We start from the raw sequence: 144,179 nt of genomic DNA, 5'->3' as shown, positions 1-144,179 counted from the left end.
ATGTCAGTAAGGCCACATGCCTGGACAACTCTCGGGTAAAGACCCACAAAAGATCTTGTGCAGATGCTTTCAGCAGCAGCTGTTTTCTCCAGAGGATGATTATGGCATTGCCTTCCACCTATCAGAAAAAATTTTAGGTGAAGCATTGAGACATACCAGCCATCTCTTCCTTTAGTCTTTTCCCTGAGAGGCACTGTTTTGCCCACCAGACATGCCTTCGCTGAAACATGAAGATGTTCCACATGTTCAAATTAGAGGGAATGTCCGGCACACTTCAATTCCCTCCAGAACAGATGGCACTGGCGTGTAGCTGGTTACAAATGCACAAAGAATCTTAGTAGACAAAGGAAGTTCAGTAGAAGAAAAGTGCTTTCTTCTTTTTCTGTTACGGTCTTCATAGTGTAACTTTGAAAAAAAATCTCTGCTTCAAAAGCCTTTCACGCATATGAATACAATTTTTAGCTTGTCTTTCAACTTCACTGTTACAAAGACTTGTTAGAAAAAAAGTAAGTGGAAGGAATAGCTACTCAAGGGTAAAAGAAATACACAAACTGACAAACCTATCTTCAAGGAGTGCATGGTTGCATCCTTCCCCCCCACTGATACAGAACACCTTCTTTCACATCTCTTAAAAATTGTGTGCACGCATACACAAGTGTGCATATGCCAGTAAACACACTTCCATCTCAAACTTCCTTGTAGTCACTGATGAGATCTGCTCTGCTGGCTAAGCACTGTTAGAATTAGCTGGTGAAGTTCCCAAGACAGAAACAAGTTTTTATTTTTACTGTTAAAAAAAAAAAAAAAAAAAAAGTTGTTGCCACCAGAGCTTACAGGGGATCCTGGTGGGAAGGGGGAAGTGAGGGAAGAGCTATGGGTGGTATCCAGGGGGTTGCCTTAGATTGCAAAACTTTTCCTCAATCTTTTACACCTGATATCCTTCTTATGTCAATTGTAGAAGAAAAAATTGAGAAAAAATATAACTATTGCTGTAAATACTGTGAAAATTCTTTGCACCAAGCTAGCTCTCAGATACAGATCCTACTGTAAAAACAGAATTCAGAAATTCATAAAAATCCAAAAGATATGTTCTGTTGTCCAGGAATGGAGAGGGTTAAAACACTGAGCTCTGAATTCTTATGATCTGCTGCAAAAAAGGATTTCCTTTGGCCTATGTGCACCAAATTAAAAGGGAAGTTACTGAAATGACCAATAGATCATATGTGGCAATCAAAGTGAGCTCTTGCTCCCACACGAAGCATTTTATTCTTTCCTATAATGAAAAGTGTTAGGTGTAACTAATAAGTAAGGTGTAACTAACACGCATGAAATATGGACACACTAAGACTGGGGCATCTGCTTGGAAAGGTTCATTCTCTAACATCATCTCTTTTCTTCTTAGCATTTTCTCCAGACAGTTTGATTGGTTTGGTTTTGGCATTTTTTTCCTCCTAGCTCACACATTAATACCTCCCTCCTTATTACTTCAGTTTCATCTTGCTTCCTCCAAAATGTAACTTTACATTTTGCCTCATGCTCTTCTTCAAGATATTTAGGATGTTGCCACTAGACAAATTTTGACCACAGACTCAAATCAAACTAGCATGTTTCCCCAGGTCTTCACAGCTTTTAACACCTGTAAGGTTCATTTAGCATGGTTTCTTTCCATTTTGACACAGCTCTCTAGGAATTACATTTAAGCATGCTCTTTAGCAAGATGATGTTAAAATTATAAAGTTTCAGAAGGGTAAGTCCACCACATTCTCTAGGGAACTGTCTGTCACTTAAACAGTGCATCTTTTTTTAGACTAATTTTTCCTATTGCATTGTGTTATCACAAAGAAGGCTGAAAACTCCCCCTACCAGAGCATCTTGTATTCATATACAGTTATCTGTATATATTACAACAACTTTCAGAACCGACAGAGAGAGATAGAATACATCAAATGTATTCAACTTCATTTCCCAGTAAGGATCATTTTATGCCCTTCTCTGAAGTTCTGTGAATGTTGCCATGTTTGTCTTGGAGTAGAAAGCCCAAAGCTGGACATGGGAATGTAGCAACCTCACCAGTGTTGTATGCAGAGGCAAGACTATGTCTGTATGTTTACCTGCTATTCCCCTTTTCAGAGTCCCAGCGTTCACAGCAGAAACTTTTTGTACATCACTTTAGTAAAAACCAGTATCAAGATAGTTACTTTAATAATTCCTGCTCCAATTTATTTCTTTTCAGGAGTTTCTTGGAAAGTTTGTTTAGATATGCCAGTATTCTCTACTCCTATGCATACTACATTATATTCATTTGTAGAAAACATTCCAACTGTGACAATTCAGATAACTCAGACTACTCTGTAACAATGCAATAGTATAATCACAATATTATTTGCTAGTAAATAATTAAAATAACATTCCAGAACAGGACCAAAATGCTGAATAATCTGAAAACACATTCCTGAGGCACCTTGTCAGAAACAGATAGCATGCTTTCCTCCCAAACGCAACATTTTTAGATCTGCCACGAAGCCAGATTTTAATTCATCTAATATATAACCTCTTACAGCCAAGTTTCATTGGTTCTCCCCCCACCCCACCCCCCACTAACATGCTAGAGTGATAAGACAAATGCCTTTGACAAATTCAAGTACACTATATTCATTCTGCTCTCTTTATCAGCCAGATTTGTGGTCTTGTCAAGTGATGACAGTTTTGTTTGACAGGGCACATTTCCATAAAACCATCTTGACTGACAATAATATGCTCTTCGTCTCTAACCTTTTGTTGATGGCTTCCAAACTGTTCCACTTTGCTGCCAAGACTTATGCAAAAGTAGCTCTTCTCTTGGGTGTTGGATAGTCCCTTACAACACTTTTAAGTATTAGTATTATGATGGCACTCCTGCGCTGTTACAGAGCTTCCCCGTTCTCCAGCACTCTTTGATATTGAATTAATTGCTCGGAGATTTCAATTGCTATATTATTTTTTTATCAAGATTTTAGAACTGCTGGTCATAAAAATACTTACTTCTAGCTGGTGCCCCCCTCATTCCCCTTTGTCTAGAATGAATAAATTTATACTATCCATAACATCATAGGCGGGTTAAAAAACAGAGCAGAAATAGCTGCTGAACATTTCTATCTGTTCTACATCACTATTTATAATTTTACTTTCAGTTTAGCAACAGATAACTCAATCGACCCAATTTACATTACTCAACTGAAGAGGTTTTGTTCCTAATATACCTTAAAAATGCCACCTTACTATTTTTAGTCCTAATACTTTTTGGCATTTACTTTTCCTCCCCATGGCCTGCTTTAACATAGGGACAGAGTATAAATTAAGTTAGACAAAAAGGTATCTATGTCAGCTTTATCCTGAAAGCACAGAGAAAAAATGATACAATAAGATTGTCTAAGCAACAATGCACATGGAAGAAATCATGCTTCACTGAAAAAAAACCCAAATTAAACTGCAAGCAAAATGTAGAGAACTGCTACTTCAACATTTTTCACTTGACTCATGCTTTGTTGGGTTTTACTTTTTATTATTTTTATAAGATACAGGCAAATACATAAACCTAGAAGTTTCTCAATTATTTTACAATGTAAAAATAGAACAGTTGCCGGTGCAAAACAGCCAAAAGAAACCACTTCTGAAAGAATCAGAAAATACTTCATCTTAGATACCAACATCCCTGACACAGACACTCCATTTCCTCATTTTGAAGTGGCATACAGGGACTTAAGAGACAGAAAACTCTGCAGCCCTAACCCTTTCCAACACAAACTGTAATCAAAGGCAGATTCTGAGCTGTAGTTCATTAAAAAGGACATCGGTGACCAGCAGAGCTGGACAGACACAGGTGTTCTGACCCTGTCTCTTGATTAGAACCTTGCCTAAGGGTTGGTGAATTTCTGCTACAGCTTTTTATGCAGCAAAAGTTTGTTCCACTCCGTTTCTCTGAGGAGTGGGAGGAGATGGAGGAGAGGCATCCATACCTCTCCCAATATGTTCGGTGCTGTTGTGCTTAGCTGTGCATATGCCAGGGACATGAAGCATATGGCCCGGGGGCTGGCAGTGCCCCGTTTAGCAGATGTCTTCAATACATTCTGCCATGAAAAGTCTTCTTGGGGGCTGGTTAACTGCCTTTTATCAGACAATTCTTTGTCTCTGGTTGATAGAGAGCTCTTCACCTTAAATGAAATCCCACTAAGTACCTTAACTGAAATCCCACTAAGTACCTTTATAGAACTTTCACAGCTTTTCTCGTCCAGGAACTAGAAAATAAAACTTTACAGCTGTCTCAAATTAAGACTGCAACTAGCAGATAGATTGACTGCAAACTGACTACTAAGTGCCACAAGAAGTCATGAATCTTCCTAAAGTAATTGTGCTGCTTTGGTTTTTTTTGGACCAAGAAGTCAGAGACAGGAAACACAGGCAATCTTCAACAGCAAGCACTCTTCCCTGTGTGGCATTACTCCAAGCAGCCAGGGATGAACACACCAAATAACACATTTGTGCAGGGCTGGCATGCCAACAGGTAAAGAGGAAGGCCCACACAGCTTACAGAAAAGCAAGAGAGCAAGTAACTATCTGGAAATGCACTGTAAATTAATCTTGCATCTTGGCATTGTAAAGACTCATCGAGTTATTCAAATAGTGAACACTTAATTCTCTAGGCTGTTTACAAACGCCTTTACCTGAACTGTTTTCTGGCCAGTTAATTCCCACATCGTATTTGTGCATTTGACAATTTTTTCCGCATAGGGCTTCCAGCGTTTGGGCACATCCATAGAGATGATGGACAAAATAATCCTGCTAGAAAGCATTCCTTTTTGCCCTTGCAGAGGACAGATCAAACAGTAGAGTAATGGCTGGATGGGATAAGAAAATGCCGTTGCACATTGCATAGTGCCCTACACCAAACCACATGTCAAAAACTGGAAAGCCAAAGCATCAAAAGTGATTAGCCTTTAGTCAGTGACCTTAAAGGCAGAAAAACACACAAAAATGACATTATTTCTGTTTATTATTTATTTCTTGTTACACAGGCTGGACACTTTCACCAACTATCATGATCCAGTTTGTTTCAGATCTTCAGCTCCGCATCTGTATCACCCTAAAACTTTTACAACCTCACTTACAAATTAGAAGGGAAAGCCCAGAACACTTTTTGATCCCTCGTGAAAATACTTTAACAGAACAAGACCCAAGAGAACCCAGAAGAACTGCTCTTCAAACACCTCAAATTTGGAAACTAGTATTTCACTATGAGCATTTTCTTCCCCCTCAGCCAGCTGTAGAGCATTCCCATTCCCAAGCTGGTGATATAAACATGACAGGTTTCTCCCAGGTAGTGTTTCTGATAATCATGCAAACACTTCACAAAAGCGATCTCATTTATTGATTTCCTTCTCAATGTGGTTGAACACCCTGACTGAAAAGGAAATTAAATTACCTCAACAAAGTCCAGTCTTCAGCAAGCAGGGTCTGCTCCCCTTGCCTTAAAAGAAGAATGGGAAGGCTTTTTTAATTATCTCACCAAAATAAACAGAATCTTTTCGATCAAATTAAAGAAAATCTGGATTGTTTCCTCCCACCCCTTGTGCCAGGTTCAGCATTACTTCCTTGTGTATGAATTACAGAATAATCCACGTATCCTCCTAGAGAAATCAACTGCTTAATTTCTCAAACTTTCTCTACAGTGTTACCATTCAGATGCAACACAAAATATAAAAGTATAATAAGCGAATATGAAAATATTAAAATTAATAGGACTACTTTTATTGCTGCTTAATCCTTAGAAATATTTTCCATTGGCCCTGAACCACCAAAGTGCTTACAAACACATTTTCCCCCAACTATATGCCAAAGTCCCACTGAAATAAATCACACTTTACATTTTGCATTCAAGTCAATACATAGACAGGACTAGTACATGTAATGGACACACTGACCTACTTCAAATTACCCTTAGCCCTATTTTGGCCAAACCACTCAGATTGCTGCTGAATAGACTGAGTAGATTACTTGAATAACTGATTACATATTTGTAATCACCTATTCAAATTTAGGAGCGTAACCATCCATCTAGTCATTGCTATCTACATAAATCCTTACTCCCCTCCAGACCACGATCGCTGTGGGTCTGCTGGGTCTATGATCACAACCTTTGTACAGCCCTTGTCTTCTGGCTGTTCAACTGTTCATCTTCACCAAACCACGAAAACCCCATGGTTTGACAATGGTAGTGCAGAGTGACCGCTTCAGGAGACCTTAACAATATCACAGTTATATTTTCAGAAATTAGAAGCTACTTTAAACATTTCCACATACAGTCTCAAGATTAGCCTCTGAATTTTCCTTATCAGACAAAAAACAAGAACAAAATAAACTCCTGCCATGACTGGAATTACTAAAGAAAAAAAAAAAAAAAGAGGAGAGAAAAGTAATTTTCTTGATGCAACTCTTCAAAGAAAGGCTGCAACTGACATTTTTCAATTCTACTAAAAAAATGTATGACCACTGCAGTGTGTGGGTACCTCAAATCAAACTAAGAGAAGGAAAGGGAAAGACAAAGAATGTCAAGTACTGCCCATCCATATATTTTTCAAGGAGAGAAAGATGCATGCTGGTGGTAAACTTAATAGCATGTGAATGGAAGTGAGATGGTGGCACAGTGCCAGGCTGTTTTGTTTTATTTGAGAAAGCACTGAACACTGATATATGAGATCACTTACTAGAGGAGCAGGGAGAACAATTCACAATAAACAATTTAGTCTCCAAATGTAGCTCGTTCACTATTCAAACTGTCCGCAAATACCATGCCATTTTTATAGATGTTTGCTGTTTGTAATTATCCAGACAAGTATTTCCTTCTAGTCCACATCAGTTCAAGTGCTGGCTTAAGTATTCACAGTTCACAGTGACAGCACTGTAACTGCTCAGGCAAGTCTGCTGGCGGTGTTTCTACTGCTTCTGCTCAGCTGCCTAAGCCTAACTCCTTTATGCAGAACTACAGACTTCGGGAAGTTCTGTCTTGGCATCTACAGGCCCGGGTGTATTTCTCCCTGAACCTTAGCATAAACCACCCTGCTTTTCCTGTACGCTTCACAACTGATGTGAAGAACATGTCGCCACAGGATTTTACTGTAAGGTTAGTTAACAATATTTTACTCATTTCTTCAGCCTTCCTTTAAAGCACACGGGGAGAAAAGGAATTTTGTAGACACTCTGAGAGACAAGACAGGTGGAATCAGTCCTTTCTGTCATATCTGATTCATCCCTTTCCCCCACCTTTTGAAATTCAATTTCTTGTTTGCTGAGATAGCATCTCATAAAAGCTTACCCAGAATCCACATAAAACATTTCTTCTCAAAATCTGAGATTTATCTTTTCAGAAGGCAGGTGTAAGTGCAAAAGAACCATACAGCTACTCTTCTAAGTGCAATTTGATTTAAGACCTCATACAGCTCCCAGAATTATGGCATGGTGACATCATGTATCAGGAAGGTAATTCGATGTTCATTCATTGTAGTTCACATGCATACTCTGTTTATTCATGTTAAGCTGCAGCTGTGAAAGTACTTATGTTTCAAAAAATAAAACCATTGGGGGTTATGCCCTGGGCTTGATGGAAAAGAAATGGAGAAAAGATATTATTTTTCTGTTCCCAGTCATGTGAGGTCAGGTCCATTGATTCTTAATGAAGCCAGCGAGTCATGAAAGAGCTTAGCATTTTCCTCTGCAACCTCAAAGACTCTACGGAATCAACACCATTGCCTTTTCCAGAAGCAGACTGCTAAATTTCTGGAAGCAATGTAGACTTGTTTGTTTCCCAAAGGCACACTAGCCTAAGTAGGGAGAGGAGAATCATGTGAAACAACAGAAAACTGAGAGAAACTGAAAATAAATTTGCTAAGACTTGTTCCAAGCCTGCAGATCAAACTAGAACCTAGAATTTTTCACTGCAGTGAGTTTCACTGCTGAAAAGAGTGGGCAGTTATGTGTTTTTGAAGTGATGAACAAAATAATTCATGTTTGCTTTAACGCTTGTATTTGTGCTAAAGCACCAGGTGCACTTGGAGCTCAGCAAAGACCAGCTTAATCTGTCGGGAAGCAGCAGACCCTTACCCACATTAGGCTCCATGCTGCTGCGCTAGAATAACCACTGTACTGCAGCTGGCTTGTTTGGGAGCTCTATCCTAGGCAGCAGACATACTTTGGCCTTCATTAATTCAAATAAGTGAGTTCATACTACTGCTGTTGGCATGGCTTAAGGCACTTTTCTGTCTGATTGAGAAGTAAAAGCAGAAGCACTGCATAGGTGATACAAAGGGATTTGGACATTCTTTTCAATAAGATGAATGTTGCAATTCTGCAGAATACTGTAGAACCTACAAAGAGATTCTTGGAAACTGCTCCATCTGACAATTTTGTGCTTGTAATTTTCTCATCTGACAGATGAAAAAAAGAAACCACTTTCTGCATCCTATTTTGTGGGAAAATGGGGATGATTTCTTATTTTGGCAGGGAGGAGGGGGGACCAGAATCCTGTATTATAGTTGCAGGAAAAACGCAGAAAGGGAGAGGACATCTGTTTGTACAATTACGTTTTGCAACCATGCCACAAAGCACTCACACATACCAACATACTGACAATTAATGTGTCCTCCTAAACTTTCAGTTCATGTTAAAAGATTCTATTTTGTACTACTACGTTTTATATTATACTTATGTATGATATGATATGATATATGATGGAAAAACTGCTAATAGGGAGTGACTCAAACAACCACACAAAGCAGATTCTGTTTAGCCATATTTCTAGATCACAGCTACCTGAATCCAGAAGTAACACTGAGTCATGATTCTAGTAAGCATCCTTAAATTCAGACCCAGTACAGGCCACAGCACATACATAAGCCACTAGAGGGCTAGATGCAGATATGCAAAACCAGTAACATGCAAGCCATACTTGTGACTTGATACAAAAAATCATGCAAATCACAGAGTGCACTAGGAGTTTTTTTCCCCTAGAATGAGTCCCAATAGAAATACATCCCTTTTCCATTGATATTGTGATAATAGAATTCTGCATGTAGTAAAAACTAGCGTTAGATACGATGTTCCTTAATAAAAGCGGGTATTATCTGCAAATTAGCATGCTTCATAATGCCATACTTCTCTGCTTTCTGTAAGACACATAAAACTAAAGATACAAAGTAGAAAAGAAGGTCTAAGCATTGTTCAAATCCTAGATGCTGAAACAGGAAAGAAGGTTTGCTGTAATTTGGCACTGGAGAACAGACAAGATAAAAGGACCATAGAGTAGTAGAACATTAAAAGAAGACATCTGGAAGACTTCAAGAAGGATTGTGCTATCTCAGAATTAGAAGTTTATCAGTTATCAGACACAATGGATCACCTGAACACGGGTGGGGCTTGGAAATCAGAGAACACTGTACTCTGTACTTGCTTCTGATCTAATAAAGATTTTATGGACTTCTTGTCATAAAATCTGACCCAGTAAAGCATTCACCACACTTTTATGTACAAGTGATGCCATGCATTTCTACAGGACTGTTCACCTGGCATAAGAGTTCATAGAGTTCAAAGTTTGCTTCAGAAGATCAAAACAAAACTCCCTGCGTTAATCCAGTGTTAATGATACCAGCTATCTGAATAAGGAGGCTATAAATTTCCAATAAATGTTCAGTCCTCCTCTACTCTGCAATCAGCTAGAAAGATGTTTTTCATATTAACATTTTTAGAGAAGAAAATTATTGTTGGTAATGTATACAGAGTTAAGGAAAACAACAAAACTGTTGTTGCAGATAATTAAAAATACAGTTACACTGACCTAAGACTTCTTTTGCATAGGCCTCTAAACCAAGTTATACCAAATGACTGTTATCTTGAGCTGGATTCAAACCAGTGAGCTCTCATTAAAAGGTACTATATCCCATTACTGAACTTCCAGGCACATGCTTTCATTGACACAATGCTAATCACCACAGTGCTTTCTAACTTGATGCTTTTTGTGCTGGAAAACGTCTTGTCAATTTCATCTCAAATAAGATTTTTAGCAGCCCTAACAGAAATTAATCTCTTACTTGTAATTCACATAAACAAGCTTCTATTTTGCAAAGTCAGATGTCTGTTGTTTTGGTTTTTCTTGGCCAAAAGTACAAATAAACACATCAGCATGAGGGGAAAAAAACTGACAAGATCAGCTACTTTTCTATATCTATAAGGACATTTTGAATGCATGAGAGGATTTATAATAATTATATTTCCATGAGATCATTCAAAGATCACAAGTTTCTTTCAAATGTATTCATCTTAAACTAATTAATATTTCTACTTTACAGATGGTGAGACTGACATAACCAGTAATTTCAAATTACATGTCCTATAGTCAGACGACTATATTCACATTGGGAACGGAAGGTACTCAGGATCCTTGAATGTCAAGACAGTTTTTTAGGAACCTATCCATTGGCTTGGTTAAGAATTACAGGAGCCCACTTCTGGAAATTGTGGCCCATATGACTGAGTATCATAGGAACCCGTGTGGCCAAATACCTTATTCTACCCACCACCACTGCTAATCTTGGACTAAATATCTGTTGTGGTTTTATGTATCTATATTTATACACCCACAAGAGAAGAATGGAACAAACAAGTAATTTTGCCATTTCTCTGAACTATATCAACTAGGCAGGAATACTAGGTTTATGACACCCTGATTGTGTACCCCTTAACACAACGCTTCTGCTACGCATGCAGCTCTGCCCTTGCTTTAAACTACTTGTAAGTAGTAATGGCATTCTACTCATCTGGAAGGCTTTAGGAAGAAATGGGTATTTTTTCAGTAGCTTGACCAGTCTCTGATTATGAAGCTAACAGCTTCTTGGTCTGCAAGTCAGACTGAAAGGGAAGCTAGAGGCTTCTGATTGAAAGAGGTTACCCATGAACCCCTAATACCAGGCCTTGGAACACAGCTGTTAGGCATACAGGTTAGCTAGTCAGACCATCAAACAAAAGCCACACTCGATTCAAGCATGAAGTCAAGGTTCAGCTAATTAACTTCATACAAACTTAAAAACAAAACCTGGAGCCAAACTGTTTCTCCACAAACTTCAGGGAAATTTGAGTGTAAAGCAGGGAATCAACAGATAATACTATTTTTCAGTCACAAACTCTCAGCATGGTAGAGAAAACAAACTCAAGTGGCTCTAGTCCATAAGATCCAGAAAACCGTAGGACATGTTTGTAAAGCAGCAGTTGCAGCCATTTAATTAGACAGCCCTAAATATTTAGGGCTGTTTCCAATCCCATCTCGCTTTTTTTAAAATGTATTATTGTAATACTCATGCCCAAAGAAACTCTTAATTTTTGAAGTGCTCCTCCTCCTGAGACATTTAATATAAAGAGAAGGTATCAACCGGTATCTCTAACTTATTACTCCACAAAACCCCCTAGAAAATACACATAAATAACAGTGCTATCTTGAGATTAGACTTTATTTATTGCCTTTAAAGACACAGTATCTTCTGCTAACCTTCTCTTTCTCTTTAGAGAATGAGTAAAAAATAACATAAAATATCCACATGATGCACATTATATAGAAAGCCTCTATAAAACTGTAACATTTTGTTGCCTTACTCTCACCCTGTTTGTACCATTTTACTATGCAGAAATGTTGCATTCTAAGTAATAAAGAATTACATAGTTACACATGCTAATCAATTGCGTATGTTCCATTGCTCATCCATCCATTTACTGGTGCAAGAAACACAGAAACAATCCTTCCCCATGGCAGGGGCAACTGATCACCTAAATTAAGTAGGGATTTCTTTCCCTCCTCAATCCTTCCTCTAAAATACCTGTCAGCAAAATCTCAGTAATCCAAAATTCCACTCCAAGTATGACACGCAAGCTGAAATGGACACTGCTGCCACAGGTGTAGAATCAGTTCTTTGCAGCATCTGAACTGAACACATACTAGAGGTGTATGGAAAAAAACAGCCAAAAAGTGTTTATGCAGTTCACTTAACGTGAAGCTCCATACCGTTTTCCATGTGCAAAAGAACAACACATGCAGGCCTTTCAGTGCAGATAGCTTCTTTTACAGAAAAAAAACCCAGCAAATTTTCTTCAGCAGGTACAGTATATGTTACGTCCTGATCCAGCTCTGCCCTCACAATAAGCAAAAAAAACCAATAAGCAAAATAAACAACCAGGAACAAAGAAATAAAATTTGAGGTAAAAACTAACACTAATAATTGTGAAACTGAAATTGGATGAACTATTAACACCAAGCTTCAGCTACGTCTTCAGCAATCCTGAAAGACCCGTTTGAAATTAGACAACAAGCCTTAGCAACAGTAAGTCTGGAATATGTTATATAAAGATCACACGTGCATCTGTTTTTCAGTCCCAAGTCAGAAAAGCACGCTTTTTTCAAAATAAAATTGTTTTGAGATACTAGTTGCTCAGAATTCAAAAGTGAAAACAAAGTTACCAAAGGAAGTCGGTCCCATCTGTATTAAAAAAAAAAAAAAAAAAAGGCAACGTAAAGAAAAAGTGTGGAACCTCAAAAGCATAAACCGTTCCTCATGTCCTTGGTACAAGTACTTACCAGTCCCAGAGGCGAGATAAAGCCACTTCCAACAGGTTTTGGGATTGAAATGTCTCTCTGCACGACGCCTGCCTTCCCCACGCAGCCGCCAGCTTTTGTTCCAACCTGACCAGGCAGATCCGCCCCACGGCACTGACTGCAGGCACTTTTGCCCTGCATTTGCTTTCTTCGTGGTGTTCACCTATAGAAATTTACGTTGCCTTATTGTTATTAAAACACCAGACTATAGCTCGGCGGGTGAGCTCTGGGTCAGTCAGGGGGTGCGCGGCCGGTGCCGCCTCACAGCCAAGGAGCAGGGGCCTGAGGAGATGGCGGCCGTGCCACAGGCGGCCCCGGTTCCCGCACGGCAGCACCGCAGCCCCCAGCAGCGGTGCCGCGCAAGGCGACACCCTAAGTGCGACGGACGGCGGCATCCCCTCAAAGAACGCTTCAATGTTCAGAATTTTAGGCGAGGTTAACTGCAGGACCTTTCCTCTCAGCCCAGCAGTCTCCTGGTGCCATTAACCGTGCGTGAAAGCCGCGTCACGACCCCCGTACTACGACAGACACCGCGACGCCACGCAACAGACGGCGGGAAGCTGCGGACCACTCGGCGCCACGCGGCAGCCGCCCGCCGCCCCGCGCGCCCAGCCCGCGGCTCACGCCGGCGCCGCGGCGCCATCTGGTGGCTGGCGGCCGCCTCCCGCCGCTCCCGGCACGGCCCGCGCCCTCAGGCCTCCCGGGCGGGCCGGGGCCGGGGGGTCGGAGCAGGGGCCGGCGCCTAGCAAGGTCGAGGGGCTGGCGCCGAACGTGAGGGAAAACCCCCTCAGCTCTGATTTGCGGTGCCCGGCTTTCACAGCTTTCATCAGCTCGCTGGTGTCAGAGATCGGCTATTTTAAGTCGGTACCTGCCAGGAGGCTGAAGCGAGAACTCTGGGGAGGCCCCTCCCATGATCCAGGACAAACCCAATTTACACCCCGAGCGACTTTCTTGAAATTGTTAAAATTTTACCTCAGTGTTTACACAACAGGCACTGCTGAGGAAGATGCCCAGTTACTAATCCTGAAGTGACACGTATGGCGAGCAGAAGCGGTGAAGACAGCTTTCTGCTGAAGTGAAAATTGTTCTTAAACCTAAACAGCAGCACTCCTCCTGCACAACAAATGGACGGTTGGATCTCTAACCCAGTCAGTTTATAGCTGAGTGTGCCGGAGTTTGTAAGGGGAGCGCTGAGCTCCACCGACACTGTTTCTGTGCCTTAGGAGAGAGAAACCCAGCCCACAACAGTGCAGCTGTCCCCAGGGAACGGCACCGGCTCAGGAAAGACGGATACACCGAACATTTAAACTTCACAATCACATCAGAGAGAACAAAAAATAAATCTGAAGTGCAGTTTGTACTCCTTCGCGCTGTGAGAATCAGTGTCCATGGCATGAGCTGATAGATGCTCGGCCCGCTGCATCTGTACGCAAGCTCAGACTCCTGCAGCAGGAGATGAATAACCTGTCTTCAGTCATCTCTGACCGACAATGCCTTCACCTGAGCACCGTAACTCTACAGCTATTTGTAACACCCGTGTATCCTTTAACAAAGCTCAAATTTTTACAAGGTGGCACACAGCAACAAGCAAAATGAATTCAAATTTATTTCCCCGCTGTCTCTTACAGACATAGCATCTAACTGGTTTTGAAAAACAAAAACATGAGCCACTTAGGAGCCAAAAGCTCTGTAACCATATGAGAATGATCTCAATAAAGGCCATGCTTACGAAGCCAAACACAGTGTTATAACAGTACCCTTATACGTCTTCCAGACCTCAGTTGGCTTTAATTTGTCTCCTTAGAACATGCCGAATACTCAAATGGAGCCTGATTCACTGGCACAATTCTCTGTCTTGCTCAAAAGTAACTGGGTTGTTACAGGAAATACAGCCCATCAAAATGGACTAGAAGCATGTACACATTGCTGTTGTCACTCATGTGCTTGGTAGGAGATACAGTTGTGATTCTCCACTAGGCAAAAGCATCTACATATTGCTTACCTCATTCAGGCACCAATGGAAGTCCATTAAATGAAAAAAAAAAAAAAAAGAATGTTTCCCTACTTTATTCCAGAGATACTGAATTTCTCTGCTGAGGCATGAATTTGTAAATTCTCCAGATTATGTGGGGTGGCAGACAGGGCATTTAGCCTTAATGAGCTAACACATAGCTTAGAATTATCTGCTTTGTGCCTAATAAGACTTTTTTTACACCAAAACACAGGAAGACCTACATTATAGAGTATATTACATTAAGAAAAAAAATCCTTGCAGAATGCAGGGGAAATCAAGAGCACAGGAGATCCTTCTAAACTTAATCAGGCAATTGGCACTTGCAAGAACTGTTACTGATAAATGAGGAAAATTGATTCCACTTCCTCCAATTAAATATGCTTTGCCAGTTAAGGTCAGATATACCTTCTATGAGAATATGCAGGGTATCATTACTCCCCAGTATTAGCAATGTGGCAATTTCTGTTGCCTTCACTAGCATAAAAATATAAATAGTATCAGAAACATGAGCCAGAGAATTTGGCTCAAACTTTCATTTACCTTTTTCACCAGAAGTTCAGATTCAGGATTCCAGCTCATTCCTAAATATCAGAATCTGATGAGATTAATTATGTATCATAAATCTCCAGTTGCTGGACACCTCTGACATTAGCATCCTGAATTTATTTTAATTTTCTTCAAGTTTCTAACCACAGCAGCAAAAGCATGAAAACATTATGAATCGTTCCACAGGGCCAAAAAGCAAGTAGAGGTGATACCACAACTACGTTTTTAAAGTGTCATTACTTTCAAGCTATAGTCATGCATTTTTTTTGCAGCTTGTCTCACCAAAAACCAGTTCGAGTTCCATACAGAATCTGACACACACTCTGAGAAAAAAAAAAAAAAAAAACAACAAAACAACAAACAACCAAACCAGCAAAAACAAAGAAAAAAAAACCCAACAAACAAACCCAAACCCCAACTCTTAAGCCTGTCTATACTCTAATGAATCCAAACCCAAAAGCATACATATCCAGCTTTGTTTCTGCTTGGCATCCATGTTATGAAAACATTACCTGCTGCAATAATCTGAAATAGAAGCTTTGCACCTATCGCATGACCCACAGCACAGGTTAGTAGCCACTACTTTATTCCACTACTGAGTTACTCTTCCAGCTTTTCAGCTTCTGTTGTTCAGGAGGTAGTTACAATGCTGATCCCAGCAACCATTTGCAGAGTGACTGAAGTGCTCCATGGGCACACCATCATCACCCTCAAGAAATTTGAGAGTCATAATTCAAAGTCATTAAGGCCATTATTTGCTGAGAAATACGGTTATTAGAGCTCTGACGATAAACAAACAGGGATTACTGAAGACCTTCATCCTCTTTTTTTTATGTTTATTATTATCATATTAGGTTTATGGTACTTAAATTATCTTTCAGACAGTTTATACCCTACCCGTGACTACTTTCAGTCCCCCCATCCCCCAGGCCCAAACTGAACCTTCTGTTTCACCATGACATTTTGTGGGTTAAACCCTTGCTTTTAAGGACAGCATAGAAATAGTGGTGTGTGAAAATACCCCAAAATACTGACACATTTTAGTGGCGAAATCATCCATATAGCCAACAACAAACTTATTTTTTACTTAAAACACACTCACAGTATCCAAGGAAACTGTATGATAGGATGGAATAAATACATAAAATAATTATCAGAGCCCAAATTTCTTTCATTTAATATGCCTATTTCCCTGTTTCTACTGCTATGATTAATTGCCATATTATCCTGAAGGCTTGCGAGTTGGATAATTCTACTCAATCAACTACAGAAAGTTCACTTTGTAGCCAGCTGAAATTATGGCAAGCCTCTTGTCCCTTGTCTTTTTATAACAGGCTTTAACTGCGTCTTTGCTGCATGTTCTCAGTTGAACTCGCTAATGTGTTTTCAGCCTCTGATGTACTGCTACCTCTTGGATCCCTTGAAAAAAAAACTAATAACAATTAAAAAAATTTAAGCTAAGGATAGAAACCATGAGCAGGCTTTACTTCCCAATTCGGCATCTTGGATCCCACACGTCACTGTTTATGTTGACCTATTTGTCCAACTTTACGTGCACATGGCTCTACAGCATTAGAATTTTGACCTGTCAAGGAGAATCATCTGGAACAGACTAACACACCAAGAATATATGAATACACCAAGAACCACATTGTGCAAGCTCAGCTGTTTGCGGAGGTCAATAACTTGTCTTCAGCACTGGCTTGCACAAAATGCCTAAGGAACAAAGTTACCAGTAAGAGAGCTTCTCTTCACCATTTTGAGCTTTCTATGACCAGAGAAGTGTGTACTATCCATGGTGAAGAGCAGATCCAGGTCATCAAGTCTAATCACCAACAATAGACTTGCTCTTTACAACCTTCCTCATACTTTTGTCACAAGAACTTATGGGGAAAAAAAAAAAATTCCACTAACCGTCATTCCACACTGGGTAAAAAAAAAACCTCTCTCCTGCTCATTATTCCTTTGGGTACCTGCTGAACCTCCTGTGTTAGACATGGTGAGTAAACATTCTCTACATATCTTCCCCATACTACTTCTAATTTCATAAACCTTTAAAAATGTTTTTCAGCTGCCTCTTTCCCAAGACAAAAAGTTCCAGTCCATGTAGTTTCCTCTATATCCTTTTTAAGATATGGTGAACAGAACTATGTAAAGATTTACACATGCATTCCCTTTTATATTCTATTCTTTTCCTAGGAAATTGGAATATTCAATCTGCCTTATTTTTGCTGAACGCAAAATTGACATATTGAGAGAACTATCAAAGAAAATTCAAAGATTGTTGTAGGGCTACAGCCAAGCCATGCGACACAGGAGTTTGTGGCACGCTTGCTGACACCAAGCAGTGGAAAGCTGAAGCTTCTGTAAATCCTCCCTACCTTACCTCCACACCCCCACACTCCCCCTGGGCAGTCTCTCCTATAAGAATTTTACAGCTATCTGCCCCCACATTATTCCAGCTCTTGCAATCATTCCCCAACCACATTCTTCTCCCAAATACTTTTATTATTGCTGTCAATGCCCTTGCTGTTTCCTTTATTCATTTTCCTGTTCAATTACTGATTTCTCTTTTGTCCTTGAGCCTTCTACTTCCCTCCCATGAGACTTTTTTAGTTAAGAACTATGTAAAGTTGTCTCTTGAGCCTATGAGCATCATGCAGTGAAAATGAAGCTACTCAGCCCTTTATTAGACTATATGAATCCATGGACGTCAAATTCAGTATAAACTCAATCATATTTCACTCTCACTCTGCATGTGAGACCCTCTCACTTTGCAGCTTACACTTGTAACTACAGGTAAAACATGGACAGAAGCAGCTAAACCATTAGAGAAAACAGCATTTTCACCAAAGCAAGTATGTTTAAAATGAAATAGGTTGTATACTCTTCCATTAACCTCTCACTAGATATCTGATCACCAAACTATTTCCCCCCGAGGACAACAGGCCAGCCTTCCTTCAAGTCTCGGATGTTTCATCAGAGAAATGCCTTTTTAATGGCTTTTAGTATACTGAACATTTGATTTTCACAGCCAGAACAAAGGTAAAAAAGCACAACACTCTGCTTGATTTTACTCCCCTGCTCCCTACCATGTGTTTACCACCAGAAACATGTCTGAACACAGTAAAGAGGCCTGTTCGTTAGTACATCGGGGCCTGACATGAGAGGGAAAGGCAAAGAAACTGATGGCAGAAGAGACTTTGTGCGAATCGATGTGATGATATCATTTGGTGGCAAGGTAAGACTGGTGCAGGCTTTGCTGAAAGCTATAAAATACAACTGCACACCTGCCACTAACCAATGACTTTCTTCTTGCCTTCTTCAAAGTCCAGTGGCCCATTCTGCCCAATGGCCACACAACTAGTCACACCACCTCACTCGTGGCAGCTACAGAACCCAGACATGACAACAGGCTAATCCTGCACTGGGGAAGTCCTCAAAACCCTTCTGAATATCCCTTGGAAAAATCTGTGCTGCTATTCCATCCCTGAGGGGCAGAGCCCAACCTCAGAGCAAGCTGGTTCTCAGCCTCCTACTAGTCCCAGTTTTTACACCCTGCGTTATTTCTCTGATGATGGGCTTCAAACAATCCTGGGTGGGCTGACATCTGTCCCACATATTGACCTCTTACTCTATCAAGTCTTAGGTTCTTTTAGGTGCAAGTTATATCTACATACGAGTTTCTAAACATATACAGCTGCTAAGTTTTTACCATTTCCTGTCGCCAAATCACCTCAGAAAACAGTGACTCCCCCAAGCATGTTCATTATTTGCAAGTGTTTGTTGAATCATTTTCCTAAATAAATTACACCCTGCATGAGTGGTAAGATTGTTTATTTATGATTAATAGTTTAAACCTTGTGATTGTTTTCTGTTCTTCCAGTTGAATGACTCAAATTTTCTAAGCAAAGTACCATGAATAGTAAAGATACTTACGAGCTAAGTCTGAAAAAGCAGCGTAAATTACAGTTGCCACGATGTAAACACAAATTAGATACCCAAGAGTTCACAGAAAGCTAAGGGACAGCCAAAATGGCAAAACACCATGTTCTCAGAGATGTACTCGCCTTCGTCTGGCTTTGCACTCCTCCCAGAATTACAGTTCTGGGGATGTTTCCCAGTTAATACCCAACCCTGTTCCCCTAATGAACATCCTGCATACATCTTTGCCCGCCCACCTGATCATGGACCAGAGCTCTTGCTTTGGTCCTGGGGCTGCAGTCAGCACAGAATGTTTCAAGAACCAGGGCTCACAAGCTGGAAAGTCAAACATCGCATCCAGGATACTTACCCCTGAACTCTCCATGCTGTACTAGTTATCTTGTTCTATTTTACCTTGAAGGCTTTCAGTCCCTTTGAGCTTTTCTTACTTTAAAGTAATTCAAGTTATTCTAGAAATTGCCATTAATATAACTGACACCACTACATCCATAAGTGCAAGTGCCACATATATGAAATTTTTAGGCTGCAGAAAGCATTAGTTTTAATTTCCTTCCACATCTGCACTGCAACTCAGGAAATCATGTCCAAGACATTCTAATATACCTAAATTCACATGCATGTGCAGCAGTACAGAAAAGGAACAGACTAGCTCTTGTGATTTCCAATTATAGACCCTTAAATCTTAGATTATGATTTTTCTATAACAAAACTATTTTCCTCTTTTTGCCCAGCTTCTGAAATTCAGGGGTTAGAACAGAATTCTACTGATTTTATGCAGCATTACTTCAATAATTAAAATGTTTTTAAAAATTATAAATACTATTTTTTCACTATACTTGTACACAGATCAGCCTGACATCACTACAGTTTACCTCTAGATAAGCTGTAACACACTGCAAATTCATTGTGTTTGCTACTCATTTTCATCTAAAGACAGGACCTTGAGCACACCGCCTGCCGGATAACATTATTTTTAGTGCAAGCACACCAACTGCCCTTGCTGAAATGTTTCAACACTAGGCAGAGAGCTGAAGCTCTTAGCACAATTCAGACCTAAGAAATCTATACAAGCAAGTAACTCACGCCCCTGGGAATGTAACATTACAACTCTGGTAAGCTTGTAATACTCAGGTTTCATTAAATCCTGTAGGAAATCTCACTGAAGATAACTGGAGTTTTTCCCTTGAGAAGATGAGCAGTAAAAAAAAGCAAGTGATAGCAGTAACTCAATGGCAGAGGTAAAACCAGAACCAATACAAAAAGCAGCACGATTCCACCACCTTAAACAAACAAGGGTATTAGTCCCTATGCCACAGTAAGACTATGTGGAGTGTAAGAGCATCTATCTAGTTAAGGACTATTCAGTGTAATAGAAATAACAAGGAACAAGGAAAGTGATAAAGCAATAAAGCAAACAGACACACAAATGCTAATGAGCAGGTTATAAGGCAGACAAAGACCAGAACTCTAACTCTTCAGTCAGATTGAGGGGCTGTTAAAAGGAACTACTCAGGCATAATCTGGGTAGGGGGAGATGAAGATTTTTGTGAGCGTGATGGGATAGTTGAAGGAGTTTGTGGGAGTGTACCAAAACCATGGAATATTAGAAAGAACTTGTGGCGTTATGTAAAAATGATGGGATCTTTATGTGACAAAGGCAAGGAAAGTAAGGGATAAGGATGGATAGCACAGGAACAAACATGGGACATTTGTCTGAGACCTAAGCCTGATCAACAGAGTGTATCTGATCTTATTAAATCCTATTATTGACTTTGCCTTTGTAATCTCACTCTATCCTATGCAAGTGCCGCAATGTCCAATTGCCAGCAGCTGGAGAACAGACGACGGGTCACCAGGCCTGTGGATATGGCTGCCAGCAACAGAGAGACCAGAACACAACAGAGATGTGGGTGCCAGCAGCTGGGGCAGGGATCATGCACCACTGGGAGTGGGGTGTGTGCTGCTGGTGTCCAAGTGCCAGCAACTGGGGCAGGGACTGTGGCTCACAGGGCCCATAAGTCAGCAGTTAAAGAAAACAGGCTGTTTATATTTCCCTAGGGAATTGAATTGTGTGCACACAGACACATACTTTGCTAGCCTTAAACCTTAAGCTGCACTAGCCAGGAAAGACTCCAGGATTGAGTCAGTAACCAGGTAGCACAAGGTCCATGCATGGACATGAGATCACCACCTGGTGAGCTAATATTTGAGGGATGCATGAGAGCAGTGCATGTGTGTGCATCTGTTTCACTACCGAACATCAAGTCAAACTACCTGGTAAGCAGGGGAGGCACTGCATACTGGGTAAAGGGCAAGGGCCTCGGCAGGGATATTGGAGCCCACACTGGTACTGGAAAGATCTGTGTATTTGGGAAGCTAGAGAGCAAGAGCTGATGTTTGCACTAATGAGCTTCAACCCCTACCAGCTAGAGAGGAGAAACAGGACTGGGCTATCTGCATTTGCTTTAGGTCACTGCTGGTAGTTCATGATGTTGGCTAATTAACCTCTACAATTTGTAACTGGTCTTGACTGGCTGACAGGTCTTAAAGCTACATCCTTCTGGTTCCTCCTGACTAAATTTCTCATGAAAGCCATGCCAACAACTTATTTTCTAACATAAAACAGAAGAATATTCTTTCCTCTCTCCCTCGTTCCCTGTGATTGGGCACCTAATTGTCACCGATCAGGTGATATTAAGCTTGGTAATTTTCACCTGTGCTCCCTCAGGTTACTTAATTAACATTTCTGCTAAGTCTCTTACTTTGCATGTGGGCCTTGCTAGAATTATAACCCTCCTTCAGCCACAAACACTGGAGATTTAGGAATATTAATCACCTTCTAATTGTTTTCTCAGAAATAAGTGTCCAGAAACACATACTAAAACAAAGTAAAAAAAATTATTAGAAAGCTATGAAAAGTAGCCTGTCTAAAACTGTATATTTTGCACTCATAAAATAAAAGTACATGTCCTTTCTGTCAAAAAAAATATCTGTCAGAAAGCCAGTGTTATTTTGGGACAGAAGTCTTCCCCCAGAAGTGGTTGAAGCCTGTCCCTTTTTTTTTTTTAAAAGCAAGCCAAAAAAATTTTGAGAATATTCTGCAAGGATGATTCTTGGGAAATTGCTCCTCAGAATGTACCAAGCTTCATACCTCTCTGGTTCTGCAGTTTTACATTAAAAAAAAAAGTCAGGCAAGAACATTTCCACAATCAAAGTAAAAAGCAGTCCTGCTCTAAAGCAGAAAGTTACATGATCAAACTATTGAGACAGAAGACAAGCAAGAGTATGAGAAATACTCAGAAAATTATGCATATCGCTGAACTACTCAAAACTTACACACTTCCATTCTCCTACCTTGGGAATGACTAATGATGCCATACAAGTATTTAAACAAGTCCAATTCAAAAACCTCTTGAAAATTCAGGTAACACTTTCAGTAACTAAATCTAAGTGTACCTAAAACACAAAGAATGCAGTCTGAGTCCTTACTATTTGTCTGCTCACTTGGACTGGTGCATCAAAGGCCACTACATTCTGGCATAGAGGAGGAACACAGCAAAGCCACCTTGGCCTCTGTCTAAAGCTTCATAGGAGAAAATGCGAAACTGATTAAGGAAAGCAATAGGAATTTTATGGCCACTGCACACTAACAGAAAGGCAGCAATAAATTTATCGCACTCTTAAGAAGTACAGTGTACATCAAATTAACTGCAACAAACTCAGTCTGCAATATTATCTAGGGTTTTTTTATTTGGAAGGTGATTAATTAAATTCACAAAGGCTAGCGGTACGGCTCTGGCTTAGCCCGGCTCTGTACTGCCGAACCTGTGGCGAGGAGACACCGTCCCAGTCCCCACCCCGAGCAGAGGGCCTGGGGCCACCGCCCGCCAGCCCGGGCCTCCCCTCCCCGGCTCCCCGCGGCACGCAACAGCCGCGCTTCGGGGGATGACGCCCCCACCACCCCTCACTACTGCCCCCCACTTCCAACCGCTACAAGCGGCCACCGATAGGCCGCCCGCCCCTCGGTGGCAGCGGCACGGGCCCCACCGCAGGGAACCGCCACCCCGCTCCACAGCCGGCCTCAACGCTTCCGACAGGAAGGCTGGCGCTGCAGCCAGGCACCAGCGCCCAGCTCGGGGCCGAGCGCAGAGCTCCGACCAGCCCCGGCCCCTCACGGCCCGGCCTGCGGGCGGAACGGCACTGAACGGAACGGCCACTACCGGCACGGCCCAAGGGCTTGTGGGTGATGTAGGCCCTGCCCCGCCCCGGCTCCCAGCGAGGCCTGTGCGCCGGCGCTTCCCGCAAGGCACTGTGGGTGCTGTAGGAACGGCCCCATCAGCCAATAGGAGGCGTCGTTTCGGAAGGGCGTGTCCGCGTCGCCGGCTGTTCGCTGAAGGCCATTGGCCAACACGAGGGCGTGACGGATGCGCCATACCCCCCTCGGCGGGCCAATCGGAGCGGGCCATGTAGAACTAGTCGTTCTCTGGGGGGCTGCGTGCGCCGCCGCCAGCAGTCGGTCGTTGGCCGGCAGCGCGGCCCAGCGGATTGGTGGCGGCGGCGCGGGGGGCGGGGCGAGGCAGCCGGAGTCGGGGCCCCTCGGCGGCGGTGGCGGCGGCCCCTGAGGAGCCCGGCGGGATGGGGCGGCGGGCGCGCCTGGGGCTGGTGCTGTGCCTGGCGGCGCTCTGGGCCGGAGGGCTGACGGCGGCCGGTTAGTACCGGGGCTGCCCCTCCCCCGCGCCTCGCTGGGCCTGGGCTCTGCGGCGGCCTCGCCCCCTCCCCCCCTTCTGTGGCCTGCTGCGGGGGAGGGGGTGCGGGCCGCTGCCGCCGGGGGTCCGCACCGGGGCGCGGAGGCGGCGGCGGGGGAGGGCAGCCTGTGGCCTTGCTGGGGCTTCGGGGGGCTGGGAGCAGCGCCGGGCCGGCGGCGGGAGGGGGCAGCTGGGCGCCTGTCAGCTGCGTGGCGGCGGGGCCGGGGGCGGCGGGGCCGTTGCTCTCCCTGCCCGCCGGCCCTGCCGCACCGGGGGCTGCTCGGTAGGCCCGGTGGGGGCCAACGCATTTTTCCATCTGGCTCCTGCCTCCGAGCAGCTGGTTGGAGCCTGCTCGGTAACGCTTGCTCTGCTCAGAACCCCGGTGAGGTATTTCCCCCTCCCTATTACGCGTCTTCTTGCCGGGGAGCCGGTGGCGCTGATGTTAGCGTTGCTAGGACGGTTTTCTCACACAAATATACATAGAGCATTTCTAGGGATTGCATTATGGCCCTACTAAATAGTTTTTTCTTTTTTTTTTTCGGTTTTTTTTTCCCCCTGCTTCTTCTTAAGCAGCTTGGGGCTAGTGTGCTTCTCATGTGTTGTCATCTACTTCCTTTCCAGGGGTTTCTACCTCCCACACGCTTCTTCGCACCGCGGGTGGGAGGGGGGGATGTGCACTGCATTTATTTATATAGTGTTTCTAAAGCCAGCGAGCGCTCCTTTAATAGTCAGCAGCCCTCTCCAGTGCTACTGGGGATGTGCTTTTAGGCTGGCAGTGATATTTCAGGAAGGTAACTTTACATTTTCTCTAGAGGTGAGTTCTGTGGTTTGAGGTTCATTTTCATGTACGCAGTAGGAAGTTGAAATTTCAAGATGTTACTGGAGTTCAGATGAGATACCAGGCACAGTTATATGCACTTTGTAGGTGGTGGCATAAGCCAGCAGGGCACTTCCCAAGGTGTAGAGAAGATAGAAGTTTTGCGGATCCAGAGAGATGTACCCAGACTTTGAATAGTATGTTCTCGCTGACAGTGTATGTAGAGCAAAAAGCTAAGGTGTGATGAGACTGTTCATGTCAGATGAACTATCTGTTGTTCATGTGGAAGTTGGGTGACAACATTAAGAGCTGTTCCAGCACACATCTATGGCTGTGCTAGCGTGCAGCTCTGATGCCCTGACTGCTTGTCCACTGTCACGGTTGTGTTTGTGACTGTGAAGTTCTGATAGCCTAATTCAGCCTTTGAAAACTGTATGTTTAGAGTCAGTTGAACTGATACACATAGTAGACCCAAGAAAGCACATGGTGCAGTACATGAAGGATTAGGAGCTGTTGGCAAACTTTATATTGCTACTGTGAGGTAAAACTCTTCGTTAATACCCAGAACTAATTAGGAGAGGGTATTTGGAGACCAGGTTTTGGCAGCAGATTATAATAGGAAGACCTACCTTGCTCCAATTTTTGTCAAGAATCACTCTGAAATAGAATAAGCTGTCATCACTTCATTGATGTTTTGATTTCCTACAGTAGCAGTAGGACTCATTAGAGTCTGGTGCAAGCCTAGAGACTGCATGTAAAATGCTTCCTTGAATATTTGTTCATTCCTAATGTCTGATCTGGAAACAGTCATCTGGAATGTGAGTACATTGAAGGGAGGGGTTTTAAGAAGGATGAGTAAAAATGGTGCAAGCATTACATTTCATGACTTCAGAAGATGTTTTTAATGCGGATATATATTTTTTTTAGTAATGAGTCTTTTAACTATAGCTTTAAACCCTAACTCTGTAGTCATAAACTTTGCTTGAATCAATTTATTGAAAAGTTGAGGTGAATGCAAGAAAACACAGGCCTAAAGAAATGGTTGCTATTTTTTTAAAGGTATAATATTAATACAGATTATTAAGAAGTTGAACACTGGGGGCTGGGGAAGGAATATTATGGAGTCCATGGGTATTTGGCTAAAGCAGCTAAGAAATGGTAACTCTGTGTGTGTGCCAGCCAAAGCTGCCTGTTTCTGCTTATCACAGCAGCAGTGGCCCTCTGCTTCTTTTGATCATTCATTAAGAACACTGGAAAATATCTTCTGCTTTTTTTTTTTTTTTTTTTTTTTTTTTGACTGCCAGTGTTATTTGATTCCTGCGATTTTTTTATTCCCTACTTTGCAGACTAAAAGGTAGAAATTCGGTCATTCTGCCCGAAGAGAGGAAGTGATTCTTCCTCTATCCTGCACCTTCTGTGGCAAACTTCAGTGACAGGCACAGATTTCCATACTGTCTCATCAACTGGTAGGACCAGCGAGCACAGTGATATACTTACAGGAAACTTACGTCCCTGTTCTCTCAAAAGTGAGCTTAATTGCTTTCCCTGACCCTTCTGATTTTATTTACCTAACTGAAAAACATTCCCCAAACTTGTTGCCTGATAGGGATTCTCAATTCCTACAGAGGAACTGTGGGAGAGTAAGTTTTGTAAATAGTTAGCAATTGCAAGGAGACTGGAAAAATGATTTGTATTCGGGACAAGGGCTGACCTATATCTTAGACTTGTAGTTGTGCTAAAATGAGTATGCTGCACAGATCATAGCTGGGAGCGATTTGCTTGCTGCCAAGGATACTTTGAAACTAGTCTGGCTGTACAGGTGCAACTTTGTGGATTTTGTGTAACTCACTGCAGGTTTTAGAGGTTCATGTAAATAGGAATAGAATCTGTGCTATGGAGTCTGGTTTTGTGCCAAATTTAACAGTTGAAAACTTGATGAGAAGCAATCTCAGATGATTTTTTTTTTTCTTAAGATTTCCTTTTTTCCTGCAAGAACAGGATAAACAGGGTTTGCATTCTCTTTCAAAGTCTAAGCAGTCACTTGTGCAAAAAGAATATTGAAAGGAATAACTAAAGGTACCACGGAAAATCTCAGATGCTTGCTTTAAAGCAGTCATTGGCAAACCTCTTCAGTTCATGCATCCCCTCAGTAAAAAAAAAAAAAATTGAGCATGCATCTTCAATGTTTAACTTGTAAAAAATATACATTCTGTACCACTGTACTAACATGTTATGTACATCATAAAATGTGCACAAAAACAGAAATGAAAAAAAGAATGAGATAAAGATGAAATAAACCCTGTATTAAGAAGAGTTTTACTTATTAACGGTACAAAAAGTATTTTTTTCCTGCACCCCCAGTGGGTTTGCCAGCATGCCCCCTGGGATGTACGCACCCCACTTCAGAGATCACCGCTCTGGAGCGTGCAAACTCTTACTAGTTGCTTTGCTGTGATAGTGTTTGAAGCTTGAAGGGCTTGGCAAAAACTGGAAGGAAACTGACTACTGTGATCAGATAGGTCATTCATCAGAGCTTTGGGAGATTGCCAACTGCTTGCACATACTGAATTTTTGGCTGGCTATTTCCCGAAGGTGAGTGACCGTTCTAACTTTGAAACTAATAGTATTTCTTGTCTGGTAGTAACAGTATTTAGCTTTATAGGCTGTCAGTTGATTTGTTCTAATACAGAAAAACTTCGGAAGTGTTTGCTGACATTGTTCTCGCTGAATCACACCGCATAGCTCTTCCAATTTCTGCCCCTCTCTCCAGAGTGCTCTCTTGAAAATGGGAATTCTCACAAAATGGTAGGTTCTTTATCCAGCATACGGTAGGATCTTTTTGTCTAGCATAGGCTGTCAGCGTACTTTTGCTATATTTAAATAGACTGATTGAAAAATGGTCTTTCTAATTGAGGAAAAATGAATGTGTTTTGAAGCAGATTTTAATTATATATGAACTGGTGGATGGTTGAAACAAGTATTTAGCTCTGTGAAGTGCTGTAGAGTCTTAGCTGGGCACGAGAGCACCCAGCAGTGTCTGCAGCTCAGCACTGTTTGTAAGTGAAGCATTCTGTACAGCAGTGCCTGTTTCAGCCACAAGTATTTTTGCCTGCTTCTTCCTTTTAATATATCATTGCATCTTCCTAATTTGTTTAACAAATGGTGGGATTAATTTCCAGTTGTCAGTTTCAGAAGAGGTTTACAGAATTAGGCAGCCTTGGTAACAGACCCAAATTGGAAAAAAAAAAGTCAGTAACTTTTTTTAATTTAACAGTGGAAAAACAAACTAAACTATCAGCTTTAATCTCTCAAGCAGGTGCACAAACATAACATCTGTGACTTTGTTCAGTAGTTGAGCCTTGACTAATAAGTCATTCTTGGGTCATACTGTGACCTTCCATCGGTCTTTCATTAACACTTTCAGAATAGTTTTATTAACTGTTTCTTAGAGGTAGACACACTTCTGCAAGTAGCGGGGGCATATTAGTCAGCAGTTCTCTGAAATAACAAGGCTGTAAATGATCCCTCCTCTGATCACGTTATCAGTCATCACTGCAACCTCAGCTGACTAATTTAGAAGGAAGTCCCACAACTGAGAACATTTAAGCTAGTATTTTGTTGTTGCATTAGTCCTATTTTGGAACCACTGTTTTGAAAGCTATTCTTCAAGTACAACTTCTTAGTAACAAAGCTGGTTCCTTCAGAGAGAATTTACATGATGCAATAGAAATGAAATAGATTTATTTACTTACAAGGAAGAAAAGCAAACGCTTTAATCAGCTCTACCTTACCTTGCTGGGACATCTCTTGACTTTCAATTTAGTAAACCTTTTGCATATGAAGTTACAATAAAATTGTTCTTTCATAAGTGTGCATAGATAGTATACCCTATTTACATTTGACCTTGTGTGGTCTTTTATTGTGAAGTCAACTTTTCACAAATTGAAATCAGTTACTCGGGCCTTTACCAAAAAGCTAGAATGGTCTGGTGCTGTCAGGCATATAGGCTGGTTTTGAGCAGACACCCTAGCTGGTATAGCTGTTAAAAATAACTTTATGTTTGTTACTACAGTAACAGGTACTCTGTAAGTGCTTTGTACATATTCATAGCAGCATATAAGCTGCTGGGTAGGTTAACCCTGTCTTGGTTTTCCCTCACCCCGGAAGCATGTCTGAATCTGCTCTGGAGTTTGAAGTTGTAGGGGTGGCATTCGGTTTTAGATCAAAATTATTTACGATAGTAGAATGTAATTTGTGGGAAATAGGGTACATTCACGTTTGTCTCATAGTTTCAAAATAGAAATGACTAGCAAGTATCCTAAATGCATATGTACTTTTACTGTATTTAAAAGCCAACTGTTACATGGTGATCTGAAGTGTTGAAGTTCAGTGGTAGAACTTCTTATGACAGGAGAATTAGCCTTATCTGTTAGATTTCTCAAGCTGATAAGCACGGTAGTCTCTACCAAAAATGCAGCTAGCCTTGTTTTTTCCTTATGCCTCTTTCAGTGTTTTTTTCCAAATTGGTGCTTGTTCTTATGCTCTCTTGTTTGCTGCTTGCAGAGTCTTTTTCATCTGGAGTGTTCTTTGCTGTTGCCACTAGTTTTTTCTGAAGGGCGCTACATGCTTTCATTTTTGGACCTGCAGGGTACAGCTGCTTACCCGTGTCAACTGTTCCAGATCCTCTTTAAGCCTGTTTCTGCTGGCAGTCACATTTTTTGAGCTTTACATCCTCTTCAGTATCTCAACAGACTATCATCTATTTGTCTCACCCGCACTGTCAAACTTCTTGTCACCTTAGTTTTGCAGCTTCACTTATAAGTCTTAGCATTTTTTTAATGATTTTTTTAAAAAAAATATTATGCTGTTACAGCTTAGAAGTTGAGCCTCATCCTTTTACTTGTTCTAATCAAAGGTTATACTTCAAATAACAACATGAAATCGCTTTCTGGAATCTGGCTTCCAAGATTAGCCCTTTCATTGCAAATAGCCGCAGTTGCTCTGTTATAATAATAGTCTTCAAAACATGAACTAATAAAGTGTCGTATTTGTAGTTTGACACTTCAGAGATTATTTATCTCTGGTCAGACACTTCTACTTGAGTGGGGGTGAAAATTATGCCAGTTTTGTTTGTGGCCAAACACTTACTGAAAGTCAGTGGAGTTCTGTAAAGTTTTGGAGAGCTCTGTTGGCGTTCAGTAGTTGTGCAGGTAGCCTTTAATAGCTAACCACAACACACTGAATGGTGTATCTCATGTACAGGGCGCTCACTTCTAGCACTTCAGGTACTAGTCACAGTGCAGGTCTCCAGCCTGCCAACACCTTACCACTGCAATAGGGCATTACACACCACAGAGTGTCAGAAGGGGTGGGGAGATTTCTAAAATGTAGGAGTTAGTGGCAGCTTTGCTTAGTCATCTGTTTACATTTTGAGCTTTTATTTCCGTTTAAGTGAATTGTGTACTGGAGAGGCGGAGGCCTGTAGCATCTTCTTACAAATGGGGCTCGGAGTGTTTGCCTAAATGAGGTGGTATCAGATACTGATGACTGAGAACAGTCACATTTTGGCTGCGATAATTTTAGAGGCTTTCAGCTGAGGTGACAGTACAAACCAAGTTGTTTGAAGCACAGTGAGCAGCTCATTTAAGTTACAGGAACAAAGAAAATAAGAGACACAATTCTGCAAAACAATGGTAAAACTGTAATGAATAAGCTTTTTTACTATCTTCTCCCTCCTTTTCACTTCTATTTCTTTAGCTTTCTGCCTAATAGCCTTTGTTCTTTACCATTTCTTCTCTTTCCAGTCTTTCTAATCAAATATAGCCCATTTGGATAAGAAAGGTGGCAGTTAAACAAGGCTTGAAGCTCTTGAACAGTATCTTAAAGACAAACCAGTTTCTCATGGTTCCAAAGAGACCTTTATATCAAGGTTTCAATATGCTGTTCAGGCAGAATGAATTGGCAATCTATAAAGAACATTTAATTGTGAGTGGAGTGGTGTTAATGTCATTTTCTGATTGCTACTGAAGCTGTTTATATTAAAGCTGATGTGCTGATGAAAAACCTTAGTTTCCGTAGGCCCTTTTCACTTGAGCAGTGTAGTTGGACTGGAACGCTTTCAGACTGTGTAGTAATCTAGAGGATTGATTTAGCTTTTTAAAAAAAAAAATCCACACTTTTTTCCACTATTGGGCTCACAGTTGTGTTGGCATAATTTAAGGAAGAGGAAGATCATCTCTGAAACGTTTGATTCTTCCTGTCAGGAAGGTCTTTCTGAAATGCATTAGTCAACTTAGTACACTGGAATATTTCAGAACCATGGTACAATATTGTAGCTGAACTTATTTTTAGTTTTGGGAAAATTACTCATGGAGAAGCTTTTTACTGACTTAAAATATCTCTTCTAGATGAAGAGGGAAATCAAGATGAATCACTGGAGTCAAAGGTAAGGAAATAAGTTTTTAGTCATTCTGGTTTTCTTGTGGAGTGAGAACAAAGGTCTGAAATTCAGAACTATGATTTGATTCCTGTTTTAAACTGTTCTGTAGCTCTTGCTGTCTCATTGATTTCTTCTGTACATCAGAAGAATTAATGTTGTTATCTTTGAAGTACAGTTTTAAAGAACTGAAAGGGATAGAGTCAGTGAGAGCTGGTAGAGGTAGCTCAGCTTACTTTTGATGCTACTGTTGAAACTGTGTGGTAAGTCATTATGTCTTTAAAAGTAACATGGGGTTTGGCAGCTGCTGCTGTTCAGTTTCTAATCTTCTAAATTATGTGGCTGCTTTCCTTCAGACTTTATCTGCAGAGGACCAGGTAAAGGACCATTCCACAGGAACTCGAGTGGTAGCAGGTCAGATCTTCCTTGAATCAGGGAAATCTGACTCTCAGTCAGAGAATGAAGAGAACTTTCACGGTCAAGAGGAGGAAAAAGGGAATTCGCTGGAAGAGTTGAACTCTCTAGAAATGTCAAATCTATTAAATAAGGATTTGGAAGAAGCAGAAATACAGAGTCCAGGTAACTGCTCACAGACTTTTGAATAAGTGGCAAGAAAGATGCGTCTGAGTAGCTTTGGCACGTGGATGAACACAAATAGTAATTTTGAACATATGAAATAACTAGTGTCTTAACCCTTCTCAAATGGAATGGTAGTTGCTGCCTTTTCCATTAGAAAGTAACATCAAAACGTTTGCAAATATATTGTGATTGCAATCTGAGTGGGGTTTTTTAGATCATTTGCAAGGGTTTTCCATAATTCTCGTGGTTTCCATCTTGTTGGAAAGCTTTAACTGTCGAGTGGAGAAAGCCCTGAGTTGTTAAAAAAGGGCTCAAGTGCACATACCATGCTGTGTGTATGTGTACCAACCGTAGAAGAAGAAATTGCCTCAGTCTTCTAGCCTACTGGCTGTTTGCCTGGAGAGTCAGTTGGCAGAGAAGGAACAAACTGTGATGCAAAGACAGGCTTCCTAGGACAGCATTGGGAGCCTTAGAGCAACTAAATTGCGCATAAACTTCAGAAAGTTTTTAAACGTAGGTAAACTTTATGTCCTTGTGCCTAAATTCCCAGGAAGTTCTAGTATTTCCTTTTTACTACTATTAATAAAAATATAAATTTAGTATGATTTTTTTTTTGACTGCAGTTAGTAGTAGATGATAACTAGATGGCACAGTTGAGTACCCTAGCCTGTGCAGCAAAGACTTTTCCTTTTCACTTGTCCATAAAAAGTAAATCTTCAACTTTACTGAAAAAATATAGTTACTTGGGTAATATTCGTATTTGTCTATCTTCTAAACTCAGATTTGAATGTGAAAAAAAAAAGCAGATGTTACGAAATGAGCTCTGTTATATACTAACTTTCAGGGTTTTCTAATAAGCCTTCCTTATTAATGCAGAACTAGTATACAGTTTGTAAAAACTGAGTAATGGGATTAACTATTGCTGTTGATAGGTGTGGTGTTGTACAGGAAAAGGGTATACAAAATCCATTAAACAGCTTGCTGCCACAAAACAGTGAGCTAAGCACCATATTTAGTCAGTGCAGTCTATTTCAAAAGTAAACTTTAGGATACTTTTAAACTCGCATCAAAAAGGTGTAACCAGATGGCTTGCTGCTTGGCAGCTAAGGTTTTGTGCTGCACCTGTCAAAGTACTGCAAGTGACTTTCAAAAACCATAAATTTTAAGTCTGTTGCAGTTTTTGGAACCTCTTATGAAGCAAATAAGTGATGTAAATGGAATGATTGCTGTTTTTTTTCTAAAAAGCAATTCTGAAGGAAAAGTACTAAGGACAGCTTTACTGGCAAACTCTTTAAGCAGGACAGGAATCTACTTCTGGTACAGATGTTATAGCACTTGAATGAGCTACTGATGACAGGACTGCATTAAGGAGATTAAAGCTTTTCTAAACACAGTTTGGCTCCTGTGTATGGTCATGAGATTGCATGGAAAAAATAATATTCTTCAGGTTTCCACATGTGTTTTGCAGGATATTGAGCAGAAAAAAAAAATTAATCTTAAGTTACTAAAATTAGTACTACTAAGGATTTTTACCGTCTAAGAAAGAAGTTGTCCTGGTCTCTTCTGATTAGTCAGGAGGTCTTGTGTGGTAAAATGGGTTGTTTTAGTTATTTATCTTTTGTGTTGTATGTTTTTGTAACAATAAAGTTCCATACTAACAGTTTTTGCTGAAAACTGCCCGTGAGTTTATACAGAGTTGGAAATACCTGCTGTGTTTGTTTTCCTGTTTGGAGGGGTCTTACAGGAATGTAACCAGTTCTTATAAGCAGTTTGTATATGGGTGTCCTGCAGGGTAAAGTATGAGATGAGATATAAGTAAATAAGAATGAAATACAATAATAAAATACTATATACTTTGTTTAGACATACTAAAACAGGTAAATTGCTACTTGCGTGCTCAGTTTGACAAAAAGCCGTTTATCCTTAGAGTAAAATATTTGCCTCAGTTTGTATTTATTACTCTTTAGGTACATGATAAAATAACTGGTGAGCATTTTATCCTGTGATCATATTGCTGTGTTGCTTCAGGGGTTAGTATTTGTTTCTGTCTGGTGTGTGTGGCGGGGAGACAGCATTGTAGGTGAATTTAGAATTTTAAAAAGGCAAGAGGGAGGACTGGGGCAGAGTAATTTCCTAGCTTTAGCGTACAGCTAACTGTCGTGCAGAGCAGCGTGTAAATGGTTTGTGTCCAATTGCTTTCAATACAGGAGACGAGTACTAAACAATACAATTAAAACTTGAACTTCTCAAGTGGTGTTAAACTCCTGGACCTGGAGTTTGTTCAAATGACAGCGATAAGAGGTCTCGTCAGTTGTAGTTGTATGTACCTTAGCGTGAGCTTGTACGTTACTCTGATTAACAGGCATCTGAAGGGATTCTGGGCTAATTGCATCTGGGCACATTATTTTTTAATTCAGTTTCTGAAAATAACATTTTTCCTTGTGTGTTACGGGATAATTAACTTGGAGTGGTGTGGTGGAACATCTGCCAAGAAATCAAATTATGAAGAGCAATTTGAACAGGCTAACTAATCCTGGAGACTTCATTATGCTTCAAAAAATCAACATGAAATTTTTTTAATTAGTATGATCTCCAGCCTTACAATTATAGACCCTAGAAAAAAGAACTAACTTTATCTATTACCACAAGAATTACAAACTTAACTTGAAAAAACACTGTATAATTGACATTCTCAATTGCATGACTATGCTAATGTCTTCAAACGAAGCGGAAAACAACGGGTGGATTTAGCTTAGTGGCAGAGAAAAACCTTTATAAAAGGGTATTTGAAATAAATTCATTTTCAAAAAGCAATGATAATTCTTAGTCTTCATAGAAGATTGATTTTATTTAAAAATGTTGCAATATTGGAATCAGTAAATTTTGATGTTCTGGTGCATGAGAAATGATAAATCGTGCTATTCAAAATAACTTTGAATGTACCAAATATATTGGCAAAGTGAAATAAAGTTTTCAATATAAGTATTTGCAACAATAGAATATGACTGGAGTCGTAATGATTTCATTAAGTCTTTCCTTATAGTTGTATGTTCTAAGTGTACTCCCTGCTGATATTCAAGTACTTTGTGTCGCATTTGGTGATGTGAGCAGTTCTGTCATGACTGTGTCTAACCCTGGGGCTAAAATGAATATATGCACCGTTATGCACTTCAAGGATAGTTTTTGCATGAGGAAGGGTGTGCAGGGAAGAGCAAGTGAAAGGAAGGGTTGTTTATTTTGGTAGGCAATAAAAATATAACTGAGATTTGCTGCCTCCAATCTAAACAAAAATGTTTTCTTTGCTTAGAACAAAGGAAATTTAGAAACCACATACTTTCTGTTTCGTTTCCTAATTAAAAATAAGAACAGTATTTTTTCAGGTGCTATTTAGAAAAATAATTGCTTTCCAGGCTTTTGTAAATCTGAAATTTTACTGAAAACTTTTATTAAATGCAGTTCATAGGAATTAAAGCCAACATAAGAGTGCTTTCCTGTATGTAGTAGATGATTTTAATTTGTGGAATAAAGGAAAGCAGCCTAATTCCCGGAAATGTATTTTCAGTTTTGACAGCTATTGGAGGCACAGCAGATGGTGAACCTTGCCACTTCCCCTTTCTATTTATGGAGAAGGAGTATGCAGAGTGCACTGCGGATGGGAGGGAAGATGGCAGGCTTTGGTGTGCAACAACCTATGATTACAAGAAAGACCAAAAGTGGGGCTTCTGTGAAAGTAAGTACCTTGATCTCTAGTTCTGGTCCAAGGAATGCTTTCTTAAGCTAGTGTTTTCAGTCCTCTTAATGCCCTGCCATACATTAATGGCCACTTTGTACTATGATACACAAGTAATTATAAAGGCAAAGTTCTAATGACCTAGAAGATTACAATGCTAATGCCAATTCCCAAAGCTATTTGGGAAGTCTTGCAGTGGAGGCATCTGTAAAACTCTTAGTTTCTGAGGCTGTAGGAATGTAGGGGGTTGACAGTGTTTCCCCTTATACTTGCTGATTTGTTGCACAAAGGCCATCCTTCTCTAGGAAACATCCTCCCGAAAGAACGTTTCTTCCTTGCACAGCTTGCTTTGGAGCAATGAAAATTACATTTTAACAGCAAACTTGTACATGATAAACGTCACGTGGGAAGAAACTGTCTACCAAGATATCCAACACCTCCTTTAGACAGCTTTTTGTAATCACTTGGTTTGTTTACTGGTTCCAGAAACATATTTCTGGCTGTAATTTCCCTTTAGAACCAATAGGAATTTTGAGAGAATAGCCTTGATCTGTGTAATTGGAGCTCTTAATGTACTCTTTTCTTTTTCTTAGCTGAAGAGCAGTCTAATAAGAGAAGGCAGATGCAAGAAGCTGAGGATGTTTATCAGACCGGAATGAAAATCCTTAATGAAAGCAATAAAAAGGCTCAGAAGAAAGAGTAAGTCTACCTCCTCCACCCCCACAAGAGAATGATGACATGGCTGGTCACTCTGGCTTAATTGAAAAACAACTTAAATGAGTTGCCCTGACACTTTGCACTTCATTGGACTTAGAATCAAACTATGCAGTGATAGCACTGAACATAAATAGTAATTTCAGGGTGTTTAGAAAAACAAATTTATGCCTGCTTTCCTCTGAATTCACGAAAATTTGTGTAAGATTGATTTCTGAAGAGTGGTGATCAAAACGTTGAGTTAATGCAAGATGGCACTGCAGTTCTCTAGCCACAATTTATATGTGGCAACTGCCCAGAAGAAAACTGAGAACATGATACCACTTATTTGTCCTTTTTCAAATGTTTATTACGGTCTGGTTCTCCTTCTGCTTCAAAGATTAAGTGGGCAAAATCAGCATTTCTTGTCCTGGTCTGGTTTTGTTCCTGCTTTCTAATGTTTTCAGTCATCATAAAGATAGTATTAAACTTGATCTCAACAAATTGTTAAAACACTAATAATTAACGTTGTATGAGAGAAAAGGGTAATGCTTTTAGGTGGAACCAAAAAAGAGAATTAAATGAGTGTTCTGTTCATTCTGGTCTGTTTTCTACTCTGTATATATCCAACTACTGATGAAATAGTTGTCAGCTTACCACTGTAATTAAGAGTAGCTATGTAATTTAGAACTCCCTGGTACTCACACTGACATTCTCATCAGTAAGTGGTGACTTCAGGCTGCTGATTATTATGTGAGCGCTATTACCATGTTAAACTTGTTCACGGAGGTAAGGGAGTGTATTTCTACTTTATGTATCAGGGAAACTGAAGTTGTCCATCACACCTTGGTGAAGGCAAAGGGAAACAATATCTGTTAGACTCTGCTTAGTATTCTTTTATATAAAATAATGTAGGAATTGTAAAACAATAATAGATCTTGGTTCTCTTGAACACCTTACACTTTTCTTAGAAGACAAAATTATATGAGAAACCAGGTGTGCCTCAGGCTGTCCTAAAGAAAGAAAGCAAATCTGAGAATAGAAGGGAGAAGTAAATAAGAATCTTGGAATGGTATCAAAGGTCCATGAGAAAACGAGTTGAAGCATGCTTGACAGTACCATGCTTGTGTCAATGTTTAAGGACAGTTTTTTAATTGCTGTGAACCTATTTTGGAGGACTACTGTAAGTTCTGAGGCTGAAGTAGAAGGAGGAGTTTCCAGAGAACTTTCTCATTGTTACAATGCTTTTCCTCATTTTTCATCACAAAATTGATCATGTATATAGTTGTCTTGGACCCAGCATTGGGGTTTGGAATGATTTTGTGCTCAACAAATCAAAGAGACTCCATAGTCTTTTTTTTCAGGCTTCTTTTTTCGGTCATGATCTGTGAAGCTATCAAACTAGCGGTCCTACTAGATATCTAGTACGGGGCTTAAAATTGTTGCTATAAAACCGTAATCATTTGTCCTTAAACTTTTCATCTATCTTACAGGGGAGGAAATGCACATTGCTTTGGGTATGGAGCAGAGTGAACATTAAAATGCAGTTTGTTAGCTAAATCATATGGGTTGTTGCATAGATTGATGATTTGGAGTAGAACAAATTACAGTAGTTAGATGTATTTGTGGGAAATAGAAGCAAAAACAGGGGAGCAAAACACACACACCCCCCAGATCTTCAGGCTTATGAATGGAATCTGCATCTTTGCCTCAAGGTGACTTAGAAATTGTTTTCTTTTAAGAGCATATCAATATCTTCTGAAAGCGGCTGACATGAATCATACCAAGGCAATGGAGAAAGTGTCTTATGCTTTGTTGTTTGGGGATTACTTGAAGCAGAACATCCAGTCATCGAAAGAACTATTTGAAAAACTAACAGAAGAAGGTTCTCCTAAAGGACAAATGGTATGTATGTCCGTAGATTCTACGGAAGTTTTGATAGGTTTATAAATGGCTTCATAGATTGTGCTTACTCTAAGGTGGTTATATAAATTGTTCTTGTGTCCGGAATAGAATGAGAACAGTAAGTGCTATCTGTTGCCTGGTCAAAAAAAAAAAAAAAAAAAAAAAAAGGGGCAGAGTACTGCTCTTTTAAATGGTTTGAAAACTTGGTGTAAAATGTTTGGTTCTGGTTCAAGAAATAAATTTTATTAATTCTGGCCTAAGCATTTCCTAATCCTGGCTACTGATTGCCTTTACCTTTTTGAATTTCACCAGTGCCTTGCTTTTGTTCAAAGATTGTCCCCCAAATGCTTCTGCTTCTGCATGCTGCTGGCATTACTGAGGGTGCAGTAACAAATGTCACCTGCACCCCAAGGTAAACACACGGAAGACACATGGAAACAAGTCTTCTCTGTGAGTGTAAAAAAAACCCGGCATTAAACCACCAGCAATATGGTATGGTGGTGGTCTTTTCATTTAAGTTCTTTTCTGTTGTATGACTGACTAGGTTGGATGTGTAAGTCAGAAAACAGGTAGATACAGGTGACTCCAGACAGCAAACAGCTGAACTCTGTGTCTTTTCTTGTGGTTTGTTTGGGATATTGCAGCTTTTCATCTGCAGTTTTATCTTTGAGATGGGTAGATACACACAAGGTTTTAATCTAGGAAATCATAAACTCCTTAGGAATCTTGAAAGCTGATTAGTGGAACGGGACTCACTTTGTCCATTTGCCTTTGAAAATTATAGAATTGTTCAAACATAAATGATCATGTGTAATATCATAAAATGTGGGTGTGAATAATTTTAATGCCTCAATATTTGCATGTACTTACTGTTTATTTGGAAGTGTCAGCTTCTTTAGGAATTAGCCAGTTTCATTTAGTTCTTAGGCTACCAAATCTCATGCTGTTGCCTGTTTAATGTTGGAGTGCTGATTTATCATAGAAGGCAGGAAGGTGTTTTCTCTAGAAACTTTGTATCTTGGTGAAGACCTTGACTTCTATTGGTCTAGAATTCCATACTGCCTGCATGAGGTGGTTTTTTCAGGGGGTGTGTGAACACCATGAAATCTGACAGCTTTATATATACGCTGTTACCTTCTGTGCTACTAGTTTCTCCTCTGAACCACGCAGCTGTAACAGGTGTTACAGATAGAGCAATAATTATGTAAATTTTAAGATCAAAAATAACTTTTGGAGAAGGAAAAAAAACAAAAAACAAAAAAAACCGCAACCAAACCAAAACAACCCACACCTCAGCCAAACAGTTCTGTGCATTCTAACTGCTTATATTTATAGTCATAAATGCAACTAACCCGTGGCAGGACAGATGCAAAACAGTAAATTCATAGGATGTGTTAGACAGTAAATCAAGCAGTAAGACCAATCCAAAGAAGGTCATGGTTCATCTGTGTTTGCCCTGGTGTACAAGTCAGATAGGACACGTGAATAACCTGACAGATGTTGCTGATCTTCACTTGAGGGTCTTTAAACTGGGATATTTTTACTGTTCAGGGCCTTTGGATCTATTTTTTTCATTCAGGGAAGCAGTAGTTTCTTTTTGGCATTCGATCCACTAGAGTGAATTCTGGTGAGATGTGTTTATTGTTAGTGTCCTAGGCAACTGAATAATTTAGAAAATCCATACGTTAAAAGGGGCAGGGAAGGGCCTAGATGTAGGAGGTACCAAAGTGAAGGTAGAGCTTGGTATATTATTTGCAACTTTGAACTGTCGTTCGACTTCTTTATGTATTCCAAGAAAACTGATTCTGGATTTGTCAAAGGGTGTGCTAACAAACTTCATTTTATTTCTAGGCTCTTGGATTTCTATATGCATCTGGTCTAGGAGTCAATTCTAGTCAAGCTAAGGTAACTCATAAATCTTCAGTGTGTGCTCTTGTATTTTATCTTGGAGGCAGATGTTAGATAACCAATGATTATTTTTTTTTAAAGGCCCTGGTGTATTACACTTTTGGAGCTTTAGGAGGAAATCTGATTGCCCATATGATCTTGGTAAGTAATGTAGTTAATAAACTTTATACATGCAAGAACTTTTTTATACTCTTAAATTTTTTATGTGAGATTTGCATACACTGGCCAAATATTAGAACATCATGCATGCATTGGGTGGGCAGTAGGACTCCTATTACTTCTTGTTAACCTAAGGAAAAGTCTGCTTGTTTTAAGCTGTATACTACTATGAATTTAGATGGACCATATTTACATCTCTAAAAGCAGAAGTGTCAGACTTTTAATTTTTATAGGCTAATGAGAACTGTGAAATCCAGAGATCTTTACAGAAGATGCTGTTTTAATCAGTATTGTGAGATTTAAGACAAAGTGCAACGTGTGTAAGTAAAAGGCTTTAGGTTTTCACCCATTCGTATCATTCTGCTTATTTGCTTTTTCCTCAGTAATATCTGAAGTATACTGGCTACGCTTAACCTTTAATGGTATCAGTCTGTCGCTTTTAATGTGGACACGATGGACTTGTGGCCTTTGTTTTGCCTATGGTGTCGGTCAAATCTTGCTCAAGTAACATAAAAAAAGTTTGTAAACTGGGAAGCAGTGTGTTGTCAAATAACTAATAGTCCCATATGTGTTTATTTTCCTTTCTAGGGTTACCGGTACTGGGCTGGGATAGGAGTCCTTCAGAGTTGTGAATCTGCTCTCACTCACTACCGACTTGTAGCTAATCACGGTAAAAACTTTTTACTGAGCTAATGTTCTTGACTTTCTATATATTTCTGTATTGTTCACCTAGAAGTTACTAGAAGTACTATCAACACTAACAGTATAAAACCAGAGAATTCCTGCTGTTATCTGGCCCTGAATCATGATACCCTGTTTTCATCGCTATTGACATGTCTTTAATTCTTGGAGAGTGTCGAAATAATTAATTCGCTCTGAGTAACAGTCTGAAGCTCTGTAAAGATCTGTTTTTACTAAGTTGCAGTGTAATATTTGTATGGAACAGAACTCTCTGAAAATTTATCTTATCTGTTTTCCAGTTGCTAGTGACATTTCTTTGACTGGTGGCACAGTGGTTCAGCGAATTCGCTTAGCAGATGAAGTAGAAAATCCAGGAATGGCAAGTGGGATGCTAGAGGAAGACTTGATTCAGTATTACCAGTTTTTAGCAGAGAAAGGAGATGTACAAGCACAGGTAAGATTAAGTTCACCTACTGGCATGCAGAGGTTTTCAGGAATTACAGGAACAGCTTTATGAAATAGGGAAAGATGCTGGAGTATTAGTTTCCTCTTCCTCCTAAAGCAACCTGGTTGTTGTTTCCTGATAAGTTTTTATGAGAAGGGGCTTATATTTTAGAGTGTTTAAGATAGAACTTTGACAGTAAATTCAAATTTTGTGGAAAATAAAACTTAACAATTTTAGTATCTTAGGGAAGAGGATCTTGACTTTCACTAGAAACCAGCCACACTAGCTTAAGATAGCTGTCTTTAGGTGTTGTGGAGGAAGCCTTGATCAAAAGAACTGGTCGTGACAGGGGACCTGAATTTCTTGCTGCTTCTGCTCTTACATGACTTTTGCATGCTGCAGGCTTGACCTCTTCTACGCAGTGCAGGAGGGGAGGATGCCGGTACAGGCAAATTGTCACAGTTCAGCTTGGTTATATGTGAATTAAGAATTAGGCAGGCAGAATTTGAATGAACAGTTACTTTGTATCTAGGACAGTCACATCACTCTTATCTAGGGTAAAATTTCTGCTTAAGCTAATGTGGAAAAATAGGACTGTACTGTAGTTACTGAAGCAAATCTGTGTCTTCTGACTTTGTGGTGTCTTTAACTCTAATAGGGTCTGTCTTTCTGCGTGTAATTAGCTCACTGGTATCTGTACTACTAGAAAAAACAGTCCCTAGAGAACAGTGACTTATTTGTCATGGAAAACTTGTTTTTAGGTTGGCCTTGGACAGTTACACTTGCATGGAGGAAGAGGAGTAGAGCAAAATCATCAGGTACCCTTTTTATATCTCTCTGATGCGTCTTACACTTGGCAGAAAAGGAGGAAGTATAGCTGAGACCACAGTGAAGCAAAAGTGTTTAAGTACCACTGCAAGGTATTTAATGACTTCAGTAAATTCAGTAAAAAAACCAAATAAATAAAAGACTTCAGTCTTGTTCAGTAAAACTTAATTCATTCAATAAAACTTAATCTTTATGTGACTAGTACATGGAGCTGGCTTTCTTACACAATTAGTTTAAGACTAATCATCTCAGAAATGAGGAACTCAAAAACAAAGACCAGGTTTTCATCAAGTAGTACTTGAAAGTGGCTGAGCTTTTGTGCATGTAGTAGAGTCTTCATGACACATTGTGTATGCATTAGTAATTAGTCCAGTTTCTGTGGCTTGCAAGGATATTTTGCTTCTGTAGACACAAAACAGTGCAACTTTCAACACTAAGGATATTAAGTGTGCACAGAAAATAGAACTTCTGCTGATATAAGCCAACCCAGCTACTGCTTATAGAAGTTAACATAGCTAACCTTTTCTTAAAATATGTATTGAAAAAATGGACAGCTGAGGATGTGCATCCTGAGGATTATTTCAGACTCTGCTACCAACCAGAAATTTTTTAATGGTCGTGACTTTTAAAATACCTTAAAGTGACAGCTCTAGAGGGGTTCAGAGATGATATCAAGTAGTCAGAACGAGTATAGCCAAGCTCTGTGTAAAACTGGAATAGGTACTGGCAGATCTCCCCTCTTCTAAGCAAGGTTTGGAGGTACAACAAAGAAGTAGGATTCACCTGTGTAGCTTGTGCATAGTAGCAGTTGTCATATTTTTTTTCCTGTTTTCTGGAATCCACTGTTGAGAGGGACTGCTGCTCAATATTCCTATTCTAAGTGGGAAACCCTGTTACATATATTGAATTAGGTGGGATTGATAACTCCTATTCCCAGAAGAACCTGGTAACTTGGCAAACAACGTACTTACCTCTGTTCCATTTGCAAGAAAAGGTACTCAAATCATAGTCATGGTGGCTAAAACACTTTGTATTTTTTCCTACAGCGAGCATTTGAGTATTTCAATCAAGCAGCTAATGCTGGCAATTCACATGCCATGGCTTTTCTAGGAAAGGTAAGATATGAAGAGTCTTAAAAGTAAGAAAATTGACTGCCTTTCAAAGAAAAATAACAAATACTTCCCACTTTCTGGTATCAGGCAGTCTAAAACTTGAATGCTGGAATCTAAGTACTTCTGGTTTGCTACTGTTTTAAATTGTCCTGCAAGATTTGAGTGTCATAGTCTATTATGTCTAGTCTAAATTGCTCCTTCACTTTAGGAACTTTTGTTTTTTCCAGATAGTGCTTGAACTAGATTTTTTTAATTTATTTTTTTTTAAAAGTGGTTGAATGCCTAAATGTTCTTATTCTGTGGTGGAGTTCAAAACTTGGAGTAGGCCATTATGCTTTTCCATACAGTGTGTGAGGAAAGCTAGGCTTCTCAGAAGTTTTGCCTAGTGGGAAATACTAAGTTCAGGAAGGAAAGGGGAAAGCCATCTATATTCTTATTCTGTGTAGAACACTGAGGTGTCTTGAGTCAGAGTTGCCAGCAGGTCTGCATCTGCTCTGAACCAAAGCCTGAGTCTATCTGCAAGGCAGGCTACTGTATAGCAGTTTTCTCAGATTTAAGTCCTTTTTTCTAATCTAAAACATGATTGACAAGCCGCTATTAGCAATGCTAATGTGTTACTGCTTAGAAGGTCACTTGCCTGAGATCTGGGTTGCAGGCTACCTTCACCCTGTGAGGAGCTAAATCCTGATTATTCAACTTGAGTACCCTTTAAGGTTAGGCTGCAATAAGCAGCAGCTCTAGCTCATCTTTTTCAGGCTGCCCCTGCAGTAGAGGATGCCAAATTTGTCCGTAGAGCATGAAAAAATAGCATAAAGCACTGGTCAAGGCATCTGACAGGAGAAATTGCTGGTTCCTGCTGTCTCTGCTTGAGTATTTAGTATCTAATAAATACTGAAATGAGCAGGGCTTAGCAGCCAATTTTTGCTTTATTTTCAAGTATTGTAACTGCTAATACAGTTGGACTTTCACTGGTCTTAGAAGATTTTTGCCTGATTATGTCATCTTTACTCCACACTGGTAGAACCTAAAAATGAAAGGTATTGTCTTGAAAACTTTTTAATTTTATGGGCAGATCATTCTCCATTAGGAAGTTAAACACTCTGAATCTGAATTTTACAGTGTAGACATGTCTTCTGCTCCTGGGCAAGTTCTTTAATGGTTGTTTAGTAGAGCAGTAGTCAGACTCATCTGAAGTACAATAGACTCCCTCTCATAGGCAAAGTGAAAATGCTCCATGGTCTTCATCCTAAACTCCTTCAGCTGTTCTTCAATAATGCCTTTCTCTTTCAGATGTACTCGGAAGGAAGTGATGTTGTACCTCAGAGCAATGAAACAGCTCTTCAGTATTTCAAGAAAGCTGCTGATATGGTATGATTATCTGTAAGCTAGAAATACAGCAGATGCACTAAACAGTTGATTAGTCCAGAAATGCTGGAAGTGCTTCTTTTTGTCTGCTTCCGTGTGCATACACCTACTCCCAACTTCTGTCCCAGATTAGCCCATAATTAAACATTCATTGTCTAAGATGTCAGAAACTGCCTGCAGTTCTGATCGCGGCGCTTCGTGAAGTTGTGTTCAGCACAAGGAGTCTCTCATAAATGCTGGCATCAGTATGAAATACTGTCCACCTGAGTAGCCTGCATTCTGTTAAGTGTTAATTTTCATTAATCTGAAGTTGCCTTGTCACAGGAAGTTGCAATGCACTGATACAACGTTATTTTGGTTCTGTTTGGTGCTCAGGGAATAGGTAATGTTTTTGGTTTTATACCTCTCATCTCACTGGAGTGTTTGGTTTTGAGCTGTTAATCCCTTGTGTCTGTCTTTGACCTATCCCTTATGGTGGTGTATGTACAGTTAAAGCATGAGTATCCTCCAGGAATGATGTTTAGCATGTGGAACATAGTAGATGAAATTTTGCAGGGACTGTTCTAAGATCACTGTCTTCATGGTTCTTGCATTCCACAACTAGACTGCTGTTCTTCATCTCTGTCCTAGAGTAAGGGTCTCTCAGCTTGCTAATTTCCTGCATTAACTGGAGGTTTCTGATGTGCCCGATTGCCTGTCCTGGTTCGCAGGGACAGCGGTCAGTAATGCAGCCTACAGAACAGCCACCGATATGCCTTAAGACAGATTCTTGGAGTTCCTGTAGTTGTTTTTGAAGCTTCTGTAGCATCCGGAAAATCATAAACTTGGAAAAAGTACGGATGAATAAGCTGTTAATGCCCCACCTTTCTGTGGGCTGTGGGGGGTTCTATGTCTTGTACAACATTTTGAGAGTGCACAGTAGACTTTCATAACCAGTACTGAAAGTGCTTCTTTTTCCTGTTAACCACCTGTGTAGTTACTGAATAAAAATTACCAAAGATGCTGTTTTCTCCCTAAATAACTTATTTACTTGGAGCAAAGTTACAAAGCAAATCTATCTGAAACATTGTTATTTATTTTTAGTGATGTTAGAGACATACCAGATTTGAAAGACGTAGCTGCAGGTTTTGCCATTCTTTGCAGAATTGTTTTTCTGTGTTTTCAGGGTAATCCAGTTGGACAGAGTGGATTAGGAATGGCTTACCTCTACGGAAGAGGTGTTCCAGTGGTAAGCTTTTGACGGTTGTTTTTCTAATCATAGGTGATTGTGTAATTTCTTGTTGTTGGAAGACTTTCTCTGGAGGGAAGTACTGAATTGTGAATATTTCTGTTAAACTGAAAACTCCATGAGGAAATCTGTAATACATATAATAATAATAATAAAAAAATCATTATGGAATTAGCAGCTATTAGCTATTATAGCAGTGTGAATTTTTAGCAGCAGTTTTGAACTTGGCTTTAGTTTTCTTGTGAACTAAAACCAGTCCTAACTGTCCCCGTTTTCTGTCTCTTGTGACAGTGGAGGAACACTTTGAAATTTTTAATTAGTTCATTTGCCTTGTTGCTTTTCCCACAAGAAGGTTTCTTGTCAAATGTTTTGTATTTAGCTATGCAAACAGATATTCAGAAGTTAATTAGCCCAAAGCTGATGAAATAAGTTAAACAATTGTTCTAGAAATAAAGAGGGCATCCGTTCTGTTAAGCATAACTATTTATAGCAATGCTTATGTGGATGCCAGCTTTGAGACAGCTACAGATTTAAGACATGCTAATATCAGTGCAGACTGTTTGGTTGGGGGTTTTTGTTTCCATGTTTTGACCAGGTGAATATTTTAGCACTATATATCTTGCTGTAATTTTTCTGTAATTTAGATCTGTCCTTACACTTACACATATGTGTGCACACATATTTTCTTTTGTTACTGAAATTGGGGTGTATTGCAAGGCTTTAACGACTGGACCAAATCTTTCTGCAGAATTATGAGCTAGCACTGAAGTATTTCCAGAAGGCTGCAGAACAGGGATGGGTTGATGGACAACTTCAACTGGGTTCCATGTATTACAGTAAGTGGTATGAAAATGATTTGCTGGGTCTAAGCATCTGCCCTTCCGGTAACTGTTCGCTAGGTGGCGGTAGAAGTGCATATATACTGCACGTGGGGTGGCCTTACAGCATTGAATTTCTATTTCGTTCTGCTTTTCCTAACACTTTCACAACGTTTTTCGTTAATAATTTTAAAGAGAAAGTACACAATGCATTTTCTACAACTCTGCTTTTCAAAAGGAATGAATAGCAATGACTTGCTCTTTCTTTTAGATGGCATTGGAGTCAAGAGAGACTATAAACAAGCTTTGAAATATTTTAATTTGGCCTCCCAGGGTGGCCACATTCTGGCATTTTATAATCTGGCTCAGATGCATGCTACTGGCACTGGAGTGATGCGATCCTGTCATACTGCTGTTGAGGTAAGGTCATCTGTTTATAAAGATCACATGATACTGACTTGCAAAAGGTTGGCTATAACCACATCAGCTTATATAGGAAATTTGTCCTAGCTAAAATCCACTGGTGACTGCAGAGCAAGGCTATCAAAAGGAAAAGTGGTTATTATCAAACTCTTTGTATCTCATGAGAAAAATATTTTTATGTTGATAAGGAAGGTTTGTATTTGCTTTATCAACAGAAGAAAAACAAAAGAATGTAATAGCAAACATTGGTATTTTATAAGTACTGAATTCTTCATTTAGATATGAGTTTGAGTGTAACAGAAAAGCTGATATTAAGAATAAGTCTGAAAAAGCATCTGAATCGTGGCATGTATTTGCTTCGTAACCTGTATCTTAAAGTAACCCTGTCTTAAGTAGTGAGTTGGTCTGTCAGGTTTTTCCTCTGATATGTAAACATTTTGAACAAGGTTTACCTCTTGCAAAACTGAAATTTCCAAAGTTCTTGACTAGTGTTCTCCTCCTTTGTTTTTTTTTCCTATGCAGTTGTTTAAGAACGTATGTGAACGAGGGCGTTGGTCTGAAAGACTGATGACTGCCTACAACAGCTATAAAGATGGTGATTCAAATTCTGCTGTGGTTCAGTATCTTCTTCTGGCAGAACAAGGCTACGAAGTTGCACAAAGCAATGCTGCTTTCATACTTGATCAGAGTAAGGACCTGAATTTGTACTGAAAGTATTTTGGGATTTTTTGGAGTTGGCCTCCATTTAGTAGAACGCTAGAGTGCTTGAAGATACAATTACATAGCTCTTGTTCAGTCAGAATTTCAGTGAGACTCTTGTCCTCTTTCCTGCTCTTCACACTGGAAAGCAGTCAGTTTTAATTTTCACTTAACTTTCTGGCCTAAAAGTTAGAATACACTTAAATTCTGACTTATGGGGTAGGGAGAGAATGCTTTAGAAACTTGTACAGTGTGAAAATTCTCTTCCCTGGACTTCTGAAACACAGCCTTAACATTTTATTTTTAAATCTGTGAAGTAGGAATTACATTAGTTTTACCTTTAGCCTTTACTATGCATATAAGCTTCAGTTTCCTTTGCTCTTTATTTTGTAGCATCTTTTCTCAGAGCACTGTTTTCTTCCAAACTTTTTTTTTTTAACTTTACTCATACTACTCTTGAAGCAGGGATGAAGAGCTGGGTAGTTGGTTCTGTTATATTTGAAAAAACTTGTCCCAGGTCTCTGATTGCAACTAGATGGCTAGAGCTTGGATATTATTTTTTTTTTAAGAGTTTGAGGTCACAGGGAAACAATGGAAATACAAGTGACAAATCTTTCTAGAAACTACAAAACCCAGTGTATTAAACTTTCTGGATCTCAAATCCAGAAATCTAGGTGTCTCATTACCAGCTTTAGGGCTTTGTATATAAAAATCAGCTATTGGTGGCTAATAGGCTTGTCTTAATTGCTTATCTTAATTTCCAGTTAATGTTTTTTGAAGGTGTCTTAGTGGTTCATCTTGAGAAGAGCTTACAACAATGGCAGTCTTGGCTGGGAGTGCATTCTTGCAAAGAAATAGTGTCTTTCCCTGGGTTAAAATTCTGATTGTCATTACTCAGATGTGTCTGCATCTCGACTGGAGATTAATTTAAAATTACTTCATACAGTTTATACAGAAAATCTGTATGTCAACTCTGAGATAGTATAGCTGAAACCATACTTTAAACTAGAAGTGAAGAAGTTACAAATCCTTTGAGCTGTCTGAACTCTGATACTTCAGCAACCCTCGGTTTATGGACAAGTAAAGTAACTTCTGTTCTGAAGTAGCTGTAGCACTGCTGTGTCAAATATGCATGCTCTGGCTGATTAAGGAGTTTAAGCCTTCATTTTACTTCACTAGTCTTGTTTTTTAAACGTTCAAACTAAAATAGCTTATACTTTAGCCTTGTATTTGAGTGCAGCTTTGTCAGATCCCAAACTGTGTGCTCTTAAGACTGGCATCTTCTGGCATTCCTCAAGTATGCCCCAGAATCTCCTACAGCAGGAATAGGAGAGGTGCTTGGTAAGCAGTATTTCAGGGTGAAATGGTACAGTGTGTTCCTAGCTCTTATGTGGGCGGATATGTGGAAAAACCAAATAAATGAATTGGTTTTTAAAAGTTTCAGCTGAGTTGAATCTTGTTTGTGCTATAGCACAGATTACTTCAAGTTTTTAATTCCTTTCAGCAGTCTGAGTATGAGCGTGGGGGTTTTTTGTGGTCTTGTGTGTGTGTGCCATGCTCCTATTTAACTGAATTACTTTCTTCTCTAGAAGAAGCTAGCATAGTAGGAGAAAATGAAACCTATCCTCGGGCTTTGCTTCACTGGAATAGAGCAGCCTCTCAAGGTATGTTCCATACATCACAATTCTGATTACAGTTTATTTTTAGTAGAGCCATTAACATTTAATTTCATGGGTTTTATGAAACAGGGAAGGAAGGAAGGAAAGCTTACCTCCTTCTGTTCAACATTAGTTATATTCCACATAGGGTAGTTGTTCTTTGTTCCACTGTTAGCTATAAAGTCATTGCAATAGGCTTGCAGTTCTGAGCTGTTCTGAGATCCTGAAGATTAAAGGGACTAAAACAATGTATGGTGTGTTTCTTTTATCATTCCATATGGAATTATAGAGCAGTGTTAAACAGCATAAGGAATGTTTACACTGACTTTTCTAAAAATAAATCCATTTGGAAAAATAGGTACAAAGTATTCTCTAGGATTTTAGTACTTGTCATCATTTATAAGAAATGCAGTTTCCTATTCAAAGCAAGCAAAGCTCAGTGATGAAGAGTGATATCTTCGTGTCCAGCCAACCCAAGTTTAAACTCTGGTGCTTGTGATCTATCCTAAAATAAGTAAAACTAAACTTAATAATTAAATATCTCAGTGTGAGGTCTCTAACTTTCGTATGGGTGCATCTACATCAATGTCTCGACGCTAGCTTTTTGCTTAAGAGCAAGTGTATCATGCAGTGGATCCCAAGGGTTTTGTCTGAAAATCTTCAGACCTACTTGGCTTTTAGTAGGAAGTTAGAAATCGAGAGGATGGAATGGCTAAGTATTCAATTACCAAATGATGATGAAAAATTTTATTTTTCAGGTTTGCAGTGTCTCTGTTTTAAAGACAAAGCTGAAGCCTTTAATGGCTATATAGTAAATGAAAAGTTTTCCTGTAATAAGTGGCTATGAACAACATGACACAGGTTTTCAACTTATCCCACTAAATAGCAATAAAAATGTTGGTAGCATTACTGGGAAAAGGACTTCCCTGAAAACAGAAATTGGTTGCATTTTGGTTAGCTAAACCAAATTTAAAAAACCAAAAAACAAAAAAAAGAAAAAACCCACAACAAAACCACCAAACAAAACAAAAACCCAAATAAATTATAAAGAGTTTATGTGAGAGGAAAAAAGGGAAACAGTTCATGCAAACTGTGGAAAGTAATACTAAAGCCCATATCAGGCTTTCTTTGCCTAGCTATTTTTTTGTTGTTGTTTCTTGGTTTATAGGATATACAGTTGCAAGAATTAAACTTGGAGATTACCATTTTTATGGATTTGGTACTGATGTTGATTACGAAACTGCATTTATTCACTATCGACTGGCATCAGAGCAACAGCACAGTGCCCAAGCAATGTTTAATCTGGGCTACATGCATGAGAAGGGATTGGGAATCAAGCAGGTGAGTAAGCTGTAGGCTAATAGTCTGCTCCATTGCAGTGCATTTACTAATACTAGATTAAGTCCATAACCACTACTGGGCTTTAGGCACTATATAACCACTTTGTAGGAGTTAGCATGTCTCCCAATACATTCTCCAGTAGCAGATGGATATGTATATCCATTTCACGCTTACCTACGTGAAGAAATAAGGCACAGACGGGGAAAAAAGCTATTTGCCCACAGTTGTGAAGATAGGCAAAAAGAGTGCCATATGCTCGAGTAATGCTTTCAAGACTTTGAAGTGTAATGAAGTTAATGTACATCAGCTCCAGGTTCAGAGTGTTTTGGCACAAGATTGTTCTCGTCCTCTGAAACGCTGATAATTCGTTTTCTGTATCGTGACCTTTTGCAAACAAGTTCTGAGCATCTTCAAGTAACAAGCCATAAGCACCAACAACAATACAATTTTTAGCTATGGATCTTCAAATCGGGCTAGGCCACAATTCCCTTTACAAACTATGTTGCCTAAAAGAAGGCAGTATATCTGGTCCTCCAAGGAAGCCCATGGCATATTGCTGTCAGTAATTGACTAAAACAGGGAATCCAGAGCACCATGTTCTTGTATGTGTCAAAAGAATGTAGTTAGTATTTGCATACTAATTTTGAGCAGCCTACCTTACCTTAATGTATCATTAATTCATGCAATTAATGTATGATTTTAGTAATATCTTCTGGGTGACCTGAAACTGTAAGAAATGGTTTAATTTTTCTTATTTTCAGTCAGCTTCAACATTGAGTTTTGGCTAGGTATGCACCTTTTAATTGTGTTGGTTCAGTAAAAGACCAATTTTTGCTTCTTTTCCCCTAAATTCTTGGCAAAAGGTCAGAGCAGTGAAGGGCAAGTCTTAGCTCAGTATTGGTACTTGGGCAGCGGCAAGCGATCAGCATTTGAAAACTGCATGCTCACCTAGCTGTAGAAGTGAAAATACAGTACGCAAACAGAATTATTTCTGAAGTTTATCTTCAGATTTTATTGTAGGACTGTTTTCTCTTTTTAACTGAGTCCTCAAAACTAGTTAACTTTTGAAAGTGAGCCTGCAGCTAAAAGTAACAGTGCTAAAGTTGGGATGTTTTCTTTAAAAAAAAAAATAAAAAATCCTTTCAGGCATGGACTTATACTTTTGCTTCTGCCTTGAAATCAACCCAATTCAGAGCAAGTAATAAAAACATGAAAAATGTTATTCCATCATGTTTACTGTAACTGCTAAGAATTTGAGAAAAGTGAGTCCTAGTGCTATCGTTTGCACAGAGTATTCTCCAATCCGAAGCAGGGATGGCTACACATAGGTAGCTGAAATGAGTACACAGGGGCTCACAATGGGTGTATGCAGCCATGCTTTATGCAGGTGAATAATACTTCCCTCTCCTATAGCTCCACTATGGAAGAAAGAGTTGAACTTGACCAAAACCCTTGTATTGAAATGACAGTATACAATACCTTCTAGAAAAAGCTCTAGATTTTATGGTTAATTTTTCAATTTCTTCAAAATTAAGCTTTGTATTTTCTTAACTTTAGGATATTCATCTTGCAAAACGATTCTATGACATGGCAGCTGAAGCAAGCCCAGATGCTCAGGTTCCAGTCTTCCTAGCACTTTGCAAGCTTGGAGTGATTTATTCTTTGCAGTATGTACGAGATATCAATGTAAGTCTTCCAGAATTAAAAGGAAAAACAACAAATGGCTAGTTTTCAAAGAAACATGAGTTGTAATCTTACTGAAGCAGAAGTCTTACTTGAACCTTCTGAAAACAGGATAGTTGTGTTTGTATTGTTGCATATTAAGGGAATTACTGAAGCTGTGATTCCTATTATTTGTGCAATTGTGTGAAACTGAAATATGCACAGCCTGTGCTCTTCTGTGCTGTTCTTCCCTTGAAAAGAATTTCCCTAACCTGTTTGACTGTTCTTATCCATGACCATCTGCTAGCAATGTTAAGGAGATGATTACAATGACATAATCAGTGTTCAAGAAAATAAATACTTTTTTGTAGCCCTAATTCTGATGCTATTTTATATTCAGCTGTAACAATCCCACTTGAGTTGTACTTTAATTTCTGTCGGGGAAAAAATTATTATTTGTATTAGATGGTTCAGCCATTGTGCAGAGCTTCTACTGAGTGAAAAAAAGTATTTGTCTAGAACTTAGGTAAATTCTTTCTATATAGTATCTGAAATATTTGTCAGTATTCTGACATCTTCCGGCCTTTTGGTTTACTTAATAAATTCAAATGATACAGAAGTTATTACCACTTACAGCACTGGCAAGTTCAAGCAATCCAGGTAAGTCTGACAGAATTTAATAGTCTTGAGACAGGGGACTTTCAGGAGCAGACAGTTGAAATACTCTAAATCAATTGAGCAAACATCCATGTAGCACTCACAGAAGCTAGTATGCAGAACACAGATATTCCAAGTTTTAAATCTGCTGATGCAAACTTAAGTTGGCAATGACTCTGTAGTGCCATCAGATACAGTAATGAAGCATAAACTGTGTGTTGGCTAATGCTAATGTGAATGGAAGTCTGATAAAAAGGCAGTTCAGTCAAAAACTAACAGCAAGTCACTTTACCTTCCCCGTACCATACCTGCACAAACCTCAGCATTGTGCCACATAAGCATCCCGGGGCTTAATGTTCTGTCATTCATGGTAGTCTCCTGCTGGCTTGAGCAGTTCACTACCTCTGTGTCTGTAGTACTTGCTCAACTTTAAGACAACTGGTATGGTTACATACCTACCTCCTTCTGATTTAAACTCTGTACTTCAATGCTCTGTGAAAGCCATAAAGCTATGTATCGTGAACCTTGATCTCTAAAACAGAAAATAGGATAGCTCATACTGTATTGCATGGCTCTTAGTCTTAATGGCATTTAGTTGTTAAGAATGTCACTGATGTGGTACTGCTTTTTCAGAGAGGAAGAGAGCTACTGAAGTTTTAAAACTGGTACTTGTACATGAAAAAATGTTACAAGACAAATTTAAAATCAAAGTAACTTCCCATTCTTGCTCTTTGACATGATGATGTAAACTTCTTGTTTCTTAGATAAGGGAGGTATTCTCACATATTGATATGGACCAGCTGCTGGGGCCTGAATGGGACCTTTACCTTATGACCATCATCGCCTTGCTTCTGGGAACAATTATAGCTTACAGACAAAGGCAGCATCAGGCAATTCCCAGACCAGCAGGACTGCGGCCAGCTGTGCCTCAACAAGAACCACCACCAGAGCATCAACCACCGCAATAGCAACAAGAGCCTCAGTGAAAGAACTGGATTTTTCCAAAAGGAACAATTTTCATTGTGATTTAGGACTTTGGATCAACTGTCCTTCCCCCAAAAGAGGCGCAAAGAAGTTAAAAAAAAAAAAGTCTGAAAGCTGCTTAGAATGATGCCTTTTTTCAGGGATAAGAAAATTCTTTTGAAACTGATTTGAATGTTATTTCAGTGCCAATGGAATAACACTATGGCTTTTTTTCATGGAAACACAAGAGTGCTACTACAAAAATGTTGCCTGCTGTATCTAGTTCCTCTTTATTCAGTCCTTTTCATCTGCTAGAGAGAGCAGAAGGCTAGCTTTGGAAGGTTTTTGCCTGCTTGATAGCAGTTGCCCTATATAAAAGTAATAATAATTTCATGGCCAATTTAAGTCCAAGAAGCTGAACTATATTCAAACTCTAAAAAGACTAGAGCTGTATGAACTTATATTCTGGTCCACATCCCAAGTATTTCTACAATCCTTATTTTGTTATTTCTTAGTATTTCTTACAGTTTGGGTCTTTTATGCTGTCTTGGATGGTTTAACATGGATTATTTATAAACTCTGTAAAACTAAGCCAGCAAACATGCCACTCTCCATTTGTGCTTTTTTTGTTTCAAGTATTTTCCTCCATTCCCCTTAGACTAGACAGTTCTCAGCAGACAGTATGTAGCCCAGGAGGCAGGTTGGGACATATTGGGTCTGTAAAGCTCATCAGTTGAAAACTAGCTACACGGTGCCTAGTTCTCGCATCCTTCTAAAACTTTTTTGGAGCCTCTGTACTTTGCAATACTTCATGACTTAAAACCAAATTGGTAGTGTTCCTAAATTATTTAAACTTGCTCTTACAAAGAGGCTGAGTCTAGATTGCAGAAAGCACCAGTATTATTATGGCCACTGAAAAAAGGACAGAGCCAGAAAGGTGAGTGAATTAGCTTACCTTTTTCTTTGTTTCTTTTTAGAGGTGAAAGTTCTGTATTTAATTTTCAGCAGTCCTGTAGGTGATGTGCACTGCAAGAGGGCAACGTGTGTGGCATCTCATGCATGCATCTGTTTAATGCATTGACCAAACAAAGGGCCCCAAAGATGCATACTCTCTACAAAAAGGCCTGGGCTTATGCCAGTGATGCTCCTCCAAAGTCTGGCTGACTGATAACAATCCTACGTTCAATCACAGCAGTGCTCTGGCTGTCACTAACCTTTCTTGTACCTGGCATACATGAGAAAGTCAAAGTAACGTCTCTGGCTGCGCTATCCTAAGGATCCCTTGTAACAAGAAAATCCAAAGAGAAAGAAGACTAATCGTTTACGGCTTCTTGATACCACCAGGTCAGTGCAAAGGCCTTTTAGTGAATGTAAAGAATACGACCTGTGGACTGATGTTTTTAGACTGCAAGAGGAATATTCACTTAGTAACGATTTTCATTGAACTATAATTTCAGGGGTTGGGAGTGGGAAGCAGTGGGGGAGTAGTTTAGAAGCAAGAAATGCAGAAGTTTCTGTTCTTATTTACCAGTGGCGGTTAAATATTTGTTTCTGTATTAGCATTAAACCCTCTGAATATACTGTCATAAAGCTGAACGAAATACAAATGAAGAGGCTTTAGCTGCTTTCTGACAAAAGCTGTTGTGTTTAAAGGATTAAGGGCTTCCTTCCCTGCAAATATTTTTCCAGTGGATTGGCAGCAACATATCAATATGCTTTATTTAGAATGGAGATTTTTGGTATGGTTTTATACTTAGTACATTTGTAAGGAGAGTGCTGCAAATAGATCTGTTGTTTGGGAAAGAAGCAATCCACTCTTTTGTAAACTGAAGTGTCATGGATGACTGGTATTGAAATAGAGGTAGAACTTCTCAATACTTCAGAATGCTTATGCTGGTTATGTGAAGACAAATCTTTCATTTTAGTGTGGAGGGTTGCAGCATGTGATAGAGGAATGTCTTGTTCAGACTTCATCATCATTAGCAGATGGAACAGTATTGAACTTCAATGTAGTGTCTAAAATGTACAGCACTCCCAGCTGCATTTCTAAGATATCTGTGACTTCTGAACACTCCCTCTGAAGTATTTTTGCCTCTGTCACTTAATAGCTTTTATTAGCTTGGCATGAATAAATTAAAGATTATATGGAAAACGTTTTCCAGTTAAATACCATCGGTTCATTGGTATTGGTCTCTTAGGATGTTTAACAAATTTTTTACTGCATTATTAAAATATTTTGGTTGTTTGATCTACTAGAACTAAATTCTGTTTGCATGAGAACCTCTCATCATTGCTGCTATGTGACAGCCTTACAGCTGACTTTCACTGAACCTGATGCATTTTTACATCCAAGAAATCAGCAGAAGAAAACGATTGAAGATCAGCAAGTTATTTCACTTTAAAGAACTGCTTTTATGAAGAAGCAATAAGGAAGTCTATCCTGCTTTTTTCCTTTCCACCAAATTACTACCACTAACTTTTTCAGATGACATTCATTTGAGTGAAGTGGTAGTAGTAAAAAGGTATTTACCATAAGTAATGGCGAGTTAACTCAGGGATTAAAGAAATGAGTACATTTTCTAAATCAGTTGTCTACAACATGATTTAAGTTTTTGTGACAATCCCTTGCTACCCTGTTCTGAAACTTGCATTTCGAAGGGAGTATATTTAACTCTTACTAGCAATACGTTTCTCGTGCACTCAGTTTGTCAAGCAGCTCTTTTCCTGAAGGAGCTGGGTTGCTCAGTTTACTGCAGTGAAGTACTATTCCCATTTGGTAGCACACGGGTTGTCTTACAGTGTACATGCAGGAGCATTTTAGAAGGGAAACCTGATTTGAGAGAAGCCTTTCTGGGTATGTTCAGTATGCTTTGAATGGAAAAACATGTATTCTTTGTCTACAGTAACATAGGCCAGAGCCTGCCTGTTTGACCTTCCTGGACACATGCTTTTTTCTCCCTGCACAGAGAATGGAACTGCAGAGCAGTAACTGTTGGTTTTAGGAGTTCTAAATGTAGGAAAACTGTGGAAAGTCAGGGGGGGAAACACTGTTCTGCACCTCAAATTATTAATCACACGCACTGGCTGTTCTTGCTGGTTGAAAGAAATGCTGAATGTTGAGAAAACAGGATTCAAGTTCATCACTCTGAAACTTGTCCCAGAACTGTCTGTTGAAATAATTTTCCTGGCTTTGTATTGTCCACTATGGGACAGCGTAGTAGAAAAGGCCTTTGATACAAACATCCCAATGAGACACTTGCAAGACAGTTTTACTCATTTTTTTTAGGCATCTTCCATAAGTCCACTACTTTTATTCAAATAAAAAATAAAAACTATCAACTGTTACCCTTTTCAGAGAAGAATATTAAAAGATGGGTTGTGAAAGGACTTTTAAGACTATGCATTATCTAGTTTCCACCGATTATATGCTAGTTTTGGCCTATAAAAGGGGATCACACTCACCTTTGCAAGTTGCTTCCTTTTTATATAGGCAACAATGAACTGAAATTCTATTTTTGTTTCAGAGAATATTAAACTAAAAAGATTTAGTTTGATTTGAACTACTGCAAATGCATATGGCAAATAGGGACTATTGGGGGAACCCTTTGTTTTTATCAGCTGCAGTTCTTTAAAGGGTCTTGTAGGAGTTTTGTAAATTTATTTTGTATTTAAAATCAGTATAAAGGCTGGTCAAATGTAATATAATTGTGTAAACAAATTCTGTTAATAGAAAGATGTACAGATTCATTTTGTACTGTATCTTTAATCTTGTGAAATAAAGATACCACCTGTGTGGTTACCCTCTGTTCACAGTGGTTATGATACAAGAGGATGTCAGTTGTCAGTCATATGCACTGATACATGCCGCTGCTAAATGCATCCCTTTCTATACTCACACTTCTTTCACTTCTATTCCTCTTCGAAAAGTAAATCTCTTAATTTGAGTGGCATAGAAAGGGGAATGGAAAATTATGTGGTTTATCTTCAGTTGTGCCAGAAATTTGCCCTCTGTGTGCGTGTGTTGTGTATGTGTGTGACCCCTTCTTCAGCATCTACAGCATCTGTACCGTGTGTGGCAGATGCAGAACTACTGTGTGATTCAAGAACAGTGGCCGGTAGCTTTAGGATTACTATTGCACTTGCAATACTAATGCAAAGATAATACAGTGACTAGAAACGTACTGGGGGAGAGACTACTCCAAACTGCCAATTTTGCTTGCTTCTCAGGCCTTTTCCAACCCACTCATCCCTTCAGGCTCCACCTGTTGGGAGCGAGTCCTCTCTCATAAATGTATTATGTTGCCTTGCTTTCCAACGTGTTTATTGATTTGGAAGAAAACAGGGACAAGGAGAGTGAGGGAGCAATGGTAATGGCTATGGAAGGCACCAATAAGGGAACTGTCTCGGTTATCAGCCCATGTTATGTAGTTTTCTGAAGTATTTGGAGGCTTCCCACGTTTTCTGCTGCTGCCAATAGCACCTGTTGCAGGTAGGAACTGCAGGTACTAAACCCAGCTTCAGTCTGACTAATGTAGCTTAAGTGTAGTGAGGGCATCCCTCACCTTCCAAAAGAGCTGCTGGCTTGATATTTGATGTGCTCAAGTGAGGTGGGGTCAGAAGTGCCAAAAACCTTGTTTTACTTGTAGCCTGTGGTCAATAGGGAGTTGTTTGCTACGGTTGGAACGGAGTACCAGGTTTATGAATGATTGGGGGGGTTGCGGTGGGAAGGTGTGGTTTGGGTTTAGTTTGTGGGTGGGTTTTTTGTATTGGGATTTTTTTTGTTGTGGTTGGTTGGTTGGCTTATTAAAAAGAAGAAGCCACTGAATAACGTTCATTGATAACTCATATATTTCTTTTGGTTTTGTGGCTTGGTTGTTGGATTGTCTGTTTTTATTGGGGGTTTTTATGTTGTTTTATTCTGCTAAGTCTAAATCACTTCATTTAAAATTAAAATATTAAAATTATAGTTTGCAAACCTGCAGCACCTGCTTGATTAGAATGTGTTATTTGGTATAACGCCAAAAAATTCTTCCTCATCTCTAAATGACCATGAGCTTAATAGCATTTCTGAAATCTGACTTCAATTCCTGTTTTTATAAAGAATAATTGAGGAAAAATCACTGTATTCTGCAACAAAAAATTCAGAAGACTTGTAAATTACTTTCTTCCAAAGCTATGTTGAAGGGGGGTGCTGTACCATCTATCCATGTGATGAATACTTTAATGTATAGTCTTAATTTTTGTTTTCAGAGAGAAAAAAAGTGGAGATGGAGCACCATTGTAGTTGCCTTTCATGTAGCAAGAGGTAAATGTGATTTAAGCTCCACAGCACAGTAACTGAAATCTGTAGCGAGTCACAGACAGAATGTTTTTACCCTGAAAGGTATCAGTGCTGCTGCTGCTTGTTTTGGTAAGCTTTGCTGAGTGCAGCAGCATTCAGGCAGACCTCCACTTAAGGGATAAGTTGCTCGCACTTTTTATTTCTTTGCTACCCAGCTTTTTGGGCTTTCTACATAACACAAGTTGCAATTCCAGATTTTTGAAAATATTTTGGCATAATATTACTTTTTGTCTCGCAAGACACTTAAACTATATTTCTCCAGTTCTGTTGTGAGGCATTTTCCCCGTTTCCTCCTCTTTTTTTTTCCCCCATGCTTGTTTTTCTTCATACCGATCCCTCCTCCTAAACATAGGCATAAACTGTACTGTAAAATCAGATGTTCCATTTTCCATCTGTTATTTATGAATATAGCTCCATTTCTGTACACGATTCAATAAAAATCTTTCTCTTTTTATTACTTCTAATTAATGGCTTCTGCTGCAAAAAAACTTATACCTGCGATGTGTGTTTGCAGCCACAAGGTGGCACCAGACGCTAAATGGTGACTCGGACTTGCTAAAAAGTATTTTAGATCTCAAAGATTAGGAAAGAAGTAACTTCCACACTTCTAGTCATTGTCACATCGTGGGAAGATGTGTGTGTGTGTATCTAGAGATGTATGTATGCGTGTGTGTGTGTATATATATAGACACACATATACATTGAGAGAGAAAAGAGTGGTTGCAGGAGCTTCAGAAACTTACTTATCAAAATGAAATAATTCAGTACTCTCATTTCTCATGTATTTGCAGAGCAGAATTCCAAAATCAAAAATCACTGTAGCTTCTGGAAAGACCTGGTAAAGAATTACCTTCCCTGGACTGTTAAAGCTTTTTTAGTATGTATATCCACCAACCTTCCGTCACACTAGTCTGCCTTGCAACACACTTTGCGCTATTATGCACAGATAAAACGTGGATTGGTTGGGCATAGCTTCCAGGACTGGCTACTTCTGCAAAGTTCAATCCAGATTTTCTTAAAGTACAAATTCTTTCCAACTAAAGCAAGTGAAAATGTTTAGCAACATGTGACAAAGATGTCTTATAAAATCACTTCTTCACTGAGACCATTTGATGGAATATTTGAGCTATCCAAATAACTTGAAATCTGTATTTTACAATATTTTACAGTATTTTTTTATGTCCAGTAGGTTCTGGACTTTGCTATATACTGAAATTCCATTAATGGCATTTTAAGTGCTTCTAAATAAAACTTTATTTGGAAAGTTTCCCCAGGTCTATTCAACAACAAGTTTAAAGGAAAAGCTTGCTGCATTACTAGTATTAAAAATGGATTGGGGGAGGGGGGCAGATCAAATACATTTCGTAGACCCTAAAGTCATTATTCTAGCTAATGTTAAAACTAACAAATCATGTGGCATGTCCCATTCTGAGGCTTATAACTTTGGATAATAAAACGATACTTCTTGGAGAATCATCCACCTTTGAATTCAAAGGCTAAAGGCTTGAAAATCTACATGTTTGGTGAGTTTTCCAGTAGCTGATTATGTTCATTACTGGTGCTGTGAGATCGAGAGGACTTGAGTTAATTCTTTCCAGGTTCCATTTAGTTTCATCTCTGGTTTTCATCACGTTGATTATAGGACTGCATAGTCCATTAGGAGGAACACCCACACCAAAGTACGTATACATTTTATTGTGGAATCCAGAGTGTAGTGTTAAATGTAAGGGGGTAACTAAAGGATTTCATGTCTCTTACAAATAAGTTTAAATCTGACTTGATTGTTGAAACCTGGGAAACATTGCACAGAAGGGAGGTGACTGCAGTAAGAGAATTCAGACCCAGTGAGATAAATGTGGTGATCTCACTGCATGCAGCTGTGTTGGCTTTTTCTGCCCCTTTGCTAAACAAACAGTCTTACTCTGTTTCCTACTAGGAGTCTGATCTTTTACTCTGTGGAAGAAAGAGGGTGCAGGTAGGTAGGAACCTTTCAAAATAGAGCAGGAAGAAGGGTTGCTTCATGTACTACCTGCTTTCATTTATTACCTCTCAACTAACAAACACTTTAGCGAGTGCAATTTATTAACTTCGTTTGCTTACTCTGGTATCTTGCATATTCAGTGAAAAGCCCCACAGAGACAGAAAAACTGTTTATATGATTTTGCACATATAAAATTTCTTTCTGTTACTGTTTTGGGGCCTAATTATTACTTTTGAGTTTACAAGCCCCCAAAGGTTAGCTCCTCACTATGTTTGTCAGTTTGGTTCCAAAATATAGATTGATAGGAAATACTTTTAAATGTTTCTGGTGATGCCAGTTCAGCACCATAGAATACAGCTCTCATATTTAGAGCAAACAGTTTGCAAATAACCCTTTGGCTGAGAACTGAAGAATCTATGGTAAATACAGAAAATGAACAGAGAAGTAAACTAAAAAAAAATATTTTTTAAAAAAATCCTCTTTTTTAACATTTCACATTAGTGTCTCGTTAGTCTTCTCTTTGATACTGTGAAAGATGCTAGAACAAAAGATAGACTGTAAATTTCAAATACTATTCCTTATGTAAGCATGACAAAATACTCATTTCCACTGTCTCCTCAGAATTTCTACATGCCAAATCTTGCAGCTACAGAAAAGGAAGTTTTCAAATTACGTAAATGAACATGTTTGATAGGTCTTTAACTCTGCATATGCTTCTCACATTAAGCATTTGATGCTTTCAGATTCCTCCACTAGCCATAACACTCCTAGCACTGCTGTTCTACAAACTCTTCACTTACTCGAATTGCTGGCAGAATGTGCTCTGCAGCTACTGATTGCATTGGTTTGCTGTTACATGGCAAAACAAAGGTACCCAGACACCTGAGCAATTTCTTTCCTTGGGGAAAATGCCCAGTCTATGAACGGGAAATGAAGGTGATGACCTACCATGCTGGAAACAGTGTCTTTGTCCCAGAGCTATTGGTTTCAAACTAGTCTTGCCATAAGCGAGACACACAGTTCTCTCCTGACGCGTGATGTTTCAGGCTCGGCTGTGTCAGCTGAAGCCAAGTCTGTTTGTGTGCATCCACATGTCTATGAGGTAAGGAAGCTAAGCAAACAATCTTTGGGCACAAGGCGTTTATTTTTCTCTTACTGCTCTTTGTGTTGTGTCGGTATCAACCCATGGGCAGAGGAGCACACATGAACAAACACCCCTGTGAGGCTGTACTTTGTGATAGGCATAAAGAAGTATGTGAAGTACAGACTTCATCATGGAAGTGGGTCCAGATGGATAAAAAGTTCTGGAAGTGCTTCTGTACACTTTTGAATTGGGCCTCTGTTGCGATATCATGAAGGATTAAATCACGATTCCTCACTTCATTTAATACAATGAAATACATTGAATTCTGTTAACTGATGATTTCAGTCAAATCTGCAGTAAAGCTTGCATGAGAATCATTGTTTCATGTTAGAATAAGGTAGCATGATTAAGAGTTTCTCAAGATGTAATGAATTATTGATATTGTCTTTATAATGAAATATTAACGTTAAAAACCCTGTCAAGTTGAAAGAACAAAAAGTCAGGTGATGTCTATATTCAAAATACATTAAAATCAGGATTGTTCTAGCCTTTAGTTATTCAGTACCTGTATTTATAGTTATGATCTCACATGCTTGAACCCTTTAGAGTCCCATCATAAATATATTTTCAACATAGGTCAGAATACTTGCAATAGAATGCTGTATTTTTATGGTTAATATGCACCATTATGTCATATTCTAGAAAATGGAGGGACATAATTTTTGTTCTTTAAATCCAAAATATTTGAAGTGGGCAAACCAGACTCTCTGGAGTGTATTTGATTTTTTTAAAAAAAATAATTTTTCCTCTCCTTACTTTGGGGAGAACGAAGTTTGAATATGTTCTAGCTTCCCTTTCTATTGTATGAATAGCAGTTTTCCACCAGAAATTTAATGTGCAAGCATTGAAACAGAGTACCTTTTTTTCTGACTCTTGATGCCAGAATACTGAAATAGTGAAACGTTCTGACAATATTCAATATTCTGAATAGAATATTTCAGTGGAAGGGACTTACAACAATCATCTGGTCCAACTGCCTGACTGCTTCAGGGCTGACCAAAAGTGTTCTCTGTGTTTTTAATTCTGAGAAGACTCAGGAAAACTTAAGAATCTGTCATATGCTAGCTCCTCCATTCTAGATCTTAATAGCAAAAGTATTTCAGAAACAAAAAAGTAAACATTTCTTACAAGTCCAAATATAATAATGATGTTAAACAGAGCTGTCTGATGCTGTGGTAATGGTGTAATAACTTTGATGGAATAAATAGTTTAAGAGAACCGAATGTTCTAAATCATCTTCCCCCCCCTCCCCATTTTGAAAGGATGTTGAATGCAACTGCAGTTTACTTAATATCAGCAAAAGTAATTAGCGCTTACAGCCAGCTTAAGAAGAGGAAAAAGTGCTAAAAGAGCAATACATTATGTGCAAGCCTTTTGCCTTTAATGAGTTTTTAAATGAAGAAACATCCCTTTCCTAAACCTCTAAACTATCTAAAGGCTATTAGTCAACATGCTTGGTGGGGAAAAAGACAGCACAGATGGAAAACGTAACTTGTATTTCTGGTGCTGAGTCTTAATTACAACCTGATCGATGAAATTTCATACTGTATGCTTAAGTGATGCAAGATATAGCAACCACTGCCACTGCTGGACTGTTTTGTGACAGCATTTGTAGCTGCCTTTGTGACTACAGGGTCATAGCGCTGTTGGGAAGAGTTACTCTGTAATGGCTGATCCTGATGCTGCTATTCAGAAAATAAACGAGGGAAAAAAAGGAAAAGAAGAAATGGGGTTCAGGACTTGACCGAAACCAGGAAAGGGCTGATGGCCTTGGAGTCTTTTTCTAGTCAGGATCTCTCCCAGGCCAGCACAGTGGAGGTCGATGATGTTATCCTGCATGCAGGATTTATTAAAGATGGGGAAGATAGAGGGAAACAACTGGGAAACTGATCTGTAGTTCTCCTGGCTCATAAAATAATTATGAGAAGAAACAAAGACACCAGTTGTACTTGAGCAGAACTACCCGGTGTCCTTGTGTTGTAGTTAACCTTTACACGTGTAAATGAGTACAGCTACCAGCCTTGAATCCCTAGTTTGGTTTGGGAAATCGGCGTTTTATACTGCTGGATAACACTATGCATGACCTACGACTACTGTTGGGGAGTGTTTTTGAGTTGTGTGTTATCTTCTCGCAACCACCTCTAGCTGGCACTCGTGTCAGTGTTTTGTGCCAGTGGAGATTTCCGCCCCACCACCCCCCCCCCCCCGCCTCGTATCCCGGAGGCTTTGGTATTTCCTTGGGGTGGCGGTGTGCTGCTTCATGCATGTCCGCAGATCAGCACGCACCAATTCTAAACCTTCAGACCCCTTTGGAAGCTCCGTCAAGACAAAATCAGATGAACCAGCTACGCGCAGCAGCCGAGTGTGTCACCAGTTATAATGGCGTGGTTATCTTGCGCTTTCCATTTGAGATTTTCCCAGTGTTTTACAAGAGCACTTTCTAACCAGTTCACCTGGAAGAGATACACTTGTGTACATTTTTTTTTCCTTGACAGTCAGCCCACACTACTAATTAAGGCTGTTACGATAACGGCATGCAGCTGTTAAGGTTACTAACATTTCTCAGCTTGCAGGCTTCACTTTTCTAGGAAGCTCTTTGGTGACACGTTTCCCCAGCAATCCCGAGTCGCTCCCTGATGTGCCGAGGGTGCGGGTGCGTATGTACCCATCTGCGCTCGCTCGCCATCGTAGGCGTGATGCACGCGTTTGTCCCCCACAGCCCGCCTGGCAGCAGAAGCCTTGAAGCTGTAGTAGGGTTAGAAATTAAAGCCTCCATAAATATCTTGGCATGTGCAAGTTGCAGCCTGAGATCTTTGAGGGCAGAAGTAAGAGTAGTGTTTTAGATGTACATTGCTAGTAATACTGTATGTTATAGTATAGAGCAATACTGTAATACCACTACAGTATTACTACATATATAGTATACTATATATAATGCTACTACGGCTTGAAAATGGTTTGGGTTACAGACATGGCAGTTAGTTTTTTAAACATTAACAGTTAAAATCAACTACTAATACGCACTACGGGGGTATTTGGTGGTCTGTGGGCTTCATCAGGGTCTGAGGGAAGGATGGAGACGCCTATTAATTTCTATTGAAAGTGGGAACACAAAATGGTCAGTTGCCAATAAATAAATGCAAACAAATTTACAAAAATACGACGCTATTTATGAAAATGCCGGTTGAGTCACACACACACACACACACACACGCACAGCAAAATGATTGTGGGGTTTGTGGTTTTTTTTCGCATTATAATTTTTCACCTACACGTTGCTGCGTTTCTCCGAGGCGGCTGTCCCTGAGCCTGGCGACAGCGCTGACTCGGGCGTGTGTAAGCGCAGGCCCCGACCCCACCGGGCCGGGCCAAGGCGGGCGGCGAGGGAGCGGCCGCCGTCCCCTCAGCCCTCCGCCGCGGCTCCCTCAGCGCCGGCCGCCCGCTCCCGCCCAGCCCCGCGGGCCGCCCCCGGCCAATGGGGCGCCGCCGTGGCCCCGCGCCGCCGGGCAGCGCCCAATGGCGGCGGCCCCGCGCTGCCGCTGCCCGGGGGGGGGCGGGCCGCCACCGCCTCCCCTCAGCGCGCTGTCCGCCAGCGCGGCCGGCGGCAGCGTCGCCCCGCGGAGCGGTTCCGCAGGTAGGTTCCGCGGGGGAGGGGGGTGCGCGGCCCCGCGCTTCCCTTCCTGGCAGCCGGGGAAGGGGGCTGCCGGCCGGGGGGCGACCGGAGCTGAGGAAAGCTGAGGCGAAGGCAGGTGCCGGAGCTGGGGCTGCAGCCTGCCCCCCTCGCGGAGCTCGCTGCGGCGCTGGGGGCTCGCCTCGGCTCTCCGGCGCCTTTCCCTGGCCGGGGCTCCCGGCCGGCCCCTGCTGCACCCCCCGGCCCTCACAGCCTCCCCCGGCGCCCGGCGCGGTGCAGGCTGTTTACGGCAGGCAGCCTAGCAACCCCCGGCCATCTTCCCCCGCGGCAGCGCTCCCCGCCTGGCAGCGGCCGCCGAGGGGTTAACGGGCCGTCACGGCGTGTGCAAGCTGCCGGTGGTCACCTACCCCCCCGCCCTCCCCGCCGGCACTCCGGGCTGGGGTTTTCTTTTCACCAGTCCGCGGAATCGCGCCGGTTGTGAAACGGGTTTCTGCGGCTGGGATAGCGCCGGGCGAGGGGGAGCCGCCGCTCCTCTGGCTGGCGGGCGTGTGTCTGCGCTGTGTAAATTGGGGGTTAAAAGGCTCAGCCGGCACGTTTCCGTGCAAAGTGCGTTTTTGTGTTGCTGTACGGCCAGGCAGCCCCTTCCCTGGGAGTTTGCCTGGTTGGTGGGCGAAATACCCTTTCCGTGCTGCAGCTCGGCTTTTCTCTGCTGGTTTTTGTTGTCTCGTTAACTAATTGCCTATGACCAGACTCAGCTTTTCTGGTTTATTTATTTTGTTCTTCCCCCATGGTTTAATCCTTTTTCAGACTTCAGTTTTTCAGAGAGAAACGAGTGGGGGAAAAAAAATAATGCTGGGTGCCTGAGACGCCGGGGCGATGCCTTACAGCTCCCCGCTTCCCCGGCTTGGTCGCGCCTTTCGCTGGGAATTATCCTGGCAACAACTCCACAGTATCGGTGTGAGGGCATTTTTAGTATTGTCAAGGCAAAAACCGGGCAGACGTTGCGTTTCTTGTGAATCGGCTGTGAATCATTCTTGTCTGCCATGGAACGTGCGTTTTGTAAACTTACTAGTTTGGGCAAGTAAATTTCAAGCTACAGGTTGGTTGCAAAATGTTTATGTTTGCTAATTGTGACACATGACTGATTTCTCCTTTATTTATTTATTTTTTTCTCTGCTGACATGATTGAAACATACCTTCTGACGTGCAGACAAGCGAGCTCTGAACTTTGCCTTAATATTTTCCACATAAACACGTTTACGTTGGTAAGCCAAGTTTGTGTTATCACGAAGCAGCTTGGAGAGTGGTTTTCCCCATCTCCAGTGAGATGCATTACATGGGATTATGCAACACTTATGACCTTCCTAATTATTTAGTTTCCAAATGGCTAGGTTCTCTCTTCTCCAGGAATTTTCAGGTTTGATTGATTATAACATAAAGCTGTATTCACCGTGAATTATGCTTAATCTGTTATGTCATGCTTCTGTCAGGTAAATCTTTGACTTTTTCGGTATAACAGTAAAGGCTTTTCATGTTACCCCTAAGCAGATCTCAAGTACAAAGCAAGTAGCAGTAACTCCCAAGCAGAGTTTCCTTAGATACAGGAGTACAGCTGGCAACTTTAGTGATTGCTGCTTTTTTATAGTTGTAGCTTTTAAATTATTTTAAAAATATGAATGCCATCAAGAGCATGACCATTAAACTTTCCAGTAGAGAGAAAAGTCAGCTTTTTTCCTGCTCTTGCAATTTGCACTGTATCTCAATTCTGACTAGCTGTACTCTCTCACAATTCATGTCCTTAATTATCATTAAGGACTTAACAGCATACCTTGGTCTTTAACAGCCGATCTCTCTGTTACCCGAGTTCCCTGAATCCCTTGCTACATCAGTGGCATAATTGATAACTCAGCTGTGTGGTTGATTTAGATAACAGTCCAAGGGACACAAAGTAACAAAGCAACAGCTACATCTCAATAGTGGCGAACTCCCCATCTCCAGTCCTTGTTTGTGGCTACCTTGCAGCTATCTTGTTAAGAATCAGCAGTTGGTACAGTTCCCTGGTTGAGAAATCCAGACTCTGAGAGGGTTAAAACCATACCATGAGTGGGCTGAATACATCATGTTCATAGAGTCCTTTATTTTCAGCTATCTGAAGTCAGCATCCGCAAATGAAGATGAGAAATGGTATCTGTGTGTGTCACAAATCTCTCAAGATGTTCTGCTCTGCAACGCTTCTGTTGCCAGTGTTGTGAAAATGGTGACTTTTCCAGTCAATGAGGCAGTTGCCAAGGTGGCATCAGCTACAAGATCACAGCTTGTGGATTCTTCTGCTTTGACATTTTGCTCCTGGTAGTACCCTTTCTTCATGCATCTTTTAGCCCGAGCACTGCACTGAGGCTTTGGGCAAAGCACCTGTCATGGTCTTTGCCAATAAACTAGCAGAATAAGTGCATTTTGAGTTGTTGAAAAGCCCTGTTCTTAAAGGCAGACTGAAAGTAAAGGTTTTATCCTCAGAAGCTTTGCAACAATGTTAGCTTTCCTTTTGAAAGTTGGAAAGCTAGAAAAAGTAACAATCAGAAAATAAGCTATAGAACTATAATGATTCGTGTGTTGATGGCAATCTTCTAAGGTAATCTTGGCCATCTGAAAGTTGCATGTTTCTAAGCTAATTACTTAAGTTTACTCTGCAGTCAGCTAGGAAAGGAAAGCCTTCAGAAGGCAATTCTTGGGCAATTTGTCTGAATGGGTAGTTGCATTATAAAAAAAAAATCATAAATTATTCAGTGGCAAAATTAGATAATTTTTTTCTTGTCCTCTGATTTCTTAATACGTTTTCTTTGGAGTCCAACCATGCTGGGTGGTTTCTTAAAGGACTGCAAATTCTACTAATGGATGTAATAATTTGACAAGTGGTTAACCTCAAGGAAGCTATGCCTGTCTGTATACATTGAGTATGAGCATGTGGTGTCTTCAGGACTATGGCTGTAACTATGACCAGATGAATTTGAGTCCTAGGAAACATAACTAGAAGCCTTACAGCTCGGCTGATATGTCTGGAAACATTAGGGGTTAAATCTTTGCCTCTTTTAGATGGTGAAAGTTTTGCGAGGATCTTAAACAGGGCCAGAAATCCATCTGAAGGTGTCTGTATGGATAAGGTTGCTTCCCAGGTAGGGATTATGAATCACATCTTGACTTCTGCCATCAACTTTTACCATCTTCTAAATGTGCAAATAAGGTGAATGGGGTGGGAGGCTCTATTTCTTTCAGACTTCAAGGGTGTAAAATTTTAGAGACTGAGACTGAAAAAACTGAGAAAATGTGGTCCTGTGGAGGTAGCAGGGGACAAGCATCAGGGTTTCAGGATTCCCTTCTTTTCTGAATAACTACGGATGCAAATACATTAGTGCATTGGTTAGAGCAGGAACGCACTTGAAATGAATGTTCTGATCATTTGCACTTACGGCACTTCAGTTTGCATCTCAGAGCACATAAACTAATTTTGTCTGGGATAAAACTGAGTCAGAAGAACTCCAGGAGCTCATTTAATGTACTCCAAGTGCTAATGCAAATTCAGTTTACAGGATGAGATTGGAAATAACTGGAAGTAAAAGCCACAAAAAAGTGCTGTGAAAGCTCTGCCCTTAGTGCCAGGTGTTTCACCCTACAGCTCTGCTCGTATCGGTAAGGTTTTGCACTGCTTGCTAGTGTAAACTTAGGAGATAGCATCTTGACAACTTGTTACCAATTTTTTAAATGTAACAATCTTTGGTATATATTTACAGAAAAGATACAAGGGAAAATATAAACATCATAGCGTGATGTTAAAAAAGTTGAGAGAAGGCATCAATGCATGTGTCCCTTGGATAACCACGGGAATAAATAGTGCCTTATTAATAGAAAATACTCATAAAGAAAGTAGGTTACTGAAATATATAGGTTTCTTAAATATCAGTTCTATAGAGATACAGTTCATGAAAGGCAAGCATAACATTAAAGAGCTTTTGTGCTTACCCATCCTGAAAACCCTTCAACAGGTACTTTTCTGACAGTAAATATTTCCTAAAATGAATGAAAATATTTTCTCAGCAATGATACATTAAGGTCTGTCAGTCTGCTGCAGTGAAATGCCTAGAAATGTGTGTAAGGCTTTCCTGAAATTTACATTTTTATTTATTGGAAGATGAATGCTATAGGAACATCTTCATTAGTTGTGCCATTTCAGCACTTTGTGATTTCATCTCATATTGCTCAGGGGCATTTGTATGAAAGGAGAAATAAGTCTTCAAGTAACAAACGACTGCTGAAGTGTCTCTTGTTCATTCTTTGCAGAGTAAGGCGTGGTTCCCTGCTTGATATTGACAGGGAACGTGGGATAGACACATTGTGATCCCACTGATGTGTTTTGTTGCATAAAATGCAACAAGATATAAGATACAACAAATTCTCTTGAATATTAATTCTTGCAGACATTTCCTGCCGGGAAGACAGAACAAAGTGAAACTCTTTAGAAAGAGTCCTGAAAGAAACAAATAGCAGCCCCAGGAGTACCGAACGAGGAAGCCAAAAAGCAGCATGGGAAAATAACCTGAAAGTGTGTGTGTGTGTCTGTGTAGGTGATTTGGCAATAACAATATATCCCTGCATAGAAGTTCTGTGGGATCAGGAGTGTGCGCTGTAGAGTTTGGGGAGTTAGACTTCCTGGAAGAGGGGAGGATCTAGACTAGCACAGCATATCGGTGAAAGGGGGAGTATAGGTCTAATGTTATTTTTGGCTGTGATTCAGTTGCCTTAATTTTGGTGTGAAAAAAGACATGCAAGCCTATGTTAATTGCTATAGTCTTTCTGGAGGGGGATTCACCTCTTTCGAAAATAGATCAGACGAAGGATCCTCCGGAGGTGGTGTGTTCCTTCTATTGACTATAAACAGAGCATCAGGTGACTATCTCAGATATCTAACTGGGGTTCCGGTGTTAAATGAGATGTGATTCATCTTGCTTTATTAAGGTAACTGAACTAAATGTCTTGGCACAATTCCTTCGGCTTGCAACAGAGGATGGAACTGACCAGTACACTTCAGGAGCCTATGAAGGTGCTCTAGCAGCACAAAACTATCCTAATATTTGAAGAGCAGGCAGCGTGCTTTGGAGCGGACATTCGAAGTGGAGCTCCTGGTCCAAGGGCAGCAGACCTGCCTGGTGAGCTGGAGAGAAAGGATGTCTTTTGCTGAGCTGTGTTTCTTGTTTCATTGCACTCTTAGGCCAAGTTTTAGTTGGCATTTATAGACATGAATATTTATAGAAACTAATTCTCTCTGTGGGCTCTTGGGTTTGCCAGCTGTGAAATGAAATGAAAGAATTATCTTTAATTTACTTTTGAAAACAGGGGTGGGTATACGATGCAGTAATTTTCTTCTCTTGCTATCTGAACAAGGGGCCTCTTGTGAACAGAAGGTACCATTTTACAGAACTGCATGGTGGTTTTGTGGTTGTGTGGGTGATGGAAACACATGGAAAAAGCACAACCAAGCATTTTTGATGATGAGAAAAGGTATTACTAGTTGCATAACTGAAACTCGAGCTGGTCAAGCTCCACAGCACAAGGACAGTTTATTTTCTAATGAAGTGGTTTCAATGGAACAGCTGTAGGGAAGAATTTGGCCTATGAAGTTTAATGATTAATTGCTGTTTAATTGCTAGCTGCCTCTGAGGACAGACACTTACCACCAAAAATGCTTCTTTCGCTCTGATCCTTGCAGCGCTGTTTCCTGTTCACTGCAGTTCTGATGTTTACCTGGCTAAAAATCATATCCCATGTATAAAAATTATATGTGGTGGAAACATCTGGTGCATGTTCCTAAACATCCTTCCAAAGTATAACGTGCGTGAGTTCAGCATGAGGAGTAAGTTCTTAGCTGATAGGAGTATGGATTTTTGGGGGATATTCACTGCCAGAATATCTAATGTTACTGAAGGGGATAAAACTGAGGGTAGAATAAGATGAGGCAGATCTGGGCTTTCCCCTCCTAAGTAACTCATATCTGACCTCTGCAGTTTAATTGTCTAAGTCTCTCTGAACAGAGGTAGCGGTATCAGTTTACCACACTATATGTGTGCTCAGATTGCAAATCCTCCCTGTATTCAGTCCAGGTTATTGATACGAATATGCTTGGAGCTAAGACTGATTGAGGGTGACCACAGATCTTTAGGAGCTGCAGCTCTGAAACAGCTGCATTAAGCTCTTCAGTGACCCTGAAACAGGCCCTAACTTTCAAGCAATACTCACTTCTTTTCAGGAAGTTTGTCTTAAAACCCCCTGAAATTCTTCTAATTCTGCTAATTTTCAGTAGTTTGTAACAAACACGCTTTTGTTTGTGTCTGTGTGAATTATGCTGGTGTCAGATTTACAACTCTGCCACAGTGAGTCACCGCCTGTCCTGGTAACAGAAACAGAAAGTCCCAGTCCCTCTGTGGGTCTGTGCTTTTATGAAAGAGGGAGGTAAATATCCCAAATATTCTAAAGTCAACTTATCTGTATCCCGTTTCCAAAATTTGTCTGCTTTGCCAAAGGTTAGCTGGACTCAGCTTCCCCAGAGCTGGCAAGAGAGCTGCAGTGCTGCGTTAATGTTGCTGTGAACTGGTATTTCCACATATCACAATGCTGCGCAGCTGAGGCGTGTTGTGGGCTGAGGAGCAGCATAACCATGGTCGCTTACAGCTACAGGGGGTTGGCTGGAGAGGTGGGGTGACCTGACCGTGTTACTTGTGTTTCCAGCGCGGGCTCAGAAAGCAGCCATGCTGTCAAACATGCAGCCCTGCCTTATGTAAGAGGGCACGGGTAGAGAAGGATATTTGGTTTCCAAACTTTTTAATGAAAAAAGGTCTTGCCAGTATTTATTGGAGTGCCCACCACCTGTCTCTGTCTGCAGTGCTTTATACCGATTTTTCAATGACGTGAGTGAAGTCTTCATAATGTTCTTTCTGCTTTGTTTTCCTGACTAGACTCCAGAGCCTTCAAGGCAACAGTAACCCTGCTTTAAAATTCCGGGGGCTTGGGTGGGAAAGGGAGGGCTGGAGTTGGGGGGGTTTGGGGGGTTTTTAGTCTACTAAAGCACATGGATGACACACAACAGGTGAAGCATAAACCAGACTTGGTGCTTTCCTTTACAGAAAATTAGCTTTGGATTACACAACGTTTGACAGCACTCAGAAATGTAACGTGAACGAAATTCTTGTCTAAAAATCTGGGAGAAAAGATACTGCATTACCCAAGTCCAGCTGAGAGCTGAGTATGTTCATAAGTTCATTTCTCATACCATGTGATTTTTGTCTTACTCTTTTAGTTTCCACATGCATAATTTGGAAGTGTAGGTGAGTAGAGCATACTTCCAGATATATACAGTAGCTGGTCACCTAATGCAGTTAAACTGTACGCGATTTAATGATAGAATAAATGTCTGCTATTTGAAACTGTAGTTAGTTGTCTGAGAAGGAAACAATAGTGAAATGTCTCACTGTAGGTTTTGCCTTGGTTTGTTTGTTTGTTATTTGTTTGGGGTTTTTTTAAGAGTACTGATTTGATGTAGCCAGCTAAATTATTCTATATCCTCAAAAAATGGGATTTTGAAAGATCAAATCACATTCCTTTTTCTGCGTGAAAACTGGAGTTTTTTTCATTCACCTATAAATAGCAGTTTGTTTAGGTTTAGATTCTATGTACCATGTGCAAGTACATACACCTACAGCACTTATGTGCCACTGGCTCAAGCCAGGTATATGAGGAGTTGCCCTCGCAGAAGCTTCCCCAGCAAACAGCTTGGTCTGCGGGGCACCTTCTCCCCAGCGTGTCTGCACAGCCGTCGGTGTACCTGCTGTGCAGTGCTCCTTGCTATTCCAGTTTTGACAGTTTACTTTGACAATATGCCCCAACTGTTGAGTGATTAGCCATTGTCCATGTCTTTTTTTGAATTCTTAATCATTCTATGACCTGCTGGTTGATAGCCTCACGAGTGCATTGGTGCAGTGACTTTAACTGAGCCATTTCAGGCACTGTGAAACCAAGGACTGTGATACACTCTGTGGAGCTGATTCATATGAATTTCAATGTATGATACTGCATATTTGTCAGCACCCTGAATGCTTTGTATCTGGACTTTTGTGTCAGATTAAAAGACTAACATCTCACAGAAGCAGTACAATAATGTTGGTATTAACTATTTCATGCTGTTGAGCATGAGGTGCAACTGGTCTTGCTTCCTGCTGTTGATACTCAGACTTGTCATGGCTCCTCTTGTAGCTTCCACAGCAAAATACCAAGTGTGTAACAAAATACGAGTGATTTGCTGCCTCCATATGCCGCAGGGGTCTGCTTCTCACTGTGTACCCCAGCAGCACTTGCATGATCTCATGTAGATGGATGGCAATGTATCTTGGATTCCTCTTCTGGAACGTACAAGGTTGCCTGCTGTCTGACGGGCACAGCTAGCTGTCAGTGGGGTAGTCCCATAAAGATGAGCAGCTGCTGCTTGCTGAACCAGATGATGCCAAAGCGTTGGTAGTTAGAAAGCAGAGTATTCTGAACTTTGTTTTCAGCAAAGAGCCCTCCCTCTATGCACCAGAGGAAAGCCACCTCTTGTGTTCTGTTCCCTGTGAACTTCCAGAGATGAGCAAGCAACACTCAGGAATGAATATTACCTTTATTGTCATCTTACTAACCCTGCTCTCTAGGTATGGACCTGCTGACAGAAACACTACAAAACAGGTTTGCTTTTTTTCTGGCACGAGATGTGATTTGTTTTTACTAACACCACTTATTAGCCTGTGTTAGTAAAAACAAAGAAACCAAACAAAACTATAAACCCAAACAACAGAAAATGAAGGATTTTCTCATACCTTCTGTTCTACATCATGCTAGTATACCGTGCATTCCTACTCTGTTCTGACAATTAGACAAATACAATTAGACACAAAAGACAACAGTGTTCCAAACAAACTATTTTGTACTGTGTATGAAATTGACTTGTCAAGACCTTTTTTCTATTTCATATATAGTTTTTGTAGTAGTATGTGTATATATATGTATATACTGTGTCCCTTTAAATTCAATCTTTGCTCAAGCTTTTTTTTTTTTCTAGAGTTGCTTCTCATCCTTTTGAAACAGGGGTAGTCACGCTGAACTAACAGCACCATCAAGTCTAATGGGCCTATATTTAGAGTGTCTAAAATAGAGAGTGACAACAAACATGATATTTGTGGGTTGCCCTGAAGGGCTGCAGTGTCCTGGTGTCACACTATGTTGCATAATCTCAATTGACTCTCCCAGACACTGGAAACGAGGAAAGACCAGTTGGATCATCCAAGGAATTTTCTGCCAGGGCAGGCTTGTTCCCTGTGATACCTCTTCCAGAGTACTGTTTTTTTGTCTGGCTTTAAATAATCAAGCAGGACTTCCCTAAACTGGGAGATAGCCTCACACTTTAAGGTTGCCTTTATAAGGGAGATCTTTTTAGATTGTTATATATAATGAAAATCCCTTTTTAAAATCTATTCCTTGGAAAGGTGCTGCTGATACAGCTTAGAAGTTATAAAGATGTTACATAGAAGTACAGTTATATAGAAGCTATTTAGACATATATATATATTGGTTGTTAGTTATATGGAAATACAAAGAAGGCTTGAACAGAAAACTGCTTTCTTGCTCAGTGTTCCTAATCTCCCTTTCCAGCCGACATTCAGCACAGGAAAATTTCTTTTCGCTCTTTCAGGGCTGCATCACTTCCTCAATAGTCCTTGTCTTCCTGATGCTTTCACAGTTGGATTCTGTGGTTTTTTCACTGCTCTGAATCTGTTCTCCCGTTTTGTGCGTACTCACAGCTCAGCTAGATGAATGCCTATCCTCTCTGTAGGCATACAGCCTCCAGTGAAGCATCTCTGTCTACAGAATCCAGTTTCTCCCTTGTCTTGAATGTAACTAGTGTTTGAGGGCTTGACTTCTTTCTTTCTTTGGTGGTGGTTTTTTTTTCTTTCCCCTCCCCCCAGCTTTCTTAGTATAAAATGAGTTTAACTGATGCTGGTTGATGGTAACTAATTATGCCCTCCATTTTCAGTGCAGATTTTTCACCTAACTTCTAGCATGAACTTTGTTGTAATTCAGAAGATAAAGCCCTGATTTCATCTGTGCAGTTGAAACCAGTCCTCAGGCATAGGAAGAATTATGCTGGCTCTCTTTTTACTAATGGAGGCAGGATCTGGTTTCGAGTTGTACGGTGAATATTTGTAAAGCAGTGATTTGTTGCAACACATACAGGCAGTGCTGGAATGTTAGTACCTGGCAGAACAGGATGGCGTTTCAAACAAGCCAGGATGTGTGTTTACTAGAAGAGTGTTTATCATCCGGCATAATATTCCAGTAAACTTACGATCGCTCACTCGCTTCCCTGTTTCTTTTGTCATTAGTTGTGGTTTAGAAGAAGGATAGATATGAACAAGCCTTTGTGATCTGGGTTCACCTCTTGATGGCTGTCTTCAGTGATGCCAGGCTGCAGTGACATAGTTGGTTCAAGGGTGATTAATTGTAGAATGTTATGCTTTTTATGTCAGTGAGATAACAAAAAACACACCTTGATAATCATCACAACAGCAAGTAAAGTACAATAGCTTTGGAGGGTTTGGTAAATGGAATACATGTGATTGGCTTGTCTGTGCACGATTTAGACAAGAACATATGAAAGCATCGATATCAGATGTGCAAACCAGGGTGCTCAGTGGGAGCTTTCTTCTGAAAAACATGTTCCTTGTATGATTCACTTTTTCAGGTTTGAAAGAAGCAGCCAGTTTTTAAACCCAGTTCTTCTCCATACTGTGGATTGGAATGTCACTTACTGTAGCATTGCGTTGTGCAGTAGTTGTGACTATTGCAAATTCACCATCCTGAAGCAAAGAAAAGCTGTGACACATGTAATGGTCAGGTGTGGAATTCTGGGATCAGGATGCTGCTTTGGAGTCCTGCCTCATGGAGGCCTTGAGAAGACAAGGAGTAGTGACGATCGTGCACCCACCCTTTCCTAAGGGGATGCTACCAACTTCCCTCCCCTGTACTGCATTTAGATTTCTTGTTGCCTATTGTTATTACCAACAGGATTTTGCTGAACAAGGAAAAAAATGATCTGTGAAGTGATTCTGAATTAATGGGACTTTCTTTTGGAAGTCAAGCCCTTAAATTAGTGTATTGCTTATTTTTTCTCCTATTTGTGCAATACTGATTAGGAAAAAAAGCCGAGATTTTAGAGATGCAAATGTTCTGCTAAACAATGCATGTTGCCCCCTCAGTGATCTTTTCCCAGTCTAGTTCTAAAGCACTGTTGCTCTATATGGTAAGAGAAGTGTTTGACTGATCTTTGCCTCAGTTTGAGTTGGAAGGCTGGTAGTTTGGGAAATTATCCTTCAAGATTTAATGCATGACTGGAGGCTTCAGTTACACTTTGAATGCATCATGGACCCACAGTGAGCTACATTTGTAGTCCTGAAATGTAGAGCTTCTACTTTCCTGATGTGACTGGAGATGTGAACTATCACTGCCAAACATTTTGTCTGGCATGCTTTCTTGGTTTCTGCCTGTTATACATTACTTCTAATTAAAAAAAAAAAAAAAAAAAAGATTCCCATTCTTTTCCTGTATTGCTGCTCTTTTATAGTGCCTTTCTACCTTTCTCAAATTTGGGAAGTACAAGGAATAGAGAAAGAGGCTGTACAATTTTCCTCCAGTATCAGGTTTTGAATCCCTCTAAACAGGATCTTGTCTGACCAGCTGTCATTAGGAGGCATCCAGAACCCATGAAGTATTTCCGAGGCATGGCCTTGGCAGAAGGAGAGAGACCATTGCCTTCTGAACTGCCTAAATACCCTGGTACTGCCTGCAGGAGAACATCTTTGGTGTTTTCCCTCTCTCCCTGTGTCTGTCTGGAAAACAGAGGAGCTTCTGTGGCAGGCAAATTGTGGCATAGAGAAAACAGCAGCTGTTGACCTTTCAGATAGTAGCGTTGACACAAATATTCCTGAGGGAGATGCTTATCACTTTCTTACCAACACATCCCCTGCAGGCTCTCTCCTCTTACTCTCAGGAAATGTGAGCTTCTAGCAAAGCTGGGATGTGTACTTGTGGTTGGGTTCTTGTGGCCTAGAGAAAATAAGGGCATTCCAGGTCACGTCAGCTGTAACGCTGCTGCTGCCACTGACCTGCAGTGTGGATTTAAACAGATCATATCTGTTGGAATAATTGGTTATGGCCATTAATTGGTGTGGCTGCACTGGGTCCTGTGCTCAGGGAGACCCTCACCCCTTTTCTGTCGTCCAGCATGCCAGATGGCTCTAGGCACTGTTACTACCACACTCTGCCTCACTCCATCTCTGTCTGAAGTTGCCAGGGGACAGCAGTAATGACCTACCTGGTAATGGCACAAAGTGGGTTTGACCAGGCTTGGAGGACAGAGCACTATCAAAGCTCTCGTTACCATACACTTAGGTGTAACCTGTAATGGGCAAAGCCATCCCTGCTTCCAGAGAGGCTGCAGGAGTTTCACAAAGGATGTCCCTTTGAGCCCTGGTTCTTCCTTACATATTGAGAGCTTTCATGCAAGTGAGCATGACGTGCACCAGGTAGCGACTGAGCTCCTTAAGCTACATCTATAGTCATGGAGTTTACATAAAGGCACATATGAATCAAAGTAGCTACAACCAGTATAAGGTCTAAAACCTGATGTTACCAGAGGTTTTCTTGGGGCAATTTGTAAGCTGGGGGAACTGTACACATGGAAAAAATAGGACTGACAATATTAAGAATGCAATAACTGAATAACCGAATATGACTTCATTCCTGTCATCATCTAGGTCATTCATAAGGTAATCTTAGCGCAGGCATTTAGGCCTGAGCCTAAATTCAGAAATAATAATAAAATCCAAATCCAGTTCCTTTATTTCATTGGGTTTCTCAAATTTTGGGGTTTTTTTCCTGTTGTTTGTCACTGGGGTTTGTTTTTGCTGTGGCACCCTGAAGTACTTGGGACTTTCTATTGATGCTTGAGAACCGATTTCCAGTTTGGAGTTTGTTTATTATTCAGGTCATGATGTGCTGATGGTCAGTGCTTGTTACACGCCAAGTTGAGAGGAAGAGCTGTGAGCTCTCTCTCACTTGGAGATTTGCCCAAGGCAGCAATCATTCCTCAGTTCATGCTACTTTGTTTTGTCTGTACAGGTTTGCCAAACACGTGATCAAGATAAAATTACATATTTTTCCTTGAGACTTTCCTGGTGTTAGTGAAACTTGATTGTTACAACAAAAGCCATGGTCAGAGGCTCATTTTTTACTGTCCCTTTGTCTTAGTTTCTTGTTCTGCTATGTGGAACTTAACAGCTTGTCTAGTTGTTTACTCTTCCATCGTCTCCTACAGTAACCAAATGCAAAGTACAGTAACCAACTAATGTTTAGGTCCCCAGGGTTTTAAGGGCATGTATAAGCAAGAAAACCAGTATCACTGTATGGATTATGGGATTTTTTTCCAGTGTGCTGCTGCCACGTAAGGCAATATACTTAGTCTATAAATTTAGCACAAACTTGCTATTGATGCTGCCTACATTTGCAAAACAAAACCTGAATTTAATCCGCTCAATTTTTATTCTATTTTTTTCTCCTTCTGTTTTTCCGTGCAACTGTAATCTCTGATTCTGGGCAGCAGTCATAAAGCCTACTGCAGCATGCATTATATGTATCTAACTTGAAGCAATTGGAGAAATTGCCCTTAGTGCTTAAAATGGTTAACTGTGCTAAGCTGTTTCTTTTAAACTGAGTTGAAATATACTGAGAAACAATGTTCGAGTTTGCCATCCAAACATGAGTAATTAAATACTTTAAATGGTATGTTTACAAAAACCGTTCCATACAGATACTTCTGAAGTGTCTCACAGCAGTGCTGTGAGCCATTACTACTGCTGGTGTTTGTACTCATCTGGTGTGTAAAAGTCCCACCTAAAGAGAGGGCTAATTGTACAAGGTGCTGAGTGTGAGACTTCTGGCACAAGATAGTTGTGTCACATGTGGCTTGGCAAACTAAAGGGAGAGAGGTGGTGATACATCTTTTCATCTGTTGCTGGAGTAGAGTTGTACAAAGAAGAAATGCCTATGATCTCTGCCCTTTGGAGAACTGTAAATAACTGACACCCCCTTGTCACTCAGATTTACATGTCCCACTGTGAAACTGTAATGTAAAAAAGGGACACCTGAAGCAGAAATTTCAGCTTCTTAAAGAGTTTCATTGCCTCATGGTCAAGTCACTGCACTGGAATTGATGGTGGGGATCGTTGGGGTCAACATGCATGACATCTGCGTTGCCTTGTATTTACTGTGTAATAGTAACAAACAAACTTTTGATTCACAATTTTTTTACCAAAACTCTGATAAATTAGTTCACTTTTGTTTTTAACCAAATCAGCACCAAAAGTTTAATGCACATTAATAATACAAATCCAGAAGTAACAAAATCTAAACAGATCCAAATCCCGTTAATGTAGAAAGTTGTAATGCTGGCCTGGCCTAGGAATATCTTGTTCCAAGAAAGGTGTTTCTGCCTCCTTTTGCTTGGGCTCTACAGCATAAACTTTTGCTTTAACTGTAGCTTACTTGGACTACAGAGGGTCCATTTGTTCCCTTAGTACTTGTAGGCTCTGAAATCTATTTCTTTAGGAATAGCCATGGATGTTTGAGAAGTCTGAAGGACAGGGAGAAAGATTTCAGAATTTACTTGCAGGATATTCAATGCAGTGTTGAAATAGCAGGTGTTGATTGCTTTGCTATGGAGAGGATTCGGGTTTATCCACAGTGTCAAATATGGAGCCTGGAGATGTACAAACGTACGAGTCTGGAGACGTGTACTTTTGTAGTAGTTCTGCAGATTCAGTTGTGTTAACTGAATACATGATGCTGTTGGTATTGTGCTGGGTAAGGCTCCTTGGTTCACAGTGGGGTTGGCTTAGGCTTTTTTCTAAGGAGGATTTTGGAAAGTGAAGAGAGGTGAAAAATAATGTGGGGGTGAAGTTGTATCCTTTCCACATAGTCTGCACAGGAGTTAGCTATACATGATTCATAATTCTGTACAGACATTTAGGTCGGGGGTGGGATTGATGCTTTTTTGTGAGAGCAGACAGAATGCAAAAGTCTGTCCTTTAAATATTTTTTTTTTTATCCTAATATATGCATCCTCAGAGTGCCTCTATTCTGAGCATCTCTGACATTATGATCTACTCAGGCTGACTTTCTTTCAGACTGCTTGTCTAAAAGTTGTGATAACCCTGATAAGTCAACACAATCTTTTATTTACCAAACTTGGGAAGTCTGTAGAAAATTCCAGCTGTGGGGAAGTTGTATAGCTGCAGTATGTGCTTTGTGCTGCACTGCACAGTGCTCTGATGCTTGTCTGGGTTCGTGGTTCTCACTGTCCATGTTAAGGTGTTATGTTTTGCTGTCTGGTACTGAGTGGATTTAGAAAAATAAGTTTGTCACAGGGCAGTAGGGTAAAAGAGCAAATTCATCCTGAAATAATAGTGTAATTTTCCCACATATTTGAACAACTCAGGCAGGCCATTTTCTTGCTGCTTTTCATGGGGCTTTTTCCCCTTGACATTTAAAGAAAAGGAGCTCTACTGCAGTCCCTGTGCATTAAGGGCAAAATAAACTGTTTTCTTTTTTCATTTCCTGCCATTTCATGATTCTGTCAGGACTTTTCCAGGAGAAAGGAGACGTCAGTATTCAGTTGTTTGGGAAAAGAAGGCTTGGTTACAGCTATTTAAACATGCCCAAAACAAACAGTTTAATTGGTCACAGAAGAAAGCAAGTTACCGAGGTCATCCTCTTCATCCCTCCTATGGTATCCAAGTGACCCTAAACATCTGATTATTCTTTTTTTCTTAGCTTGCCTCAATGTTTAGCTTTGTAGTTTCTGTTAATAGCACCCAAAATGGGTGCTGTGCGAGGCGGGCAAGGGTGTTTGCCCACACCACGTGAAGGAGTGGGAGTGGAGGAAAAGGGGATGAGGTTCAATGCAGCTGTTCCTCCAGCATTTGGGAATTGGTTGTGTAACAAGGGAAAGAGATGCAAGGTGACTGACTGGCTGTGGGGTGGAAGGAAGTCTACAGAGAGGGGCTCAATCTTCTGGCAAATTGCACTTCACCATCAGGATTGTCTTCAGGAATCCTTTTCTGCATTTGCAGAAAACTGTACATTTTCTGCTTGATTCTGCTTGAAAAGATTAATCTTCATACAATGAACATGAACCCGTGAATTCTCTCTGGGTGTCAGGCTGGTTTGTGACTTCACACTTTTGAAATTTTCAGCTTTTTCATGCAGCTTTTATTTGCTGACCTGCCTTCAGCAGACTAACAACTTTGTGACCCTGAAGAGAATAATCATATTGGAAGCCATTTAATGATCTACTTCCTGCAGAAAATTCTTAAAGAGTGAATGCATTTAAATATCAGTCTGCTCTTTGGACCTAAATGTTGTTAATGTAGGGTAAAGAGAAGTCACAGTGAAGTATTCGTTCTTGTACACCAACATGATTTCACTCCCAAAACCACCTTTAGTTAGGTGAGAGACAGCAGGCCAAGAGATGCCACTTCAAGCTCTTGAAAATAACCAAGTCTGAGTTTTAGTATTTTCTGGTACTTGAATACCATGGCAACAACAGCTTCAATGCTTGAGATAATAGAGGATGGAATTCACAGCTTCCCTAGGAGGAGGCAATAGTCCTCTTGAGAGTTTTTAAGTGGTCTGCAAATCTGAGGCAGTCATGGGTGCTTGTCAGGGGGAATTTCTCTCCCTGCACCTGATCTTCCCAGTTACTGGCCAACAACCAGAGCACTCTGCAGTGCCCCATTCCACCTAGCAGATTCCTAGATCTGTGTGGAGTAAGTCCTATTGGAGTGCATGCTAATTAAAGTTGCTGTGCATGTGAAAATATTTGCTGAGCAACAGCAAAATCATGCTTACCTCCAGACAAGATCTAAGACGCTGGTTTTTAAAATGAAAACGTGAAATTCCAGTCATGCGGGCAGAGTTGTAAGTGCAGCTAGCTGAGAGGGTCATCCCTTCATACCCAGATCATGGTGAGAATCATGGGCAACCCATCCCGGAACCAGCTTCATTAATATTACTGGTAATGAGCCATGCAGCTTATTGCTTGCCCTTGAGAAGGATCAGACATTTTAAGTAGCAAGGTGGGCAAGGACATGCTGATTGATGTCTTGGAGATGGGATTGAGTTACATCATAACCAAATTTGCTAAAACTGGGAGAATCTCCTCATCACCTCACTTGCTGGGGTTATGAGAAGCATGGCTCCCAGAATAAGGAATAAAACATTGTTTTTAGTGTTCGACTGTTGTAACATGAGGATGTCTGAAGACCCTCAGTACTTTAATCAAAGAGTTGCTCAAGTGTAGCCCTCCTGGATGCAGGTGACATTCCTGTTTCAAAGGTGGCAGTACTTTTGACAGTACTGTGCCTGTGGTATATAAATTGGTTTAGTATTCTGTATTATTAAAATGGTGGCACTCATTTCTCCCATTTAATTTTCTGAAAGACATAGTTTACTCCTTTCTTATCTTAACAGCACTTGAAAAGAAAAGGAAGGGCAAAGGAGGTGTTTTCCCTTAGCGGCTCATCTTCACCGTACCTCTTCCATTCTGCTTTCTCCTTACAATCCCCAAGTGAAGATGAGTAGCCTGCTGCGAATATGACGTCTCTGTCTAGTGTCATTGCCTCCCACCAGTCTGAGTGGGTGTCCTTCGCTGATGAGCTGCTCCTCCCTGTTACCCCCCGAGGTAAGCTATCTGATTTTCTTTGAACCTTGTGAGACCTTGTTTGAATTAGACCATCTGCTGTCATGTATCTAGCTTCACAGAGCTTGTCTTCTAAGTGGAAGCAGTATGTGCACAGGTATAATTATCTCCTGCTGTCCCTATATAATAGAATTTGGGCCAAAAATGTAAAATATTCTTTTAATGTGAGATTTCCTTAGCATAGGTCTATTACAGGGTTTGGATCTGTCCTTTGAGATTCAAGGCAGTATCCAACCAATCATAGAGGAAGTCGCACCTATTATAGTCGAGTGTAAAACTATACCCAGTGTTAGTCTAAATACTACCTTAGTTGAAGGAAATTTTTCTACCTACATTTAATGGAAAACTTTAGATATTTCAATAAAAAAACCCCATGAAGTAACGGTGAGTCCTACCTATCTTTCTATTTTGTCTCTATTTTAGGCAGTGCTGAGGAGCCTCTGGAGAAATGTTTTTCTTCCTCAGAAACCTCCTCAGAAGAGAACCACAACGTGGATGGAGAATGTCAAGACCTCTCCCACACAGAGCTAGAAGATGCAGCTGACCAACCCAAGGTGGATGCTGCTTTGCTTGGGAACCATGTGTGTCCCAGCACTGATCTGTCGTCATCCATCAGTGCTTGGGTTCAGTTTGAAGATGCACCATGGACCAGTGTTTCATCGACCAACACACAAGCAGGTGAGGCAAATGCATGAAAATGTCATTCCAGTAACATAACAGAATACAGTGAGAGGCTACAGGATGTTTTCCTTGCTCTTTGATTTCTGAAAAGCTGAACTTTGACTAGTTTGTACTGTATTTTAACACAATTGATGTTATCAGAGTTTCAAAAAGGGCTCATAATTTTGTTCTGGGTTGAACTTCTCTTTTCATGAAGAAAACGAAAGGCTTCTATGATTCATTCCACCTATGCCTTGACCCTGGAGACTGCCAAAATGCATTCATGGGAAAACAGCATAGTTGTGTTTTCAGTAGTGACATTTCTTACATGCAGGTATGAACAGCCATCTGAACAGTCTGAACCATGTTTGTCCCTCTAATCTGGAATGGAAAGAACGGTGATCACTGACCTCCGTGTTCATAGTCTTTATCTGCTCATAGTCCCCATGCGGTTTTTGCCAGAAGCTTAACGAGACTAACAACTAGTGTGCCAGTGCCCATCGGTACTTTCTGCTGTCCTTTCATGCTATGATTTAGCAGCTGGATAATTGCAAAGACAACTGAAATTAAGCCGAATTCCAGGACTGCATGCACTTTTCTTCAAATGTAAAAGTTCTTTCATATAATTTAAACACACATGCAAAGGCTCTGGCTTGCCTCTTCAGCTTATGCTAACAGATAATGAACTACATGAACTTCTAGCTTTTCTGTACAAACAGACTTCTGTCCCTCCTCACATCAGGCTACGAAGTAATTGCTCAAAAAAACATTAGTTTACTTTTTCATGTTTAAATTGAGATTTGCTCTTAATTCCACTTCATTACTAGTTATTAAAGTAGTTTAAAGAGTTGCAGCTTTACTCTGCTCACTGAGTCTATCAGATACTCCCCGTGACATGAACAGTACTTGTGTCAGAAAACTTGGATTGGTGGTTTTGGGTTGCGTTTTGGGTAAAACTGAGGAGTTTTCCATCTGCTCTTTTTATGGGTGCTACAGGCTAGTCTGAGATGGTGGTTAGACCTTTGTGCAGGAGAAGTGGGTGAATCTTCAAGCAGAAAGATGTTTCTCTTAAGATCTGCTTAACACCATCTTATCTTTATTGTTGGCTATTCTTCTAACTTGTAAATGTTACCGATCCTGGTGATGAGGAGAAAAGGAAGAGCACCTGTAACTAAATCTGTAAAACTGAGGTGCTCTACCTCTCTATTACTAAATTTAATCCTTACTTTTATTCATACAGCCACATACTTTTTCAAATGGAGCTGTTGGTTACTCTGACACTGTATGTTCTTCCTGATGTTGTGATGTCCTTGTTGACTGGAAAACTCTGAAGTGCACCTTCTTATTAAATGGGGGGAAAAATATTTTCTCAGCCTAAACAAAGCTAGTCATAACAAAGAGACTTCCGTAAAACTAATTTCACGGTCTATTACTTGATTTCCCATCCTTAAAGGGATGCGGCCCAGTCTTAAGGTATGTGCTTAGCAGAAGCACTGCCTCTTGGTTTCAGTCACAGGGGATGCTAGGTTGTAGGCAGAGGTCTAGGATATCCAAAAGAGGTGATCAGAGGAGTCTTTCCAAAAGCATTGCAGTTTTGAAGAAGACACTAATTTGTGCCAGCATAAAGGCTTGTCCTAAGTGATCCGTGCCACTGTGGGAGTATTTACACACTAACTTCTAACATCTGACTGAGATTCTTGGAGGAGGATGGTTCCCCCGGCAGCCAGATCAGGATGTACTCCATGTAATTCTTGTGTAGGAGGCTGTTACTCTCTAACTACACAGGAACCCTAAGGAGGTGATGGTGATGTTGATACTTTAAAATCCTTGTTTATGAGTTAGTCCCGCTCCTGTTCTGGACCCTGTATTAAAAATGGCCAGATCATTGCAACTGACAGCCTCTAAAGGGGAGGTGGTGGGGCAGAAGAGGTGACAGCTTTTTGTCTCTGGCCCTCTACTCTAAGGGATATTTGACAGCAAAAGGTAGGATAAACTTCAGCCTTCTTGTTCTCAATTAATCCACAGGCCATGTCTTTTTTTCTGTGGGTGGCAGCAAAGCTGGAGACTTTGTGTTATAACCACAACACACTGACACGCGCAGTGGAAAGCCTGTGGTGACAGCAGTTATTCATTTTCAGTAGCAAAGAGCCCACATAAGAACAACAGCAAATAGCCAGATGTGGAGGGGAAGAGTATGAAGGCCAAGTACAGACAGAGAGATCGGTGTGTGAGAAGGATGGAGACATTTGAAATCTGTTTCCTGTGCAGGCAGCTGTGAAGAGCAATGTCCTGACGGCTCAGCATCCCCGGCCGTGTTCCTGTTGGGGCTCCCACACTGTTAGGAAATCATCTGTCTCTCTGTCCATGCTGAAGCAGCTGCACTGCTGACTAGATAATTACCCAGGCTGATGGCCAGGCTGCCTGGAAACACATTTTGAAAAGGGCTTGCGAAGTGGCATTTCCAGAGTGCTGTGAGACTGGAGAGGATGGGGCCTAGAAGAGAGATGTGCTGTCTTACTCTGACCTTAAGGCTAAAGTATTTTTGTGCAGGCTCCTCTGAAAGAAAGTCTCTGTCCCAAAGCGCTCACAGTCTAAAAGAACAGTAATTTAAAGACAATTGCCATGTAGTGGTTATCCTATAGGAAGCACGTTCAAAAGAAAACCAAGGCTGGTGCTGGACCCTTGTTGTCCTGGAAAAAATGAAGATGTTACTAAGGGAGCAGAAATTAGGGGGACTGATAGCAAGAAACAGGGCTGAAAACACAGGCAAAGAATTTGGAAGGTGAGAAGAAAGGTCAAAACCTGAGATATATAAATGAAAAGCACCCATTGTAAGCCTCATAGTGGAAATCATTTAGGACATTCTTGTAATTCTCTGCCTGAACCTGAGTAAATGCTAGGCAAAATATTTCTTTCAAAATATTTCTGCTTTTCAGCTATATGCATAGATAACTGACAGCTGTGAAATCATATGGCTTTCTCCCTGGGAAGCAGTAACTCTTGAGCAACGCCACAGAAATATTTAGTCACAGAAATGATGCATTGTGGTGCCCTCTTCCTCATTTCATTTTGCTGGGAAAAGAAGAAATTTGATTTTTCTCATAGTTACTATCAGGGCAGTCAAACTCATCAAACTAATACTGCAGAAGTGAAAAATGAGATTTTTAGGGTCCCTCAGAAGTTCCTATCACAAACATTACATAATCTGTAAAATGATCACAGTCAGCTGGTGACACAACATTTGCATTTGTTACACAATGGGTCTCCAGCTCGCAGTCTCATACTTGTATCGGTGTTAGCTGCACTCTTAAATTCAATGAGGTATTCAGCAAAGCACCAAAATTAGAGCAAGGCAAGATCTGTTACATCATCTGTTCCACACGCACCCCCTCCCCAGCTCCCCCCGCTTCTTCCCAAGAGCTTTGTCTGGTTCTAAAAGGCTCAAGTAACTTGGAGTCCTACCATGTTCCTTGGGAGGCTATCCCACAGTAAGGCAAATCTCGGTTTAACCATTTTATGTTGTTCTGTCTGAAAATAGGATGTACATGCAACATGAGATCAGCAGCTGAAAACTAGACTATGATGCTGCCCTAAAATCAGAAAAATGTGAAGTCCTCTGCGATAGGAAATGATCCTAACAAGTTTGATTGTAATACAGTGTAAGGATCAAGGAATGGTCCTCAAAACATCAGAGAGGAATGAGTGCTTGAAGGTAAATCTGCATATTAAAAGCCAATCCATTATATTAGGAACAAACACTCAAGAAAAGTAGAATGCATGTGGAAGGAAACATTTTTCAGCTTGGGAAACAACGAGTTGATTTTCAGGATGCTACAGGATTTGCATGTTAGGGACAGTTCTGGCACTGGTCTTTCAGCATAAACAGATCTCTGAGAAATTCCTGCAGCTGAAAGGCTGTGAGTCTGCATCTATTGGCATAAGATACCAAATTCCAAATTTCTAGGGGAAAAAAACCCTTACATTATTTAGGAATTTGAGCATTTCCAGGAATCTGGAAAGCAGGAGCATCTGAAGGAGGACCTAAACGTTTGTAGATGTTTAGTTTTGCTTGTCTTGCATTTTGAGATTGATACAGTTGTTTGGCTCAGCGCAGGGGAAAATGCTCTTTTACTAGTTCCAAGAGTTAGTGTTGGGGAACCTAGAACAGTTATAGAGCGAAGTCAACTGGTAAGATTTTAAAGAACAAATGTGGCAAAAAACCCTGTCCATGGTTATGGTTTTCCAAAGTGCAAGTCTCTTTCTTTAGAAAAAGAATAAATCTTTTCTTTCAAAGTGGCACCGCTTCCATGGAATAAAATTAATTTGCCCTTATTAAGAAGTATTCTGCAACACTATTCCAGTCGGTCTCCCTCTTAGTCAAAAATTGCTTTTGGAAAGCACAAAACAAGTTGTGACAGTATGTGAGTTTAGAAACACATAACATTTCATAATTAGCTTGTGTTTTTCATATTGCTGTGACTGACTTTAAATGAAAAAAAACCCCAACCACTGCAAATCTAAGATGTTTTTCTAAAATGATTCTACAATTTCTAGAATTCCAGATATAAACCTCACTTCAGAATAACTTGGCTGTTGCTACTGGTTCAGGTATGGAGCTCAGCTTTTAAGCTTGTCCTCTGTGTCCTAATAAAACACTCTGTCAAAGCAATTTCAGGTGAAGTTTTAAGGGTGGCTTTTCAGATGCCTCATGCCATGTTTAACAAAAGGGCTAAGAAAGGGACTGACAGATTGTAATTGTACAGTTGTCATCCTTTCTCTGCAGCCATCGAGCACGACACAGTGCAGAATTACTGGAGGGAGAAATGAGGGGGGTTTGGTCATGTCACTGACACAACTGTCAATGTGTGTGATGAGACAGATCTCCTGACTTTCAGTTCCTTATCCTTAGGGATGACTCGACTCAGAAGCAGCTTAGTACATTGGCTTACAGCTGTACAAATATAAATGTATTAGTGCCAGCTTACCTGAGGGTAACAATGCAGCTGTATAAAACAAATTTGCACTTCTCGACTGGCAAGGCAGAGAGCACTGGATATTCCCTCTGTGCAAACAGCAAGGTTTCCATAATGAGGTGGTGTCCCATCACACGACGTGGTTGGAGTAGAGTGTGCCAAATCCTCCTTTAACATTAATTTGCCATTTTCTTCCAAAGTATCTGTCAACTTAAGAGGGGTTGTTTATGTGTTACGTGCTGAGAAGAGAACCTCTCTGTTAGTAGTTGTGCTGTAACTGCAAGATTTGGGGTGCATGGAGATCTTTGTTAATTTAAAAGATAAACAAACAAAAAAAAGATGTACTTAGAAAACAGTTATGCTGACATTAAATTAGTATTAGTCTCTACCAATACACCTTTCCTTAGTTCAGGAAGATTATTTTTTTACCAGATTTTTTTTTTAATTTTTATTTAAAAAAAAATTTCTTCACTGGAGTCACCCATTCTTCCTAACATTTGAGTGATATTGTGGGCAAAGAGTATACAATACAAATTCATAACAATGGATGTATAATATTGTGTTCTGAGCTCTGGATGATGATTAGGCAGGACTTAACTGTTTGACATACAAGTCTGGCAAGTGAGTAGAACAGGATTTTTGCCCGACACTGAGCAGAAATATTATGCAGTTTATTCAGACTGGGCACTCCATCTTGCATGTTCAGAAACAAAAGCCATTTCTAGTTCACATCAATAGGTCGATCTCAGTTTATTTTTATACTGCTCCTCCCATGTGGAGCATTCCTGAGATGTTGACTGCATTTGAGTGGGTGTCACAGATAGGGAATGCTTAATTAAATACAGTAAAATCACTTTATAAAAATATGTGGTACTATAAAAACTCCAGTGTGTTGCACAACACAGATATTCAGATCTTGTCAGCTGTGGCAGAAACATGAAATCTTCCTGTTCTGAAAAGTCACAGCTTCTGCAGTACTTGAACAGGAACACATATGGCTGCCAGCAGTATGGGATCTAAGGCAGACAGTTAAGAAGTACTAGAGGGTAATGATGCCAGGCACTGGTGAAGCTCTGTGTGTTTGTTAGAACATAACTGTGTTGCTGTGGGTGTTGGAATTTATATTTACAGAGTTTCAATACATTGCTACAGTGTGTCTTTGGAATAGTTGTGATCTGGAAGATTGCCTGGTAAGTCTCTAACCAATACCTATCTGTTTTCTGCATCCAGTGTTTCCATCGAAAGCACCCAGTTGGACTTCTCCCTCCTCCAACTCTTCTGAGAGGCAAGCCCGTGCCTCAGAGAGCAGCTGGACAACCAACTCGGAGGACACCAGCAGCCCAAGCATTGCTCCCTCCTACACAGATCTGCAGTCAATTAATACTGAGGACTTGACCAGTGGTAGAACATCTGCAGCAGATTCAGCTGGTAAGAGGGAAGCCTTCAAGCTTCCATCTTGACCTTTTTGATGTTGCTCAAACTCAGTGCTCAGAAGTGAGCTACAGGGAACAGATCCAAAGCATAAAGAATAAACTGAAGGATTAGGCAGACTAACACTTCATTCTAGTCCAATTCCCAAAAAGTCCCACCTGGTTTTGACACATGCCTGATATAGGCAGGCTCCCAAAGTGAGATCCTAATGCGACTGTGTACCTGTTGGTGGACTTGTCCGAGTGATATGTTGGAGCATTTCAGGTTTTCACATACCACATCATCTTATCTAGGAGCTAGGTCTCACTGTATTGTGGGAGAGGCTGGATGCCCTTCCTAAACTTCTGTGCAGCAGTTTTCTGAATTCACCACTGTATTCAGCTGAGGCAGGTCTAGCTCTGCATGCCCCTCTCTGTTTTAGTGAGTGCCAAGTCACAGATCCAGGCTGCTGGATGTATTCTTTGCACTGTGCTTTGTACTGTTACTTTAAGGTAATGCAGAGAGAGTGTAAGAGATGACAGAGGGTGATTCAGCAGCAAATTTTGATCATTTAAGGATCCTTTATCTGACCTTGTAGGGATCTATTCAGATGGCATCCTGACTGTGGTGGAAAAAAGTGCTGCATGGCATTGTAGCTCATTGCTCCCTGGATGTACTCTAGATGGTCTCTGAAGCAGGGAGAAAAAAGCAGAGTGATGCTACCCCTGTCATGCAGAATTGGACAGATGAGAACTCTTAAATGACAAAGCAGACTTTCACAGAGCTTAAAAAGAGCTGGCATGTCGGAACATAAAAAGGGAAAAAATACACAGCTCCAGGAGGAAGCACCTGCAGTATGTTGGAAGCTGTTCACGTCAAGCTGAGGAAGGTCAGTAGCTACCCAGCTTGGTGATGAGAAATGATTCACTGGTGTCATGATAGCTCAGACATGGGAGGTATTTAATATGTTTTTTCTCAGGTGGTGAATATAATATGTGCAAAATAAGATCTGTTTGGGGAGAATGGACTTCTTAAGCCCCAGAGAGTTCGTATGTCCCTTCTGTGAGAAACATATGCATACATCACCTGAAAAGAATATTGATGGGTCAGTGAAACTGGGTTGGATATCAAGGCAGGTTCATACTCAGCAGCACAGTAGGTATCTGGCTGGGTGCTTAAGACAAAAGATTTGTGGAGAAGTAGTATTTTCTTTGGAAAAGTAGAGACCTTTCTTTCTTCAGATAATAGTTACCACAAGTCTGTCTGACTGTTTTTATTTTAGCATACTCGTCTGTGTGTCTGAGTTTGGAAACCGCTGGTAGAAAGGTAGAATACGCAAGCTGGCATCGTGTGCCAGCAGTTTGGATGCCAGCATGGGCATCAGTTCTATCCTGACGAGCTCATGTCTGTTAGGGTGAAGTGTAGTAAGAGTTTTCATCTGGGGTATGTGTTGGATAGTTTTGGTTTGTTGATTTGGTATAGGTTGCCAAAGGGTGGCTGTTGTCACTGGGACTGTCTCCACGTGGGCAAGGGAAATGACGGAGGCACAGTTTATATATAACTTCACATCATATAGAGAAATGAAAAGCAAAAGTGCTGCTGTATATCACAGGCATACATATGGAATTATTTACTATATATGACCAAAAGAGAGGTTGATACTTCAGTAAAAGCTTTATGTGCAGCCTTCTTACTCTTCTTTCTTTCCCAGTCAGTCACAAACTGACACATTTGTTAGCAAAACAGGTACAAAAAATCATTCCAATCACTTACAATGTTTTAAAAGTAAAGAAGTAGGTAATATAGGCAAGGCTGTGTCATTAGCTAAAACATAAGATACACTATCTTAGTGGTAGTGGAACTTGAAATAAGAAATACATTGAGTCTTCCTACCACTAAGTATGGAGTTTGCACAAGGGCACCATGAACGAAGTGCATCTGCTTGTTCCTGTTCATGGAGCGGCTCACAGCCCACACTACAAGGTGCCTGCTGGCATCAGGCAAGGTTTGTGGAGGTGGGGGAGCTGAGGACCTGGTGGCCATGGAACTGCTGTACAGTTCTGGCTGCTTTTCTGATATTCATTCCACCTTCATCCCACCCTCACAGTGCATAAGTGGACAAAAATGCACGATAACTTTCTTCTCTCCTTCCTTTCTGTCCCTCTCCAGAAACTCAGTTATTCAAGCCTGACTTGATTCAAGCATTTGATTTGCATTTCTCTTCTCAAAAGACTGGTTGCCTCAATCTGTAGTGGAGTTTGAAGGCTCCATCAAAGCAATGAAATAACATGTATTTTTTCCCATGAAGGAAAAGAGAGGAATCCTCACGCTCTATGTGATGGTGAAGTCACATTGGCTGTTAGCCAGTATGTTGATTCCAAGGTCAAGCTTGATGGAGGGAAAAAACCAGCAGATTCATTTCACTATTAAAAAACCCAATGAAAATAAGAAATAATTTATTTTTTATCCACTTAGTGATGGTAAAGAGTCGGGTCTATAAGAATAGCTTGGGTTTAATATTGTTTCAAGTGAGAAAAAGTGTGAAAAATTTTACTCAGCAGTCAGAGACTGAGTAAAATAACTATTTTAGCCATGGTGAATTTTTGTTGCCTGAACCACACAGAAGAGAATACAGAATACTCTGTTCCATAATTTCAGGACTTGGCTTGAATTTATCCTGCATGTAAAATGCTTAAGCATGAACTGCTTGTCAAAGTTCAGGGCATGGGGTTTTGTGTGAGTGCCTGAGGCGGCTCTGACTGCAGGTACACACGGAGCAGAGTTCCAGCAGTGAGAATGCACATCTTGGTGCTCAGGGCTGGTGGGCTCCAAGCAGGTGAAACTGGCCAGGAATCAACTTTCTCACAACTGACACAAGATGGGAGTGTAAAACAATTCCATGGGATTGAGCTTCATCTGGCACATGTGTTTATGTAAGATATGACCTGGGAAGATACCTGAGAAAGATGGTAAAGACCTGAATGATCCCAGCCTGAGAGTTTTACCCTTACGGTGGGGGAACTACAGAAATCCTCCCAACTGAGGAGGTTGGGATAAGCTCAGTGACACCCTGTGAAGGTAGCAGAGTTCAAGCGGTGAAGGTAAATATTGCACGAGCAGAGCTGAAACAGAAGATCTGCTTTTCAATCTAAGTGTAGCTGGAAGATGTACACTTCAAGCTCTGGCACCAAGAAGCCATTTATATTATCTTCATCTTTGTTGGGGGTGTGTGTGTGTGCGCTATTTTAGGAGCAAGGGAAAGACCTTCTTGTATCTGTGATTATAGATCTGGGAGCGCTGGGATCTGTTCTGAGGTTGTGCACAAATACCTTCCAGAATGATTGGGATTTCTGCGTTTCATCATTCATCTCTAAATTAATTTTTATTTTTATAAATAAGAATTAAATATTGACTTACAAAATAAAAATTATTACATATTATCAATACACATACAATAAAATACAATATATGCAAATATATAGCTTATATAAACTACATGTTGTATTATAAATTTAATAGACTATAATCTACGTAATAGAAGAATGTTCTGTGTGCGTGCGTATATAAAAAGCTGATGAGCCTTGTAGACGAGTTTTGTGATAGCTATTTTAGGTGTGTTGATGTTAGTTCTGTTGTTGTTTCTGTTGTGATTTGTATCTTAGGACAGCTGCAGCTACGCCATGTTTGCTGTGGACGATTCAGTTTGCTGACCAGTTGTTCTGTTTGGCATTCTCTTGAAGCTCTGGGACTATTGGGATACTGAGGAAATCGCTATGTTGTTGTTTTCTGAAAACATCTGCATATTTGGAAATAAAAGGTTGCATGTGTGACCCCTAACTGCTCAAAATCCAGAAAGTTAATAAATAGCACAAGGAATTAATTCTGAGAATGTTGTTATTTTCAAAGTAAATTGCATGGTTTAAGGGCGTTCTGCTGCTTCTGTTTTAAAACTTAGAGATGACAGTTCTGGCAAGCTTGAGCTCCAGCTACTTCTTGAAAGTAATGGAGGGAAAATATGAACTTTTCAAACCTTTTCCTGATGCTTTTCTGCAGTATTTCTTTTGCAAATATTTTTTTCTGTAACTGTAGCCAGCTAGGTACCAAGTCCCGATCTGATAGTTACAGGAATGGTGTTCTTTAGGTTTCAAACAAGCAGTTTTGAACAGATTATACAGCTGTGCACTGAATACCAGAAACAAGCTCTGAAGATACTCCGTGTTAATTACCAGAGCAAGGGGGAAAATAGCATGCTCTGATGGTTACCACCAGTAACTTTTGGTTCCACCCAGAACTGCGTTTCAGTTATGCTGTATAACTATTAACCAACTTGGCCTGGTGTGCCAGTCCCATACACGTGGAAAAATTTGTATGTGAGATCCTACCAAAGCCAGCAGGAGAAACTGCAGAGAGGAACATCTAACCATTTCTTCAGGGAGGAGGGGACTCCAGAATACCATGAGCAAATAGCACCTCAAATGTGTTCTTGCACAACTCCAACCTGTAAGGGCTAAATCCAGCATGAGGCAGGGTTTTTTTTTTTCTTCCTTATGCCTGATAACAGCCACCAGCTAGCAATTCAGGAGTTTTATACTCTGGTTGGCATCCCCTATTTTTCTCAAGGCATTTCTAGGTTCTTTAAGAGTATTGCATTTGTAGGGCAGAACTGGGAAGCTAGGTCTTGGTGATTCACAGCACTAGGAAAGTTCTGATCCCAAGTGTCAGATCTGTGTACTGGAATCTGCTTCCTTTTCAGCACTTTATGGCTGCTTTAAGGAATCCACACTATCCCAGTGACCTCTCCAGCAGTGTTGAATCCTCCTCCCTGTTTTGCTGTAGGGGAGCCTGCAGCTCAGTTGTGCAGGCTGGACCTAGGTGAAGTAGAAAAGACCTTTGCAGTATAGCCTGGCAGTCTTGCTCTTTGAAGCAGGTGAAGATTGCAAGTGTAAGCAGTGGAACAGAGTCGCTGTCTCAGTCCCTCCTTATGGCAGGAAGGAAAGGCACAGAAAATCTGCCAAGGGGAGGGAAGAAATGTTAGAATGAGGAAAGAACAGGTACAACAATAAGCAAAAGTTTATTTCTGTCTGTTTGGTAGAAAGAATTACAAAATAAACTTGGGCTGTAGTCGTCTGATTCATGACTTTAAGGTCAGAAGGGAGGACTGTGATATCGTTATTATCATCTAATCTGGCCTCCTGCATGTCTCGGGCCAAAGAACCTCACCCAGTCATTCCTGCACCAAACTCATAACTTCAGTTTGAGATATATAGCATATTCTGAGCAAATATCTCCATAATATTTTTCTGATTAACATCAACTGCAGCAAAGTTTGCCCCCGTTCAGCCATCTCCAACCATTCAAAACTTCATTTTTAAAAAGGACTGTCCTAGTGATAATACTTAAAGTGGAACTGAGATGTCACAGAGCTCAGCTCTGCTAGCTTGTGTCATCAGCTGGGGATAAATGTAGTACCTAGTCTCTAAAGGTTCAGTATTTGCCTCTTCTGTGCCCCAGAAAATAACACTGATTAGTTTATCTTCTTTATTACCCTGCCTCCCAAAGAAGTGTGGTTGAAACTGCTGTTTCAGAATATCAGATTCTTGCTTTTTCTTCAGGAGTGATGAGGAATTTCAGGGTGCAGGAGGAGGGGATATAACATTGCTCTCAGAGCAAGAAAGGAGTTAGAAGAAACCTCAAAAGGGTCTGCTGCTACTAATTCTTACTAGGCAGTGTCTTATCTTGCTTACTTGTGTCAATTAATCAAGCCTCCCTTGCTCCTCCACATTCTGAGAACATGAGGTCTAAGATAGGGAGGAGGCATAGTGTGAGAGGAGAACATGAAAGGTGTAGGTCTGATTTTCATTATTGCTTATACATGTTTTAATTAAAAACAATTTTATTTTTTTCAAATATAAACAATATAGTAATTTTGCTGTTTAATGGAGCGTTTTCTTACCAGCATGCCAGCATAGAATCAGTTCTGCTTTCGTTCATGTCATTGGTCCTGTGCTGCAAAGCACTAAAGGAGCATCCCTTGGTTCAGGTGCACTCTGAAGTGCAGGCTACAGTAACTGTGGATTTGTAGCAGGGTTATACTTTGTCATAAAAGAGCTAAGTGCTGAGCCTACATGGTGTTCCTGATGAATTTCACTCTTTCCACACCTTTTCACTGACGGTTTTATATAGTCAGACCAGCTGGAAGGAAAGTGGACAGAATTCCAGCCCCAGTCATGGAACTGACCTGCTGATCACCTTTTATGTCGGCAGTACCCCAAGAGAATAGATGTGGGTAGATGCTTTGTAGCTATCTCATGCCAGTGAGGCAGACTAGGTGGTAAGAAGCCCTCTGTTTGTGTTTGTAAGGCTGTGATTCCTCAGCCACGGTGTTTACATTGGCTCCAGTTGCTCTCTAATGCAGTGCAGAAAGCCACATGCCTATGTGATAAGCCAGACGAGTTCAGTAGGAGATTTTGCAGCTGGGCAGGACATTTCAAGTTGAAGCATAATTGGAGATGGAACACTTAAGTGCAGCGGCTATCTGTGATTGCTGTGTTGAAAGAGGAAAGACTTGGTTTGTTCTGAGCGGTTCTGCAGGATGCTAAATAACTTCTGAACTTAAAGCTGCTGGGAGGGAAGAGAACCAAGGCATCCCCCCACATCCAGTGCTTTCGAAGTGGAAAACGCCAGTGGTAATCTTCAGTGGAGTTACCTCTCCTTCTGCATTCAGTTCCTGGCAGCATGATGCCGAACCACTGATGGGAGGCAAGAATGGCACTATAGCGATAGGATAGCAGTGGTGCAGCACTTTCCCTGCTTCGTGCTGCATGGTGATGTAGCCAGTGCCCCACGGAGCTGGCTGCACCCGGGGGAACCCAGTTCTGCTGCTCTTGGACAACATCAGGGTTCACCATGAGGGGAAATTACCCATCTGAGAACTCATATTTTCCACTCTCGATTCTACGTGGCAGAGAAGTAAGCAATGTTTCAGCAGTAGTACTAATTAACAGGAGCTCTAAATAATTTTCTGTGGTCTCAAAGGTCTTTTCCAACCTAAATGAGTCTATGATTCTAATTAGAGATCCCAATTCTGTGTGGTATTTCCTGTCTGAATACAAAGGGGCTGAATAGAATTGGCAGTGTAAAACAGCAGGTGAAAAGGCTGGCAGGAGCAGGCAGCAAGTACGAATGAGAACTTTCATGATGCATGGATTTGCTTGTTTCTCCATTACTGTGGTATCATCTGAAACCTAAAAAAGGCTCAGGAGATCACTTGACTATGCAGCACAGGAATGGGAAAAGTGGGAAGTAACGCCTCTGGGGATCAGTTACAGAGTCGTTTTCTCAAAGAACAGTGTGGGATAACATGTGAAGCAGGTTTGTTTAAAACAGGAAGAATGTAGGAATCATTTAAGCAAAACTTCCAGCTTCTGTGTTGATAATTATTTTTTTTTTGTGCTTAGAAACTTTTTGTGATTATTGTTGATGTCTGTTTTTATCACAACTTCCGCCTCATTTATTCTTTTATTTAGCCCCAGTGTTAGGGAAAAAAATGCCACCCTTTCTGCTCTTTCAAGCCAGAAACGAACAGAGTTGGATGAGAGTAGTGTAGGGCAATTGCTGATGTATGCCTTTAATTCAGTATCTCCGTTTTCTAGCTGATCTACCCCTGATCAAACCAAATACTGCTAGAGCACAGATATAAGATGAATCTTGCATAGTGAGCTTTTTCATCTGTTATTAGAAGCAATTTGGTCTTAGTTGTCCTTGTGCTTGACAGATGAGACTGAAATCCTCTGCCTAATCTTAGAACAGATAAAACCTGGTATTTGCATTATGACCGTGCTTATTACACGAGAGGAAGAGGAGACATCACACTACTTTCTTCATTCTGTTCTTGGCTACCAAGAATGAGAATTGTGATCCTGGATTTTGTGACATGGATGCAAGTCTAATTTACTTGTCGTAAACTTCCTAGCGGTATTGCAGTAAATCTTGTGGAGACTACTTTGAACTAATCACTTAAGTAGTTTTTAAAAATTGAATCCTAAATTGCTCAGCACCTATTGTGAAAGAGTCCACATCTGGGTTTGGCACCTAAAACTGCTTACAAAATAGTCACATCCCAGCTATTCCTATTATGGCGCAGCAAAATTTTCAAATTAGCTGCAGCTCAGTCTGCTCCTCTCCAAATCTAGTTACTTAGCTTAGCACCTAAAAGGAGAGTAAAGATCATGTCAGCATATGTCCTGTAGCAACGTGTCCTCATGCACGTCACAGGCTTTGTGAAAATTATGCTATTTAAGTGCAGATTTTGGTGACCAATTTATTGAAGCTGGTGTATTTTCACATGTAGACATTTCACAGAGCTTTAAACATGACTCACTTAAGATCGTAGGAATGGAAGCTATTTCCCAGGACACTTGTGTAAATGTATTCACGACCATTTCCTATCCATGTGTTCCTGTGCCAAAATTGCCTTTCAAATAGCTCTTTGCCCTCTCCAGTGTAAGCCCGCTAATATATTTAGACAGTGTAATTTTATATCTCTCTATTGTCATTTGCTAAACTGAATGAGACAAGCATTCAGTATTCTGGTTCTTAATTCTTCTCCTCATCCTAACAAGCCTTTCTCAGCTCGTGTTCTTGTTTGAATTAATCTTTCCTGGATGTAGTGACCAAAACTGCAGACTGAGGTCTCACCATAGCCTGGTACCAAAATATTACTGTTTCCCCATCTTCTGGAATTCTCTCCTTGTTGCATCCCAGGGTCTTACTTCCTTTTGGGCTAGTGCATCAGGCAAGTACCCATTCACTGTATTCAGATTAACTCTCTGTATCCTAGATCACTTTCTCTCATACATAACTGATGAGTTCCCTCATTATAACAATTGCCTGATTGTGAACTTTTTATTGTTTAATTGCATTTCATGTCATTTCTGTTACTTCAGTTCTCAAGATGAACCACTCCTTTCAGTATGATGTTCAAAGCTTCCTTCATAGACCCAGTTCCTCCTAATTGTGTGCATTCAGCAAATACCATTAGCATGTTCATTTCTGTGCCATTATCCTTATTTAAAAATAAGGACAAACATAGGGCTAATCCTGTAGTCTTAATCGAGAAATTCTACTTGTAGCTGCTCTAACAGGATTTGTCTTAACACTCAGTGGCTATCTTCCTTTTAGCTTGGTTTTTACTTCTGTCTTAATACTGGCCTCAGTCTTCATTTTAACTCCTTTCCAGGTGGCATCACATTAAATGTTTTTCCTAAAAAACAGCGTGGTCAGCAGGACCAGGGCAGGGATCGCCCCCTTTACTTGGCACTGGTGAGGCTGCCCCTCGAATTCTGTGTTCAGTTTGGGGCCCCTCACTACAAGAGGGACACTGAGATGCTGGAGCGTGTCCAGAGAAGGGCAATGGGGCTGGGACACAAGTCTGATGAGGAGCAGCTGAGGGAACCGGGGATGTTCAGCCTGGAAAGGAGGGGGCTGGGGGGGGCCTGGTCGCTCCCTGCAGCTGCCTGACAGGGGCTGTGGGCAGGGAGGGTCGCTTTCTGCCCCCAGGGAACAAGCGACAGGGCAAGGGGAAATACCCTCAAGTTGCACCAGGGCAGGTTTACATTGGATATTAAGAAAAATTTCTTCACTGAAAGGGTTGTCAAGCATTGGAACAGGCTGCCCAGGGACGTGGTGGAGTCACCATTCCTGGAGGTATTTAGAAGACTTGTACGTGTGGCACTTAAGGATGGTTTAGTGGTGAAACTTGCAGTCCTGAGGATGCCCTTAAAGGTCTTTTCCAGCCTAAATGTTTCTATGATTCTATAATACAGACAGATCTATTTTGGTCTAGAAAATCTAATGTCAATGAAATCTGTTAGGTTTGGCTGGAACAAACAACCTCTTTTAAAGCTAGCTTCCATCCCCTTTTTTAGCTTACGCTTTTCACTTTTTTCCTTCCAAAGGCTTGCATACCGTTGGGGTCACACTTCAGCCTTGTATTTTCCGAAGTAATTTTTACCCCTTATAAATATGGTTACTATTATATATGCTCTTCTCCAGCTGTATGGTGCTATCCCCCTCTGAACCAATTGCTTTAAAATCCTTGTGATGAAGCTGTAATTACTTATGTCGGTTCTTTCAGAGTTTAGGAAGGGAGCTTATCAGACCTCCTGATCTGAGCACAGGAACCTCTCCAAAATGATTTCTTACCTTATTAATGTTAATTTCCATTTCCCCTCCCACCTTTTAATTATCTAACCTGCCTCCTGTGCCCTTATCATTATGCTCTGCATCATCATTCCTACTAAAGAATAGTGGCAAAGTATTCATTAGCTTTGGCACAATGTCTAGATGTGTTAATGTTTAATTCTCACCACAGCCCTGCTTCCTTGTTCTTTATATATGCATATACGTGGTTTGCTTTAGCTCTGGTATGTAACATTACCACCAAAGATTACTTCTGAGAAAGGTAGGGCCCATTGGGACCCAGCTTTCCAGGTTTAACTAGTCCTGTGTAGGCTTTATTGAGCTTGTATCCTCAATAAGAGTTCTAGCTGTAGGGGAGAATTAAACAGTGAGACTGACAATATAAGTAATCTCTGTAACAAACAAAAATATCCCTTATTTTTGTGGCTTAAATATTAGGCTAGGGATGGAGCTAAACCTCCTTTGAAAATCAAAAGATGAGGGCAGGATCCTTTTCTGTCAGGTTTATGTGCTGATTAGTGCGTCCATCACTAAACATCCAGGAGTAAAGGGAAGAAATGAACCTTCAGCCCTTGCACTAGCAGAGTGGCAGAACCGTATTGCCACATACTGCTCCGGTAAGGAGCATGAGGGGAGCTGGGCAGAGGCATCTGGTGGTGGGGAGAGGGGTTCCATGCGGATGAGGGGTCTGATGTGCCAGGGAGCTATCGATGTGGTCAGGAATCCCTTTTCAGTCTTCCACTGCTTCTTTTCCTCTCCCTATTGCCTTCTGCTTCACCATGCCTGAGGATACAGGACCTGTCTCCGCAGCATCCTGTGCTTGGGGTGGGACAGGGTCCGTTTCCACTGCAGAGAGGCGAGAAGCAAGGCTAGGAAAGATGAGGAGAAGAGCAGGAGCAGGAGCCAGAGGCTTTCTGGTCCTCCTGCTGTTAAGGGTGTGGGGACTGCTGTTTGCCAGGGAAGCTCCCGCACCCTTGGCAGGCCTGGGGTAAGGACCAGGGGGCTGTGGCAGGTAGGGATCAGCTGCTGGAGGCAGAGCACGCCATCTCCATCCCTGGCACAGGGCAGCCAGCCATCTGCCGCTCCTGGCAGCCTGGGGCCTTTGGCTGCCATTTGCTTTTTGCTTTCAGCTGGCTGCACACACGTAGACACAAACATGCACGCTGGCACTCGGACGAGACACAAACTCCCTGAGCACGGGCTGTGAGATTGTGAGCTCTGTGGGTGCCACCGACTGCTGAAGGCTCGGTGTGGGTAGCATCTCAGAAGGTAGATGCCTGGAACAGACACCTTCTGGCCCCAGCCCCAAGGTTTGTTGCCCATTTAAACAAACTTGGTAATTACAAAGCGCACCGTTTCCTGCAACATCCCAAGGCAGATTTTGGAGCAGTGGAATAACTTAATGTATGAGCAGCATAAACAGGTAAATTAATGCTTAGGTGTCTTCAGTGTTCCACACCAAAAGTGAGCAGTGTAGGACAAGAGGAGATCAGTGGTTACTACCAGAGAGGAACAGGGCTGGGTCTGGGGTGAGGGTGTGCCGTGCGCGGCGCTGCCCGGAGCTGCCCCGTGCCCCAGGAGCCCAGGCCAGCGGCTCCCAGCCGGGGCCAGCGCTGGCCACGGCCCAGCCCGGCAGCCGCGGGGGCAGCCGCGGGGGGCGGCTCTGAGGAGGGGACAAGTGCCCGTGCGACGGCCACGGCGGGCGGAGCGAGGGGGGGCGGCTGTGCGGGCCCCGGCCCGGGGCAGGGCGGGGGGGGGGAGCTCCCGGCGCCGCAGCAGAGCAGCCCGCGGCCAGGCGGGCCGCCCCCCGGGGAGCAGCTCCCCCCGCAGCCCGGGGCAGGGGGTGCCCGGGGCCCACGCCGGGGCGGGCCGGGCTGAGGGGCAGCGCCGGGGACCCCCTGGGGCAGGGGAAGAGCGTGAGGGGGAAGGAGCAGCCGGGACAGCGTGAGGCACTGCCCCTGCCCCAGCCCCTGCGCCGGGAGGAAGCAGAGCAAATCCGGAGGGGAGCTGAGCCCAGGGAGAAGGGAGGGGTGGGAGAAGGTGTTTTTCGGTTGTGGGTTGTAGTTCTCGTTATCCTACTGTGGTTGAATGGTAGTAAATTAAACTAATTTCCCCAAGTCAAGTCTGTATTGCCCCTGACGGTAGCTGGGTGATCTCCCTGGCCTTGTCTCGACCCATGAGCCTTTTGTTATATTTTCTCTCCCCTGTCCAGTTGAGGAGAGGGAAGTGATAGAGTGGCGTTGGTGGGCACCTGGCATCCAGGCAGGGTCAACCCACCACGGTAACTCATAATAAAAAATAAACACACTGAAGTAGGTGTTTCAGCAAGTAGCTGTTTTGATTATTATCTGAAATGCAGATAATGCGTAAGCTTAGACTTGCCACTTTCCCAGGTTCCAGGTTATGTTAAAACGGACCTTTAAGTCTTGGTTTTCTGGCGACGTGGAGAGGATGGTTCTCCACAGCACCCTGACATGGCTGGAGAGAGCAAGGTAGCTCTGAGTCTGTCTTCGGACTGGTCTGGTAGATCTGTGAGTCTGCAAAAGATGGGGTACATGCCATACTGTCATTAACTGCAGATGTCTGACAGTAGGTAAAATCATCTGTACAACTACCTGTACAACTCTGTCTCTACACAAAGAATAGGTGTCTAGCACAGGCAGCTGACAAGCTTTAGGCCATTTTCCATAAAATTTTTTTGAAGTATATCCCAAATTTAAAATGAATCCTCTTTCTGAAAATTTTTTATGTGGTTGCATAATGGTGAGTGTGGTGCTGCTCTTACAAGAAATGCGTGGTAAGAAGAGTGGAAGTCTTCAATTAAGTGAAGTAAGTTCATGTTCTTGTGTAAGCACCAAGAATATTTTTGAAAATTTTCTCCTCCTGAGAAGCCCAACATAAATGTTTGTTTAGCGCAAAAAAGCACAAGGATTTCTACGTAGTTGTGCCTGCTATGTTCTGCCTCCACTAAACGTGCATTTGTATCTTTATGGTAGGCATGTGTCTCCGGGAGGGATGGGGATGGAAAGGGAGGACATGGCAGCGCATGGGGCACAGAGGCATATGGTCCATCCAGCAGAGCAGGCATGTGGGGAGTGTGAATGTTTGCCACGCCAGCTTCAGTGCTTTGCTGTGCTTCAGGGCAGCACAGCGCTGTCTCCGGCACAGCCACTTGGCTCTGGAAGTGGGACACGAGGAGGATGGAGGGTGCTCCACTGCAGCGCCTCTGCAGCAGGCCCTTCTCCAGCCAGCCAGGAGGAGGATCTGGGTGGGAAAGCTTACACAGAAGTAGGGGGGCTTTACTGGAGGCTTTGCTTTCATGAACCCAACACTCCCTCTCCCCTGGATTGATTTGTTTGCTCAGGCTTGGTTGCCTCCAGCAACACATTATTAGCTGGACTATAGTGTATCCTGGGAGACCTGTAGGATTCCCTGCAAACCTTTTGAGTTCCTCGTCTCCAAGGAGGGAGAGACACAAAGGCATTTCACTCTGTTGATGCAGTTGCATATAAATTGTCCCCCTTCTCTGAATGTTGGTGTGTCTCTCTGGCAAATGCGGTAGCTGGATTCCACAGTCCTCATCTTGTTTCTTCGTCTCACTCAGTAGAATATATTTTTCTTGGTAAAGCCACTGAGCTGCACTGCTTTAAAGGCTGTATTTGAAACCATGCTTAGGTGAGGAATGACAGCGGGGCTGTGCACTTGCTATCTCTGTACACACAGGGCAGTCCTTGCTGATGGTAGACTTCAGGCTTTCAGGGTAAATCTGGCCTCAAGGTAAATACAGATTGCATCAATCATGAGCAGCTTTCCGCTTGATTTAGCATGGCCCCAAAAGCAGCGAAGACACAGTGACATGGATTAACAGCATGGGTATGTACTCAGGGCTCTGCTAAGACCCTACATCTCTGCTAAAATCTGTGCCGCTGCAAATTCTTTAGATATGATCAAGTGTTACGAGAGCCTTTCCATGATGTGGTCAAACCCTGCAGGTATGCTTTCCATCTCTGTTCCATTTGAAATTACAGGACTTAAATGATTTTCCTCAAAAATCTGCTTCAGCTCCTTTGACTGTTCTGTGTCTTGAGCTTACAGGGACCAGCCTATATGTCACAGCATAGTTAAAACATCATGAAAAGCTTGACTTCCTGATTAGTCACGTATGTGTCCGGAGATGGACAGCATCAGGTGAACTGATCTCCCATAAAGGTCAAGGCAGGTTAGTGCTCCAGTAGTTAAGGCATCAACACCAGATGGCATCTCAGTAAGGGAGCAGAGTCAGAGGCAAGGCACACTAGTGTTCCGGTGAGAGTGATGCTGGTGGTAATGGGGGGCTATTGGGAGGAAGAGGAGGGTTAAGGAAATGCAGAGAAGGTGTCTTGAGTGTGATCTTCTTTCACCCGGCGGTTCAGTTAGCAAGAGATTTGGGTGCTTAAGGGCAGTGCAGTTTTCTTGGGTGTGCTCGCATTGGCTGCGTGCATTTTGCAGGAGTTGAGCAGCGAAGGATGCCGAGTGCTGCTGGTTCCTAGGGGCTGTAATGCAGAGCTGCAGGCATGCTCACAGCTGTGCCCCCTGCCCTGCAAGGCTTCCCCATACCTGTGCAGACCTGGCTGCTGCCTGCAGCTAAGGCATCAGCTCTGCCCTCCATCCTGCTGCCAAGCTGCTCCAGGCCTGGCAGGGGGCTGGGATGCTGCTGGGGCGAAAGGGTTAGCTGTACTTTGCTGAGATTGACAGTCCAGCTGCATCCACAGAACAAGACCAGTTTGTTTTGTGTGTCTGAGGAACCCAAACCTGAACTAATGGAGCAAACAGGTGTGAAAGGAGAAGGGTTTTGCCTGAGCCAGTAGCTCCTTGTCTGCTGGGTAAAAGGAAAAGAGGTCAGTAGGAATCAACACTTCCCTCATCAGAGGGCTGGGAGAGGAGTTGCTCTTCAGCGAGCAAAGGCACTTGAGAGTAACCCATTAATTCCTGGGCTCGCTGCCAAGGACATCTCAAGTCAAACAGCATGGGACCGGGTCCTGTCAGGCTTCTCCGGGACCTGGAAACCCAGCTCAGGTGCCTCTTGATTTCTTTTTCCAGGGAAGAAGTGAGGAGAAAGGAAATATGAGAACAGATGGCTAGGCTATACTTTTTCTGTGCTTGAATTCTTTCTTACTATGTTAAGTAGTGAACAGCTTTAATGTACATGCTCCAGCCCATCCCCTGCTTCACAGAAGAGTTTCTCAGTAGCTCTTGAGCCTCCTGGCTGCCAGCACTTTCTGAAGAGAAAAGGGAGCCAGCAAAGGCTTCCTGCTGAAAGGCAGCTCTGTTTCAGGTACAGTAATTGTAAATTATACTGCCTCCTTACAGGTTCTTGCAGTTTTAAGGAGAGAGGCTATTTTTTGCTTGCTGATCTTTGTACACTTCTAGAAAGACTTTTTATTCTTTCTCAGAGGTGACTGTTACTTCAAGATACAAAGTTTTTATTTAAGTCAGTGAAGTCCAGAGCACTTCCTGGAATAATTTTCGTTGGAAACTGCTGTATTGTAGGTAGATAAGATCATAAGTGAGGTCATTCTTTTCCTCCAGAATTGCCAGCCTTGCACGTTTACCAGATTTTAATAAAGCACTCTTAATACATTTTTTGAACAGCTGAACAGCCTGTCTGTTGTACAAGCTGGACTGAAATGCCATCTTACCAAAGACAGGTAAAACTTCTACCTTTGTGGGCTTCATCCACATTTCTAGTGTGGTCCAGGATTTCTTTTGCTGTGTTACATGACTTTTAGACACCTATGATGCAGAGAGATTCTGGACAGAGATAAAACTTTTCTTTCCATTTTTGAAATCTCTAAAATCCGTCACCTAGCTCAAAGAAATGCTCTTTCACCTGCAAGATCCCTTTTCTCTTCTTTCACCTCAGGATTTTCTCTCTTCCTGTTAATTTTTCCTTTTCTGGGTGCTGCATTATTTTTTTCCAAATTAAAATAACTTAAATGCTTAAGAATTGTGATACAGGCAGCTTCAACTTGTTCCTGCTGGGTCAGCCTGCTGCATCTTGCCTTCTGCTTTGAAGGTGAAATGGGTAAAGGGGCTGTCATTCCCTTTACTTGACAGAAGACCCCTCTGTGTGCAGAAGAATTTCTTCATATTCTGCTTCATAACTTAAATTGCTGTTCATTGACTGGATAATTACAGTAGCGCTGTTGCAAAGTAATGAAATAATGGTACTCTTTGAGGAAAATCCATACCAATTCCAGCAGTAACTCGTGCTATACTGAAGTGCTCTGCAGTGTCATTTAGATTTCATCAGTGATGATAATTTTTGTAACTTACAGAAATCTGAACCTACAATATTTTTCTAGTAATTTTCTCTTTCTGTATTCTGCTCTAGTACTTTGGCTCTTGTATCTGAAGTTCTACTGTTGCATAAGAAGAGCGTGTTATCTTTAAAATTCAATTTTCTGAGTGAAAATTTTATGGATATTTTCATTTTTCAAAATTCAGTTAGTCATCCCTCAATCCCCTCCCCCAAATCTTTTATTTCCTATACTCTAACACCATGACTCTAGGCCCACTTAAATGAGTGTAAATTGGGAAAATGCCACTCAAGTCAGTTAAGAAGTTTTGGAGGTAACTGATTACTACACTTAATTTTAATCACCTACAGTGCCCCATGCAGCATGCTGGAGAGCCACATAATACAGGCAAATTTGCTAGACTCACACCAACCCTGTCACGTAACCAAAATGAGAGTGTAGAAGAGGTTCTTGTGCCATTTTTAATCTAATTGCATAGTAATCATTGGGAGGTAAACACTCCTCGCTATTTATCCTCAAAAATTTAAGAACTGAACTATCCCTTTATATTCCTTTAGTTTTCTGTCTTAAAAGCCTTTGACTCTGAAAATCACAGCTCCTTTTGGAAAATGCTATATTCTGTATTTTGTCGTGTAAATGGAGTTAGCTTTGCAATGCATCCACACTGACTATGTGCAACTGAAAGGGAAGATGTTGTAAAGGAGGAAAACGTGATGGTGAATATACAGACACGTTTAAGGTCTCCAAGCTGTATGCTGAATCTGCTGGTATAGTTTATTTTAAAGTAAATTTCAAGTTAACACCTGTACAAAATGGTAAACATGGTGAAAATATGAATTCTGTTGAAAAATAACTGCTAGAATCACTAAGGCAATGAACTACAGCCATGGCATGTTCCTTGCTATCTCACTGTCCTCTGTGATGAATGGCAGGACTGTTGATAATTCTCTTTATTATTAGCACTATAAGGATAAAGTCACTTTTAATTCCTGTGATGAGGTAAGATGGTGGGAACAGTGAAGATCCTTCAACATAATTTTCTACTCTGTGGTTTCTTCTGCAGAAGTCTGAGTACAAAGGCTGTCTTTATCAACTGTTTGTTTTCCTCAGCTTCTCATACTTTATAATTTGGCTATGAATTTTAAAGAGCATCAAATGGAGCAGAGATTAGAAATTGGCACCCTTTGTGTCCTGTTGAAAGCAGGGCAGCCCCTCCTCCTTAGGCACTGCAGAGTTCTTTGCTAATAAGGCTGACTGAACAAGTCTTCATTAAACTTCATGTTGCTGGGCTGGAGAATTTATTTGGCCCCATCACCCATTCAGGCCATGACCTGGACAATCAACTGTGATGCCTCAGATGTGAAAAGCCTTTGTTTGGCTTCTGGAATTCTTAACACAATTAATAGCTCTGCAGCTAGCTGTCTTGGGCAAGATAGGGTCACGCCTGCCCTTGGTGTAACTACTGCTCTCAAGCTAAGTTGCTTGGAGCATCCTTCAAGTGAATCAGCAGCGTGTGATTTTAGTTGTGTGAATCCTGATCCCATGGAAATGAGTGGCAGATGAGGATAAAGCTGGTTACACCCAGTTGTCATAGCCACTCTGTGCTGGCAACCTGCTAGGAAATGTAATAGGCCAAAATTTCTTCTAAATTGGTAAAAAAACTCAGTTATGCAATATGCCTATCATAAGGGTGACTGAGGCTTTTCTCCACTTCCAAAACACTGTGGTCCAGATGCTTACCACCTCTTTTTTCAACCAGGAGTAGGTTACAATAGGTGTGACTTCTGCGTATCATGGCAGACTACATACAAGTCTGATTAAAAATCACATTCCACTTGAAGATAAACTTGCTACAAACAATACCAAATAGAGCAGACAGCTTTTTTGATATAGTCATTAAAGCCTTAGGAGCTATTTCACAAATATGTAATTCCCTGAGCATGTCGGAGTTTGCTTTGCTCCAGAAGAACGAAAGGCCAGAGTTTTAAATTATATTTCTTCATCATAAATCCCGAGGATGATGCATTTCCTTTGGCACTGGTTTTGCTGGTTCTTCAAATTAGGTCTCTGCTCCTTTCAGTGTTACTGCACTGGAGGGAGTGGTATGATTTCCATTCAGTACTGTCAGGAGTTAAGATTTCAGGTTTCTTCCCCCAGGCAGTGGTTGAAGCCTTTCCCTTTTCTGTGCCTTAAAGTCACAAGGTGGTGGAAGCATGCAGCAGGTGAGCCAGGGTGCTCCCTGTGTGCCTGTGCATATAATTATACATATTTCTATATGTGTGTGCATGTATACGTGCTCTTATTTGTAGGTCCTTGCAGGACATCAAACAAAATAAGTTGTGTGTTTTTTGTTGGAAGGGGTGGGTGAGCATCAGACAAACCCAACCCAGTGGCTGTTGAATCAGGCCTTAATGGTGCTACAAATAATAACCCTGTCCCCCCACCCCGGGTTCCTGGCCCACCCCTGGTCCTCTACACATACAGATCCAGACCTCAGCCCGCAGCACAGATCGCTTCACAGCACCAGGAGAACCATCTCCTGTCAGGTGGCATCCGGCCAGGGTATGAGAAAAATAACATTCTCTGACTTTTCTGAACCAGCCCCAGCCTTGAGGGGCACAGAGGTCCTGCCTGCAGCTCGGAGTCGGAGAAGGGCTTAGTTACATGTGATAGGAGATGCAGCCGAAGGGATCCGTTTCAAACCACAGCAAAGCTGGTGTGGATTTGAATGGCAGGCACAGTTAGAACGCCCTTGGGGGTGAAGGGGGCATCTCTCAGAGTTCCCAGCATGAGAACTGGACCAGCTGGGCAGCAATCTGTGGCCTGTGAACTTTTCTACACACTCTTCTTCTCCCAGACCGTAAACACTGGCAAAACACTGCTTCAGCCATGTGGAAACATGTAACAAGCAGCAGCCCATCCGAGACCATGCCTCACAGAGCTCCCGGATATTAGTGGCTTTGGCTGTTCATGCTTTCAGTCATAGAAGCTGTATTTAGCTCTGACTGGTGCCTGGACTGAGCTGCATGTTATATAGCTGAGGCTTAGCTGGCTTTCAGTTAATCTTTCTTCCCAATGTGCCTTGATGCCTTTCATTCCTTAAGTGCTTTTTTTGCTTTGGCTACATCCTGACCTATTCCATCTTGTCCTGCCAGGATGGTACCCTAGAAACACATTCTGGGCCACCGAGCTTTAATTTTGCCATCTTTCCCTCCCAAGAAAAGGATCCTAGAATGGCTCCTGTTCAGAAGTTGCTGGTTGCAAGACAAATTACATGTGAACACAGGCCAAATGCAGCTGATGGGATTGTGTTGAGCTGAATTGTACAGGCTGGGCTTGGTTCCTTCTTTCTTTCTCAACTGCTGCAGGATGAACACAGGCCAGCAGTGACAAGATACTGTTTAAGAGCAAGTCCTTATCTGTTATCTAGGCTTCAGATGCCTCAGGAAACTGAGCTGAAACAGACTTTCATCCAAGTTTCGTGTTTTGTAAGGATGAATATGAGTAAAGCCTGGTGAGGTGTGATGAAAAGTAGACCATGTCATGGGTAGCTGGGAGAGCTTAGGGCCCCTCCAGCGATTTGTTCTCCAGTGAGATCCATTAGGCTGTCAAACAGCCCCTGCAGTAAAAACTCCACTGGTTAGCTCTCTACAGCAGTATCTGCCAAAGAAGTGTCAAACATCAAAAGGACAATCTTGGAAGAGGTGAACCAGACACCCGATACTGATCAGCTGATTTTAGTTTTTCTGCAGGGGGTTGGAAAAGTTTTGTGGCCATACTGGTTTGGACGGAACTTCCATCAAGGTCCGAGGTAGGGTTTTGACAGACTGGACCCAAACTGGCAATAGCAGGGTGGGTAGGGTCCTTCTCTGGGATGAAGGACGTGAAGCTGAGCTCTTGCATAAACAAGCACAGAGTTGCACCTAGGTTTCCCACAGCCGAGCAGAAAGCCTGAGTCACCAGCCTAACAGGCACTTTGGAGTGAGTTTATCCTTCTGCTTTTTCACAAAGGCTGTTGAGAGTCTTTGAGGTGTTCAGCTTAGAGATAACAACAGCACTTTAGTGCATGCATTTTTTGGAAAGCAGATTATTATTTTTTTCTCCACGAATCTGATTCTACTTGTAATTTGACTTAATTGCTGTGCACATTTTAGAAGTTTTTGTATCAAACAAAGGGTCAAGGGACAAATACCATGTGAGGAAAAAACTGTTTCCTGAGAAACAAGTTTGCTTCAGTATGTCCATGACATCCCAGCACCCCATGCAGTGCTCTGTCGTGGTGGCCAGATTAATTATGGACTTTAATTGGGAACAAGAAACAAAAGAGGGAGTCTAGGGGAGGATGACTTCATCTCTCTGCTCATCTTACATTGCTCTTTCACACAAAAAGATCGAGGCAGCAGACGGAACAGCAGACAAGCTTGTCTACATAAAGGTTTCCCTTGGCTGAGGAGAGGAAGAATAAAATGAGAAAAGGATCATTGTTCATCTGGAAAGTCACAAGAGCAGGTCTGGGTTTTCATCTTTTCCAGCCAGCATGTTTGTTTAAGCCTCACACCTTTAAAAGTCTTTGTTCAAGCAGTTTGTCCTTGGGCTAATTTCCCCATCTTGTTCTGCCTTAGCCTCAACTTGCTACGAGCCTGGGAATGTCTAGCCTCTGTGAAACAAAAAGTGCTTTTTCTTGCACTTACAGAGAAAGCCCTATCTGCTGTATGAAGCTGTTACAACAAGGTGCAGGAGGGAAGTGAGCAGTAACAGCATCACATAAGGGACGGCTTCACGGTTGGCAGAGCTGGGGGTATTAGAATACAAATGTTCCAGCTCTGCCGTTAATTACCTAATTTCAGATGAGTAATATAGGTTCAAATTTGCAACGGGCTAGGTGGAGAGGCTGGCACCAGGCAGGATAGTATATGGCCACTCTTAATTTGTTTTTTCCTGAGGAGAGGCACGCATCTAACCACTGATCTGCCCCCTCACCTGCCAACACAAATGTACCCTGTTAGGAAGGCAGGCACGTCTCTTCCGCAGGCTGGCAGGCACCAGCTTTGCTGCATGCTGTTCTGCACCCTTCCCACCTGAAAGACTCCTGCACAACACACTTGTCCCTACAGTACCTAATCACGTAGTCATCCATTCCATCATCTAGTCCCTCCTTCATCATCTAATTCACATCATTAGACCAAAACCCAAAAGTTGTAGCTTGGTCTTTCCTTGTTGATTCTGCATACTGTCATGCTCTAACATTCAAACCGTAAAGCCATTTACCTTCTGCAGTTAATTCAGTGTCCTTAAAATTATTTCTATACTGATTTATTTTAATGGTTAAATGTCAAACCAATAATTTATTTGTAAGCCACGTACCTTCTGGCATGATTTCCAAATTATCCGGATAACCTTCCCTTCAAACAATCTGTTTGTTTTCCTTAGTGTGTCAAAATCCCAAGTACACTTTGTTTCTCCATAGTAACCACTGAGGGGAAATGAGAAAAACCTGAGTAACCCTAGAAATGTCACAACGAGGCGGAAGGATGCTGGCTGTTCCTCAGAGGCACTGACAGATTGTCCCTGTGGTGTTCGGTCTTACATCCAAACTGCTTGGGACAGGAGAGGGGGCAAGGACAGAGACAATGTAGGCTAAAATGGGACATTTGGAAAGACCTAGAGGTGTATTTGGCAGGTGGAGTGCTCCGTTGGTGGACCTGCTGCTTTGGGGAGTAGGTTAGCTTTCCTTCTTTCATTTGGTTTTTATAGGGAGAACTTCCTGGATTGTGACGTCTAATCCCCTGCTGTCACAAATGGATGTATCCTGTTATCACTGCCATAAATTTCTCTTGTTTGGTCTTTAAAACAGGAATTTTATGCCCTTAATTTTCCTTCTGTAAGACTGCACTAGAATCTCATCTGCTTCCAGTGGCCAGAAACCACCTTTTAATTTCTGTCCTTTAGTTTGAGGGAGACAGAGGAAAATATTTCCAAGGAGGTGCAAAAGTAGAGATTATAAATGACTGACTTTGAAATTTGTTAAATCAAAACCAGTTCACCTGAGGGGACAAAAGAAAACCCTAGTCCTAAAACCAACTGGTGTCTGAAGAGTTAACTGGACACGGTGATTCAGCTGCTGACACAGGGAGCAGCCTGCTGCATTTCTTGCAAGGTGATCAGTTGAAATGTTTTGGGGTTTGGTTTGGTTTAGTTTTGCCCCAGAGCTTTGCTTTTGCATGAGAGAGGAAAAAACCAAAACTCAGGGTTTTTGTTTGGCAGGGTTTAACGTGACGTTTTGCACCCATCCAGCCTGCTGCTCCCAGCCTTTCTGTCCATCTCCCACCTCCTGCTTCGCTGGGTGTGCCAGATCTGAACTTAACCTGCACATTTTTTCATCTCTCTGCCCTGCCCACCCAGCGGAGAGGGGCTGATTGGCAGGCGGCGAGCCACGATCCTGCTCCGGCACGCAGGGTGCATACCTCCCCACTCAGCTCCCACAGCAGGCAGCCATGGATGAACACGGGCTGAGGCAGCCAGCCGGACTGACACGCCAGCGGCTGCCACCGCCAAACTGAAGTTGTCTGAGCCCCCGGTAAGTGCAGCAAGGAGAGAATCCGTTCATCTGAGTGGTCTGGATTTATTTTTTTATATCGGTGGGAGGAGGAGCGTATCAACTTCATGTGGAAGAAAGGTGCTGTAGCAGCAGGGGCCGGTGAGTGGCTGGGTAGGATGGCTGATGGACAGAGGGAGAAGACTGGAAGAAACGTCTCATCCCATCAAGTCCAAGGGAACCTCTAACAGGATACCACCGGCTTGGGAAAGTTTTGTGTACAGAAAGAGTTTGATGCTGTGAACATGGGTAGGATGAGGCAGAGGGTTGACTTTTGGTCTTCCAGGAACAAGTAATTTTAAAAAGAGAATTGTAAGCTGTATGTATACAACTAAATCAGCATGTAATGTCCCCCTGTGCCTTATTCATAGTGCCTACTGCACTAGTACAAATGCACCGTGTTTTGAAGCCGAGGAGGATGTGGGGGAGGAGGGCAATTGGTTCATGAACTTTTGTGGGAGGTTATTTCTTTTCTGATCGGACGGAGGAAAAAGTAGGCTGTTTCCTTGTTGATAAAAGCTTCTCTGTGGTATAAGAAGATAAACTGAAACATACAAAAAGAGCTATATTAATTTTCTCCAAATATTGCTGAAGGGATAATGGAAATCTGTGTCTGTACCCGCTGAGGTGTTCAAGAAAGGGAAGGTTTGGAAGCAGGTTTTGCTGTGAGATTAACAGCTCAGAGCTGCTCTGTATAGAATTTCAGTGGGTGAGTGAGCAATTCAGATTCGTCAAGCACTGCATTGTTAGGGGACTTCAGTGTTTTGGTGTTTGTTGAAAACACAAGAAACTCATTGCCCTTGTGTACGAGGCAATAAGCAGCTGGATTTACACATAAACATATATTTGGAACAGAGTTCTGAAGTGCAAAAAGCAAATTTCAGCTGACTCTTGTGATCTGTAAGAAAGGATAATTTGATGCCATTCCTTTTTTTCTTTCTCTGTTATTTTTAAACAGCAGTTTGTACTGCAATATTATCATGTGTAGGAACGTGTATGTCTGAGCACTCTCAGGTCAGGTTGCGTGAGGACATCCTCACAGATACATTTGGCCTCCTGAATACTGGCCTGGCTTACTTTGTAACTTTACTTTCCATTCCTTACAGCCAATTCCAAAATGCTCAATTCGATGTCAACTCTCCACACTTAATCTAGTTACGTTAGTGTTTTTATGTGAGGGAGCAGCACTAAAATTCATTTGGCTATTTCTGAATTCATCACACAACAGGGGAATGAGATGGAGCTACTTAAATAACCGTTGCTGTATTTTTTCCCATGCGGATTAAGAGGTCAGAAAACTTTAAAGCACTCATGTAGCTGGAGCTTCTGCATATCATAAACCATATCACATCCCTGACTTAGTTCCTGTGAGAACTAGAATAATCTTGCCTGCCTAAAGCACTCCTGTGACATGGGACTTCACTGCGCAGAGTTTTTGGTAAATCAGTTCAATGGTTAATTGCTCTTGCTATTAAAACTCTGCATGATTTCTAATCTCAATTTCTCCATGTTGCCTTCCAGTTATTAGATCACAGCAATTTTTCTTTTAAAATTTTCTGTGTAGGTGCTTACAGACTGATTGTTTCTGAATCTCCTGTGGAGCAGACTAAATATATTGAGCTTTTGTCTTTCACTGTGTGGTAGGGTTTTGATTCCTTTATAGTTGTTGCGGATCTTTTCTGAACCCTCCTCAGTTTTTCTATATCCTTGAACTCTGGACAAAAGATGGGGTTGTAGTGGTCCACCAGGAACCAGGCCACACTGCATACGCAAGTGAAATGATTTTCCTTCTGCTTCACGTTTCTCTCTTCCTAAACCCTAATATTACATCAGAACTTTTAGCCTCAGGATTGTATCAGAGGTGATAATCATCCATATTTTTTTTCAGAATCACTGCTTCTAAAGGTGCCTTCCATCCCATAACGCTGCCCTACTTCCCTCTCACCCTCCTTATCTGAGTGAAACCTATGCACATATTCCTAAGTACATACTACCAAACGTACCATTCAGAGTAAAACACATTTACAGATGACAGTAAATGAGATGTACAAAAATTATTTCTGTCTAAAAGTGACTCCTGCTGGCTCAGTGTAGCAGGAGAGGCTCCCTCTTGTCTCTTCAGCAAAACTGCTGCTCGCAGAATACGGGAGTTCCGCTTTACATCTCTCTCACCTGCTGCATGGTGCAGAGTGTAGACAGCCTAACTCTCCAAGGAGCATCTTCACTGAGTACTGAAATCTGATTGGCATCTGGCCACCCACGGGCAGATGCGGTGATCCCCTTTCCAGGTGGTCCCTTGGTAGGAAATGAATGAAGTAACATAGATGAGAAGAATCAACCTGAATTTTCTCCTTCCCAAATTTAAGCTAAACTGCAAAGCTCTTCCAAAGCTGGAAGCTGTTCAGTTGAGCTTAGCTTATTGTGTGTTTTGCAGCTGCCTCAGCATGTACAGGTTCCAGCTGGGACCAACAGAGAATCACTGAAATGTTGTCAGGAATGCTGATCCAGGAGACTTTCTGTCCTGACCTGAAGTTCAGATAACTCTCATGAGAGCTCCTGTTCTCAAGAGATTTTCAGTCTGCTTTGCAGGCCAAAAAGACGATGGAGAAACACTCAGACTTTGGTGTACTGATATGAACGTAGTTTACAAACTGTTGGAGTAGACAGCTGCAGCAGGCAGGATCCTTGTTCCTCCAACCAAATCAAAAGTAAGGCTGCTCTTGGCTGAGAAGGGAATTGCTTTGTCTGTGGACATTGTTCCCTCCATTTCTGTATCCAGACATTACAGTGTATAAGAAGGGAAATAAGAGAACAACTGATCTTTTTTCTTCTCTCTTCGCCCCCCCCCCCCCCCCCCCCCCTCAAAGATTACAAAAGACAGTCTTGCCTATCACAAAAGCAACCACAAGTTTTCAGTTTGGACAGCAAGGCTTAGGTGTGGGCTATATAAATCTGCATATTCTAGAGCTGCATGTACATTCAGACACTCAATGCTGAGCGCCAAAATTGAGTTAAAGCATGCAAGATTCCAGTCACTGCCCTCCTGTTAAACTCTACCCTGAATTCACAGAGGATAGTGCTACCAATGCTATCTATATTTATTCTTTGTGCTCGGGAAGTGTTTGCCACTTCCATTAAATGACTTCCTAATGGTTCACGCTGTAGCATGTGTGCAGGAGGAAGAGATAAAATATGCAGGATTAGTTCTTGCTGTATGTGAAAGTTGTAAAACTGCCACTCAGCATCCCTGGTCAGCTGGAGCCTCCTGGAGAATGGCTACAACCATGGACACGTCCCATCTCTTCTCTGCTCTATCTGGTGGACCCAGAAGGATGCAGGTTCCAGGCATGCTACGTTTTTAACCTGTTTGGTGCATGTTATTTTGATCTATTTGAAAATTCTGTAATTAGCACCAAGGCTTGTCTGTACAGGCAGATGCTCCAGAGGAACGCCCTTCGGGGGAGCCAGCCCGCACCCGCTCTGCACCAGCAGCGTGCTTCACAGCTGCTCTTTCTGCTACCTTCCCCATCTGGAGGAGACACCATTTATCCCCGGCGCAGCAATCCGGCCTCCTTCCCTTGCTGGGAGAGGGCAGGCAGGGGTTAACATTTCTCCCCATTCATTAATGCCTTCGCAGGGGCAGCCCCGATGGCGCAGGGGGGGCTGCGGTCCTGCCCGGTCCTCGCTGCTATGGCAACAGGTTGGGAATGCCTAATGCCTCCGTCGGGGCCAGCGCTGCCTCCATCCACAGATGCCTGCTCTGCAGACAGCTTTATTGTCTGCCGGACAGTTGTCTTTCCGTCAGCTTCCAGCAAAGCAGCCTCTTCCCGAGGAGGACAAAAGACCCCGGTACAAAAATGAGACTAAACAGGGCTAAAAGTTTAAAGGGGAGGGGAAAAGAATCCCCTTAATTTATGTTTTAACTGTAGGGGAGAGAAGAGAAAAATAATTCTGGCTTCTCCCAAATGATAGCTCATGAAGGAGGAGAAGGGGGCATAATTAGGTTTTGCTGGGATTCAGTAATTGCTTCCTGATGCCTCATGAAACTATTTACAAGGAGCCTGGCTTGCCCACAGGGCTGTGTGGCACCGTTTTTACCCCAGCAGAGTCAGGCTGCTGCCATCTGACAGCTGCTCGGATCCTATAATAAAAGAGTTGGGTTTCAGTTTGCTTTATGGGTGAACCAATTTTCATATCCAAAATCATCAGCAGAGTTGACCCCAAGGAACATTTTTGTTCAGATGCAGCTCGGATCGCTCAAGCACAGATTTCGCCTTGTGGTAAGTGGATATCTAGGGCTTCCCCCTTATGTTGTGGTGCAGGGATGATGGGGTATATTTAGGAGGGAGGATACTGCTAAGTCAGTAAATACAGGATTTAATCTCCAAAGCTGTCAGCATTTCTAAAGCATTAAAATTCTCATTCAGATAAACACACTCCCTTCCAGTACAATCTCTTTCCATGTCCCAAGCAGAAACACGCTTTCATTTAGCCAGAGCGAGGGCAGAATCCTCCTTCGTAACTTCAAGTGCTCATATGTGTGTTTCTTAACAAATCCTACAAGAAATGGCATGTCACATGAGATGTTAAATTCAAAGCTTTCCATAAGGGGCATGTCCTTGTCCACATGACTGGCCTTTTTGTTTCTGCCATTTGACCTTGATGTGACCTAGATGAGTGGTGAGAACCTGTGAACTGGGGAGATGCAGTGCAAAAGATCAGATTGCATTGTGTTCCTAAGCCCCTTTGTATATTTTTTCTAGACTCGTTAACCTAGTATAAGTCCACTGATGGTACATTTTCACCTGACATCTATTTCTGACACTTTACCTAAATACTTTATCCACTGTACACAAGTAAGCCAGTGGGCAAAAAAATTCCCCCCACCCTTCATTTCCGTAAAGTACTGAAACAATCATGCAGCATCATCTCATGGAGGAGAAAAAAATCTCTTTTCCTAGGAAGTGATCAGCTTATTTATTGAAATGTTAGAATATAACGCTCACTAGTGAACTGAGGCAGTCATTCTTGTCCATAGCAGTGGTGGTGGTGTTTGTAGGCAGCTCCTATCAAATCTCCAGCGGTCAGTGTCACTATATAATAAGATATTGCTTTAGGGTACTTTAATCACCTGTCTAATGTTTGTTGGCCGTTCATTTCTTGAATGCCTATTTGATCTGTTTGTAGGAATACATTAATAATTATTTTTTTCATTTTATACTTTGGGTACCTTTCTTTTCAAGCTCAATGAAGTCCTCATATTATCTTACTGTCCCATATTCCTCCTTTCTCTAATTGCTGTTGTTTCCTTTGGGCAGACCTTGATTCTTTCAGGGCTCTTCTGCAAAATCTCACATGGCCCTTCAGAAAGCCATGCTTTGTTTACAGGGCACAGCAGCTGTGGGGCCCCTGTTGTTTTCTTTCAAATCGGTCACATTCTGTGCTCAGCTCTTGTCTCTCCGCTGCCACCAAACCAGCTATGCAGTTTGGTGATACAGGCAGTAAGGTTTCCTATCACACTGTCCATCTTTTTTTTTTTTTTTCCCTTCCCTAATCTTGTCCTGTACCCTGAAGACCTGCTATATCTTCCACATTTCAAGAATGCAGAAGTTTTATTTCCACTTGGCTTTCTGTAGTGTATTTTGTATAGGGATTGCCCTGACACTGTCAAAGCCCTGTCCCTTCAAGCCTCTGTACTCTGCCTAATTCCTGGTACCTGCTACCCCAGGACAGAAATTATCAGGGTTCCTTGTTCATCATCTTTAAAGCTGACAACTTTCTTGTGTGTGTGTGTGTGTGTGTGTGTACACAAATCTATGGCAAGGGGCTCACTAACTCTGGTGGCTGACATTTGGGGTCTCTTCTTTACTTCTCCACAGGATTACTTTAATGTTCTCCACCGATTGTTTCTATCTTACAAAGAAAAAGCGATGACTTGGCAAAGCCACTAGCTGAATTCCTGCCCCTCTGCATCCCCATCAAAAAAATGGAGAGCATCATTCAGGGAAGAAAGAGGACACATAGCCAAGAGTAGGTGATGATGGGGGAAGCTAAAACTTGACAGTAAGAAATTGGCATGGCTGAGAAGTTATGCAGGACTAGCACGATGGAATTTGGGCCCTGGATACCTGGTGTTTTGCCCCCAGGCAGAATCGTAGTTCAGAGGGAAGATGCCTGCTAGAGATGGGAAGATGCGAAGTTGCAATCTGTGCAGAGAGGAAGGAAGTGTGGGTTTCCTCTTCACTTCTCACCACAGAGCACTGTCATAACACCATTCTTCACACGTGGGTCTCTTTTGGTCAGACTCTCACATTTAACAGTGAGGCCAGTGCCTTTGTGTTTGCTGTAATCACACCAGCATGGCCCAAGCGAGAGAGGAAGAAATTGCTTGTTGGATCATTTCTGTTTGGCTGCTTCTGTGGAGCAATCCTGAATAATCCCGTGTACTGTGGTGGCTTTGCACACACATACAAAAGGGAAAAACAAAACTCTAAATAACATAAGATACATAACAGCCCAGTATTTGGTTCTGTTGATTTCCTGCAATTGTAAATAGCTGTGCAACAGCTGGGCTTTTATGGTGGGAGCCTGGCCTGAAGGAAGGGCTGAGCTAAGGGAGTCCCAGGCCTGGAACAGCTGAGTGTGGAAAGAGGGGAATGGCCTCATCAGTCAGAGCAATACATGGTAAAACAAGCCGTTCCCTCCTAACGGCCTCCCGGGCTGGTCAGCAGCTGCCTTGGGGTTGGAGATGAGGCGCTGATAGCACCATGGGATGATAACAAGACTCTCACTGGGTCAGAGAGCCGTATAGCAGGAGCTGTTAACTAAACCATCTTTGGATGAACATGCTGACAAGTTTTCTGTCTTCCGCCACCCTTGGGAGTTCTTTCATTATATGCAGATGCAGTGTGAGCTGGGTCAGCTCCGTTTGTTCCCCGAGCTGGCTGTAGTACGGTTGCGCTAGTCAGACTGGCAGGGCAGGTGTGAACTCTGCCAATACAGCCATGCTTTTAGAAACACTCCGAGACAGCCCTTGTAACATCACTGTAGTTTTCCTGGATGGGCAAAATCAGAGAATGGTGTCACTGTAAAGGAGGCTGAAGTTAGGTTACCACCAGTGGGAATATTTCTTCTTACTACACCCTATCTCCCTAAACTGTCTTGCACAGCATGTATCCAAAACACATCTTTAAAGGCCTCAAGCAGTGAAAACCAGCGATGCAGCACCCTAGCTCTACCCTGCAACACTTTAGCAAGAGCATAATATGGATTTTGAAGACAAAGTTTATTTCCAGAATGAAGTGGTGCCTACCTGAGTATAACAAGGCTGTTTCAGTCTCTATTGCAGCAAGTTTGCTTTCTAAGGTCTTGGTACGTGTTTGGAAACTGCAAGATTTCTCTCAGTATTCTTGGTCGATATAAAGCTTCTCATGTTTGGGATCTCTGAGCAACCTACTTTTGTCATCCCAATTTCTACCTAAGAAAATATTTATGTCTTTCAGGTGCACAGTTAAAATAGCAGTTATAAATAGTCTTTACACCCTTACAGCCCAGGATGAGGAACAACCCCATGCTCACCTTATGCTCCTGGAAAAAAAACCCAAATCTCTTTCCGTTTTATAAATGTGCTCCACCCACCTTACCACTTGATCTGGGTGTCTCAGACCTTTCTTTGTCCCTGTTCTTGCAATTTATTTGAAGCAAAATGAGGCATGAAATACTTTGGGTTTTCTAACAAAATAATAGGGATATTTTCTGCATTTTGTTTTTCTATAAGAACAGGTCTCCCAGATCATAATTTCTGGTGTTCCAACATTGTGCAAGGTAGATGCATTAAAAAATAACTGAATTTAAAATCTTTAATTCATGTGATAGTTTCCATTGAGAGCTGGAGAGATACATTCTTTCTACCATCAGTTTTGCCCCCAGTTAATATCAGGTCAGTCTTGGCAGAGGGAACCATGCCATACACTCTCTCACCAGAAAAGATAGTATTTGTCATACTTAGATCTCAGGTGAGACTATTGCTGACTGGTACTAGAGGCCTTTTTGGCTCACCTCCAATATTTTGGTGGATTCCTTCTTGCTTGTAAATACTGGGCACAGTGCTCTGTTTCTCAGCGGAACAAAGAGTAAGAAGCTGATGCCCAGCATTTCTCCTTGCAGTTCATGGCTAGTCCTGTACTTAAGCATCCAGTCTTAGCTGTTTACTGCAGCTTTTCTACCTTTATTTTTGTTCTTGTGCTGATACACCTACTTGCAAGCAGCCAGTGCACAAGGAAATTCCTTGGCACGCATGAGTTAAGTTTTGCTCAGCCAAGGGCCACAGCTTCTACTGTCTCCAGTTACTTTATTCCCTACAGGAGCTCCCTTGCTTATTCCATTTATCCTGCCTGGCCTCCAGAAAGCCCACAAGCTCTCACATGACTTATGATAGCCTATTCATCAAACACACTTCGCAACAGCCATTAACACTTTCCATTACATCAGTATTTTTGCTTTGCTACAGAGAGAAAACTTGCGGAGCAGAGGATATCGGTTGCTAGCTGAAGGTCACTTAGACAATCACATAGTTCAGATTAGCACCTAAGCTTCTTGCAGCCCATTCCTATGTCATACCCTTTGCACCATGGCTCTTCTCAAGCACCTGTAATTATCATTATCTGTTGAGGGTGGAGGTGTTGCATTGGCAGGTGCATCCTCAGTGATATCTGCGTGGGTCAGGCATTACCTGTAGATCAGGCTGTCCGCTCCTGTTTTCTTACACTCTCCAGCCAGTCTCCTTCTGTCCTTTGTGCTATAAGACAAAAATCCCTCCAGGAATTAAAAAAAAAATTTAAAAAATTCACCTACACATGGCTTTGTTAGAGCTGCTCTCACCTTTGCATTGAACACCTCACCTGTTAATTCATAAAACTTCACTGTAGCCTGGAGCTCCTATATGCTTTGGGTCAAGAAGGACTGGCCAGACTGGCTACCCTCGTGTAGATACATGGTCTTCCCTGCACTTCAAACGGAAAATGTTTGCATAACAAGCTACAGGGGGAAAAAATATTTAGCATAAGCTTCAGGCAGAAGTGGAGCACTGGTAACTTCCATAATTTATAAGTATTCATCAGGTGTATTGTCTATGGAACTAATCTGTCTTTACAGTTCATCAGGTAACTAAATTCTTAAAATATGAATGGAAAGCTGAAGTTGAAGTTTCCACAGAGCCCTACATTAGAAATTGGGAAATAGGTCTTTGGGTATTTTGAAATAACAGCAGTCGCATAACTTGTAAATCATTTTGATATTGCTCAGGGTAAATGTAGTGTATAAATATGAGATTACCTCTTGCCCGGATAACCTGAGATATGCAGACAAATCTGGCAGACAGGATGTGAGCTGCTGACTTGATATGATAGAAAACTTGATCCTGGGAAATGCCTTGGGGGCAGGAATGAGGAAGTTATTGCTGCTATTTTTAGATGTTGTGGGGAGCCAGAAGTGTTGGCAATAGTGTATTTTGAAGATGTAAAATAACAATGTCTGTTTTTTCCCCTCCTTCCCCCCACACTTTATTCTCTGCGGTATAGGGTCTAAATCTTTGTCTATCAATATAAATTTTAATTTTGTAGCTTTTTACATCAGTCGTCAAGCAAAACACATTCCTTCTTTCCCTGGTATATGTTGCCCTGCCTTTTTCTTACCAAATGATATGCAGAGGTGGACATCAGTGTTTATTTTTGTGAGCAGTGAATTGAGTGCTGGTACAGGCTTATCCCTGTGTACTGACTTGGGTTTTTTTGCGACAGAATCAGCACAAGACTGAGCAGATAGTTGGGGTGATACTGGCTTCGGTCATGCAGAAGCTGCTCACCTAGGAATTAAGAGATCAGTGAGTTATTTTGCACTGACTACCAAGTTGTTGTCAGCTGGTGTTAGCATTTGTGGTCACTACCAGTACAGTTTCTGAACTGATGGACTGGCAGTAGCAGACCCAGAGTATTTCAGGTGTCTGACGTACATGATGGTCTCCTGCCTTCAGTTTTCCTATGGCTATGGGAACGTTTCCACGTTTGTTCAGCTGAGCCAGCCCCCCATGCTTATGCATTCTGCAGCTGCCTTTTGGAGCCACAGCTTGATGCATGAGACCGTAGTGTGTTGCTTTACAGTCAAAGGTTATGCTGCTTAATGGGACCCCAGATTCTGAGAGGGTCCAGTAGCTGGCACATTTCCACCTGCAGTCTGGCGCTGCAAGTGTCAGGCTTATTCCACAAGGTCACATCTCAAGCACTGAAGACAAAACTTAGGAGGTCTGCAAACCTCTGTATTTGTCCATCATATATTGCTGATCAAATTACCGCATAATAAAGTAGCATATTAGTTGTGTATGAGAGAATTATGCAATGGCTTTTTGCAAAAGAGAGCTTGTTCAATGAATGCTAGTATCAGCTCTGCCAAGATGGGGTGGGATTGTCTTTGGATTTGTAGGATTGCCTACAGGTTTGTTCTGCTTGCCAAATATCATTAACTTCCTGAAACATTCTGGGCTAGCAGGAACATTTCTCTTTCCTTATTCGCTCTTGGAATATTTCTTCATGAGCTCCAAGGTCTCGTCTCAGTGGCAGTTCCACAATTCTAGGATATGCTGTATGTACTGCTGATTAAAATCAGAGAGGGAAGCAGACCTCTGCGGGTAGAAGTAAAGTCCAAAGTACATTCAGAGGCAAACCGACTTCATTTATATTTGCCAATGTACTTTGGAAGGAACTGCTTTTGAAAAATGCCATGTGCCTGTCTTCCATTGTTCCTGTTTGCTCTTTGTTCTCCTTTTGGGTGAAAGATGAAGCAGACAGATTCATTCTTCTCCAGAGAACCTGCCTTCTCTTATCGATCCCTCTGCTGGAACAGGTTCAGCTTTGTGTTTCGCAGCTCTGCGTTGTCCCCTCACACACAGGCTTTGCCTAGCTTTGCCAAACTGGGACTGTAAGTACTCCGACGCATACCCTGACACAGTAATGATGACTAAAGCTAGGGTGTAGTACTGGGCTTGGTAACCTCTGGCCTGAGCACACCTTGCTGAGAACAAAGTTAAGATGACACAGTGCTCAAAATATGTCAGTCGCGTCTATGCTATGTCTTCAGGGATGACAACAAAGTTGCTTTGTAATGAATCATGTAGGTATGCTTAGCTGCTAAGATGTTTATGAGTGTATTGTGTTTGTTTAGTAGAAATAAGTTCTAAGGAAAACCAAGCAGGTTTCCATGCTTTCTCCACCACTTATGGGAGACCTGTTCACAGCTTGGCTCAAATGATTCTTATGTATAAAATAGTATTATGTCACATATATATTTTGAATGCTTTGAACAGGCGTAGTCTTGTCTAAATCTTGTAAAAATCTTGAAGACGACTTCTATTTCTGTCAGTCTTAATGTACCACCTTCTGGCCAGCTAATGGAAGCACAGGAACTGATCTTCAGGAAGAGCACGTGCTTTCTAGATCTGTGACTCTCAAATGGGTTTAAATCAAAAAGCTGTCTTTCCTGTAGTAGTTTTGGGACCCATTCACTACCATTGTTTTACACGTTAGAGAAGAACTCCACTTCTTACTTTGATTTCTCTTCAAAGTAGCCTTCTTTACTGAAAAGAACCCCCACAAAACCAACAACAAAGCTAGCTGGGTTTATGTGATAAAGAGTGCCTTCCCTTAGGGTTTTTAATGTCTTTCAGCTATTGCTAGGAGAGTTTTTTTTTCCTTTAAAGTTCCTTATTGCCTCTAACTTATTGCTATGTAATTCCTACCTGATGTGAAGATGTAACAGTTTCTTTAAGACACTAACAGCCTTGTCCATGACTTGCATGAACTATGCCTAATTTGGAATTTACTGTCAAATAATAAATTGGTATTAATTGGAGACCCAGGCACTTACCTTTCAAAGCTATTTTTATATGTATACATATATGTGTGTGCGTGTGTGTATCTTTGCTGCAATGTTTTGGTGATTCCTGGATAGGTTGTGTGTTTGTTCTTGACTGTTATTTTGTCGAAGACTATTAGTACACTAATTTCTAAGTGTTTACTGACTAAAACCTAAGCAGTATATTTGGAAAGCACATTTTCTGAATACAGGTATCTGTTGTAGGAATCTTAATTCACCAGTCGGGTGCATGAGGTGAGTTACAGATGCTTGGGTTTGTTTTAAGACTAGCCAGATCCATTCTGATTACCCAGCCTACTGCACAATACAGGCCGCAGAACAGTAAGAAACTTTTATAAAACTAGTTACAGCCAAGAGCAGACAGCATAAGATCTGTGCAAGAAAAAGGGGAATTAACTGTACATAGATTATAGTTGCTGAAATACTGTTTCAGTTATTCCATACCACATCTGAATTTTTTTTTATGAGCCAGAGTTTTAATGACTCAATAAACATAACACAATAAAAATATTTTAAACTAAGTCATGCAGGAAATTATTTCTAACTTTTAAACTAATTTTGATATCTTTAACATTTTCTTTACCCAAGGAGTAATGACAGGGCTCTGATTGAATTTCAGTCGTCATTTAGTTAGTTTCTCCAGTTGAATAAAGATAAACAGAGGAGAGGAAAACAAGTGAGACAAAAAAAGGCACTCAAATAGCATCGTACATAGCTGGCTGCGATGAGACTTCCCACTGCAACTACCACTGTTCTTATGGGTAGCCTGATACCAGTTTGGTATGGTTCGGTCAGGCTTAGTTGCTGGGAAGACGTTCTCTCCCCTCTCCAAGCAGCAAGAGGCAGCGTGAGTGAAGGAGACACAAAGCAAATAATTCAGGGCAGTGAAGCACGATAAGCATGAATGTGTGAAATACAGTAGTTCTACCTTCCCCTGAATACATATGTTTCTGTAGATGTAGAATAATAAGAAAATGTCAAAACATCAACGACGAAGTCCACAAAAACTTGTGGAGTCCTTTAAGATAGTACATGGAGGACAGTCCTTTTCAACAGTTCTCTTGCAGTATGAGGGCTGCTGCAATCTAGCAGTGAGGGGCTGAGTCATAATTTGCTCATATTTCATCGTCAGTTTAGTATCTGCACGATGGCTCACATTTAAAATGAAATATAGGTGTTCTTATAAAGATTAGAGACTCGTGGGGATAAATTAATTGAACATAGATGAAATTCATTGTGTTTTAAATAGAGCTGGAAGCTTTGTGATAGAACTACTTTGTAACTTGAGATGATTTAACTTCTTTTGACAATTAAACTTCTTTTGGGACTTGTGATGAATTTGCAATAGTTAACCAAGCAACAGGCATCGTATTTAAGGAGTCATTAACCTGCTGCTGGGAACAGACTAGTAGTGCAGATTTGGGATAATCAGGCCACAGATTTACATTTAGGCACGCAGGTTCAAAGAGATGTAGTGATAGAATATGGCAGAGTATGATGAACTGAAAAGTAATCGAAGGATGAATCCATTCAACATGATCAGAGAACTTTGTCAAGCGGAAGGAGAAGGATTAAGAAAGGGAACCATAGAGAACAGGTCTGCGACTTAAGTCTTTCATCTTGCAGCTTCTCCTGCTGGTTACTTTGTGATGATTTTGAAATGTCTCTTAGCTGTGCCATAAAGTATGAAGTTAAAAATGTAACTTCTATATTAACAGTTCAGCATGCTGGAGAACCAGACTGCTGTTAAATTTTTGTATGGTGTGTTCAGCAGCAGGAGTATGAGGGCAAGGACTGTGTGAGCAGTCATCTCTTCCACAGCTCGGATCTTGCAGAGACACTCAAAATCTGTAGGAGTGGTTACAAATCTATGTTTCAGCCTGTCCGGTGTTGGTGGTCAAGTAGTGTGGGGCTTTCCAGCCCCTTCCCGTAGTCCTCTTGCAAGGAGGCAAGGCGATTGCCTCTTCTGTCTGCAAAGTCTGCTCTGAAGCTCATGGGAGGAAGGTGTCCTGCAGGCTGGGAGTGGGCACTTCCAGGTATTCCCTTAATGTCTCCACACGCTGATTGATAGCATAGGGACTCAGGAAGCATGTGGAGGCAATAACTGTTATCCTCACTACCTGGTGGGTTTGGCCAAAATAGTTTAAATAGAAGAATTAAAAGACAATACAAGAAAGAGAACAAATGCCTTCCTTGTACCAAGTCACAAGAGGCCGGTCACAGCGAGATGTTCTACATCCATTATAACAATGCTGTTTTCCAATTTATCATACTGAAATGATTAACCATTTTGCTGCTGAATACTTGCAAAGCCAACAAAACATTAAGAGGCCTGTGGACAAAAAATAACCTTACAGTGCAGGTTGGCATTTTATTGTTCACTGAGGACTTAGGTTTGCAAATTCTTTAATGGCTTCGTAATGATGTTCAGGCATGTATGTAGCAAAGTATGGCCAGTGCTGGTTGCAGACACCACTTACGTGGGGCAATGAATGCAGGTGCATAGTTGTGTGGGCAGCCTGAAGCTGCTTGCCCCAGAGCTCAGGTTGCTGGTGGCACTGGGAAAGAAGACAGAGCTACTGTCCCCTTCAGCTCCTTGGTAAATCAGCTCCTGTGTTTTGTAGCTGGCTGGAGCAACCTGCCAGGTTGGAATCTGGAAAGGTCAGACAATTAAAAGATATTTTAATTTTGCAAAGTACACGCCTATCGAAGTCATTTGCTTCAGAAAGCAAAGTCAGTCGGTCAAGAAGGGGAAAAAAAACCCCAAGAGCTTTGTTTTGATCACTTCTTCCTTTTTTTATGCAGATCTAGTCTTTCTCTGTCAGGAGTCACTCTGGGTTGAAGACTGTCCACACCCCACCAGCAAGCTGTTGAAAACCGTTGTGGCTGCAAGAAGTTCATCTAGGGGATCCCTTTCTTAGGTATCTTCTCCCAGGCCTACTGGGATGCTGCCAAATTGGAGGACATTTATATTTTAAACTTTGTCACCCATGTCCAGGAACTCCTCAAAAGTCAAGGAAGGAAAACCCTGAAGTAATTGTCTAAGCCATCCTCTAGCAACATCAAGATTTTTCACCATGCTGTATTTGCCTTTACAGCAGAGGTTCCAATATTTCTCTTGGGATACACACACTATTTCATCTAGTTCTCAGGAGCTTTCTTTGTATGCTTAAGCTGCATTACCATATTGTTATTTTTATCCTTCCTGCTATTAGTCATTCCCTTACAGACAAAGCTACAACATTGTCTTTTCTAGAACCACCTCTGTATTCTTCTAACAATTGTAAACTCAGCCATATGGTTCTTTGGCAGCAGAAGAATTTACTTTTGATTATAGTTTGGAAAAGAAAGATTATTTCACTTCACAGGTTTGACACTTCCACATATCAAATCAAGTAACACTTTACTGATATTTTCTAGAAAATAAAGGCACACAAATTATTACATATATGAAACCATCTTCTCTTAATGCTTCTGCTATATTTCTGGGCATCTGGATCAAAAAAGCAATTTATAAAACTGGTTCAATTTAGAAAGAAATTTTTCAAGTGATTTCTGTGTGTTTTTCACATGGACTCTCAAGGAGGTGTTTTCATCTGCCTCTCTCAAATTTATCAGAACTGTTAATACTTTATTTGTGGAACCACCTTTAGTTTCTGCAATTCAAAAGCTAAGAGACAGGAAAGGGTGACATTATAATTGCAAGCAGACAAGAGGTGGTCTTTCCTAAGAAACCTTGATGGTAAAAACATAGGACTTTTAGAAGTCCTGAAAGAAATGGGTAATGTTTTCCCAGAAATACCATAAAAACAGGGACTTTTGCCACATCTTTTCATTGCCTTTGCTTTGCCTCAAAGGACTACATGCTTGCTGACCAAAGTACTGGAAAGGCATGATAGGAGGTATTGGTGTGGACCTGAGGATCAGAATGTCAGATTATTCCTGGTGGGTTTTTTATTACTTTCTCACTTAGGGTGTGGTTGTGGATGATAATATGTTGGCTTGTTTTTTCCCCCCACAAATCTATTTATAGTCTTGTGGCAAAACTTAATAGGTAAAAGACCCACCACTACATACCCAGTGGTGCAACCAGTAGCAGGGACTACAGAGAGGCGTTGTGCAAGGCCAGGAGTGAAAAGGCAGGGTAGAGAAGAAAATCTGAGAGATTGAGATAGGGCCACTGCTTTGGAAATACACTTTGAAATGCATTAATAGTCTGTAAAAGCTGTCTGTTCTTGTTATTGCTTTGTTATTATTGTGGCTTGAAAAACAAATTGGTATCATTCTGCTTCATATATAACTCTCAATTGTAATAACCCTTAGAGCTTACATGATGTGTTTTGTCCTTAGATCAAAAGGTTGGGTGAACTTCCATACAGCTGGGAAGAGAGGCCCAGAAAATCAAGTTGCCCAAGACATTATAATGAGCTAATGGCAAGACTTTGGCTAACATGAATATTCCCTATTTCATATTCTAAATGGTAACTGGAATAAAAATTCAAATCGTCTATCATGGTTGAGACGGAACGGAAATCAAGCACATCTTTTTGGGTAGCTGGTGGCAAGTGAAATAATGACTTAAATAGGTTGTTATTGTTAATATTGTAAAATATGCTGAAACCACAGGTGTACAGCCATAGCAATGTGCTACATTTTACACTCACTTTTCTGCTTGTACTGAAGAACACTGACTTGTGTAAAACACAGGATCTCTATGTCTGTCAGAAGCAAAAGGCACAGATGCTAGCACTACTGTACCATATGCAGAGCCAACCCGTTGTGCAGCTGCAAAGTATAATTTCATGCTGGCTGCTCATTTTAAAGAGCACTCTGATTCATTAACCCAGTGGGAAGAAAATGGGAAGAAAACCCTTTAGTTTCTGAACTGTGAGAATTTATGCTCATTTTGGAAAACACCTTATTACCACTGCAGCTATCTCCTCCAGAAAGAGATGGGATTGAAATAGCACGGTATGATGCAGGCTACTGGGAAGTGTCTTGGCATAGCCTGAGACTGGGAAAATAGTGGTCAAAGGTGCCATGTCCTGACAGAGAGTGAGGACAGCTTCCACAATACAAGGCAAATATATTTTTTTCCTTATCCTAATGTCCATCCCTAGATCACAGCTTCTCCGAGAGATTTTTCAGAGACATCCCAGAACTGGCAGACTTTTTCCCACTGAGTAAGCCAGAGTCTCTTTGCTGAACACATCCTGGGCAAAAATGCCCCCTAGGCACCTTTTATGGTGCCTTTGCCATATCCCCACGTGCTTTTGTGGTAACAACAAATGTTCAGACGAGTATGTGGGGACAGAGTGGAGAAGTGCTTTTCCTCAGTGTTCATTCCCTCTCCCTACTAGATTCTTCTCTAGAGCAAAGGGTATGGGGACAGAAAGGGAAAAAAATATGAGAACAAGAGTAAGAGGGAACAAAACAGGCAAGTGGCAGAAGATAAGTGGAGAGAAGAAATGCAGCCTGAAAGTTTAGAGAGGGAAGTTTTAACAAATCACTGCAACATGTGGGCTAAATTTCTTTTTTAGGTCATTATGTTGGAATGAGAGCAATACAATCATTGCTGTCATTCCTTTTGTATTTCTTCCTGCATTCCTTTTCTGTGTTCAGCTGTCTATTTCTTCATTAATTCTTGCCAGACTCTTCAGTGTTTTAGCCAAGTCTTTTGACTATCTTTCTTGGCCAGCATATGAATAGGCCTTTCATGAGCATGCAAAACTATTGTGCAGACTGTGGTTTTCTTTTTGTGGAGAGTACTAGGTAACATCAGAATAAATTGCTGAAATTTCCTCCCCTCCCCTCTTTTTTTAAAGACAATTCCTCGTCTCTCCAGGAAGATGAAGAGATAGATATGGAGGCTGTCAACTGGCAGCTGAACAACACCTCCATGAATGGGCATTCATCTACCCCAACCACAGTTCGCTTTCCCAGCTGGGTGACTTTTGATGACAATGAAGTCAGTTTTTCACCACAGAACCTTTCTCCCTTGAAGACAGACACCCCACCTGCAGAAACACAGATGCCAGATGTTAACTTTAACCTCACTACATCCTTTAAAAGAGAACGTCCTAAAAGCACATTGGGGGACCTCTCCAAAATTCAAAAACTAGATCTCTCCTCCTTAACCAAGTTGCCTTCTGTTGAAACACCACCATGGAGTGCTACTAATCCCTTCCTAGATGAATCTCTGCGAGATGTCCAACCCTCACCCATCAATCCTTTCAGCTCATTCTTTGAGGAGCGAGACAGGCGTTCCAAAAGCTCCTCTGTCTCCAGCGCTCCAGGCAAAAGCCAAAGAGAATCTCTCATTATTCTCCACCAAGAGCCTGATACCATCAGTTTCCATGAGGCAGGCAAAAGTGTAACCCACACAGATGCTGTGGAGCAGCTCAAGCAACTCCAGATTGGAGACCCAGATCATGTGAGCAGCCCTACCTTGCCTGATGATGACCCCATGATGCCGTATGATCTGGATGCAGCCTTATTTAACCTGTCACCAGCTCAGCCAAAGGATGGCTGGCCAATGATGCTCAGGATCCCAGAGAAGAAGAATATTATGTCATCCAGGCACTGGGGACCAATATACGTCAAGCTGACTGACAGTGGATGTATACAGCTTTTTTATGAGAAGGGACTGGAGAAACCTTTCCGAGAATTCAAACTTGAAATCAATCATGAGATTTCAGAGCGCAAACTCCAGAACTATGATGAGAGTGGAAGGATACACAGTGTGCGGTTGGACCGCACAACCTACAAGGAGAAAAGGAAGTATCAGCCCAAGCCAGCCATTACTCACACAGCAGAGAGAGAGCAAATTATCAAGCTCGGGACTACAGATTACGAAGACTTCCTTAGCTTCATCAATGCTGTGCAAGACACACTGATGAACTTGCCAGCCTCATCAACAGATCTGAGCACAGTGGGACTAAACTATCAAGAAGAAGAAATCACGGTTGATGTCAGGGATGAGTTTCATGGCATCTTGGCCAAAGGAGACAGTGTGATTCTCCAGCACAGTGTGCTGACCCATATCTATGTTCTGAGCTTCCTTTCGGGCCTGGCAGAATGCAGACTGGGCCTTAATGATATCCTGATCAAAGGGAATGAAATAGTTGCAAGGCAGGATATCATGCCCACTACTACCACTAAGTGGATTAAATTATACAGCTGTCGGTTCCATTCATGTGTGGATGAGGATATGTTTAATAACTCCCGTATTATCCTGTTCAACCCCTTGGATGCCTGCCGGTTTGAACTGATGCGATTCAGAACTGTCTTTGCTGAGAAAACTTTGCCTTTTACCCTGAGGACAGCTGCCAGCATCAATGGTGCTGAGGTGGAGGTGCAGAGCTGGCTGATGATGTCCACTGGGTTCTCTTCCAACCGTGACCCTTTAACTCAGGTCCCTTGTGAAAATGTGATGATCCGCTACCCAGTGCCAAACGAATGGGTGAAGAACTTCCGCAGGGAGAGCGTCCTGGGGGAGAAATCTTTGAAAGCCAAGGTGAACAAGGGGGCCACTTTTGGATCAACCGGTCTGTCTGGTTCTGAGCCAGTAATGAGAGTCACTTTGGGAACTGCCAAATATGAGCATGCCTTTAATTCCATCGTATGGAGGATAAACCGACTGCCTGACAAAAACTCAGGTGAGTGGTGCATTCCATCTCTGCAGGAGTAAACTAAAAGGAGTTACGTATTTGGGAAGATAGGGAATACTAGGTTTACATGGGGAGGGATAAAGCATCCTCTGTAGCATCCCAAATGCATAAGCATTTACTTGACCCTTCATTGCAGGAATTTTACATATCCTACAACATTGCTAGTCATAAAAACAGGTTTAGGTTTTCCAGATGCAAAAATATGCCTTCTGTCTCTGCTTTTACATTACGGGACTTGGGCATCAGACTTCTCTATGTGCTTAGCACTGCTACTGGAGGTGGGGCTTTTTCAGCTAACTTACAAAAGCAAGATACTACGCTATGGGGCTGATGGACAGGATCAGATAAGTCGCTATAGTTCTAGCACATGTGATTTCTTTTCCACGGATTGCCAAGCGTACTGGGCCAGTGCTGTATATTTCAATGCATATACCACGGCTAATGCCTATAAAGTGTCTGGAATGGGAACCGTAAGAGGACAACATACTGTGCAACCATTAAAAAAAGAGAAATTTCTAAATTCCAGTTTCTGGCTGTGTTACCGTAATCGGTGCAGACAGGTAAATACAGCTTAAAACTGAAGAGAGAATACCAACATAAAACCCACAGGTCTTTGTATTTCTACTAACATGTTCATAATTAAACATTCAAATAATATGGGCAAGCTACTGTTCCCTTTGGCCATCGCTGCCAGTCATTCCACTTCCTGCCTTTCATCCATGGTGTGCAATAAAGCTGGACAACTCAGGTTTATTTTTATTCATAGTGAATTCTACTTCTTGATTCCTCTGATCTAGACTAGCTTTTTACAGACGAGATGGACTTTTTAGGATTAATGCTGTAGTAATACTGCAGCTGGGTGACTGGGAGGGTTTCTGTATTTGGTGTTCCCTGAAGGAAAGTTCAGTGTTGTACCAGGTTTGGCACTTTCTAAGGACATACGTTTTTCCTGAATTTGAGCTATAGTGTCAGCAAAACCGAGATCCAAGTCTTCTAATCTTTTGGATCACATTTCAGCCTAAGGACGCCAGCTTACACCACAGGTTACAAATTTGGAGGGATACCAGCAACAAAAGCGAAGGCTCTGTGTTTTCTGTAGTGCAGGGCATAGGAGGAGAGAGCTTGGGAACTCAAGAGGAATTATCACAATGAAAAATTAACCTCAGGCTGTTTATGAGCAATAAGATGCTTGTGAGGAAAATCTCACTGTGCCATCTGCACAAGCTTTGGGAACAAGATGCTGTGAAATTGGGCCTTCTGTGGCATCTTCTCTCCAAAGATCTCAGTATACCATATAGACATTACAGCTGGGGAAATGAAAGCCCCCAGACTTGAACACAATCACGGAATAAGCCGATAGCAAACCAGGAGAAGAGGCAGAACTGGCTCTTCTGCCTACCCACCGCTACTTTGAGGGCAATGCTGGTCCATATCTCTTGTTTCCTTGGTCTTGTGTCTCCCAGTATGAGGCTTTATCATATATACCCTGTGTCAGGGGGAAACAGATGACAGACTTGGTGCTCTTGGAGCCCTGCCACAGAGCATCTATCCATCAGTGTCACTGTGCAGAACACAGGGCAATTAGTATTTGTTTACATCCTGAGAGGAAGAGAGTGTCCTCACCCCTCCGGTCAGGGCAGATGTAATTTCAGGGAAAGGAAGGGCCTTGCAAGCACTGTCTTGGCCAGGACACATGAGGTATCTGAGAGGGAGGGAATCCCACCAAGCATAAATATAGTCCCTTGACTGGCACTTCACGCTGTCTTGCTGTGGCACCTGCGACTGACCCCTAAGAGCATTCTGGGTCCTCTGTAAATGCCTGGTCTGCTAATGAACTGCTCTGGTGCCCGGGACTCCAGAGCAGGAGAGAGGTAGCGGCATCGCGCTGCCTCTCCATCAGCCCTGCCTGCGGTCTGCCGTGACAGCCGGTACCACAGCCCCACAGGGCTGGAGAGCCGGTCCCCCCCGAGCTCACTGCTTACAGTCAGGCTGTAGCACCCAAATGGTTAAGGATTATTTCAGCAGCCTCCTTGTCTTATCCATATGTTTTCTCTTTGTGCTTTCTAGTGGGATGGGCCCTTGGCACTCTTGCTGTAGGAACTTGTTATCAGCCTTGTCTGCGTTATTTTGTAGCCAAAGTGTCTGCTGATGACTGGACATTGAGAAACATATGACACATGAAGGACTGTGTGTACTCTATGATTTGATCTGAGAAAAAAATATGGACTGGGTTCTAGTGAGCACATTGCTGAAATCCTTTCCAAAATAGCATGCTAAACTTTATTACCCTTCTCATATTCACCATTAACATGATCAAAGCAGTTGAGGAAGAAAGCCTATTTACAGGCTCTGCAGAGCTTCAGCTGCAGATGGCTGGGCTCCACATGTTTGTGGTGGGGGTTTTTAAATCCACCAGCAGAATATTAGGAAAACATCCACCCGGTCTTCAATCGTGGGAAAACGCTCTCCCAGCGATGCAGGGATGTAGCCTCTATGCAGAGCCTTGGATCGGGATATTTGACCTTTGCTCTAGTTTGGCTGTGGATCCCAGGCATGCTGCCTGGTATACTTTCTGAAGTAAATTAAATCAGTTAATGCAAACATGTTGAGACATCAGAGTCGTTTAGAACATATTCCCTCCAATCACGGTAACCCGTGCATATATATGAATTTTATTATCAGACCCTCGATTGTCTGAATGAAATGTCAGTAGCTCAAGGAAGCAAGAGATGCAAAACAAAAGCAGTCTGTTGATTTCATCCGGATTTTACTAAAAAGTGTACCTGTCTGTCAGGGAAAGAGCTCTGCATGGGCCTGTTGAACAAACAGAAAGTCTGTGGAAGTTGTGCCTTGTGCGCCTCATGCTCAGGACACTAATGAACACTGATGTGCTTGGTATTTTCGCTATAGCTTTGGTGCAGGAGTTACTTTTTAATCAGTTCACCTTGTTGCCTAGCACGCTTGACCTGGTTTAAATTAATAACTTCCATTTTTTTTTTAGTGTTGTACATGGTGTTTTCTGTCAGCGGGTGCTCCTACTAGAAGAAATTAAAGTATTGAAGTTGCTTTGTTAGTTGCATTACATTAATTCTTTAATTTTTTTTTTTTTTGCTTTTTTCCCCTTTACCTCCCCTCTACCCGCTTTTTTTTTTTTTGAGCCTGAATATCCACCAGGTTTGGGTGAATGTCCACCCATATTCAGCTGTGTTAGAAGAGTGGTTGCTGATTCCATGTGTCCAGTTGAAATTATGCAGAGTTTCAGAGCTCAGCTCTCCAAAGCACCTGTCGCAGTGTGCTGAAGCCCAGTTAAACACTTCCCAGCGGTACCTTCACATGCGTCCATCCCAAAAGCACTGGGCACACGCCAGCTCAGGGGTGTAGTGGCGCAAACTGAACATTTTGTAGCTGTGGACATGGCTTGCGCCAGAGCAGAGAGCTGCCTCTCCTGGGCTGCTGTGGGCCTCTGCTGCAACCCAGGCAGCCTGAAGGAGGGAGCAACCCATGGCAAGCCAGAGACGAGGAAAAGCAGGGCAAAGCAGATGAGCAGGAAGGGTTACAAGGAGGGGTCTACTGAGACTGGTACAGGGTGAGGGAAGAGAGAGGAGTGGATGGGGAGCCTGAGACTGGGAGTTGGTTGCCAGTTCTTAGTGCTGTACACAGAATTTCTGAGCCAGGAATGACATTTTTAGGCATCTTCATAACGCAGTACCAGAGAACAGAGATTCCCAGGTGTGGGCAGTGGCACCCGAGTGTCCCATGGCAGGTGTGCCCACCACAGCCAAGCTCAAGCACTGGGCAGAAGCAAGAGCCCTGCGGTGCTGGAGGACACAAGGATCTCCCAGAGAGCCACATGGGGCTGCTGCTAGCCCACGGTGGGTGGGATCATCTCAAAGGTCTGCTGTGCACCGCTGCTTTTAATCTGGAAAAGGTATGCTGCAGGTATGAAAAGCTGGGAGGCGCTGTCAGAGAGAGGTCCCAGCTGGCTCTAGAATGAGGGCAACTGAATCAGCACTTTTCTTGGGATAACTAATCCTGATGAAAAGCAGGTGATGTATTTTAGTGCTTGCAGAACTTGAGCTTTTATATCTGCTTGATAGTGCACCCACTCATTCATAACTTGGCTCCAGCTGCGGCATTGCATATCTCTGCAGTCTCTGCTGAACTGTGTAGTTTCTCGTTGGATTTGCTGCACGGGCATGAGTTTATGAACTCTGGATACACTGTTTGGAAATATGAGGCTGACTCCAGATGAATTTTTTACCCAGATTTACACCGAGTTGAATTTTTTTTTCAGTTCTATTTCAAAGGTTAACTGGGATGCTCCAATCCCTAAGCCATCCAAAGACTGCTGAGTTTCATCTTGTTGGGACAAGCAGTATCTCAAAATCCCACATCTTGCTTTTCAAGCTTCAGCACACCAAGGCTGACTTTTGGGCTAAGCTCTGGATGAGGAGCTGTCTTCCTTTTCAAGACTCAGGCTTGCAGGTCCTTTGCAGGTGGTATTTTCCTCTTCTTGCCAGGGAGAACTTCTGGGCTTTCGCCACCCAATTCTTACTCTGTCTGCCTTTTCCCTTCCTTCTCTCTGTCCTGTACACCCTGCTGGGCTGCATGGAGAAGAATTTTCCCAATGAACAAGCAATCAGAAATCCTAGAGCCTATAATAGTGGCAGACAAGGATTCGTTCATTTATTTGTACATGACTTTCATTTACACACACTTAGATAACAGGATACCTTCAACCAGAAAGCTCAATGTGGCTTTGAAGGATTTCATCCTCATTTTGCAGGCAGAGAAGCTAAGGTGCAGACCTGAAATTACTTACTCAAGAGCTTAGGGAGCTCGCAGCAGTCAGAAATAAAACCAACCTAGCCTGAGTAGCAGTCGCTACTTTAATTTTTAAACATCACTCCTGTCAAGCAAAACATGGGGGAAAAAATAATAAAGGTTATCACTTACAGAAGGCAGCGCTAAACGTGATTACTTCCTCACCTTGCATCTTTAGTGACTAGCCACCTTGTCATAGGTTAGAGTAAGGAATAACAGTTATGGCTAAGCTGTCCACAAATTTACTTTTTGAACCCTTATGCAGTATATTTTCTTTTGGTAAGAACAGGGCTAACAGTTTCAAGTAAACGTGAAATACCTGCCAAATTCCACCTTTCCTTACTATCATATGACATTTCAGAAGGATGTGCCACAATGTACCTACACGGGGGGATGTGCCACAATGTACGTACATGTTACATACACTGGGGGAATGAGAAGAGGGGAAATACCTTTAGCCTAATATGCTTAATTTACACCTTGTATTGTCACCCCCTAAAAGCAAACTAGAGTGATTTGCAGTTTGCCTAATTCCTCTGGAAACTCCCAACAGCACTGGAATAGGTAAGATATTGTCACTGGCTGTGAACTAGCTCACCCAGGCAGTTTCTCGGCTTCTTGCAGTTTTGTGATGTTGCTTCCACCTGGATATTGTGTTTTCTGACCCGTCCAATGCAACTTTCAGGCCTGTTTGCTCTCTTTTTCCAGCTTCTGGCCATCCTCACTGCTTCTTCTGTCACCTAGAGCTTGGCTCTGACCGGGAAGTGCCTTCCAGTTTTGTCCGCTATGTAGATGTGGAATTTGACATGCCCACCACTTCTGCGTCCAAAGCCACTGTTCGCTCCATCTCTGTTGAGGACAAGACCGATGTGAGGAAGTGGGTCAACTATTCAGCACATTATAGTTACAAGGTAAAACTGAGCACGTGGCAGTCACCGTGGTGACTTTGCATACTTCATTGTCTTGAAAAAAGTGTGGGCAGACAAATAAAATACCACGGGCAGCTGAAGTGGGAATTTAGCACATGCCAAGCTCTGTGCAGTAGCTACCCGTGTGCAGCCTATTGATTCATTTGGCAAACAAGCAGTGAATTATCCCTCAGCAAAGATGGAATAAGCTTGTTTGCAGTCGCTTTGTGGAGGAACGTACCGCCAGGCAGCTACTGGGGGTTAGCTGGTACAGTAAGAGTGTGAACAGGGAGTTTTGCTGCCCTTCACAGCAGCTACAGCAAACAAAAGGTTCACATTATTTCTCTGCTTAAATATTTCTTCTTCCTGCCTGCCCTGAAGAGAGGAGCAGATGGGGAAATGCACTACGTATACACCTGCCAAGAATTTCAGTACGCCAAAATTTGCATGTTAGCTGATCACTCAGCAGAGAAATTGGCATCCTACCTGCCTTCTTTAAGAGCAATGGTGAGACATAGTGGGAAGATTGTCGTGGCAAATATTTTTAATGGTAATTGTGATTAGTCTCTTATTTGCCTGGAGATGGTATTTGATCTTCCTAAGTATCCCTTTTAAGGATTAAATATTGGATTATCCCTGAGTTTTCAGAGATGTTGACATTTAGAACACAAACGTCGATCCCCTTGGCCCTGTCCCGGTACTAATTGGCATTTGTAGCCCGAGGATGGCAGGGTTAGCGTTAGGCAGTCCTGTGAGGAGCAGGGAGTTGGATTCAATGATCCTCATGGGTCCCTTCCAACTCGAGATCTTCTATGATTCTATATGCATTTTCAAAATTAAATCTCTCTGCCTCATACATCAGTCTGAAGAGTTTAAAATTGAGGCTGGTGTGTCACTTAGGAAGCCACCTACTCTCTGCAGATTTGGTTCTGGGTTTGGATTCAGAGTACAGCTGGGGATGGTAATGAATATAAAATCCTGTGAGACCAGTACTCTGCGTATTATCTCTTCTGGAAATGATGTCGTGACACAGTTGAATTGTAATACTGTTTGGATTAGACTGAAAACAGTTACAGTAAATAAAATCCAGCTTTTCCTCATCAGTCTATTTCTCTTCACAACCCTCTCAGTTTACCAAGAGTTTCTTCACCTGAGCAGGACATGAACCGCCACTAAGGAATATTTGTAATCTTTTGTTTTCCTTTCTCATTACAAATGTTCTCCCTCTTTTTCCTCTGCCAGGTCGAAATAGAGCACAAAAAAAGCTTGAATGAGGATCTGAAGGGAGAAGATACCGCAAATGTCAATGAGTGTGCCACGCAGTGAAGGAAGATCAGTCTGCAAGTCCCAAGAGGGGTGGTCAAATTAACAGACCTGGAAGAAAGGACTTGCAGGGTTTTGGTATTTTTTCTTTTTTAAAGTATGGAATACTACTATTAAAATAATGCTCTGAAGAGTGTTATTTTTCCTTGTGATGATCCATACTCTGAGAAGAAGCTCATCAGTGGTTTGTTTGGAGCGAACACGTGGGCTTTTGCTGGAACTATTTAAGTACAGTTGGGGTATAGACAGAATGACTCGTACTACAGTCAAGCCTGCCTTTTCTGCCTCTTCATCTAGGTTCTGCACTGAAGTATGGTCTGGCCACCACCACAGCCAAACCAGAAAGCAGCCTTTATCTCATTTACAATTTTGCCCTCCTATGCTGAGCAGTTTTTTTGTAAGCCTGTTGATTTGGTCAGTGGCAGATTCACCTCCTTCTGAACTGCCAAATAAAACCCAGGGAGCACGGAGTGAAAAATGATATAAAATGTCATTTCTGAAGTGGACAACAGAGTGAAAACTCTGAGCATTATTCTGGAGAATCAACAAATTCTGCATCTTAAACATAGTAAATGGTCAAGCAGATGAACTACAGACAGGACAGTTAATCATGTAGCTGTTCTGTTCACCCCCTCCTGTCTCATCCCCTGAACAACAGCAGGTCGTTGTGCACATTTTCGTGGGGTCTGCACAAGTTACAAGAAAGCCTCTGGAATTTCTTAAAGTTTTTCTTTGTTAGTCTGGGCTGTTCTGTTATCTTGTCTGAACATGGTTACGGCTGCTAGTAACAGGGAATGTGTGTTACAATAGAGGTGATGCGGGAGGGACTTTGCTAAGATCAGACCATGTCTGCCTAGAAAGGTATTTAAGGGAAAAGCATTGGGGTTTGGTTTTGGGTTTGTTTTTTTAATATCTTTTCTTGGATGGGTAAGGTGGGTGTTTACTGAAAATGTCAGAACGTGGTTATTTTAACAGACAATGTGTGCTTGCCTTCCTGAAAATCCTTGGAATTCTGTGCAGCACAATATTACTTTCATGTTCTATCTTGAACCTCCAATATAGGTAACTTGTATGTTTATAAAACCCCCACTAACTGGGACCCCAAATCTCCTTTCATAAATTAACAACAAGCTCCCATCATGGAGATTCTTTTATCTCCACTTAGCTGAAAGTAACAGCAAGTCTTAAAACTTCTTTCTAAATAAAAATGCAGAAGGCAAGAATCACTCATTCATGTATATTTTCAGAGATAGCAGTGTTCAAGGTACCCAGTTTTTGTAGCTGTTTCCATGGCTTGTGTAATATTTTGTCTCAAGGTAATTCTAAATGTAAAAAAAAAAAAATATTATTAAATCATTTACCTTTTGAAAGGTTACTGCTGACTTTAAAATCACACATTTGGAAGCCTTAACATTGTAATTTTAAATCATAATGAATTAAAATTAAAATTTTTTAATAAATTTATAAATTTATTCTATTTTACATTTCATATAACAGAGAATTAATACACTCTCAATTTGATAGTTTTACTGTGACTCCTATAAAAAAAATCACTACAAAATTAAAATCCCACATAAAACATGAGCTTAATTACATCGAGTCTAAAACTGGTAGTGGTAGAATTTAAAACAAATTATAGGGAACTTATGAATGCCTTTTTATATACACCTGAATTTCAGGCTCATGCCAACCTAATGATATGTATTTACACAAGCATGCCACTGTAAATATGTAAAGTCTTGGTCCTTCTAGGACTTCTTAACAAGCATGTAACATTCTCCTGCAGGTAGTCCTACTGAAGCCCAGGGAGCTCCTTGGGGCGCACCAGTATTTGCAACGTCCTTGTAAATGGAGACGTGCCGTTAACTTTTATAAAGCATTTTGAGATCAGTGGATTAAAATTACTGATAAAGTGCAAAGACTTATTTATTAAAGGATAACTTGTATAGGTTGTGAAATACATGGGAGCGTGGGGCTGATTCTCAGCTCTGTCACAGGCGGGCTGCGATGAGTTGCATAGCAACTCCTTTCTACAAAATTCACTCTTCAAAGGCATTCAAAGAACTTCAGGATGTTTTTCCTTTTTTTCACTGCGGCTCCTAGTGTACAGTTTCTGAAAAGGACCAGCAAGAAATCCAACAAAACCAAGCTGAAGGAGTGCTGAGGTGTTGCTGAGGAAGCATGAGAATGTTTTGTGAAAGAAACAGTCGGGAGCTTTCCTCCTCTGGTCTGCAGGCTCAGTGTCTGAATTTCTCTGCCTGTTGCCCCCAGCTCTTGAAAACACAACTAAGTAATAGCAACCAAAAAAATGTTGTACTCCTTAAAGATGGGAGAAAATGAAAGGAATATAATTTTCCATTTCTGTTAATTCTTGAACTGTTCAGTCTCTGTCTTAACTCCAGCCACAGAAAATCTCATGCCCCAGAAACTAAAAGATTAACATATTGGAGGTTTCTGGATTTACCTGATTTGTTTATCTCTTCATCACTGATTTTTTTTTTTTATTCAAAGTTAATGAATGAAAGAAAGAGTATGGGCTTGACTCTGATCTGTCTTATGTAGTTAGGTGTACGACCGATGTATCTCCTCCAGTCCTCATGGAGTTATGCAGACAAAACTGGAAAAGTGTTCTGGTTTATAAAAAAAGCTATTTCAATCCATCCTGATCTCTGGAGAATATTTTTCTAATGTATCTGCCACTGAATTTTTAAGACTTTAGAATGAATACCTCAGCCAGAGTTTCAAAAGATCTTATTTCCTATTGAAGCACTAGAGTAAGTAGTTTGATTTGTCAAAAGAGCACTAACAACCGAAATCTTTAGGAAATCTTGTGTTGGTATCATTAGGTGTCACCACTGAATTCTTTTTTCAGCCCAGCACCATTACAAGCGCTGAGCATTTTGAACACTGGGATCCTAAGTGCCCTTTTTGAGGCTTCCACTGTCCTTGCCTGGTTAAACAATGCCAGTTTTTCAGTGTTACATACACGAACCATACACTCTTTATCCATAGGAGTTGTGTAGTAATTTAGACTGTTGATGGGAGTGAGGGGAAAAGAGCTTGAGAGGTTTGTCAGTTTTAGAGTAGCAGAAGTGATTTAGATACAAGCTATGCCGGTAGTGGGGATGATTTTTATTTTATCTTGGGGAAAAATATCTTTGAATAGTTTCCTTTTAATGCTCCTTTTGAGAAAGATTTAATCACTGTCCTTTGGCTTATTTGAAAGCTTTGTAGTACTTAAGTACTCCATGCAGTAAATGTGCCCTCAAGGTAAGCATACATTTACTCCCTGAAGCTATTCCCACTTTCAGCCTTCTTTCTATTTCTCATTATGGTTTTGTTTCATTTTTGCACTGTGGTAAGACTTGAGGCATTGCAGGGAATTTTGCC

At 41.5% G+C, this 144,179-nt stretch overlaps 2 protein-coding genes and 1 long non-coding RNA gene across 6 annotated transcripts; 2 read left to right on the top strand and 1 right to left on the bottom strand.

Annotated features, from left to right (window-relative positions):
- The first annotated feature begins 23,721 nt into the window (after positions 1–23,721).
- SEL1L (SEL1L adaptor subunit of ERAD E3 ubiquitin ligase) lies at positions 23,722–57,820 on the top strand. 2 transcript variants are annotated; one of them, XM_055715875.1, is made up of 21 exons: positions 23,722–23,877; positions 31,139–31,176; positions 31,524–31,746; positions 35,309–35,476; positions 36,070–36,175; positions 37,912–38,074; positions 39,926–39,979; positions 40,064–40,123; positions 40,730–40,811; positions 41,122–41,276; positions 42,029–42,085; positions 43,142–43,210; positions 44,498–44,575; positions 45,738–45,800; positions 46,549–46,636; positions 46,890–47,038; positions 47,564–47,729; positions 49,333–49,404; positions 50,567–50,739; positions 52,297–52,425; positions 53,823–57,820. In XM_055715875.1, the coding sequence occupies exons 1-21, from the start codon at positions 23,805–23,807 to the stop codon at positions 54,024–54,026; spliced, it is 2,370 nt and encodes a 789-aa protein (XP_055571850.1). In that variant the 5' UTR covers positions 23,722–23,804; the 3' UTR covers positions 54,027–57,820. The 2 variants fall into 2 exon arrangements, with proteins under 2 accessions (XP_055571850.1, XP_055571848.1); XM_055715873.1 differs by having other exon boundaries at positions 49,330–49,404.
- Positions 57,821–65,966: 8,146 nt separating this feature from the next.
- On the top strand, positions 65,967–142,257 carry STON2 (stonin 2). 3 transcript variants are annotated; one of them, XM_055716974.1, is made up of 8 exons: positions 66,100–66,121; positions 73,288–73,406; positions 83,774–83,984; positions 84,426–84,680; positions 90,866–91,063; positions 131,890–133,722; positions 139,267–139,469; positions 140,709–142,257. In XM_055716974.1, exons 3-8 carry the CDS (start codon positions 83,897–83,899, stop codon positions 140,790–140,792), a joined length of 2,661 nt encoding a protein of 886 aa, XP_055572949.1. In that variant the 5' UTR covers positions 66,100–66,121; positions 73,288–73,406; positions 83,774–83,896; the 3' UTR covers positions 140,793–142,257. The 3 variants fall into 3 exon arrangements, with proteins under 3 accessions (XP_055572948.1, XP_055572949.1, XP_027660498.2); XM_055716973.1 differs by lacking the exon at positions 73,288–73,406 and having other exon boundaries at positions 65,967–66,121; XM_027804697.2 differs by lacking the exons at positions 66,100–66,121; positions 73,288–73,406 and adding an exon at positions 67,363–67,383.
- LOC114015722 (uncharacterized) lies at positions 136,384–139,273 on the bottom strand. Its single transcript, XR_003559798.2, has 2 exons — positions 139,157–139,273; positions 136,384–138,338 (listed from the first exon to the last, which is right to left on the bottom strand). It is a non-coding gene; the product is annotated as an uncharacterized LOC114015722 (long non-coding RNA).
- Positions 142,258–144,179: the final 1,922 nt, after the last annotated feature.

This window comes from Falco cherrug, chromosome 7, assembly GCF_023634085.1.
Source record: "Falco cherrug isolate bFalChe1 chromosome 7, bFalChe1.pri, whole genome shotgun sequence".
Taxonomy (NCBI): Eukaryota; Metazoa; Chordata; class Aves; order Falconiformes; family Falconidae; genus Falco; species Falco cherrug.
Note: the sequence above shows the minus strand (reverse complement) of the source record. Positions and strands in the feature narration are given on the sequence as shown.

Coding starts and splice junctions, on each gene's coding strand:
- SEL1L (XM_055715873.1), top strand. CDS start 23,805: ATGGGGCGGCGGGCGCGCCTGGGGCTGGTGCTGTGCCTGGCGGCGCTC. Junction 43,211..44,497: donor CCATGGCTTTTCTAGGAAAG/GTAAGATATGAA, acceptor TTTCTCTTTCAG/ATGTACTCGGAAGGAAGTGA. Junction 45,801..46,548: donor ACGGAAGAGGTGTTCCAGTG/GTAAGCTTTTGA, acceptor ATCTTTCTGCAG/AATTATGAGCTAGCACTGAA.
- STON2 (XM_055716973.1), top strand. CDS start 83,897: ATGACGTCTCTGTCTAGTGTCATTGCCTCCCACCAGTCTGAGTGGGTG. Junction 91,064..131,889: donor ATCTGCAGCAGATTCAGCTG/GTAAGAGGGAAG, acceptor CTTTTTTTAAAG/ACAATTCCTCGTCTCTCCAG. Junction 139,470..140,708: donor CAGCACATTATAGTTACAAG/GTAAAACTGAGC, acceptor TTCCTCTGCCAG/GTCGAAATAGAGCACAAAAA.